The sequence below is a fragment of the Xenopus laevis genome, chromosome 2L (genome assembly GCF_017654675.1).
Source record: "Xenopus laevis strain J_2021 chromosome 2L, Xenopus_laevis_v10.1, whole genome shotgun sequence".
NCBI classification, from domain to species: domain Eukaryota; kingdom Metazoa; phylum Chordata; class Amphibia; order Anura; family Pipidae; genus Xenopus; species Xenopus laevis.
Genome location: NC_054373.1, coordinates 29,764,791 through 29,908,969, shown reverse-complemented (window position 1 = coordinate 29,908,969; position 144,179 = coordinate 29,764,791). Strand labels below are relative to the sequence as shown.

At 39.4% G+C, this 144,179-nt stretch overlaps 2 protein-coding genes across 4 annotated transcripts; both read left to right on the top strand.

Moving 5' to 3' along the window:
• Nucleotides 1-22,241: 22,241 nt before the first annotated feature.
• ubb.L (ubiquitin B L homeolog) lies at nucleotides 22,242-25,238 on the top strand (the record flags this gene model as incomplete). The annotated part of the gene is given in 2 exon segments (NM_001086120.1): nucleotides 22,242-22,315; nucleotides 24,094-25,238. A coding segment is annotated over 1 exon segment (1,139 nt), but the record flags the coding sequence as incomplete, so codon positions are not given.
• A 57,600-nt stretch (nucleotides 25,239-82,838) lies between these two features.
• Nucleotides 82,839-139,680, top strand: trpv2.L (transient receptor potential cation channel, subfamily V, member 2 L homeolog). 3 transcript variants are annotated; one of them, XM_041581648.1, is made up of 17 exons: nucleotides 82,839-82,853; nucleotides 84,382-84,615; nucleotides 97,653-97,953; nucleotides 102,326-102,468; nucleotides 111,047-111,199; nucleotides 116,357-116,497; nucleotides 119,790-120,088; nucleotides 121,298-121,474; nucleotides 122,680-122,838; nucleotides 123,219-123,314; nucleotides 127,234-127,304; nucleotides 127,395-127,560; nucleotides 130,006-130,072; nucleotides 133,248-133,543; nucleotides 136,624-136,751; nucleotides 137,598-137,704; nucleotides 138,918-139,680. In XM_041581648.1, the coding sequence occupies exons 3-17, from the start codon at nucleotides 97,733-97,735 to the stop codon at nucleotides 139,010-139,012; spliced, it is 2,319 nt and encodes a 772-aa protein (XP_041437582.1). In that variant the 5' UTR covers nucleotides 82,839-82,853; nucleotides 84,382-84,615; nucleotides 97,653-97,732; the 3' UTR covers nucleotides 139,013-139,680. The 3 variants fall into 3 exon arrangements, with proteins under 3 accessions (XP_041437582.1, XP_041437583.1, XP_018101538.1); XM_041581649.1 differs by lacking the exon at nucleotides 82,839-82,853 and adding an exon at nucleotides 83,019-83,106; XM_018246049.2 differs by lacking the exon at nucleotides 82,839-82,853 and adding an exon at nucleotides 83,804-83,900.
• The last annotated feature ends 4,499 nt before the right edge of the window (nucleotides 139,681-144,179 follow it).

Genomic DNA, 144,179 nt, shown 5'->3' with positions numbered 1-144,179 from the left:
TTACTTGAACCTACCCACAATGGGTTAACTTACAGGACCTGTGAAACCAGAAGTGACTTCATCATGGACCATGGGGCAATAGTGCACTCTGTGCCACCAGGAGACAGCTTTTCCCTGGCAGACTACCCATGGATCACCCACATGGTCAGGAAATCTGGCAATTTCTGTCCAAAACTTTTTGCAGATATTCCACAGGTATCTGTGGGCAGACCCAGACTGGCAATATGTGGGTTCTGCCAGAGGGGATGCCATAAGATGCCATAGAAAGTCACTATTTAGAGCTCATTGGGCCTCTCTATTATTGGAATGCCAGGGCCTACTTTGACTCCCAGTCCAGACCTGTCTGTGGGTACCAAAACTGATGCAGGTCTCTAATAAAAGAGGAAGTTCTCCTTAGATTTATCTGTCAGTTTCTTATTTCTCTCTTTTGTTTTTTAATTAGCTGTTTTGTATTGATACGCTGCTAGAAAAGCAATCTCACTAGAAAAAAGACTCATTCTCTCAAATTGATTCTGGGGCTAAGTGTCAAAACAAGTGCCAAAGTGCGAACTGCCTTGTTTTTGCACTTTGAATCTTACACTTTTGGCTCACTGGGTTCCAAAAATGGAGGATATCATTTTTTTTGCATGAGAGGAATGGTGCTGTTTGGAAGTGTTCCAACAGACAGGTATGGGACCAATGATCCAGAAATCCATTATCCAGAAAGTGCCAATATATGGCAATGACTATAGGATTTTACTTAAAATGAAAAATATGTTGACTGGTTTGTTTTTCCTCTTTAATAAATTTAAAAGTACCTTGTACTTGATGTTAAGTGAGCTAGTTAAAGCTAGTTAAAGCATAATTAAAGCATAAAAAACCTGAGGATGATGGGGTGCTGGTCCGGAACCCACTGTGACACCAGTCACTAATCTTGTCTCCCACTGTGGTGACCCTTTTTTCTTTTAAAATGTATCCAAGCCGGTAGCTTTACATTGAGCCATTGTGGTAATATCTTGCCAGCACTCATGATGGTGCACACGATGAACCTGTATGCTACTGGTTCCATTTCACATACATAGCAGAGTGGTATACAGTAACTTTTGGCCAAAGGATTATAAAGCCTGTCACCACATCAAGGTAGGCTCTTTAAGCAGGTTCCTACATTAACCTAAATTGCACTAAAGGTTAGAATTTATCTGCATTTCTGATTTACAAATAAGAGCTATTTGGTTTAATCTCTTGGTCAAAAAATAACCATTGGTGGCCATTGTCCCCTACACAAGTAAAAAAAATTGGTGGCCAGTCCCTCTCAAGTTTAAAATAATTCTGTTGGTGGCCAGGGCAGCTTTGGCTTCCTTTGAGCTCCTGGAACTGCAGCACGGCCGGACCCCCTTTAAAGATATAATCCACCTGGCCCTGTACGATTGTCACCCCTGATGGGGTCCCTGCTCATATTATATAATCTGAAGTAAGATATTTATAAGAGCAAGTCAATAAGAAGCTGTATTTGGGATGATATGGAGCACTGCTCATGGTGCAATATGTCATGGATTGATTAAGCATGTTGTACCACTAGTGGTGCTGTGGCTCTGTGGAAAGAGTCCAGTGGTTCAAGTAATGTTCTGGTTGAAACTTAAAGGGATCCTGTCATCGGAAAACATGTTTTTTTTCAAAACACATCAGTTAATAGTGCTACTCCACCAGAATTCTGCACTGAAACCCATTTCTCAAAAGAGCAAACAGATTTTTTTATATTCAATTTTGAAATCTGACATGGGGCTAGACTTTTTGTGAATTTCCCAGCTGCCCTGGTCATGTGACTTGTGCCTGCACTTTAGGAGAGAAATGCTTTCTGGCAGGCTGCTGTTTTTCCTTCTCAATGTAACTGAATGTGTCTCAGTGGGACATGGGTTTTTACTATTAAGTATTGTTCTTAAATCTACCAGGCATCTTGTGTGAGGGAGCTGCTATCTGGTTACATTCCCATTGTTCTTTTGTTTGGCTGCTGGGGGGAAAATGGAGGGGGTGATATCACTCTAGCTTGCAGTACAGCAGTAAAGAGTGATTGAAGTTTATCAGAGCACAAGTCACATGACTTGGGGCAGCTGGGAAATTGACAAAATTTCTAGCCCCATGTCAGATTTCAAAATTGAATATAAAAAAATCTGTTTGCTCTTTTGAGAAATGGATTTCAGCGCAGAATTCTACTGGAGCATCACTATTAACTGATTCATTTTGAAAATATTTTTTTCCCATGACAGTATCCCTTTAAAAAGTATTTACACCTACTTTTAGGAAACATAGGAAAAGTGCCTGCTATACCAACTCTGACCACTTTTGCTTGTGGCACTGTTGAGCTTTCTTCTGCCCAGTTGAATATTCCTCTGCTCCACTGTTAGATGACATTTTGGCAAGCCTAAAGGCCCAGTGGATAGTTGATAAGGGTGTAACTTGAAAGATCTAGTTGCTGCCAATTAGTCTGGTGCAGTTTTAGCAACATTCTATACAGATGGAAGATTGCAGTTAACTGGTCTATGCCAGTGATAACTATAGAGGAGAAAGTCCCTACAGCGTACAGTGGCCTGGAATGTAGTGAGTTTGCTGTGGGGCCAAGTAATATCCATTTACATCACTGGTCCTTGCTAAACTGATTATGCTTTATTGCCTTTTCCCCTGACCCTGAATTCTGATTAATTGCCTTGTTTGTCACTTCTCATATTTACTGAATATGTACTGCTGTCCACTAACCAGTCCTTGTAACTGTCCTTGATGAATCTCTAGAGGGCATATTTATTCAGGAAAGAATGAAGAGAATATATTCGCTCCAAAATACTCCAAAATAAGACATCAGTGAATTGCCTTTTGCCTGGCTTAGAATCTGGGGACATATTTATTACTTTTAGACCTTTTTTGAGTACCAAAGTTAACCCAGGTTTTTTTTTCTATTTGTTTATAAAATCCAGATTCCCTCTTTTTGGTGTTATTTTATATGTCGGCTTTCTTAAATGGAGAACTAAATCTTAACAAAGTAAAGTAGACTTTAAATGCTTCACTAACATTTCTGGCTTTCTGGACAAAGCCAAGGCCACCACAGCCTTTTAGCAGTGAGGACCAGTACCTCCGATGATGCCCCAGTAGTTCCCCTATTTTCTTCTCTGCTAATTCACAGCACATGCTCAGAGCTGCTGTCATTTTAAGGACTAAGTCACAATATACCGTATATACAGAATAAAAATGTCACAATACATGGCTAATTAAAAATTGATTTAGATTCCCATTACAAGGCAGCTTAGAAAGCCTTACGTTCTGTATCCAAATGTAATAATCACAGCTGTAGCATCAGCTTTTATGGCTGCTTGATGATTTACAACAACCCTTGAGCTAAGCTCCTCAACAGCTGTTCAGAGCACACTGAGCATGTGCAGTGTCACTGACATTCTTTTAAGGCTTAGATCATCGCTGCTATAGGGCTGCTGAACCTCTTGGCTGGTGCAGTAAGTTTAGTATATAAAATACAACATTTCTAGCCATATTCATTTTCAGCTTTAATTCTCATTTAAGTCCATGCAAATTTACACTGTATCTGGCAGGAAAAGCCAGTTTGCATAATTATATTTTATATTATTCAGATAAACACTCTCTTTTCAGGTAAGGCAGCAGGATCTTTATTTCACCTTTCATTAGACAAGCATGAGTTTGCAATATCAGTGGAGAAATGTGTACTCTGTATATTATATGTATATTATATGTATATGGTATTGTTTCATGCTCCCAAATGCACTGCCAGTCTGCTGAGTATGCAAGTGCTTTAATTTTGAACGAGTAGAATAAAATCCTTTGCCAAGCATCCATGCCTAGTCACGTGTTAGTGCCCCAAGAAAGCAGAGGGGGGGGCAGATGGTATAGCACCGAGTTTGCTTTTACTGAGCAGCTGAGGGTTTCTGGTGGGTGCTTAATGCAAAAACGCACCTGTCACAAAATCTTTTGCTTTTTTTTTTCTTTCTTTTTTACTGAATGTAATAGAAAATAATTTTTGCATCTGCTGTCCGATGGCAGATCAATAAACTGAACGAGAATTGCAGCATTCATCAATACACGTCATGTGTATTTCTCTAAAGTCAAAATAGGCCCTGGCATTTCAAGTACACAGAAGCCCAAACAGCCCCCGCCCCAAAGCTAAATAAATAGTGACTATTTATGGCATCTTACAGCAGCCCCTCTGGCATTTGACAGAACCCACAGATTGCCAGTCTGGGCCTACTTTATTCTTTAAGATCAGGAGCCAATAATTAGGGTTTTCGCCTGTTTGGTTTTAAAAGTCTAAAACCTGGACATGTCCAAGCCTGGACTGGCTATCTGTGGATTCTGGCAAATGCCAGAGGGACTGCTCTATGATGCTACAGACAAGTGATCCCCAACCAGTGGCTCTTGGATGTTGCTCCCAGTGACCTCAGAGCAGGTGGCCAGGCTTGGACGCAAGTTTTGGTTGTATAAAAACCAGATGTACTGCCAAACAGAGCCTCCTGTAGTCTCCAGTCCACATAGGGGCTACCAATAGCCAATCACTGCACTTATTTGTCACCCCTAAGGAACTATTTTCATGCTTGTGTTGATCAATATACAATAAGTGCAGCACTCCAGGACCATCTGGGCAGTAACGTAACTAGAAGGGGGGGGCGGGCCCTGGTACGTGACGCGCAGCCAGGCCCCCCTCCGTACGCAATTTTCTGACTGCATTTTAGTGGCGCACAGGCTGCCGGGGGGGCCTGGCCCGCTCGCACCGCCAGCTACCCCAGTAGTTCCGACACTGCATCTGGGTCTGAAACGTCGCTATGCTACTTGTGAAATAAAGGCGATTATAACGTGGAATTGGAGTGCTGCAATTGTTGTATACTTGAAGTGGAGGTATGTGGAGGTGAACATACTTTGCTGTGTGAACCTTGTCAAGATAAGACTTTAAATGTACAAGTGTGCTGGACAACTGCTGTGCTTATGCTTGTGTTGCACACCAACTCTTTTTACAATCGAATGTTGCTCTTGGGTAAAAAAAGTTGGGGATCCCTGCCATAGACAGTCACAATTTATTGGGCTGGTGGAAAAAGTCTACTTCTGTGCACAGGCAATGCAGAAAAAGCAACTATAATCTGGACATTAATAGGACACACATTGCAAATAACAAACAAGGAAAAGAAAGAGAACTTAGGCTGAACCCGTCTCCTGATATTCCCAGATGGACGATCCTAAATCAAATATTCTATATTAAAGCAGCCAAACTTTCAAAACCCTTTAAAAATTCAGTTTAAAGGTTCCCCAGGGCAAAAAAAAAATAACTGCAGCATATGTCATTTTTTCCCCATGTCCCAACATTTTTTCTATCACTCTTCAGGTTAGTTTTGTTGTTGTACTGTAAGATTTCTTATTAAAACCAATAAAGTCCAAGAAACAAAAGGACAGCTGATGTTTATGATCTAGCCTGAAAGTGCTGACCTATGCAGTCCCAAGGTGGGAGGCAGTGGGAGCGGTTCCTGCTGAAGTCAGCTGTAGTTGTGGGAAAGAAATGGATCCAAATACATTTATCAGGAGATACATTGAAACTGTATTCTAAATGATAAACTGCAGTATTCTTCAATACATATGCAGCTTGGAATTTTAGCAGCTATGTGGTTGCTGCGGTGTAATTTTACCCTAGCAACAAGGCAGTGGTCAGAGCAGCCATAATAAATCACAGGGCCCCGTACAACAACATTTTTTGGGCCCCCTGGTCCCGCCCACTCCAGCCCCACTAAAAAGGCCACACACACAGTGCTAAAAATGGTAAACCCCACGACACACGTTATAAAAAGTAATTGGTGGTCAGGGCCCCCCTACAAGTTAAAAAAAACATTTGGTGACCAGGGTCCGCCTATAATTAAAAAAACAAAACATTGGGGCCACGGCCCCCATAAAGGTTTTTTAAAAAAGACATTGGTGACCAGGGACCTATATAGTATTAAAATAATACATTGGTGGCCAGGGGTTTAATAAAATAAAACACATTGGTGTTCAGTGGAACTTACCTTAGGCTCCTTTCGTGGCTTTGGATCTTTTCTGGGCTTTGGGGCTTCAGCTTTGGCTCTTTTCGTGGCTTTGGGTCTATTCGCAGCCTCGGGATTCAGTTTCTGGCTTCAGGTCTTTTCGGGGCTTCAGCTTCGCTCCTTTGGTGGATTCGGGTGTTTTCATGACTTCAGATCTTTTTTCAGCTTCAGGTATTTGCAAGGCTTCGGCTTGGGTCTTTGTGACTTCAGCCCTTCGAGACTTTGGCTCTTCAGATCTTCGGAACTTCGGTGGTTTGGTGCTGTCAAGTGGACCCGCTAATTCAAAAACTGCAGCACAGCCAGGCCCGGTACAGATGTACCCCCTGCTCCTCCGGTAGTTCCGCCACTGAAAATGAATAGGAGAGGCATGTAGAGAGAATAAACAATAAAACATTAAAAATACTATTGTAGCCTCACAGAACAATGTTTTTTTTTGATTGCTGGGGCCAATGAACCCTAACAATCAACCAGCATTTTTAATTGCAAGCAAAATAAGGCAGAATCCACTGTAAGAAAAATAATCCACTGGAAGAAAAAAACTGTAATAAAAATTACAGAAATCTTACCCACTGCTTAAACCAGGATATTATAAGTGTGTTTACAGTGGGACACTGAAGGGAGTGTTCATCCCAAAAACACGGTAATTATGCCGATGAAGAAGGGAGCAAAACCAAACGAAACACAAATTAAAACATATACCACAAAAATCTTAAATTAACTTAATCTAAATGTATTCAATAGTGGGGATGTTAAAAACTTGTCTGGTCTCACAATCCAGAATAGAGCAATTGTGTAAACTGAGAAGAAGCACAGATGACAGTTTTAAAACACCATCATTTAACTAACTAACAAATGCAGTGTTTTTCATGTTGTCACTAAGCTTTATGAATCACTGTACCTAAGAGTATGGTATCCTTTTCTTCTTCATTTGTAATGTGCACCAGAGAAGGTTTTCCTATTTCAAACCTCGTTTGAGTACTGCCTCCCAATTTTGGCTATCACTGCTGATCATGTTAAAGGGACGGTTCACCTTTGTGTTAACGTTTAGTATGTTATAGAATGGCTAATTCTAAGCAAATTTTCAATTGGCCTTCATTTTTCCTTTTTTGTAGTTTTTAAATTATTTGCCTTGTTCTTCTGACTTTTTCCAGCTTTCAAGTGGGGGTCACTGACCCCATCTAAAAAACAAATGCTCTGTAAGGCTACACATTTATTGTTATTGCTACTTTTTATTACTCATCTTTCTATTCAGGTCCTTACTATTCTTATTCAAGTCTATTATTTAAATCAATGCATGGTTTCTATGGTTATTTAGACCCTAGCAACCGCATTGCTGAAATTGCAAACTGGAAAGCTGCTGCGCAGAATAGGATAAAATCAGAATGGGAGCAGCCCATTAGAGATGACAAGAGCCTTGATTGAGAGGCTACAGATAGGGCTTAGCACTCCTCATCCTAGAAAAGGCAATGTGACCTAATGAAGACAATTATATTTCCATACCTCCCAACGTTAGAAAAATAGAAAGAGAGACAAAAAGATCTGGTGTGTAGCGAGCAGCAACATTTTTTGACCATGCCCATTTTATGGCCACACCCCCTAAATAGCATATACATTTTACAACATTTGGCAGGTTATGGAAAGTTTGAACACATTTCTGAGAGTTTTAGGTTGGAGTGTACCAAACCCACTGTTTTAGGATTTGGATGAATTCTTGAATCCTTCATGAAAAATTCTTCATGCAGGAGTTGGGAGTCTGATTTTGAATGACAGTTACATCCAATATAACTTTTAGGGGGGTCTTTTTGTCTAGAAGATGTATTAGAGCTCACTCTATTAAAATCACCAGAAACCAGTAGTTATTTGAGTGAGCTCTAATTAATCTGTTAGGAAAGGGAGCCCCCTATAAGATATATTGGATCTAACTGTCAAAGAAAATCTGACACCCAACTCCTGCATGAAGACGGAATGAAGAGAAAGAGATGCTAAGAGGGGTAGTGGAGAGTAACTTAATTATTTCAGAAACAATACAGACTTTTTAATTGATTTTAGTAAGAATGTTTCTTATTTCAATATGATGAAGCTCTTATTAAATTTTCATTTTTACTTAAAGAGTACCTTTCACTCAAAAAATTGTTTCTTCCGCCAGAGGTACAGGCTAATACAGTCACATAGTTGGGGGAAACAATAGTTTTTTTTTTCAAAAAAAGCAACCTGTGAGTGTTACACCTCCTGCACTGAGAGGGAGCTTCCATTGTCGCCGTTATATGATCACTCCTCCCCAGTCACTTCATCATTCCTCTGGAACAAAAAAACGAGGTACCGGCACACAAAGGCAAATGCAACCAGGGGAAAACCCTTAAGTGTTTATTGTGTCACAAACCAAATCCCAACATTTGGGGGATTGCCCCTTCGTCAGGTGTGGTGGTCAAAGCCATTAAGTACCGTAAAGGCCCTCCCACCAAAGAAAAAAAACCAAGAGAAGAAAACGTCCAATTACACAGGCAGTCAATATAAACCAATTAATCCATATGATCATCCAGAAAAAGACCATCTTTAATAAATAAAGAGAGGTGCAAAATTCTGAAATAATGACAAATATAGCCATTTTAATAAGGAACATGTATATTCTCCCTACTAATAAGATAGTCATCATTCCTCCCCTTTATGCAACAATCCTGCTCCTTTACATTATCGCACCACCCGCTGGAGTAACCACCAGTCCCACCACAGCCCATTTGGTAAGAACTTTTAAAAAAGTGGCAACACTACTAAGGACTGAATTAGACTCCCAGCATTCCAACATTTCCTGAAACTATAGGCCCTAATGAGGCTCTGCCATTCATTTCTACGTGCTGCATTGCGTAGCTTACAGAAGTAAGATCTCATGAATAATCTAGAAAGGCTAGAGAGGACGTCTCACTGTGTCTTGTTTCATAAGCTGACCTTGGATCCCTGCTCAGACATTACATTGTGTTATTCAGCAATCATTTTTTCTACAGTGAATCACTGTTTCCTGGAGACACAAAGCAGCAGCAGAGAAACAATAACATGAAAATCAGCCCTGTAGAGCTGATCCCACCGACATACACATAAACTATTATACATACTAACTCATATACACAAGAGGAGAATTAAATAAGAATAGGTTTACCTAAAGAACAATAACAGTGACGCACCTGCATTCATTATAAAAGGTATGTTTCTGTGTTGTTGACAAAACAACAGATATGAAACTGCTTAATCTACAGCCGTGTTACTCAAGCATTTTTTTAGGGGACTCAGAAGCTAAGGTTGGGCCATTAGCTTAGTGACAGAGAAATTAGTTTAGGACCAGTTATGCACCCAGTTTAATGGCTATTTTCCATTGCAGGGAAAAAATGTCACTCTGTTTAGGGGATTATGAAAACACCCATCAAAGTAGCATGGGAATCCATGTTGACTTATAGGTTAAAAATGGGCGACCTAGAAAAAACCACAGAAAGCAAAGTTAGCATGGAGGAGTCCCAAATGTTTCGGTATGTTATCAATAGTAGAGCAAAGTTATTGTTGGCCAGTGAATCAGCCCAGAGCTGTATTTGAGGGAGTTTAAATAGGGGAAACTGCCCTGGGCTCTGCATATAGTATGTAGGATTAGTGTGGTAGGTGTAGTAGGACGTGATTGTGACAAAACAGAAAAAAAACCAGGCCAAAAGCTAAGGGCACCCAAGGCAAGCTCTCGGCCATCATCCACCTGACCCAGGCACCAACCCCATCCTCAAAGCTTGCCTTGTTGCTGGTCCACTGTCACTTGTGGATGCACAGGGCCTGAGTTAGAGAAGGCAGCAGAGGTATGTGCCTAGGTTCCCAGTGTGCCCTAGGCAAAAGCCTACCCATAGTTCTGGCCATGGTGGCAAAACAAAAACAACACAGTAGCAATTATCTCAGTGATGCCCAACCTGCAACCCTTTTCTTTATTATTGAAATACAACTTAAAGAGAACTCAACCCAATAATTAAATAAAGCCCCTACCTAGTATGCAAGATAGTCCTGTTTCCACTCACATAGTTCAATAGGTCTGAAAATGTCCCTAAAAATTTTCCCACCTAACAGTGCAGAGTAAGCACAGCGGAGCTCGTGGGTGCCATCTTCCGTGTAATAGAGCGCCGTTCTGGCACATGTGCAGTTGGAGCAGTCATCAGGAGCGTACCGACTGCGCATGCTCCAAAAGTGCTGGGAAATTGCCAAAGAGGCCCCAAATAGCCGAATAGGACCCGAAAAATACGAAGATCCAGAAGACTTCGCTCACAAGCTCCACTGTGCTTACTCTGCACTGTTAGGTGGGAAAATCTTTAGGGACATTGAACTATGTGAGTGGAAGCAGGGAGGGGGGACTATCTTGCTTAATAGGTAGGGGATTTTTATAATTCGGGGTTAAATTCTCCTTTAAAGAAACACACTGACATTTATGGGTCTCCTAATACTATATTGTTGTGTTGGCGAATTTGTGGCACTCCAATTTTTGATGAATTTCCAAAGCTGTCAGGGATGCTGGGAGCACTTCAACAAATACCTACTTTGTCTGTAGTGGAATTGTTTCTGCCTCCCTAGGGCCACATAAAATACACACAGGTAGCCTTATCCATACAGTTGTGCTTCCATTAAGCAGTGGTAGATATTGTTTGTGTAGATGGAAGTAGGGATTAATATGTGTAAACAGAATATGGACCATTCATTTAGTTGTTAAATAAAGAAACAACCATGAGAAAACAAACAAAAGCAAAAGTAATGGCAACATTTTTAGAGTATTTGGGTAGGTTATATACAATTAATAAAGTAAAGGCCAAAGGATATGTGTATTTGTCCATTTGATTAAACACAGCCTTGCCATTTGAATTTGGTCGTATTCTAGGTTCACTAGTTAGATCTGTAGCAGCCTATTGCAGGGTGTTATGCCCCTTAGGGCAAAGACACAGGGAGAGGTTTGTTAAATGACATGACTCACAGCAATTCAGCCTATTCACTGCCCTACAGTTTTGTTTATAAGGTGTTGTCCAATGTACAAAGGTGCAATACAGCTGGCTGACTAACACTCTGTTTTAGGTTCAGTTTGACCTAAGGTGCGCAGAGGCGCTAAAGCCCCAGTCTCAGACTACTTATAAATATTTATGGATAAAGAATGATTTCGCATGAAAGAAACTGAATAATAATTAAGAGGAGAAATAAAGCTTAAAAAAGAAGTAGCGTAGAAATGCTACCCATTATGTTTTGGGATTCTGTACCAGTGGCCCACAACCACTACAGCCCTTTAGCAGTAAAGATCTGTGTCTCCAAAGATGCCCCAGTAGCTCACCATCTTCTTTTCTGCTGATTCACATGTTTTGTGCAGCTATCAGACAATTAAGCTTAGGAACCAACTGAGAATATATTATAATTATAGAATATAAATATCACAATGTAAGAAAAACGTGCAATTAATTTAGATTCTCATTATATGAGAGCTCAGAATCCAGTGCAATTAACACGAGAATTTAATAATCAGCCCTTTAGTGTCAGATTACATGGCAGGCAAACTTGGAGGCGGGACTGATGATGTCAGGGCAGGGATTGATGATATGGCGATCAGCGATTGGCTGATTGTCATGCCATTATCTTCAATGTGCTGTCCAGATCCGGGAAAGGCAGTTTTCACCAGGACAGCCTTTCCAAAAACAGGGCTGTCTGGGTGGAAACTGGACAGGTGGCAACCCTAATGCATAAGGATCATCTGTAACAATTGCCTGGATCCAAAGCCTGGGTATTACTGTTATAGAGATGGTGAATCTTTAGGCTGGTGCATTAAGCTAAAAATACTGCATTTCTAACAATATTTGTTGTTAGGGTTAAGTTCTCCTTTAAGGTAAGCAAATGCTGAAATCCTGTGTCAAATTTGTGGATTGAGAAATTATTTTTAGGAAAGAAACCTTGGACTTTAATAAGCTCTATAGGGCAGCTATTCATGCTTCCTGAAACATTCTGTACAAAAAAGTGCATAACACGAGCAGTTCTAAAAAAATATTTCTTTATTTAACAGTGGAAACTGAGGAAGCTGAGACCAATAGAGAATTCTGCCCCCAAACACTTTAGATCACCATAAAACACAGAAAACATAGCGATCAACCCTAATTTTGAGGACAATGCACCCATAATATTTTCAAGGCCCTAATGCAGGGGTCCCCAACCTTTTTCACTCGTGAGCAACATTCAGATGTAAAAAGAGTTGGGGAGCAACACAAGCATGAAAAATCTTCCTGGGTGGTGCCAAATAAGAGATGTGATTGGTTATTAGTAGCCCCTATGTGGACTGGCAGCTTATTGGAGGCTCTGTTTGGCAGTGCATCTGGTTTTTATGCAACCAAATCTTGTCTCCAAGCCTGGAATTCAAAAATAAGCACCTGCTTTGAGGCCACTAGGAGCAACATCCAAGAGGTTGGGGAGCAACATGTTGCTCACGAGCTACTGGTTGGGGATCACTGCCCTAATGCAACAGCCCTAACCAGGAATGGGTAATAGCATGACATTCCTCATTTATATTTTTCTGAAAATGGGGACCCCACATTTCCTGCATATTCTGGGGCCTTTTGTGTGTTACTCTGCCCTGCATTAAGGACTGAGGATAACCTGATTCACTGCTTTGTTAGGCACCACTCAGTGAAACCAGTCACAAAGTTTTGTCCCAGGGATGGTACTCCTTTCTTAACCCAGTGTTGTGCCACCATTTACTTTTTTCTAAGCATCCCCTTCAGAATTAGCACTTGGTTTCGCTGTGGGTGGAAGTACCTAACGTATTGTGAATCAGGCTTTCCTGGTCCATTAACTGAATATTAACCATTTCTTGTACTTATCCAGGACTGCCATCAGAAATCGTAGGGCCCCGTTCGACTAAATTTCCTGGGCCCCCCTGGGCTGCGCCCACCGCAAGCAAGCCCCACCTACAGGTCCATCCTCCCCACCACACAGTAAAAAAACAAAAAAAATATTGGTGGCTAGGGTTCCCACATGTTAATAAAAAATAAAAAGATATTGGTGGTCAGGGCCCCAAATAAAAAAACATTTGCGGCCAGGGCCCCCCATTAAAAAATATTGGTGGCTAGGACCCCACATGAGAAAAAAAATTGGTGGCCATGCCCACCCCCCACATTATAAGAAAATTGGTGGCCAGGGCCCCTTAAACGTCCATGCCTTCCCGAAGTCAGCAGCTCTCAGAAAGATGGGAGGCCCGGATAATCAAGTAAGTGTGGTGTGGCCGGGGCCCCCCTTACCCTCGGGGCCCCGTACAACTCTCCCCCCTGTCCCCCCTGATGGCTGCCCTGTACTTATCAATGCAGCTAGGGAGAATTAAAGTGGGCTGAGCGAAAAACTTACTTCTGCTCTAGGTATTCCATATATTGTAGCTCCACCGTATTAAGACTCCTGGCATGTACTGTTTGTATTTATTCCCAGTTACATTTATTATTACTGTACCCCCATTTAAGCACAATGAGTACATTTGCGGTACAGTGCTATTGAAAGAAGTATACATTTAAATACAATTTACCAGGAGGGAACTGCTGCACCTTTTCTTGGTATGACATTGATTTAAGCAGCATAAAAATGATGTGTATGCAACAAATTGTACTATTAATAAATGGTACATTGCTTTCGATTCTTATGGGGTTACAAAGGCAAATGCTTTTGCCCAAGTGTACATGTCATATGCTTTTTATTACTCACCTCATGAATCAGGCATATGACACAAGGTAGCTGTGTTCTCTGTCTTACTGGAATTATCTGTATGTCCCGGCCCATCATGGGATCTGGAGGCCAGCCAGTTCTCTATTACAAGAAATGTTTCCCTGTTCCTTCAGGCAAGTAAAAGCAGCTATTGCACAAACGTCATGTGAAATTGAGGTTGAGAAAAAGAAAGTTATTTCTGATATAAGAAATATGTTAGACTGTGCAGTTTACATTTACGTTTCCAAACTAGAATTTAGAAAACCAGATGTTATCTTTATGGTAGGGATGCACCTAATTCAGGATTCGGTTTGGGATTCGGCCAGGATTCGGCCTTTTTCAGAAGAGATCTTGGGAAGGATTAGGTTTAGATACTGGAACAGACTACCTGGAACTGTGTGTGAGCTGAATTATTTGCAGTAGTTCATAATCCTTTAAAATTATATGTAAGCAGAGCATGAAATTACAATGTTTTATAACAATATATAAATAATAAAAAACATTAAATAAAGCCAATAGGATTGTTTTGCTACAATAAGGAGTAATTGCATATTAGTTATGATCAAGTACAAGGTACTGTTTTATTATTACAGAGATAAAGGAAATCATTTTAATAAATTTGAATAATTTGATTAAAATGGAGTCTTTGGGAGATGCCCTTTCCTTAATTCAGAGCTTTTTGGTTAATGGGTTTCCAGATAATGGATCCTATACCTGTATTACAAATGGTATTTAATCCCTTATTCCTCATACATAATTCTATATCCTCTTTCTTATTTCTAATTATGTAGGTCATTGCTGTTAATCTCTAATCATTGAACCTTACCCTCCCGCTTATCGTGAATTCCATTTACAGCTTTCCATGACTGCTATGTAGGAAAATGTAACCTGCTATTGCCACGTCTACAAGTCACCTGATTACTTCGCCCACTCAACTGACATTCCAGATCAAGAGCACAAAGTTGATCCAGATGAATCTGGGTTAATCTTTGTTGGAGCCTGGATTGCATAAAATTGTATTCAGCTCTCTTGCTGACATATATGTCCTCTCAAACTATTTTAGTATATAAGCCAGCTGTCCCAAATAATCAACCTCCAAATCTAGATCAAACTGTGGTGAAACATGATTCTCGCTCAGTACTTGGCACAGATAGTATAAAAGTTTACTTAGAAACAGGGCACTCTTTATAAGTCGTAGAGAATGAAGCAATAAGGCCTGCAGGGTAATATTATCAAGTAGGACCAGGAGTAACTAAAGAAGAAGAAGACCCCACGGTTGCTGGAGGGCCCAGGCCAGGGGGTCTGCTGGTCCTACAGCTCAAGAGAAATCCCCCTCAATTGCTGATATCTGGGACACAAATGTAACTTGCATTGGGTGGGAGCGGGCTCGTGGGCAGAGGCGCAAATTCATTAAAGGGCAAATTTCCACCAGCGAAGGCTCCACCACACTCCGCACCACTTTGGCAGGCGTAAAATTCGTTACCACTATACTAATTCACTAAATATGCAAAGTTGCGTCTCTGTAGCCGAACGCTGGCGTAGTTTCACTAGCGTTGATTTATTAGCGCAAGCATTTCATAGCAAACTTTCGCTAGCGTTCATTTCTGCCTAGCGAAACTTCGTTAGGCCAATTTGAATAGGGCGGGTACATATAGGTCGTATAGGCGTCTTTTTTTAAAGAGGTTGGTGCAAATACTTGAAGTGGCCTTTTATCATTACAAATGTCCAAAGAAGCCAAAAGAGATCCTCTATGCCATAGACATGAGCCCAACCTAAAACATATGTGGCATGTGTGTGTGTAACTATGTAACTATGAAAGAGGTAAAGTTCTGTAAAATTCACACTTTAGTCAATTTACGGATTAACGATCGTTCGGCTGAGCAAAAATCCGTCTGGCGATAGGGAGCAAAACTACACTAGCGATGGTCTCTTTCGCTAGCGAATAGTCCTTTACACCTGTTAGTAAATTGGAGATGTGCATGGGGATGGGATTTCTGGCGAAATAGTAAATCCCTAGAGTGCGCTGGAGTTGTTAACATTTTTTTGCAGGGGGGCCTGGAGGACTGTAGTTACGCCACGGAGTAGGACTGTCCAATCTATGGTCCTTCAGTTTTCTTGAATATCATTTCTAATCCCCATGAACAGCCAAATTCACTAGGCTATAATCTCTTCCCAGACATAGAATGAAGTGCTTCCGCCAGTATAAAACACCTGTTGATGTCAGGTGCCTCCAACGTGTAGGGCCCCAAACTATAAGAAATTGTTAACTTGAAAAACAAAAACAACAATGGCACTTTTGTGCTGCGAAACAGAAACAGGTGATGTTTTATTCACTCACAAAGCAGTGGCAATGTTTAAAGCCCATACAGGGCCCTTTGTCAAGCCCGGTTTGACAAAGGGCCCTGTACAGGCCCAAAACATTGCCATTGTTTTCCAAAAGAAGTCACAGACGATATTATCTGCCTCATCTACATGCGCTGCATTTAAAATAAAAAGGTCGCTTAGCGTAACATTAGAGAGTTTTACTAGATTTCCTACTTACAACTGCTGTTCTGGCTGAAATCTGCTAGTGCGTCTGTTTAAGTAAATAATAGGCTGCATAGCCACATTCAGGCACAGTTTGCATAACAGAAGGGGAGCTGTAACATCTTTGCATAAGCTGTTTTTGAATTGCTAGGTTGCTGTGTTTACTGCAGGTAGCATTTGCTGGTCAGCTATTTGAAAACAGACATCTCAATGTTGCTTTGGGTTATTAGATGTGGGCAAACATGAGACTTTTTATTATACATTCCCCCATAGATCTGTACACAAACATCAGCTGCTGCCCCTTATACATTGGTAGTACAGGATGACACAGCAGATTGCCGTTCCACGTATGCACTGTTCCAACAAACAACTTCCCTCCTCCCCCACCAGTTTCACATAACACTCCTTTAAATTAAAGTCATGCAAGCCTCTATGAGTCCATGTGAGCCTGTGTTGTGCACCATTGCAGCATTAAAGTATTTTCTACACTCCATGGCTCAGATAAAAAAGACTTTTATCCATAAATTATGCGTTGGTTATGAGTAGGGATGCCACCATTTCTGGAAAAAAATACCGGCCTTCCTATATATTTATCTTTTTTCCCTATTAATAACATTGGGAACAGCCATAATTTTTACTGGCCAGGTGGCAACCCTAGTTATGAGTTGGTATTCCACCGGGACAATATTTTACTGGCATGGCCAATTCAAATAGAGCTAGTCGTTGATGTTGTTTACCATTATCCTTCATTCATATAGCACCACCACATTCCATAGCTCTTCGACAGAATTTATACAGAAAAGGCGACAGGGCGACGACAATCCATTGTGCGGTGCTCGATTTCTTCTCCCATCTTCTACTGGCAGCGTGTGGAAGGCGATGTCGGCATTGCTGGAGTAAAAAGTTCTCAGATACAACAGCCCTCCTTCTTGGTGCTCTGTGCCGCTGTCCGGTAACTGTCCTCCGAGAAGCACTCCACACACCGCCGGACGCGCTGTTATCCAAAGTGTTCTGTCCCATGCAGATCTCCCCCGCTCCGTGCACTGGGAAATTCTCACAGCGCCGCCGCTCTGGCCACTGGAAGCCAAACTTGTTCACGAACGCCTCGCAGCCCTGCCTGGCTCTCTCGCACAGCGACTGGCATGGGGGATGGCCTGTCACTGTTCCTTTAAGTAGTTTGGGTTTGTGAAAGGAAGCTATAGTACCCAGAGTAAACCCAAGCAAGCAAAGGGAGAACATACAAACTCCTTGCACATAGTACATATGGTGCCTAAGTATGACATTGAGGCAGTCATACATATGCCAATCTCGTGCACTCTGCAATAGAGAGCATATGAATGACCAAGGGACCCCTTGCCCCAGCTGCAACCCTCCTCAGGCACCCTGCGCCTACCTTCTCCTTCTAATGGGCACGAGGGGGGGACCAGGGAGGAAGTTTAGAAGCAGCAGTAGACTTTGCGCAGGGAACAGGTCTGGGCCAACAGGCCCACCAGGTATTTTCTCAGTGTCTGGCCAGCCCAGTCCGACCCTGCTGGCAAGCCACCATACATGCACAGATAATTTTGTATGATATTACCTGTGGATTTATATCCATCTTTACTCTTCGGCACCATGTATACTCACTTCCAATTGACTCTCAGCGCACTTAGCAGATAACACGACCAGTGACTACATAGATTTCCTCAATATTGGAGGCAGGCCTGCCTAAGGTGTCCATAGATGTAACAATGACTATATTTCCTGTGACCATTGATCGGATATTCGGGTGCCATCAAAGTTCTCTGACCTGCATGATCACAAGCCGACCAATATCAAAGTCTTCTGCCAAGTCTTTGGCCAACTTAAGGCAGCCAGAGAGGACCAGAAGTAAAAACTTTGCAAAAGAGGAAAAAAATAATATTAATTGCAGCTTATTTTTAGGGAGTGTTATAGAATCCTTTAACTTAGTGGGATAACCCCATTAAGCTGCACAGCATTAGGTAAAAAAAAAACCTGTTTTGAGAAACCTGTTTTTTTTTTATATTGGTATGAGAAAGCAAACAATGTCATCTGGAATTATCTGCTTGTTTCTAGGTGTGACCAGAAGGGTAAAAAAATACTTCTTCCTCATGTGTGTCATGTAGGTGGAACAGTTTTATATCTTTGCAGAAGTAAAGGTTTAAATTACCAACAAATATTTGACATAAATATGGAAACATTTACTTTTTGAGAAAGAGCAAATAATACAGAAAATGTCTAGACAAATTTCTCTGAGTCTCTCTACCTATAACACAATGTTTCTGTCCTATTTGTAGCACATTTGTCAACATCTGCCCTTCTATACTAGTTATCATGTTTCTCAGTTCCCCTGTGCTGTCTGTAGCATAGTGCATTAATAGCAGCTGTCATATCTGCACCACAATGTTTGTCAACTTTAGTCCAGTTAATTGCACAATGGTGTGGGGTTGCTATTTTCAAAACATGTTATTTATGTACCAATGCACCACAAATCATGATTTATGTACAGGAGGGAAATATAGTTACAATATCAGTATCAATGTTCAAAATGAACAATGTCATTTCCCCCCCTCCAAAAAAATTTTGTCACACGAAAATTCAGAAATCAAAAAGTCTTCCTCTCCAGTAAACTGAAATTCCTATTAAAGGAGAAGGAAAGTCTTCTTCCACTTGTGGGTGCCAAATGTTATGCACCCCCAAGTGATTGTACATACTTACCTGAAACCCGGGCCAGTGCTCCTATCAGCAGAAAACTGCACCGGCCCTGGATTCTTCCAGCGAGCACCACGGATCGATCTTCTTCCGTCGTCCTCTTTCTTCGCATGGTTACGCATGCAGGGTAGAGCGAAAAGCCAAACGTTAACTAAAAATTTGGCTATTTTGTTGAACTATGCATGCATTTGTCCCAGGAAATTTGAAGAAAGAAGAAGCCGGAAGAAGACTTTCCCTCTCCTTTAATGGAATTTCTATTTTGGCTGACTGATATCACATATGATTGCCTCTATTTAGATGTCTCGCTGAACCCTCTTGCTCTCCATTGCACTCCTAATCACATTCAGTGTTTAGTTTCTTATCCTGCCAAAGCATGACATTTACTTGTTTCAGCAGCTGCCAGAACTCACCATGTGTTGTGCCATGTCTCCTTAAAGTGGGAGTGTATTTTAGAGCAGCTGCATAGTGGTAAAAAAACATAAACAGGGACAAAAGTTTTTCAGGTTTACTGTTTTCCTAAGATCATAATATCCTGTATGACAGTAAGCGGGTCATTCTGTCTTAAAGAAGAATTCAAAACACTTATTAAAGAAAACCCTACCCCCTACCCTACATAGACCCTCCTCCTCCCCCCCAGCCTAGCTGCTACCCCGGTTAAATGCCCCTAACTTTTTACTTACCCCTCGTGCAGATTCAGGGCATCGGAATCACGGCAGCCATCTTCTTCACTTCGGGATGTAAGTGCCGTATCGGCAAATACGCAGTTGGAGGAGACTGCCGGTCCCGAACAACTGCGCATATGACAACAGTCATGGAAATTGCCGAAGCGCCAGAAGAAGTCCCGAAGATGACCGAAGAAGAAGATGGTTGCCGTGAACTCCAATGCTCAGAATCTGCACTGAGGGGTAAGTAAAAAGTTAGGGGCATTTACCCGGGGTAGCAGCTAGTTGGGGGGGGAGGGAGGGGGGTCTATGTAGGGTAAGGGGGTAGGGTTTTATTTAATAAGGGGTTGAATTCTCCTTTAAGGTGGCAATAAACGGGCAGATTTAATCAACTGGTTTGGGCCCTTTAGACTGATTTTAGCCAAAAATTGGGCAGATGTCGAGCAGGCTGGTTTGACTGTTGACTGTTCGACTGTTGAGAGAGGGGATATGAAGTCTGCGATAGCTAAACATATACAAGTGGAACATTGTGATGCAACTAAGCTTTGTTTCCAGATTATAAGTAAAGGAAAAGGAAACAGAGGGAGCACTCACTGTTCCATGTACCTTTGCACTGTGCTGCTACGTGTAGGATGCTCCTTGTAGCGTAAAGTCCAAATGAAATTTCTTGTAACACTGAGCACTCGCGGGGCTAAAATCAGTCTTTTATCAATCATTCATTTTAAAATTATAGAGCGCACAAAAAATACACGCTTATTTTTTTTTTGTGCTCTATGATTTTGAAATGAATGATTAATAAAAGAGTGATTTTAGCCTAGCGAGTGCTCCGTGTTACAAGAAATTTCAGTATTATAGATAAACCCCAATTTTAGATTAGAAAGGGAGACATGAATAGGAGATTATTAGCGAAGGAAGTTTTTTGTATATACCACCTCATGTTTAAATATTTGACACATTGTATACACTAACATGTAACATGTTTTAGTTACGTGTCTTTTTCTAAGCCCTGTGTGTCGGTGATGTTAAAGGGTTAATGATTTTTATCAGAGGGCACCTTTTTAGCATGGTTTAGAATGGAAAGTGGCCGTAGAGCTATGAAACGCATTAAGTGCAATGGTTCCTTATACTTACAAGCGATTTTTGTATTGATTTTTATGAAAGAATAAAGTATTGTGACTTTTTAACACAAGACTGTACGTGATGCTCCGTGCTACATACATTAAAGCTTGGCAAGTGAGCGGATCTTAACGTGTATGTCTACCTATACACAGTGGGGCTCATGTACTAACACTGAACAAATTTGAACCTGGGCAATAACCCATCAGCAATTAGCTTCCATCCATCTACTACAAGTAGGGTCGCCAACTGGCCGGTATTTTACTGGCCTGGCCGGTAAGAACAGGGTCAGACTGGGGAGCCCGGGGCCCACCGGGACCACTGGTCAGGGCCCCCCTCCGGCCTCCCTGCCCGGCCCCTACTGAGGCGCCGTTCGGCGCGCACACACGCATCAAGGCGCATGCGAGAACGGCGCCACCTATCGCGCATGCGCGAACGGTGCCAAGTTTTTTTTTGGGTGATTCGAAATATGGGGAGATGGGGTCTGGCCCGGCAGTCGGACAGTGGGTAAGAATGATGCTTGATGCTGATGTTATTAATAGGAAAAAAATGGCAAGAATATAGTTAGGGCAAGGCCAGACGTGCCGTTTTTGCTGCGTTTTTAGATCAGATGATGTTCTGCACCTGACAGCAATCGTACGAAAGTTATGTCCGACAAAAGCTAGTGACAGTCTCCCACTGAATATTGTCAGATCGGCAATACACGCAGAGATATTATCGGCAGCCAATAGAAATCTTTTAACCTGTCCGATCGACCAGACGACCGATATTTGCCGGACAAAAAATTTCGGGACTCTACACACATGCTCCGAAAATCGTACGAAGTCAGATCTTTGCGTCTAATGGCCAACTTAATACAGATCCCCTCAAGATACCCCTGTAATTGTGGGGGGCCTGGTTAAAGCCGTCTCTTGACTCCTTAGGGCTCAGCTTGGGCACTACATGCCCGCACATGTCCTCTAAATATAACACTATGAACTGTTATGCATTTATTTGCGCTACATCATGACAAAGCAAACAGCAACGAAGTCTGGGCGGGAACCTCACTGTGCAACATTCAGAATCTGCCGGGCGGCCCTAGTAACAGCCATTGCGTCAATTCCCGCCAATCAGAAACGGCTCAGACCCCCACCTTTGCCTAGAACATTCCGGAGGTAGCGACAACAACTCCGTTCTGTATCACTCCGCGCCGCTGTGCAGAAACAAGATATTACGAAATACTGAACATTTAACTGTTCTTCTTTTAACATCTTTATAGTAGTTGTTGCCGCCGTATGAATAAAAAATATAACAGTGGGAAGCGAGAGTTTATCTTCTAAATCACCTGACCGGACGCCCGGAACTATGTTTTCTTTCGGGCGCGCATGAGTACATGAGTGATGTCATCCTTTAAGACTATAAATAGAGGGCTCTTGGGCTGACTCCGGCTATAACCGATACGAAAGCGTCTCGTTTGCTGTTGGTAAAGGAGCGATTGAACGCACTTATTAAGAACACGCATCGTAAGCACTTCATAAGGTAAGCTTTCTTTTATACCGTCTGCTCTATTGACTCCTATGCTTTTATCTTTATGCGGTTATGGCGACTCCTGTATTCTTGTCTTAAAGTGCCCATTCTGGGGTATTTCTGTAACAATATAGTGATAAAATGAATACTTCAGGCTGCCTTTCCATCTTTTGACACCAACATAATCTAGTAGTGGGATTCTGAAGCATTTAATGGTAGTTGGATGCAAAGCATTGTGGGTATTGTAGTTTTTCAACAGGTGGTGAGAGACCCTGCCCTCCCATAGAGACTTGACATGTATAAAAATTCAGCTGCTATTTGGGGCTTTGTCTTTCTTTATTACTACAACTCTCCCCTCCTGTAACCAGGATACTGGGAATTATGTGCAAGGAAGCTCATTGGCTGAATAAATTTACTTTTCTTTTTCTTTTTAAATTCTAAACTTTTGACTTTTATTGAACTGTTTTACCTAGACTGCTTCCCATTTTCCTTGTATGGGGGGTAATGGTTGAGTTTGAGGATCCTGATGAGATGAGCCGAATGCTATTTTTGATTTGCCTGTCTCAAAGCCTAAATATAGAATTAACAGCCTGCTGTTTGGCTTGTGCCCCATGGACATAAAAGCACATACTAGATGCCAGCACTGGCGTAGCAAGCCTTTTTCCAATTGTTTTTTTAAGGTTTCCCAAATGTTTATTTATTTATTTTATTAACAGATGTATTCTTTAGAAGCTAAGGATGCACAAATCCAGGATTCGGTTTGGGATTCGGCCTTGTTCAGCAGGATACGGATTCGGCTGAATCTTTCTGCCCCGGCCGAATCTTATCTTAATTTGCATATGCAAATTAGAGGTGGGGAGGGAAATTGTGTAACTGTCACAAAACAAAGTAAAAAATGTTTCCCCCTTCCCATCCTTAATTTGCACATGCAAATTCGGGTTTGGTATTCAAAAATAATGGATTCGGTGCATCACAATTAGAAGTACGCACATCATGAATTTAAACCTGTACAATAGCAATAGTGTATAGTGGTAGCTTGTTGGGTTTATTACTCGTTTTCCTGAACCCTTGTCTCTGTGTGGGAGATAAGTCGCCTTCAATAGAGATTTGTCGCTGGGCAACTAATCTGCCTGTCTGCCACTACCATAAATAACACTATAAAGCAATTTAGCAGATTTTAGGCTGATCAGAAGGCCCTGATTTACTATAGTAGGTTACATTTTGTTTTACTAAACGCTAACCTTGTGAAACTACTTGGGTATCAGAGTTTTTCCTTGCATCCCCTAGATTCTACAGTGTGGTTTTAAAGGAGGATTACAGTATTAAAATATAATGCTACGCATACTTTGGACTTCTGTACCATCAGATACCCCCACTTGCTTTTTCTGCTCTGGAACACTGTTAGATCCATATTACATGGCAGCATAGACACCAATACACTAACAGCTTAGTTTAACCTCTAAAAACAAGCAGATCATTTTTAGCCTGAATTTGAGTCTCTTAACTTTCTGCCTCTAGAATTTAAAAATCAATTTTTTTTTAGGGGTTTCAGTTTTGAGCACTCATACACATGTATCCTTTTTGGGCCACAAAGTGATCAACTTATAGAACCAGTTCTGCTTTGTCTTCAAAGTTTAACTGTTCATCCAGCAGTGCAAAGCTATTTTTGCCAAGATTTTTAAGTTTTATTTCTAAGTTCTGTGCAGACTCATAATATTTGAATTCCTCTCTTGAATTAAGGTTTAGCCAATGCATTGTCATAATTAAACTCTTTATTTATTTATTTTTAGGTCAGAATGCAGATCTTTGTAAAAACCCTGACTGGCAAGACCATTACCCTTGAGGTAGAGCCAAGTGACACTATTGAGAATGTCAAAGCAAAGATCCAAGACAAAGAAGGCATTCCTCCAGACCAGCAGAGGTTGATTTTTGCTGGCAAGCAGCTGGAAGATGGGCGAACCCTTTCTGACTACAATATCCAGAAAGAATCCACCCTTCATCTTGTACTTCGTCTCAGGGGTGGCATGCAGATCTTTGTAAAAACCCTGACTGGCAAGACCATTACCCTTGAGGTAGAGCCAAGTGACACTATTGAGAATGTCAAAGCAAAGATCCAAGACAAAGAAGGCATTCCTCCAGACCAGCAGAGGTTGATCTTTGCCGGCAAGCAGCTGGAAGATGGGCGAACCCTTTCTGACTACAATATCCAGAAAGAATCCACCCTTCATCTTGTACTTCGTCTCAGGGGTGGCATGCAGATCTTTGTAAAAACCCTGACTGGCAAGACCATTACCCTTGAGGTAGAGCCAAGTGACACTATTGAGAATGTCAAAGCAAAGATCCAAGACAAAGAAGGCATTCCTCCAGACCAGCAGAGGTTGATCTTTGCTGGCAAGCAGCTGGAAGATGGGCGAACCCTTTCTGACTACAATATCCAGAAAGAATCCACCCTTCATCTTGTACTTCGTCTCAGGGGTGGCATGCAGATCTTTGTAAAAACCCTGACTGGCAAGACCATTACCCTTGAGGTAGAGCCAAGTGACACTATTGAGAATGTCAAAGCAAAGATCCAAGACAAAGAAGGCATTCCTCCAGACCAGCAGAGGTTGATCTTTGCCGGCAAGCAGCTGGAAGATGGGCGAACACTTTCTGACTACAATATCCAGAAAGAATCCACCCTTCATCTTGTACTTCGTCTCAGGGGTGGCATGCAGATCTTTGTAAAAACCCTGACTGGCAAGACCATTACCCTTGAGGTAGAGCCAAGTGATACCATAGAGAATGTCAAAGCAAAGATCCAAGACAAAGAAGGCATTCCTCCAGACCAGCAGAGGTTGATCTTTGCCGGCAAGCAGCTGGAAGATGGGCGAACCCTTTCTGACTACAATATCCAGAAAGAGTCTACCCTGCATCTTGTACTTCGTCTGAGGGGTGGCATGCAGATCTTTGTAAAAACCTTGACCGGCAAGACAATTACCCTGGAGGTAGAGCCAAGTGACACTATTGAGAATGTCAAAGCAAAGATCCAAGACAAAGAAGGCATTCCTCCAGACCAGCAGAGGTTGATCTTTGCTGGCAAGCAGCTGGAAGATGGGCGAACCCTTTCTGACTACAATATCCAGAAAGAATCCACCCTACATCTTGTACTTCGGCTCAGGGGTGGCATGCAGATCTTTGTAAAAACCCTGACTGGCAAGACCATTACCCTTGAGGTAGAGCCAAGTGACACTATTGAGAATGTCAAAGCAAAGATCCAAGACAAAGAAGGCATTCCTCCAGACCAGCAGAGGTTGATCTTTGCTGGCAAGCAGCTGGAAGATGGGCGAACCCTTTCTGACTACAATATCCAGAAAGAATCCACCCTACATCTTGTACTTCGGCTCAGGGGTGGCATGCAGATCTTTGTAAAAACCCTGACTGGCAAGACCATTACCCTTGAGGTAGAGCCAAGTGACACTATTGAGAATGTCAAAGCAAAGATCCAAGACAAAGAAGGCATTCCTCCAGACCAGCAGAGGTTGATCTTTGCTGGCAAGCAGCTGGAAGATGGGCGAACCCTTTCTGACTACAATATCCAGAAAGAATCCACCCTACATCTTGTACTTCGGCTCAGGGGTGGCATGCAGATCTTTGTAAAAACCCTGACTGGCAAGACCATTACCCTTGAGGTAGAGCCAAGTGACACTATTGAGAATGTCAAAGCAAAGATCCAAGACAAAGAAGGCATTCCTCCAGACCAGCAGAGGTTGATCTTTGCTGGCAAGCAGCTGGAAGATGGGCGAACCCTTTCTGACTACAATATCCAGAAAGAATCCACCCTGCATCTTGTGCTTCGTCTGAGGGGTGGTTAAAGTGCAATGAGACTTTGCTGCATGTATTTTTTTGTTCATTTTTCTTAACAGTAATTGTGTGGTCTCAATAAAGTTTTCATTTCTCACTTTTGTTGTCTTGTTTCGTTATACACAACTACCCTGAATACCCTTAATGCTTTGGTGTAGAGTAAGATTGGGGTTTGCAGTTTTAAAACTGAAAAAATATTTTACCCACAGGACATACCTCCTTTAAAACTATTTAGTAAGCATAAAAATGGTCAAAAACTTAGTGGTACTGACACGTTCCTAAAAAACGAAATCTTCACAAGGTCTCTAAAGGTGAACATTAAAGCCATGAACAGTCTCCCAGGTAAGCAGACTCTTGGCCGTGCCCTCTGACTGGCATCTATCTGCCTGGGTTTCAGCCCGACATTAGTTGGGCAGATTTGAAAAGTAGGTTGTAGCACACTTAAAGGAATTGTAACAAATTTACAATCTATTCTACTGTGCACTAAGATGAGCTCTATTCTGCACAAAGTTTACTATTTCAGCAACAAGTTTGCAAACTTCCAACTTCAGCCATAGTGCAGGTTTCCCCAGTAGCTGTATGGAACAGCAATACTAAGTTTCTTTAAATTAAAAATACCTTTATTGCATCATTTTCCAGGCATTGCAGCTACATTTTGGGCACCTCCTTGGCGCTTGGTTAAGGGCCAATGAGGTGCCTGAAACATAGCTGTAATGCCTGGAAAATAATGCAATAAAAGCTTTTTTAATGTAAAGCAACTGAGTGCTGTTCTAAAGTTTACTAGTTGCAATGCTTTATTAAAAATACCATGATATAACTTCCAGTCTACTGAAATAAGGAGATGGGACGACTTTCACTCCGCAAGATACATCATGTGGCACTCAACATCGCCTCCTAAAGCCAATTGTTACAGCTGTAGGATTTTTCAGCTACCTTGTTTCCTGCGGTAGAGTGATTTATCTCAATAGTACACAGGTCAGCACAGTCTTTGCTGCTCTTACAAAAATAAATTACAGAAGGAGAAACACTGCCCACACAAACCCTCTCCCAGTACCTTAATTAAATGAAGATGTATTGCAAGGCAGTTGATGAAAATCCTCTGTACACCAGTAACAATGAACTTCTGGTTTGGGCAGAAATTGGGCTAGGAGGATATGTCAAGTGCTGCATGTTTGATCTTGCAGTGTGAATGTTGCCCCATTGCCTTATTTTAGTAGACCGGAAGCTCCGTTATACAGAGGTATTTTTATTAAAGCATAGAAAATGGTAAACTTTGGGCAGGCTACAGCTTTTATTAGTGTAGGGTAGAATGGAATTTTTACTTAAAATTTTTTAGTGTCATAATTCCTTTAATAGAAGTCATGTTCTCCAGGCAGGACACACTTTCCAAATAAATGCAAGCAGGGAGATGACAGCTCTAAAATGTAATCAAGGTAAATCTTTAAAGGGGTTGCTAATCTTTAGTATGATACCAAGTGATATTCTGAGACAATTTGCAATGGGTTCTTTTTTGGGGGGTTGAGTTATTAAGCTTTGTATTCAGCAGTTCACCAGTTTTGTTTCAAGAGTCTGTGCATGGATTTGAATGAGAGCCTGAAATATGAGTAGGAGAGGCCCTGAATAGAAAGGAGTAATAAGTAACAATAACAATAAATTTGCAGCCTTACAGAGTGTTTGGTGGGTTCAGTGAACCCCCATTTGAAAGCTGGAAAGTCAGAAAAGGCAAGAAATGGAAAAAACTAAAGAAAAATTACTTGGAATTGTTCATTAGATAACATGCCAAAAATTAACGTAAAGGTGAACCACCCCTTTAATATCCAGCCTAATCAAAACCATTATAGTCATGTGAATTTTAAAAATCTAAGCAGATCAAAAGGAATAGGGTTGTCCACAAATTTTTTTTATTCAAATTGTAATATACACATTAGGGTTCTGAATCCGTTTCGTTGCTTGGAATCTTTTGTGGAGGATTCCAAATTTGGGGTGAATTCAAACTGGACCAGAGCAATGGAATCCATCAGACAGGTTTCTAGACAGGAGCTATGAGGGGGAGCTGCAGTGGTATCCGTGGACTCGACTTCCACCTGAGGCTTCTAGAACTACTTGAGCAACTTCGCAAACAAGTTGTAGTCTGGTAATAACATATTGACTTCAAAGTACTATATCTCCCTTTAAATCTCCCTCTTCTCTTCTTAAGAGTTCAATTCATTTCTGTGAAAGGCATGGCTAACCGGTCAGCAACTGGAATCACAGGGGGTTCCTAATAACATCACCAAGTAGTTTCACCTTAAGGGGATCCTGTCATCGGAAAACATGTTTTTTTTTCAAAACACATCAGGTAATAGTGCTACTCCAGCAGAATTCTGCACTGAAATCTATTTCTCAAAAGAGCAAACAGATTTTTTTTTTATATTCAATTTTGAAATCTGGCATGGGGCTAGACATTTTGTCAATTTCCCAGCTGCATCTGGACATGTGACTTGTGCCTGCACTTTAGGAGAGAAATGCTTTCTGGCAGGCTGCTGTTTTTCCTTCTCAATATAACTGAATGTGTCTCAGTGGGACATGGGTTTTTACTATTGAGTGTTGTTCATAGATCTACCAGGCAGCTGTTATCTTGTGTTAGAGAGCTGTTATCTGGTTACCATCCCATTGTTCTTTTGTTTGGCTGCTGGGGGGGAAAAGGAAGGGGGTGATATCACTCCAACTTGCAGTACAGAGTGATTGAAGTTTATCAGAGCACAAGTCACATGACTTGGGGCAGCTGGGAAATTGACAATATGTCTAGCCCCATGTCAGATTTCAAAATTGAATATAAAAAAATCTGTTTGCTCTTTTGAGAAACTGATTTCAGTGCAGAATTCTGCTGGAGCAGCACTATTAACTGATACATTTTGAAAAAAATGGTTTTTCCCATGACAGTATCCCTTTAAGTTCTCCTTTAAAGGAGAACTAAAAACTGAAGTAGCTAGAAATGTTCTACATTATGTTTTGGGCTTCTGTACCAGCCCAAGGCAACCACAGCCCTTTAGCAGTAAAGATTTGTGCCTCCAACTATGCCCCAGTAGCTCCCCATCTTCTTTTCTGTTGATTCACTGCACATGCTCTGTGCTGCTGTCACTTACTGAGCTTAGGGACCCACTCACAATATACAGTAGACAGAGACTATAAATGTCACAATATAAGGCTGATTAGTAATTAATACAGATAATTACCACATGGCAGCGCTGAAACCAGTGCAATTAGCATCAGAATTTAATAATCAGCCCTGTAGCATCACCTTATATTACAGGCCAACCTCATTTTCTCTTGGATAATTAGTGACGAGCCCTAAGCTTAGCTTCTCAACAGCTGCTCAGAGCCCACTGAGCATGTGAGTGTTACAGACATTTTCCAAGATGGCGACCCCCTGTGACAAGTTTGATGTCCTGGATCATCGCTGCTATTGACAAGCTGAAATTTAAGGCTGGTACAATACGTTCAGTATATAAAATATGGCATGTTTTTAGCCATATTTTTATGGTTTAGTTCTCCTAATGGCACATGAGCCATATTCTCCATTTTTCAGAGGTGGAAAAGCCCATGATTGTGCCTGGTCAGCCGCAGATTTCATTGAAATGAATCCCCTTGTAACTAGCAGCGGCAGGCAGATTGGGGCAGAAATTGTTCAATTGGTAGCTATATATTATAGGCAATAATGGCACCTCCAAGGAGACCTGTTGCCATGCCATTTCATGTCAGTGGAGAGGGATTTGCAGCAGGTGGTGTTTTGATTCAGGTAGTATGAATCAGAATGTTCAAAAATTCGCAAATAGATGCAAGATTGCAAAAAATTGCAAATAAATGGAAAAGTCAGTCCTTTAGTTCAATCTGCTCCTGCCGATCCTACTTCAGTTCTCCCAACTGTAGAATACTTCACAATATATAGAAAAATGGATCAGCGCTTCTGGCATCAGAGACAAACAAACATCAGGAAAAAAAGGAAAAAACAGAAAATATATAGTGTAGTAGTTTTTGTAATTAGACATCACGTGTTGTTATTTCCCCATAACAACACGTGGTGTCTAATTACAAAAACTACCACACTATATATTTTCTGTTTTTTCCTGATGTTTGTTTGTCTCCGATACCAGAGGCGCTGATCCATTTTTTTATATATTATGAATCAGAATGTCCTGAGTACCATGAGAGAGTAAGGGGGCCTTGCCTCGGAACTCTTCACATCTTCCCGATATTCTTTCAGATGTCTTTTCATGATTGCATTTAAAGGGCATGTAAAGGCAAAAAATACAATCCCATTTTTACTTTCTTCAATGAAAAAGAAACCTCCAATATACTTTAATTAAAAAATGTGTACCGTTTTTATAAGAAACCTGACTGTATGCAGTGAAATTCTCCCTTCATTTACTGCTGAGCAGGGAAACAATCATACTTATAAACACCAGCAGGTGGAGCCCCCGCCTTACTTCCCAGCCATGCAGAACTCAAGCAGCTTTGTTTATGACAATCCCTAAGCAGCCCAGACCACACTGAGCATGTGCACAGTCTTAGTCTTGCAAAGATGTTTAACAAAGTTACAAGTATATTGGAGAGAGGTTTCTTTTTCATTAAAGGATGTAAACATGGGATTTTATTTTTTTGCCTTTGTATGCCCTTTAATGTAACTGAATCAGTCTCAGTGGGACTTGGCTTTTACTATTGAGTGTTGTTCCAGGGAGCTGTTATCTTGTGTTAGGGAGCTGCTATCTGGTTACCTTTCCATTTGTTCTTTTGTTAGGCTGCTGGCGGGGAGGGAGGGGGGTGATATCACTCCCAACTTTCAGTACAGCAGTAAAGAGTGACTGAAGTTTATCAGAGCACAAGTCACATAACTGGGGGCAGCTGGGAAACTGACAATATGTCTAGCCCTATGTCAGATTTCAAAATTGAATATAAAAAATTCTGTTTGCTCTTTTTAAAAATGGATTTCAGTGCAGAATTCTGCTGGAGCAGCACTATTAACTGATGCGTTTTGAATATAAAGTTTTCCCTTGACAGTATCCCTTTAAAATAGTTCATTCAGTGCTTACGTTTAAACACAGCAAAACACAATTGTAAACCCTATGCACTCCACTACTAACTTTTAACAAGTACAGATAAAAATAAGTTAAGAATAAAGTGCTGACTTTATGAAAAAATCTCAGATACAAACACACACAGCTTGGGGCTCAGAAATTCCCCTGCAGATACTAAATGGCCGGTGGTTGCCAAACTGAGAACTATTCTTTCATATAAAGGCTTGTGATCCACAAATTATAATGAAAGGGAAGCCATTATTCTGATGTTCTGCTGCTTAGGAAAAACATTGGAAACATCAGGCCAGCCCTGTTTCTTTTTCCTCACAACTTCCTCGACTACTTTGTGGTCAGAATGGTCGGAAACTGATACCCTTAACTGACTCCCTTAATATCTCGGAATTAGAAAATAAATAATGAATGTACATTAAAAAGTGCTTAGACTAGCAGCCTCATCAATTTTATTTTATATTCACTTAGTTTAATGGTTTACTTATCCTTTAAAGAAATATTAAAGGGTAACTGAATCCTCCTGATAATTCAAAGAGGACGTTTACCTTAGAAATGAGTTTGCGCGTGTTGGACAAATTCTAAGCATCTTTTCATTTGGTCTTCATGTTTTATTTTACTTCACTTCAAAGTGCTCTTGTCCTTTAAAGGGGTGGTTCGCCTTCAAACAACGAGTTGTTTTCAGATAGAGCACCAGAAATAATGACTTTTTCCAATGACTTTCTATTTTCTATGTGTTTTTCTAATATTGAAGCGTAAATTTTATTTTTCACCTTCTGAAGCAGCTCTGGGAGGGGTCGCCGACACTGTAAACTATTCTAAATGGATACATTTAGTTGATACATTTCTTATCTTTGTACCTGCTGAGCAGAATCCCTGGGTTTTAGTGATGTGCGGGTCGAGAATTTCTCGACTCGCACCCAACCCTTAGCCGCCCACTCCCTACCCACATCTGACCTGGGCCCGCTGCTCCCCTTTATTTATAGACCCGCGGCCGCCCCGCAGTGACGTCACAAAAGGGGTGGGGCAGGCGGATGTCTATAAATTCCGGTGCCGGCAGTACTAGGTCGGTAGGCGGGGAGAGCAGGAGAAGAGCTCGACCCGCACCTGCCCGCGACCCGCGCATTTTTTCCAAGGGTCGGCCCGAACCCGCCCGACTCGCAGGCCTCGGGTCAGCGCGCACATCACTACTGGGTTTCATTACAGGCAGCTGTATCAATTCATTACAGGCAGTAAGAATTGATACAGTAGTTGCTAATACTCCAGAGATGCTGCTGAGAAATTTATCAACTAAATGTTACAAAATAATAACAGTTTAGAGTCTGCACCTGAATTACTGATCTGTCAGACTCAAACACCAGAGACACGAACATTCAACTTTATACTTACATTTTGGAAAAACAGTAAAAAATAAACAATGGAAAGTAATTGAAAAAAGTCTTTATTTCTGGGGAACAATCTGAAAACAACTGAATTGAAAACAGTGTTTGGAAGGTGAACAACCCCTTTAACAGTCACTGTCATTCTATATCCCCTCCAAAGTTGTGACTCGTATGCATATTGCATTATAATTTAGTGAGAATACCAGGCTAGAATTGCATATCTGATATAATCCAATATAGTCAAGCAGGAGGGAGTTTGGACATCTTTATTTAGCAGGGAAAGCCAGTAAGTCCTTCTGGATTCCAGCAGAATAGGCAGTAGGACAGATAGGTTACATATGCCGTATGTAACATTTAAAGGAGAAGGAATAGCATTTTACATTTGGGGGTGCCAAAAGTTGGGCAACCCCAAGTGACTACTTTTACTAACCTTTTTTACTTATCTTTTTCATGCCCTCTCATATTCATCTTCCAGTCTGTCATTCAAGCCACTGCCTGGTTGCTAGGGTAAATTAGACTTTGACTTTTTTTGGGATAAAAAAACCTGGATTTTTTCAAGATTTATTATGCCCCAAAGCTGTAAAAAGCTACAGAAAAATACTGTAGCTAAACCTGTCGAGGTCAGGTAGAAGTCAATGGCTGAGCTTCCTTGAACCATTTAAAGATGTTTTTAGCCTTCATGATTTTCATGGTTTTTTTTGGTGGTTTGCGCTCAAAAACTTGATCAATTAGAGTATTCGAGGCCCCCCCCGATTGCATTGATTCAAGTTTTTTACATTCAGACTTTCTCAAAAATAAGCAAACATTCGAGTTGTGAGTTTATTCGGGGTAGAAAAAACCTCACAAACTCGACCTTTGATAAATAACCTCCTAAAAATTAATTTAAACGAGAGCTATCCCTTGAGCAGCCGATAGACAACCCTTCAGAGTTCCCCGAACTTTATTTTAATATATTGCATGTGGCTGGTTATGGCTGGTCCCATACAGTAAGTAAATCATATTTTAAGATGCTACAGCATTTTCCCACTTGTGAGTAATACATGTATATGGCCACTGGAGGTCACTATTGCTGCATGCCCCAGTGGTTTGTAGCAAGGGAGTCTGTTGACACATCATCATTAAAGTACAATTATCTTACTTGAATCCATTATTTGCTTAAGTAGATCAAGTGCTACGGTATTTGCAGTTTTTTCCATTTACTTCTTTAACAGCTGTTGCTTTCAAAGGCATAAGGAATAAAGTATTAACATAATGAACTCTGCATTTGTTAACATATGTTTTCTAGGCCTAAGCTTAAAACAAAATAAAGTGTCAATTGCTACTGAATGTGTTGGTAGTGAGAAAAGTTGGCCAATGTCAGGTGATCCTGGCCTTACTGCTGTTAGAGGTGAGGGCAGTGGTTGGACTTTCTTGAGGTCCAATCACCATAATATTGGTCAAGGTCCCTTATAACAAGGATCAAGGTACATGAAAATAGCATCTGCTATAGTTCCACTAATATAAAGGTCAGCAAATAAATGTAAACTCTTAATCCCACCCAAATTAGGCTTCAAGATGAGCTTCCAGGAATATCAAACAAGCCTTCGTCCCACATCTCACTCTTAGGGTAAGGGCACATGCTAAGATTCGGGGAGATTTCGTCGCCCAGCAACAAATCACCTTCCCGCCTCTAGAATCTAAATTGCCGGTGGGTTGGCACTCGGAGCATTTCGAAATCGCCCGAAGTTTCCATGTGAGGCAACTTCAGGCGACTTTGGAAACCAAAGCTCTCTGAGTGCCATCCCGCCAGCTGGAATTTAAATTGCTGGCGGTATGGCACACTTCAGGGAGATTAGTCACTCCAAGAAGAAGCGATTTGTCCCTGGCGACTAAATCTCTCTGAATCTTCGCGTGTGCCCTTACCCTTAATGGCTTTAACCTACCTGCAAATTGCCAGCACCACAGTTGGGGAACCTCTGTCATAGGACATTTATACATACACACAGTAAGGGTGTTGGTATAAACAATAATGTTGTATCACCCTTGTTTCCTAGAAACTCTCAGAATTCCAAGGGTTTCACTCATAATTGGACATAGCTCAAAGCCTCAGTATAATTTGGCTAGTTTTTTGCTCTTTGGGTCCAAATACCTTACCACAATTTTATATATACAACTAAGGAAGTTATATGACACTGTCTATCTGATCAAAATAGGAGTCAGTATCTAGGGCTACCTTAAAGGGCATGTAAAGTCTAAAATAGAATAAGGCTAGAAATGCTGTATTTTGTATAATAAATATAAACATGAACTTACTGCACCACAAGCCTAATCAAACAAATAATTTATGCTTTCAAAGTTGGCTACAGGGGGTCACCATCTTGTAAACTTGTTAAACATCTTTGGAAGACTAAGACTGTGCACATGCTCAGTGTGGTCTGGGCTGCTTAGGGATCGTCATAAACAAAGCTGCTTGAGTTCTGCATGGCTGGGAAGTAAGGCGGGGGCTCCCCCTGCTGTACATAAGTATGATTGTTTCCCTGCTCAGCAGTTAGGGACCATCTGACAATTCCTATCCACAGCAATAAATGAAGGGAGAATTTCACTGCATAAAGTCAGGTTTCTTATAAAAACGGTACATACTTTTTAATTAAAGTATATTGGAGATAGGTTTCTTTTTCATTAAAGAAAGTAAAAATGGGATTTTATTTTTTTGCCTTTGCCCTTTAAGCTCTCCTACCAGAAACCCTTCCCAAGAAACCTAAGTCAGGTAGATTCCTATCCCACTACTCCATGTGGACATTTTTAACATTCATCATAATTTACCATATGCCTACCTATGACATGAACTATTTTTACTTGTAGGCCAACATAAATACATCTATAGATGGAATAGACAGACCAGGTTCTTGCCAGATGGACTACATTGGCTAAGTTTTATCCATGAAACAATAAAATCATATTGCTGTATACAACTCAGATATAACTTCTAACTTGAGTTAAGGTGGCCAATCATGTACAGATCACCTCGTTTGGAGAGGTCACCAAACGAGAAGATTTTGCCCTGATTTGCCCACCTCGAGCGACCGATATTGGGATGTAGGGCCCACTATTAGATCACAATGTTGGGAATGGCGGTGGTTGGTGCAAGGGCAGCATCAACGAACCAATGCGGTCCTTGATCCAACGGGATTATTAAACCTGCACGATCAACAACTGGACATTTTTCGGCCCCATATTGATTGGAGAAGCCTGCCCGGAGGGCCCCATACACTGGTCTATCGGCAGTTTTTATTGGCCCGTGTATGGCCACCTTAAGCCAACTGAACCCAGGCAACAGCAAATATTCCCAAACAGAATCTGAAGGAAACCCTTTCCTGTAATGTAGGTATAGTTTATACCTCAAATGTGACGTTTGTAGTTTTAATACAAAGATCAGTTTATTTTCAACCGCAGACCCATTGTTTACATGTACAAAAGGAAGAGGTGATGAAGCATCATGTACACTCCCATGACAAGTTCCCAATGTCAAACAGGATCATCTTTTATTAGTTGCCAACATATACAGTGTCTGTAAATGTTGCTGGGGTGGAGTAATGGTAAACAAACAAGAGATGTTATAAAGAAGATGAGCATGTAATGGCAACAAACAGATTATTTTTAAAGGAGTCATAATAAAACTGGGCCTTCACAAACCTCTTTGACCTTTCTTGACTACATTACATATTTAATTTATGTTTTTATAACTGCATCCTATAATAGTCTTTTAAGTATTTTTGCTGCATGTTAAAGAATATCAACAAAATACAAACAGTACCTGGTCTGGATTTGTGGGCAGGTCACAAAGGCCTTGGTCGAAGGCAGCAAATTTCTAGGGGCAGCAGCATGACCATATTAATAGAAAAAATTAGGAATCTGAATATTTATTACTATATAAATATATATATATATATATTATCACAATGTAAAATAACAATGTCAACAATTACCTAGCTGTGTTTTAAAGACAAATCCAATACGGGGAAGCTAAATAACTAATTCTTCAAGTTTTTATAAAAATTGAACGTAAAATAAAATCTTAATTAAACATGATCAATTTTTTTCCTGATTTTTTCAACTGCTAGCATTTTTTACAGAAGATCACAACAACAAAAAAGCAAAAAAAAAAGCTAAAATCTAATTATTCCATTCCTTTTTAAAAATCAAATTTTTTAAACAAAAACTCGAGTTATCAAACTAAATATTGAAAATACACATTCCATTGACTACAACAGATGCTCACCAGATTTTATTTCACACATTTAATTTGCATTTTTGAGATTTTTTTCAGTTGATACATTTTTAAAAAGATGCTAAAAGTCGAATTTGAAAACATTTTGAATTTGTATTTTTCAAGTTTGAAAAATTATAGGGTTATAGTTTACCCACTGCTGTTGAGCTTCAGGCTGATTATGAGCTGATGTGTAATTTGTTTAGCAATGACCCTCACCCAGGAGTCACTTCAAAAGAGGTTGAGCTTTTTTTCCCTTTTACTGAAGCTGATAAGAAGTGCAGATAATTTTACATGATTAGTGTTTAACCTTACCCATCTTTGCTGTATTAGTCTCCTGATTTGCCCTTGTAATTCACTTATTTGTGCCTCAGCCAGTTTCTGCTTCTCGTAGCTCTGTTGCCGCTACTACAGGAATACGGTATAGGAAAAAAGCAAAAAAATTATATAAAAGCATATTTCTCTTGAATAATATATATAGAAGCAAAATGCCAAAGTTTCAATTTGCATCGTTTTCCATTGTCAATCCAATGAGAAAGCACCTTCAACACTTTTTACATTTTGCTGATGCAACCTTCCTCTAAAAAAAATGGCAACACAATTATGAATGATGCTTAAAGTTGAAGCTCAATATTTTATATATCTTTTGATCTTGTTATTATGTCGAAGTGATCAGCCACACTGGGGATTGCCATGGATCACGTATCCCTTTATTACGCTGGGATTTGAGAGTAGCCATTGGCCTGATACTGTCCCCTGAAACATCCACTGGGATATCTTTGGAAAGGTGATTGAGAGATTTATTTAGTACCAATAACAACCTTATGCATTATAGGTTTGTAAGGACAACACAAATACGTAAGTTTTCCTTTGTTATTGGTACTAAATGAATCAACAATTATTTTATTTTCTTGCCTTTGGTGGACTGCTTATTGAGTGTCTGCTCAGACATACATGGCCTCCTTGTGTCTTTGGTGAGTTGTGGACATATTTCTAAGTTTTCAGATAATGTTCCTTGAAGCTACAATGGATAAAATGCATATCAATGAGAACTTTATTTCTAACACAAAGTCAATAGCTTATTGTTCCATGTACAATGCCTTAGGGAAGTCCTATCTGCATTGATGCAGTCCTTTCCCGACAAGTCTCCATAGGCCCTGGGTGCCAAGCAATCGGATCATCCTGATTTGGACCACTGTGTGGGTGGCCAAATCTGGTAAAGATCCACACATTTGGGAACCTCACCAACAAGCAGATATTACCATGTTTTTCCATATTTCACCTTAAAGTAGGAGGTGCCAAACCTGCATACACTCATTTTCAAGATAAGCTTTCTGTTCATCAAACCTTTTCTTGGTATCTTTGAGTAATCTGTTCAGCCTCTCTTTCTCCTGCCTGCATATAAGAGAAAGTTCTTCATATGAAATTATTTAGCATCTATCAGTACATACACAAATCCTGACTTGGCTAGACAAAATTAAATGCAATATCCGACATTAGTGAATTAAAGTGATTATCTAAAGTATCTAAATTCAATAACGCACCTTTGTGAGAATCGAGAGATTACACTCTATTGCTTTTCTGCCACACAGTGTAATGTTATTGATGATAATTGGTATCAGATGCGAGTAACAATGTAATGTTTCTCTTCTATTTATTCAATCAGACATCACTTAATCTTATAAACCCTCTAAATTAAATTTCGCTATGTAACCTCAAGACACAAATGTCTGTTTGTTCCCTGTATCAAAACAAGTGTTCCTGAATTTACGTTCCTTTATGAATGGCTGTCTCTATTTATCTGGGCACGCTGCTGTGTTGTTATTCATTTTAGAGACCTAAATGATTGCCATTTGAAATAAATGTGTTCTCTGATGTGTGCACGATATTGCTGGCTCCAAACTGACTGTGAATTTACAGTTATTGTCTTTTTCATTTAAAGGTGCACATGCCCTTTTGAAAAATGTTTTTCATTTGTATTTGGCTAGGGGACATTTTAAGAGGAAAATGTATAATTATATTCCTGTTTCATGGATACAACTTAGCCAATATAGTTCATCTGGCAAGAACTTGGTCTACTCCATCTATAGATGTATTTATGTTGGCCTACAAGTAAAAATAGTTCATGTCATAGGTAGGCATATGGTAAAGTATAATGAATGTTAAAAATATCCACATGGAGTAGTTTATGTTCTCATAAACAACCATTATTTGTGAGTTGGTCCCTCTAAAAGTCATCCTGTGTTTTGTAGTCCTCTTGCAAGTGGGAAGAATTGTCTTAAAGGGCTCCTAATGAGCTGTATAATAATAATGGACTAGATTTTATAGGCTGGCAGCTGACTTGTATCACTTACATCAAGTTTATTTAACAAAAAAACATATAGTTTTGGCTTTAAGCTGCTCTATAAAGGAAAATGTATTTATTAGCAAAATAACCAATATGTTATGTTTACATGTGTTCCCTTTACCAATCAAAAGATTACAGAGTGTGTGAATTGAAACACTAATCTCAACTTGTCAGTTTGTGGATGCACACAGATCAAATGGACCCTGTTTGACTTTATTCTGCCTTGGTACATTATTCTTATGAAAAAGTATCCCCTGTTGCAGGGCTGCCATACAGGGGTAGAGATTGCTTGGTCTCCGAAATACAATATCATTTACTATGTCACAAAAAGCCCAAGCAGTGCAGGGTGAGCAATAGCATTGGGAAAAGTTGGGGGACTTAAAATGGTTGTTCAAATTTTAGTTAACTTTTAGTATGATGTAGAGAGTGATATTCTGAGACAATTTTCAATTGGTTTTAATTTTTTTTTGGTTTTTGAGTTCTTTAGCTTTTTATTCAGCAGCTCTGCAGTTTGCCATTTCTGCAATATGATTGCTAGGGTCCAAATTACCCTAGCAACCATGCATTGGATATGAATAGGAGAGGGATATGAATAGGAGAGGGCCGTAATAGAAAGAGAATGAGAAGTTGCAATAACAATACATTTGTAGCCTTATAGAGCATTTTACATGGGGTAAGTGACCCCCATTTTAAAGCTGGAAAGAGTCAGAAGAAGAAGGCAAATAATTCAAAAGGTGAGAGGTTTTTGCAGGTGGCTTGCATAGCAAGTTGGGGAAGGAATGAGAGGATATGGCCTTGGGCGCCAACACTACTTGTTCCACAGCTGGCCTTAAAAATAGCACTTGTACTGGGCCCCAGTGTAGAAAGTGGGATTGTCACGGTGGCCTGGCCCATATATTTACTAATCAATTCCCAGTTAAGTAAATCAATCATGTCATGCTATGTTTTGAACAATCATGCTCTGTTGAAGGTACACTCATGTATTGCATTTTCAAGTTTCTTTCTATGTCAGTATATAGAATCTCACCCTTTAGACAATATAAAGTATAGCATGTATAATCTATACATAGAGATTTGATTTAGCTTTGTGCAAAAAAAACACAGTGGATTCTTTAATAACACCTACCAAATATGCCCTAGTGCAATTAACCATAACAACCAAAGAGCCATTAGCTTTGATTAGTCTACTGCAGGCACAATAATGAAAGTGTTTCTTTGCAGGACTGTTGTTTTGGAAATGTGACTCCACAATGGGGTGTCTTGAAATATATAAAATAAAACAATGCTTTTATCATACCTTATATAGAACTGGTTCAAGGCTACTTTGACCTCAAAAACATGCCTGATGCATAGGGTTTTCCAGTTAGGCCCCACTGTATAACAGTTCCTATCAATTCTCTAATTACCCACAAAGAGAACATAGAACCATATAGAATATTTTAAATATAATGGTTCTTAGAGTGAGCCCTGCATATCAGGTTCTCTAGTAGGCCCTAGGAAGCCCAGTACACCATTGTATGCACGTGTTATAACTCAGCATGTAGCATGTCTTTTTCTGGTTATATTCTGTAGTTCCCTTGTTTCTCTCTCTTATTTACTCACCTTGTTTTGGGTCGTGCACTGGAAGTGGACTGTTCTGGCTGAAGAGTTCAGAGTAGAAATACTTATTGATTACTATCTGAAACTCTTCAACAGACAAACTAGGACCTTGTGTGTTAAGCTGGCCATAGATGTAAAGATTTTTAAAAGATCTTTTCATTATCGTGAGACCACGATTATCTCGAAACGATCTTTTAAATGTACAATTTGTCCATCAACTTAAAAGACCATTTCAAGCGATATTGCCAGGAAAACTGAGGGTAGCTGCCTGCTTGGCCCTGCAAACTTAGATAGATTGCGCTGGGATGTTGGAATAAAAATCCTAAAATGCACAATCGTTTGATTTCCACTAACTTAACGATAAGTTGGCGGTTTGGTCGGATTGCACTGAAATCGATCATTCACCAGCGAAAGATTTTTGCGTCTATGGGGACTTTTAATCACTGTTTCCAATTCATTGTGTTGGACAGAAGAAGAAACATGAATTCAATGTCAGATTTAAGACCAGGAAGATTTCAGAGTAGACATACTTAATTATTACTATCTGTCAAACTAGGAATTTGTGTCTTAATTGCTGTTTCCAATTCATTAAGCTGGACAGAAAAAGAAACCAGACACCCACTTTCCAGCTGCAGTAAATTCAATTAAAGGGATATTTAAGCCTGTTTCCCCCACACCCTAGTGATGGATCACCCTGGTGTTATTTTGGATTCTTGTTGTCTGCCTCCCACCCTTCACTTTTGCCTGAATTTGGACCTTGTTTCTGCCTGTTCTATATTTTCAACGTTTTTCTTAAATCTTGTTTAAACCTGCAGTTCTGGTAAGCAATGCGTTTTACATATGACTATGAAGATTTTCATTCATCCAGGTCATGGTATATCTAGTATAGGTAAATCTAAAAACAACTGGACTTGCTGAGTAATCAATGAAGAAGTTTCACTACTCATCCGAGCAGCTTCTTCAGTTCAACTGACTGGTGTGGGAAATTCTCGGCATATAAACTCTTCCACTAATCCAATCACAATGGCACATTTTAACTCTTCAAAGAGGTGACATCTGCAAATTCATTGAAGTTGATTCTGTATAGTTACTGTGATAGGATTATCCAATGTGTCATGCAACTCCTAGAAACAGGTGTTTCCTATGAGAGTTGAATGAGTGGATGTGTGAAGTGTTCTGAAACCGTCGGGTACAGATGTTAGAACAGCATTGTATGTAGCAGACAGGTGGCGTTGAAGGCCCCCGCCTCTTTCACGCCTCGTTCAAACCAGCGGTCTTCTTTATCCAATATTTGGACCTTGCTATCTTCAAAGGAGTGTCCATTGTCTTTTAGGTGTAGAAAGCATGGCCTAAAATGTTCCAATTTTTCATTTGGAATGGGAGGTATGGTCAAGATACAAGATAGGGGTCCCCAACTCTTTTTACTCATGAGCCACATTTAGATGTAAAATGAGTTGGGGAGCAAAACAAGCATAAAATATATTCCTGGATGGTGCAAAGTAATTGCTGTTGGCTATTTGGTGGCCCATATGTCTGTTTGCCTTGTTTTTATGCAACCAAAACTTGCCTCCAACCAGGAATTCAAAATTAAGCACCTGCTTTGAGGCCACTGGGAGCAGCATCCAAGGGGTTGGTGAGTAACATGTTGCTGAAGAGCCACTGGTTGGGGACCACTGTACAAGATTTACGTTTTATTTAGATAAAAGGTAAGTGATGTCTCCATCCACACCAGAACTGACAGAAAGCACACAGCAATGAAAATCAGGACTGCTGTGCACTTGAATATGTACAGCAGGCATGTCCAAAGTGCGGTCCGGGGGCCAACTGCGACTCCATCATGAAATTAATAATAATGAGGCCCCCAGCACAGTGCGATCGGGAATCCCATAGCAGTAATATTTGGACACATTAGTGAAAGGATCTGGCACTTGGTCTATACTGCTGCCTGTGTGCTGAAGGTGTTAGTAATAGACACGTACTGGCACGTAGAGACGCGTTGTTTTCGCATACTTCTTTAGGGCTGAAGGTGTCAATAGACGTACTGACGTGCCAGTAGAGTAAACTAAAGAAGTATGGCGTCACTACGTTCCAGTACGTGTCTATTACTAACACCTTCAGCACACAGGCAGCAGTATAGACCAAGTGCCAGATCATTTCACTAATGTGCCCAAATATTACTGCTACGGCTACTCGATTCCTGTTATTTAATGTTAATAGTTCAAAGAATGTCAGGCTGAATGGTCGGCCCCCACACATTTTCACCTCACCAAATCTGGCCCTCGTTGCAAAAAGTTTGGGCACCCCTGATGTACAGGCTATAAATAATTGTCTGAGGTTCACTAATGTATAGTAATTAAAGAACATGCTAGAAATAGATAAAAAGGAAATATACCTACAAAGAGGGCCGGAATGACTGGTTGTAACATCTTGGTTAATCACAAAAGCAGAGCTGCTTTTGGAGAGTTGGCTGCAGTAAATTATACAATGCTACATCATTGTGCTTGATTTCCAATTCAACACAGACAAAATGTACTGGATGAAAGAAATTCTGGCTATGCAACAGCCTTGGTATAATTTTTTCCATAATACTAAATGCCGCATGTACATACACAAGGGTTAATACACCTACTATATAAGGATACTGGCCATTAACAAGAACTTATGTGACCATAAACAGTAAAGATGGAGTATTTATTTTGATGGATGTACTGTATAAAACAAACTATAAAATAGATGTTTTATGATCTGTTTTCTGTAAGTTTTTTTGTTTTATTATTGCCTTCTGTTTTCACTCATTGCTTAGTTTCCAATGTTATTGGTTCATGCGTGTGCTTTTGTTTCTACATATAAAAGATGTGCATACACAACAATACTTAATAGGGAATAGCACTTTGTGGGCGTGTGGCAATATCAGACTTTTTCTCATAGGAAATAATTGTAAGCAACATATACTTATTTGCATTTTAAATTTGTAAAGGCTTCATTGTTTGAGTCTGATACAGGAGAAACACTCCTATAATTCATATCATAATACGACGATCTTGACGAGCACCTGTACTGGGATATTTCCTTGCTTGGACCCACGCTGCGTTTATGTTTACTTATATGTATAATACATGATGGTGTAAATGGTACTGCTGCATTATATTTTAAATTTTTTTAGTCTTTAATTATTGTGTATTTAATTTCTAAAGAAATAAAGTATGCCTTTTATTATACTCCTCTGTTGTATGACATTGTTTTATGCAAGTAGTATTTAGGGTTTCAAGTTTGACTAATGTTTTTTCCTGGATTCCCCCACCCATCATAAACAAGTAGCCTTTGTAATTACTTAGTTAATATATTTTATGGGTGATGTATTTACAGGTTGTAGCCTATGGTTGGTTTATGGTGAGAAACGCAAAATGAAAATTATACTGGATGTAAACTGATTAATCTCCTGCTTATTACATTATCATATTATTGATAAAACATGTTTATGGAAGCAACTACAGCTGGCAATACACTTTTTTGGGTCTTGTGTGTCCAGCAGTTGCCATTAAAGTCAAAACACCTTAAAAAAATGGTGTATATGTATACAAGGTTACCCATTCCCATTCTTCATCAGACATGAAGTCAACTCTCAAATGACTTATATACTTGTCAACAATTGCTGTTATGAAGAAGTAACGGTGGTGGAAGTTAACAGCTCCAGGGTTCTGAGTCTGACCATGGCACAATCTATTATATATGTACTCCCTTTGTTTGCATGGGCTTCTTTCTCATGTTCTGGTTTCTGCCCAGAACAGGGGCCCCCAACCTTTTTTACCTGTGAGCCACATTCAATTGTGAAAAGATTTGGGGAGAAACACAAGCAGGGGCGTTTCTGCCATGAGGCAATGTGAGCACCTTGCCTCAGGCAGCAGCTCCCCAGAAGTTACCAGGGGCGGCAAAAAGCATACAGGCAAATTTACTAACTCCTCATAAAATTGGCCCTAGTGCATCGTATTAATGGGATAGAGACGTTAGAGTGTAAGCTCCACTGGAGCAAGGACTGATTGTTGAAAAGTCTGTAAATGTTGCATAAACATGTCACGGCTATATGCAAAATAAGCTGTCAAAGCACGATATTATATGAATGACTTTTCTTTAAAACCGGGAGATTAGTCGCAAAACAACAAATCTTTGCTACTACGGGCGACTAACCTCCCCTAAATGCCTTCCCGCCAGCAATAATGCGAATCACTGGTGGGATAGCATACTTATCAGTTTGTTTTCCAAGTTTCCTTGTGAGGCAACTTCGGGCGACTTTGGAAAACTGAAGCTTGGCAACTAATCTCCCCGTGTGTCACCACTCTTAGTTTACCAGAGCTGTCAGCATATTAAAATCAGGCACCGGGGAATCTATTTTGCATGCCAGCGATCCACATATATATTTTTCCTGGTTTTGGCTCCAATAAAGTTAATTATATCTTAGTTGGGATCAAGTTACTGTTTTATTATTACAGAGAAAAAAGAAATCATTTTTAAAAATGTAAAATATTTGATTAATATGGAGTCTATGGGAGATGGCCTTTGCATAATTCAGAGCTTTCTGGATAACAGATCCCAAACAGATATTTTGAATCCTACTGTATCTGTTATCTGGATGCTCAGTTCCCCAGTATGTCCAGTTTATTTAGTACCTCAGCACTGAGAAATAATAATCCCCGATTCCGCCCCCTTCTTCCAAAAACGCAAATTTTGGAGCGGGTCAAAGGGGGCTGCATTGCTAATGCAGAGAGCACTATTGCGCTGGCTGCACTAGCAGAGCCAAATTGCCGGTTTAAAAACTGGAGATTCTGCTCTTAAATTTATAGGAGGCGGCTTTATGTGCCTCTGGTAATGGCTGCTCATTGCCGCCTAAGGCAAGCGGCCCTGAGGATCACACAAATGGGCCCCCCTAAACTCTCAAATTAAGTTTCCCTTATAATTATGACCCTACCTGAAACCCAAACTGAAGTATGACTGAATATTTATGTGAGAGAGAATCCTGATTAATATATCCATTAAGGTTCCTAGCGCAGCAAAATAGTTATGGTATCTGCTCATCAGTAGTAAACCGGGATTATATTTTTTTATGTACGACTAGGCCTGTAAATGATTATATGAAATCTTGTTGGATTTTTAGGTTTAGAACACATAATCATATAATATATTTGTTTTCAGGAAATATCTTTACATACCACTCGATCTTGAATATGCCTAGTAACTAAGGCAGACTCTGATTCTTTGGGATGTCGCTGTCTTGTACTTCATGAGTCACAGTTGTCTTCCAGGCAGTAGCTGATATGGGTGGAAACCTTATTGTAAATGTCTCCTGCAACATCAATCAAGCCATTAAAGTTCAAATAATCTGCCTGACGCAGCAACAGTGAAATCAGTTTGTCAGTGTCCAAACTTGCTTCACAAATGTTTTCATCAATTCAATATTATTTATTTTTTACAGTTATTGACATATTTAGCAAGCTATTTATGAATTTCCCAACCTAGCCTCATTTTAAGGAGGCACAACTTACAGTATATCTTAACAACTACAGGTATGGGACCTGTTATCCAGTATGCTTGGGACCTGGGGTTTTCTATCTAAAGAGTCTTTCCATAAATTTGATCTCCATAATTTAAGTCTACTCAAAAATCATTTCAACAATAGGATTGTTTGCCACCAATAAGGATTAATTATATCTTAGCTAGGATCAAGTACAAAGAACTGTTTTATTATTACAGAGAAAAAGGGAAATAATTTATTAAAAACATTTAATAGTTTGATCAAAATGGCATCTATGGGAGATGACCTTCCTATAATTTGGAGCTTTCTGGATAACAGGTTTCTGGTTAACGGTTCCCATTCCTATATGTAAAAACAAACCAGAGCTACACTTGGGGTTACATTCCCCTGTTTTTGCTGTATGGCAGGAATTCTAGATACACAGAACCAGAGCCACTGTCTCAACATGCACAACCTGCTGATTAGATCTGTTTATCTGCCAGTGTATCCCATGGCCGTATTGACTTATTAATGCGATCATCTCCTGATGGACCTGTATATATATATATATATATGTGCCCATTATAATCCGATTGATGGCCCCATGATCAGATCAGCCAAATAGGGAAACAATATTAAAGTGTATAGGAATCATACCTGCTTCATCTATAAACTACACACAGTCCAGCTCTGCTCTGCACGCTATCCCTTGAACTATAAACAGATCACATATTGAGGGCCAGGGTACTGTATATTTACTGTAAGTCAAAAATTCATTTAAAAATCAAGAATTGCCTTGTATCCAGTGAAAGTTGATAATGTCGAGTAGACTCTGTGGATGGCAAGAGGTTAATGCTTCCCATGGCTTACTGTAAATACTCCAGTGTTTATAGGGCAGTGTATCAAATAATGCGTTGGCAAGGGAACTAAAAGTAATGTGCAAATTCCCTTATTTTCATAGCAAATAAGCAGTATTGTCCCATGATGAATCATTGATGAGACGTTAGCTAGAGGCCTTTCAGATGTCACTTCCCTAACTAGATGACATTGTCAGGTGTCTAACACAGCCAGAGGATAAATGGTGCCCTGTGCAAAAGTGGGAACGTATAAAGTTTATAGTTCTCTTTCAGTGTACACGTTCATGCTGATATTTAGCAATATCCAGTTTGTATTAATGAAGAGAGCACAGTAGAACCCCCACAGGCTTGGACTGTGTGGCTTCTGGAGTGGCTTCTGTAAGATCCCATAGACAGTCACCAGGCCTGGACTGGAAGTCAAAATAGGCCCTGCCATTCCAAGTACACAGAGGCCCAAACAACACATTTAGCAGCCCAAGCATCCCCCTACCAGCCCACTATATGGTAACTTTCTATGGGACCTTATAGCAGCCCCTCTGGCATTTGCCAGAACCCACAGATTGCCAGTCCGGGCCTGACAGTCACTATTTATTGGGCTGGTGGGGGGCTGTTTGGGCCTCTGTATACTTGAAATACTAGGGCCGATTTTGAATCCTAGTCCTGCCTTAACCCCCAAGGGGACAGGAAAAAATTTGGTAAAATCCATAAAAATGTGGCTATGGTTAAGGTTGCCACCCAGCCGGTATTTTACTGGCCTAGCCGGTAAAACACCTGCCACGACTCTTTTTTTTAAAGGGTATTACAAATTTACCAGCAACTACATTGGCAGTAAATTTGTAATACCCTTTAAAAAAAAAACCTTGGCCCGCACCCAATTCGCTTAGAACGTACCTTTTTTTCCAGCCTTCTGGCCATCGTGCAACGTGGCTCCGCCCTTTCGTGGCACTATACGTAGCTCCACCCCTTTTACATCTCAAAATGCCCTTTTTGTTCCCGCCCCCCCACCGGCTGGTAAAAACTGAGAAAAGGTGGCAACCCACCCTGGCCTTAGTTAACTGTAGCTTGTGTTCTTTGTCATTGAGTATACTGAATAGCCTCTTCTCTATTGTTCTACCATGTAACCCTATATCACTTTCATTAGAAACAGGCACCATATATTTCTATAAATAACCTATATAAATAACATGTTAGGTGTGTATTGCATATTTGTTCTGTACTATCCTTATGTCTGATGCTTAATAATCCAACATTTCATTTGGGTGGCACATTGGTATTAACTTATCTTTTTAGTTCTGTTGGAAATCAATAAAACATGGAATGGAAAAATGGAAAATCAGGGAAATGCATTATACATTATATATTGGCCGGGAACCGCATAAAAGGTGTAAAATGAAGGAAATTTATAACTGAGGTTTTACTAATCATTTAAAAATATAATAGACTTCTGAGTTCAAATTTTATAAAAATACAATCAGTTAGTTTCAGTAAATTAACATCTGGCAAACTTGCTCACTGGGGTACATTAGGAAAAAAGTATACAGGTGAAATCAGGAAGCGTGGATGTAGGCTGAACTTGGATAGAACATTTAGTTCCAGCACTGGTCTATGTCTATCATTAATACCCAGTCATTCACTTGCATGGATGGACCTTGGTGGCGCAAGGTTTTCAGAATGTGAAAACATCTTTGCCTGCCCCAGAAGTTTATTGTCACTGCTTTGTACGTGTATATGCACCTCCCCAACACTAGTATATGCTAAATCACACTTTCATAGCATATGCATATTGAACCTTTGATAAGGACATGACACAAGCAACTTGTATATTGATGTTGCTTTCATCCATCTGTTGCTGGAAGGCGTCATGGAGTTTAGAAGATAATTCCTTCCATATCTTCTGAGAGACAAACATTTTTAATCTCTCAGTTGTATTTTACCCCATTAATATGGCTGACTGATATGCCCAATATTGTAAAATCTGGCAACATACATGCAAGCATTAATTACAATGAACCACAAAACCAGCAAGCTAAACCAAGGTGAAATATTGGGGTAACCTAAATTGAGCAGTGACCCCTGTCCCTTTACAATCTGATGAGCTAACATAGGTGCTAATAGGGGTCAGGTGCAAAGTACTATTTTGGATGCAATTTGCCGTGTTTTTTTTTTACATAGAAAATATTTTTTTCCATCCGAATTCCCACATCTCGGTGTCCAGTTTTTTTGTGACCCATATATATATATATATATATATATATATATATATATATATATATATATATATATATATATATATATTTGTACAAAATGGAGTGGAGTGCAGACCAGTCCGTGACTTAGTCCAAATAGGACAAATTATATATCAAACAAAAAAGTCCAGACCACTTGCTTAATGAAACAAAAAAGACTTTTACCAAGCAAGAAATTGCAACGTTTCGAAGCTCCCGCTTCTTTATCAAGCATAAATGATTACAATGACATCACATCCTATATAGGGTCACAGGCATAAGTTCCGCCCACACACATATGTAGAATAATTAAGCATAACCCCATGGTATCACATAATATCACCCAGAATGAGCATAATTAAGCATTGTTGACATAATTCTAATAAACACCAGGTTATGCATCAAGTAACTAGTAACAAATAAGTAACAATAACATATATTAGTTTTCACTCAGATTATCAAAACAATGTAACAAATAGGATATGTATTATCAATCAGTCCCAAAGTTACCCCATCTCATTCAATGATTGTAATATACTTATATAAAGGCATACAGATCATATTCTCTATTGAGTCCCTTTGGATGTAGCGTTTGTAGTGTATGGATCCAAAATTTCTCCCTTTTCTGGAGTTGCTGGAGTCTGTTGCCCCCCCGGCGTGGGGGGGCAACAGACTCCAGCACAAGAAACCTCAAGGTTGCTACCGAATGCCGTGCTGCATGAAAGTGCGCCGGAACCGGTAATTTCAACACCTCCTTTCTAATAGTAGATTTGTGCTGGCTTATCCTGTCACGTATAGGTTGAATGGTTTCCCCTATGTAGGCCAGCCCGCAGGGACATTTCAGCATGTAAACTACGTACTCAGTGTCACATGTGTAATGGTCTTGTATTTCGAACTTCCGCCCTGTGTAGGGATGGGTAAAGGCATTTGTACGTATGACGCTAGAACACTGATTGCATCTACCACAAGGGTACATGCCATTTCTCAGGGGTGCTAAAGTCCTCTGCGGGTTGGTCCGAGTGGTACCTAAATCTGCCTTAACAAGTCTGTCCCTCAAACTCCTTGGGCGCTTATACGACAAGAGGGGGGGTGCTTTAAATTCCAAAATATCAGGATAGGCTTTTTGCAGTAATGGCCAGTGTTTGTAGATAATTTGATGTATCTTACGTGTACTTGGGTGATAAGTATGCACAAACGGTATACGTCTTTTTTGTGACACCTCTGGAACCTTTTCCTGTATAATGGAATCTCGATGGAGCTCTCTAACCCTTGCTACTTCCTGGTTAAGCATTGCATTCGGGTACCCCCTCTGTGTAAATTTAGTTGTCATCTCAGTCAGGCGTTCAGTAAGATTTTCCTCCTCTGAAACTATTCGTTTAACGCGTAATAGTTGTGACCTGGGGAGAGAGGAAATATTAGCCCTCGGATGTGAGCTGTCAAACCGTAATAAATTGTTCTTGTCAGTCGACTTGACATACAAATCAGTATGTAACTGTCTGCCTTTACGGTACACTGTAGTGTCGAGAAATGTAACCCTTTCCTCACTGTGCGTATATGTGAATTTTATGGTTGGGATACATGCATCCAAATATGATTTAAACTCCAATAGGGATCCAGCGTCACCCCTCCATACTACCAACAAATCGTCGATGTAGCGCCACCATTTCAGGCAATGTCTCTCGAATGTTTCATGTGTGTAAACATATGTATCTTCAAAATGGTTCATGAAGATGTTGGCGTAGGTAGGGGCGACGTTGGATCCCATCGCGGTCCCCTGTAGCTGGAGATAAAACTTATCCTGGAACAAGAAATAATTCTTATGTAAGACAACAGATAGAAGCTCCATAAAAAAGTTAATTTGTATAGCATCATACTCTGATTTCTCCAACACTGAATGGACCGCCGCCATGCCCAACTCGTGGGGGATGGAGGTGTACAGGCTGCTTACATCTAAGGCTGCCAATATTATTCTCTCTTCTCCTAGATCTAAGTTCTGTATTGATCATAATCATAAGACAAAGAGTCCCGTTCAGTCACTGACAAATTGTTACAATTTGTCAGTGACTGAACGGGACTCTTTGTCTTCACTTATGGGGGATGATACAGTAATATACAAACCTGCTGATAAGGGGGGAGCCCTAGTAATTTTAGACAAGGAATATTATGTACAGGAAATCCTGGGTCAATTAAGTGATGGTAATACCTATGTATGTCTAGAAAGGGATCCGACTGCAGAGATAACAGGTTTGATATCAGAGATGCTGTTACGTTACCAGGATCTAGGCATTATCAATGAAGGCCTTAGGGATTTTCTTACACAGGAATTCCCCTGTATTCCGGTGTTCTACACTTTACCTAAAGTGCATAAAAATTTGCAATCTCCCCCAGGGCGGCCCATAGTAGCAGGGGTTAACTCCATATTATCCCCTTTATCGATATTCTTGGATAAAGTACTGGCACCCTTTGTGTCCTTGGGACAGTCATATGTAAAGGACACTTCCCATTTCTTGAGATCAATACAGAACTTAGATCTAGGAGAAGAGAGAATAATATTGGCAGCCTTAGATGTAAGCAGCCTGTACACCTCCATCCCCCACGAGTTGGGCATGGCGGCGGTCCATTCAGTGTTGGAGAAATCAGAGTATGATGCTATACAAATTAACTTTTTTATGGAGCTTCTATCTGTTGTCTTACATAAGAATTATTTCTTGTTCCAGGATAAGTTTTATCTCCAGCTACAGGGGACCGCGATGGGATCCAACGTCGCCCCTACCTACGCCAACATCTTCATGAACCATTTTGAAGATACATATGTTTACACACATGAAACATTCGAGAGACATTGCCTGAAATGGTGGCGCTACATCGACGATTTGTTGGTAGTATGGAGGGGTGACGCTGGATCCCTATTGGAGTTTAAATCATATTTGGATGCATGTATCCCAACCATAAAATTCACATATACGCACAGTGAGGAAAGGGTTACATTTCTCGACACTACAGTGTACCGTAAAGGCAGACAGTTACATACTGATTTGTATGTCAAGTCGACTGACAAGAACAATTTATTACGGTTTGACAGCTCACATCCGAGGGCTAATATTTCCTCTCTCCCCAGGTCACAACTATTACGCGTTAAACGAATAGTTTCAGAGGAGGAAAATCTTACTGAACGCCTGACTGAGATGACAACTAAATTTACACAGAGGGGGTACCCGAATGCAATGCTTAACCAGGAAGTAGCAAGGGTTAGAGAGCTCCATCGAGATTCCATTATACAGGAAAAGGTTCCAGAGGTGTCACAAAAAAGACGTATACCGTTTGTGCATACTTATCACCCAAGTACACGTAAGATACATCAAATTATCTACAAACACTGGCCATTACTGCAAAAAGCCTATCCTGATATTTTGGAATTTAAAGCACCCCCCCTCTTGTCGTATAAGCGCCCAAGGAGTTTGAGGGACAGACTTGTTAAGGCAGATTTAGGTACCACTCGGACCAACCCGCAGAGGACTTTAGCACCCCTGAGAAATGGCATGTACCCTTGTGGTAGATGCAATCAGTGTTCTAGCGTCATACGTACAAATGCCTTTACCCATCCCTACACAGGGCGGAAGTTCGAAATACAAGACCATTACACATGTGACACTGAGTACGTAGTTTACATGCTGAAATGTCCCTGCGGGCTGGCCTACATAGGGGAAACCATTCAACCTATACGTGACAGGATAAGCCAGCACAAATCTACTATTAGAAAGGAGGTGTTGAAATTACCGGTTCCGGCGCACTTTCATGCAGCACGGCATTCGGTAGCAACCTTGAGGTTTCTTGTGCTGGAGTCTGTTGCCCCCCCACGCCGGGGGGGCAACAGACTCCAGCAACTCCAGAAAAGGGAGAAATTTTGGATCCATACACTACAAACGCTACATCCAAAGGGACTCAATAGAGAATATGATCTGTATGCCTTTATATAAGTATATTACAATCATTGAATGAGATGGGGTAACTTTGGGACTGATTGATAATACATATCCTATTTGTTACATTGTTTTTGATAATCTGAGTGAAAACTAATATATGTTATTGTTACTTATTTGTTACTAGTTACTTGATGCATAACCTGGTGTTTATTAGAATTATGTCAACAATGCTTAATTATGCTCATTCTGGGTGATATTATGTGATACCATGGGGTTATGCTTAATTATTCTACATATGTGTGTGGGCGGAACTTATGCCTGTGACCCTATATAGGATGTGATGTCATTGTAATCATTTATGCTTGATAAAGAAGCGGGAGCTTCGAAACGTTGCAATTTCTTGCTTGGTAAAAGTCTTTTTTGTTTCATTAAGCAAGTGGTCTGGACTTTTTTGTTTGATATATATATATATATATATATATATCAAATATTCTCCTGAAATATTGTAATTCCTAAACTGCCCAATAACACATTTATCAATTATTGACATATTTGCACCAGTTCCGTAACCTATAGGAGGCAAGCAAGAATTAGCTTACAGCAGGAAAATATTTGATTGGTTTCTGTTGGTGTTATCAAATCAGTGCTAGAGATTGGAAGTTGAAGATTCCAGGCACTTGAGCTGCTTATACTCCAGTGCAGTGATCCCCAAACAGTAGCTCGTTAGCAACATGTTGCTCTCCAACCCCTTGGATGTTGCTCCCAGTGGCCTAGAGCAGGAGCTTATTTATAAATTACTGGCTTGGAGACAAGTTTTGGTTGTATAAAAACCAGGTGTACTGCCAAACAGAACCTCAATGTAGGTTGATAATCCTCAGAGGGACTACCAAATGGCCGATCACAGCACTTATTTGACACCCCAAGAAAAATGTTCATGCTTGTGTTGCTCTCCAACTCCTTTTACTTCTGAATGTTGCTCATGGGTTCAAAAGGCTGGGGATCCCTGCTCCAGAGAGTGGTATTTAATTGGAATTGATAACACATTACAGTTACTCAGTAAGCACTGTATATTCCCAGCTGCTGCATTAGCAATTAAAGTGCCCTTTAATCCTTTTAAGACACACCTACATCCTTACCACATCCTGGTTCTTATCAAGGTGGAGGCATATGTTTAGCACCATTTGGTCCAGTCGCTATTTGTTTTACAGGGTAAACAAATGAAACAGTTGGTTTGCCTGGAGCATTAGTCTTCTTTCATTGGGTATACACAAAATATTCCCACCGTATTATACAATACATCAACAATGTGAGGAGAGGTTACACTGAGTTGATATGATTACTGTAGTTACTTTGGCAGTGACTGGCTTACCAGAAGGTATTGTACATGTTAATTAATCCAAATATTAATAACATTGGGATCAACCATCATTTTTACTAGCCATGCTGGTTAAATACCGGCCAGGTGGCAACCCTACCTAAGTAACAACTCTTTCACTTGCATCTGCTTTCTCCTGGGTCTGCAGGCACTGCATCCGCCTGAGTGCAGACACAGGGCATTTTCGGCATGAAAATGTATACTCTCATGTTTCTGGGTCAAAATTCACTCCAAGAGTCTGCACCCAGGCTGATGCTGTGTCTCTGCCAGAGCCGGGCCAAGCCGGGCAGGCGCCCTAGGCAGCCTGCTCGGTTTCTGCGCTGTCTGGGTGCATGCATGCACGCGAGCAAGGCGATTGTGCGCCTGTGTGAAAAGACGCTTGTTCACATGCACGAAAAAGACGCTCGTGCGCATGAGCGAATAGGCACTTGTGCACATGCATGGAGCGACGCGCTATCGCAAATAGATGAGAACAAGTGCGCCCTAGGCATGTGCCTACTCTGCCTACCCCTAGTTCCAGCCCTCGTCTCTGGGTGCAAACACAAGAGAGAACAGGTGCCAGGAGATCACTGAAAATCAGCCTTGAAACTGCTTCAGTGGGCTGACTAGAATGCCAACTAAAGCAATTATCATTTGGTTGCACTTGGGATGGCAGCAGTAAATGTGTTACAAATAGGCCGATAACTTCTCCAGACCAAATCAGCACCTTATTGGTTGACTGAAATCTGGTCAAAAAATTGTAAGATATTTATTGGGCAGGTTGAAAAATCCTGTCCGGCGAGGACTGCATCAGTATGTGGATGTGCTCCTTGTCCGATGGGTCTATATAGACTCACTGTATGATGTGACTGTTGAATATGGGGAACTTTAGAAACACATCGGTGCACTGATCGTGTGTGACGGACGACGAGTTGACCGACAGAGCCGGCCACGGCGCCGGCTAAGTGTGTGCTGGAGTGCGCATGCGCGAAACTATGCTCAGGTGCGCAAGCGCGAATCTACATGCGTGCATGCACAGAACGCAATTACCAAAAGAATATCAGCGCCAGTCGGGGAGAGACGGGACTGGACAATAGGGTAGGCGACAGAGCAGGTACGTGCCTGGCGCCCCCCCAGCTTTGCGCCCTAGGCACGTGCCTACTCTGCCTACCCCTAGTTCCGGCCCTGTTGACCGATATCAGCAAAATACTTGGATATCAGTTGGCTTGTTGAAAACTAGGGATGCACCAAATACAGGATTCGGTTCGGGATTCGGACAGGAGTCTGCCTTTTTCTGCAGGATTTGGCCGAATCCTTGTGCCTGGCCTAACCAAATCTGAATCCTAATTTGCGTATGTAAATTAGATGAGGGGAGGTAAATCATGTAACTTTTTGTCACAAAACAACTTTTGTCACTTTTTCCTTACCCTAATTTACATATGCAAATTAGAATTCGGTTCAGTATTCGGCCGAATCTTTCTTGAAGGATTTGGGGATTTGGCCGAATCCAAAATAGTGAATTCGGTGCATCTCTATTGAAAACAAAGGGCCAAACATCAGGCAGGGAATACTGCTGAATAATCAGATAGAGGGAGAATTCTATTGTAACACTTGTAATGAACATGTAGGGTTGCAAGAAAGATCACAATTGTTGCATGTATGGCCACCTTTAATGACCTCAGTCCAATGATCAAATCAGCATGGAGGTGGCCAGAGAAAAGGTAACAATTCACAGATTGAGACAGCCCTTATTCGAGATCAATATTTGAACAATCCCCAATCAGATATCAGGAAAGTGATCATTTTGGCCCCATACATTAGCCAATACCCTTCTGATCTGATCATACCTGGTACTTTCATGCATGAGCTCTGCTGATGCAGACAAAAAGAAAAAGCCGAAAAGCCTCTAAACTAATTACCTGACTGCAGAGCAACTTGTTCCAGAAAACACTGAGCGAGGAATCAGCAAAACACCCACTAAATGATGGGAGAAAAAAAGAAGTAGAATGAAAGCTCCTCATCCCTCAGTGTTCCGCTGCCTTCTGATTCATTTCTCCATACACACGGCACAGCTGCTGCACACTCAGCAAAACAAGAAGAATTGATTAATGTTAAAATGCCCAAATCATTGGGACCTGCAGTTTGTTTTATTGATGTGATACTTATTTGAAAGATGATGTTGTTTTGTAAGTGCGGGATGCATGATTAGATTGAAGGATATGTTTACATTGGCAAAAACAGCTCATCTAAATTCAGTTTCTAAACTCAGTAATCACTTTAATAATGATATATATGTGGAGTCGTAGCACTTAAAGCTGACTCAAATATTCCATATATAATTTCAGCATTACAGCAATTCTGGCTCTGTGTGTGACAAGAGGTGCAGCTCCCTCCTATTTATCCAGAGATCTTCCCAATAAACTTCCCAATAAACTCACTATCCAAAATAGTGTTTTGCTGCATTGTGGGTGAGCAGTGGTTAACATTGCTGCCTTACAGCAATGGGGGTCCTAGGTTCAATTCCAGCCAGGACACTCTCTGCAAGAATATTGTGTATGTTCTTCCTGTGCTAGTGTGGGGGTACTCTGGTTTCCTCCTGCAAACAAGTTAATTGCCTCCTAATAGAATTTGCGTAAGTGTGTGTGATAGCCACATTAGATTGTAAGCTCCACTGTTGCAGGAACTGATGTAAAGTGCTTTGTGGGCAGGAGAAGGAAACTCACACATAATGGATCAAAAAATAGACAACATTTGTTTTAGCCAAAGGGCCCAATACACAGTTGGATGCAAAATTGTTGTTAACATGCAATAGAAACATATGTAAATATACAGGGCAGGGGCATAACTACAGAGGAAGCAGGGGGGCCCAGGAGGTACAGGGGCCCCATGAGGCTCTCATTGATGAGCAATTTCAACATATATTGGTAAAACAGGACAAACACTGGATATGTTGGGGGCCCTAAAATTAATTTGCTGTGGGGCCCAGCAACATCTAGTTACGCCACTGATACAGGGTGCATATTTTGATAGGTAAATCAACAGGTACTAAAGTTGCAGTGTGAATGTACAGAATATAGAACATGTTGTACTTAAGTATGCATGTATTCGGTATTTTGGATTCGGCCAAACCCACGAATCCTCCGTGAAAGATTCGGCCAAATCCAAAATAGTTGATTTGGTGCATCCCTAGAGATAAGTATCGAAATAGCCAGCTTTTACATTAAAGGGCATGTAAAGGCAAAAAAATAAAAACCCATTTTTACTTTCTTTAATGAAAAAGAAACCTATCTCCAATATACTTTAATTAAAAAATGTGTACCGTTTTTATAAGAAACCTGACTGTATGCAGTGAAATTCTCCCTTCATTTACTGCTGTGGATAGGAATTGTCAGACGGTCCCCAACTGCTGAGCAGGGAAACAATCATACTTATGAACAGCAGGGGGAGCCCCTGCCTTACTTCTCAGCCATGCAGAACTCAAGCAGCTTTGTTTATGATGATCCCTAAGCAGCCCAGACCACACTGAGCATGTGCACAGTCTTAGTCTTGCAAAGATGTGTAACAAAGTTACAAGATGGTGACTCCCTGTAGCCAACTTTGTAAGCATAAATTATTTGTTTGATTAGGCTTGTGGTGCAGTAAGTTCAGGTTTATATTTAGTGTACAAAATACAGCATTTCTAGTCTTATTCTATTTTAGATTTTAAATGCTCTTTAAAGTTTTGCATGTGCAGCCACAAGAAGAAAGAAGAAGCCGGAAGAGGGTCGCTCCATGGTGCTCACTGGAATAACCCTGAGCTGGTGTAGTTTGCTGCTGATAGGAGCACCGGCCCAGGGTGTCAGGTAAATAAACACAATCACTTGGGGGTGCCTACCATTTGGTACCCCCAAGTGGAAAATTACTTTCCTTCTCATTTAACAGTACTTACCAAAAGTCAAGGATGTAGTCATTTATTATGTTAGAGATATTATGCGAGTTTAACTAGAGCTATAAATAAAGATTAAGTCAGAATCTTGAGAAATAGTCATGGGTCCCCCCCCAGACATGAACACATAGAGCTTTGAAAAGAGAAATTTAGAAGAGAAATTGTTGAGCTCTAACAAAGATGACAGTGTTTTCATTGAAGCAGCAAATTTTGGCTCCAGTGGGTTACTGTTCAAGGCCACAACTGATAAACACCATCTGCAGGGTCAAATTAATCATTGCCTGTGCAGAGATTTGTGAGAATCTCTTACCATTGCCCTGGGAAATGCACCAAAATTGTGTCTGCATGCAAGAATTAGCACTCTGACTGCAGAATGACGCAAAATAACTTCAAAAATTGGGATACATTTAATTAATATCAACATTAAACCAAATAGCCCTGATTTCGTGCATATTTATAAAATACACATGAATGGTTTAATGTTGGGGAAAGAAGCAACTTCCATGAATTTTATGGGGAAAACGTGATTATCTACTTTCCAAAATTCTGAAGTTAGACTTCCCATTGACTTATGTGGCATCTCGGTAGATTATCGATGGTGTGATTTTACTTTCTTTTTTTTTCTCCCAATCTTGCAAAGTTGCCGAATCACAATCGCCATTTATGACTCCATGAATTTCAAGAAATCAGATGCTAATATTGTTTTTGAACAAAAATAAGTGCTTAAAAGTCAACAGGTTATACTAATCTTCCTCTCAGAAACTAATGTTCATCATTATCATCATTATCATAATCATCACTTAAACTGTACATATCATCGACTGTATACTGTATAATATTTCATGTGCCTTTAAAGCCATAGATGACTGCACGTGACACTTTGTGATGCAATGTTTTAATTTCCTCAAATCTGAATATTTATATTGGGTTCAGTTTCGGATTGTGATTTGGCTAAATCCATATCTGTAAAACATATCCTAACTGGTGATTTTAGTAAAGTAATTTATTGGAAGTATTATTTTTACAACTTAAAAAAAGTTCCATAAAACATCCATCAAAATCCTTAATATTGTCTACCATTGATTAGCATGCCCCTCTGGATTGGAAAATGAGGTTGTTATGGTTTATGGGTGGGATTACATTTAGAAGTGTGATCAAAGTTTTAAGAGGAGGGCGGATTTTTTTAAGGAGGTGGAAGGATTTTTCATTATGAAGGCCAAAAAAAAAAATACTGGTTGAGGAAGTTAAATGTATGCGACTACAGACAGGGTCATTTTGGCAGGGGTGGCATGAAGAGGATGACTTATAAGAGATAACGAATGTTCATACCTTTAGTTAATCACTTGGTAGGCTTTCTGCCAAAACCCCAACAGACAGTTTATCAGATTTAATTCTCTACCTCACTTCCAGAATTTATGGTATCACATTATCCAGTCTTCTGCCTCACCAACCAGTTGAAACTCCAAGCCAACATGGCCCTAACCACTCTACATTGATACTACTAGTGTTCTGAGCTTCTTCTGAACTACACAAACATAAACTGGTAAATTAGGGCACATGACGGGCCTGGACAAAGGGCGGCAAATCAATCCAAATAGCTGTCAACATCCCCAGCACCCTTATTTGTGGTCTTTTTAACACTGTAAGTGATATTGTTCATAATTAGATACTGATAAATCTGTAGTTTTAGGGTCTGCAATTAGAAATTGATAACTCACCACATTAGGGAAGAGGCCCAGGTGCACCGCCCGAGCCCTTATCACGGGGAGCGGACAAACCGAAAAAACTTTTTGGAGCAGGCACTCAATGAAGACAATCTTCCACCAGGCAGATGAATTTCAAAGTGAAGTTTATTGTATCCACATGCTGTGGACACAATAAACTTCACTTTGAAATGTATCTGCCTGGTGGAAGATTGCCTTCATTGAGTGCCTGCTCCAAAAAGTTTTTTTCATAATTAGCTACTGACAAAGACAATTTGATTTTTGTGATCATAATGCAAGTATGGGGACTACTACATGCTTATAAAAATGCAATTTATTCTAGCCCATATCTAACACTGTTTGTTTAATTTAATTCACCTTATATGCCCTAGTTTGTATTGCCTATGAGAAGCATGAATTGATAAAAACCTCATTGGAGCCTTCGTTGCCCTTCAAGAAGTCCACAATTAGATCCAAAAAGATCAGTGAAAACATTACAAAGCAACCTCTGTGGGGCAACAAATTTTTTAAAATCAACACAGTGTAAATGCAAACGTGGTTCTCTTGTTGCCATACTTATTAAGCTGCTTCTTTCTGTGAAAATCAGCCAGACTGTGTAGCCCTCTCTTACCTGGTGGTGCTGGCTTCTTTCTAAACCTGGTATAAGACTCATGGGTTGCTCTTTATGATAAACATGTGCATTACAGAGTTCAAGCACAAGTTCCCTCTGCCTATTAGACATTTTTATGGTGTATATGTTGCTAAGGGCAGGCAGACAGAAACAGCAGAGTAACTAAGTGGCACTTGACCCCCTGCCATCTGCCAGTTTTCAGGTATGCTATCTATATGTTCCACTCACCTCCAGCCAGTCCTATATGCAGCACTGTCATGTGTAAGAACAGATGCATATAAAGTCAAGTGCAATTATTTGCCTTTCATTTGAGAAGATTTGAGGTAGTGTAAAAAAAAACCTAGCCTATGTACCATGCATATTGGTCCCTATTTGTAAAAATTGTATATGACAACAATGCATATACTTGCACAGATACACGTATTTGAAATAGTTCTCACAGAAAACATAGTCATACCACATTTGGTTTTACACTTTTAAATAATAAAGTACAAGTTGTGGCTTGCTACTAATATCATGTAAACAATCAATCCCCCTCACTCCATTTACATGTTGTCTTGAGCGTCTATCGGATTTGGTATTCCACCTTCCTGGAATTTGGAGAATGCTGGGCCTGCCAGGGTATTTAACATTTCACTGTCTGTTATAGAATATGCTCTATTTTAGGATGCAGCAAATACTGGATAAGAAATGAACATGAAGGGATATTAGAATTCTTTTAGACAGTGTATTTTAACTTTAAACCATGTTTGATTTCAATACCAGCATTTCATTTATTCAGTGCCAGCTTAGAGTGGTACGAAAAAGGGTATAAATGCTTTAGGGGTTTTGGAGCAGAACCGTCACATGGGGAGTACAGGTAGTATTTGTAAATGATTTTAGTGTATATAGTATATAGTGTATATAGTTCCAGATAAGTAGTTTGTATGAAAACTGGATGACAATAGGAACATTGCAAGGTTGTTATGAGTAATAATGAGTAAATCATATTAAATACAGACAGCTAGAATGTTTTAAAGAAAGGAAAACGAATGAAAGAGATTCAGTGGCTAAAATATTCATTATTAATTCATTATTAACACTAATTAACTAAATTTAACCCATTTAAATTAAATATTCAATATATATCCATATCTCCCTAAAAAGGTAAATCACAACCTTACAACTGGCCTGATTAGGTCATTCATGCTTAAGGTTGGACATCCCAATGCAACTATACTAAATATATCTGGAGCGGGGGAACTAGCACCGGTCTACATATCCAGATTCACAACCTCAGGGTTGGACTAGGGCAGTGATCCCCAACCAGTAGCTCGTGAGTGACATGTTGCTCTCCAACACCTTGGATGTTGCTCCCAGTGGCCTCAAAGCAGATGCTTTTTTTTGATTTCCAGGCAAGTTTTGGTTTTAAAAAAAAACAGGTACAATGCCAAACAGAGCCTCAATGTAGGTTGAAAATCCACATAGGGGCTACCAAATGGCCAATCACAGCACTTATTTGTCACCCAAGAACATTTTTCATGCTAGTGTTGCTTCCCAATTCCATACTTCTGAATGTTACTCACAGGTTCAAAATGTTGGGGATCCCTGGACTAGGGGGTCTGGGGCCCACCGGGACTGCCATCTCAGGGGGTTCGCACTCCCTTAGGGCCCCTGCCACAGTCTTTAGCTTGTCCAGAGGCCGCAACCCTCCGCTCACATTGACCTTTCACTTCTGTCCTTTTCTGCCACAATCAAGGGGAGGTTGGGGGGGGGGTCAGAGAGCACCCATTGTTTTTGATGGGACTGCTGGGGAGCAGGTCTTGGTCAATGGGCCCACAAAGGGCTAGGGTCCACCAGGACAACCTGAAAAACTATAGCTTCCATATCCCTCTACAGCTTTCAGACATGGGGAAACCATTTATGCACTTGAACAGTTCCTACCTGATAAAGTTGGTTTCTTCAATTGCCATTGTTTTGTGTTGTTTCTCATTTATATGAATGTGAAATGGCTGTGGGCATGCATGGAGTTTTCAACCCAATGGCTTATGTTGAACAGAAGCCAGTGATTCCAAGATGGCAGACACCTGGAATGCCCTGGAAAAACACATATAATTCAAAGTACATTTTGATACCCTTCAATGATATTACAGTACATTTACTAAAGAAAGCTGGACTCATGTTGCTTTTAGAAATAATATTTAGTTGGAAAAATTTGGCACACTCGACAAACTTCAACCATTTTAACAAAATAGAAGCTTTATAAATAAGTCCCTTGTTCTAATTAATGGGTTGTTTGTCTACCACAAGGTTTCTTATCATATGAGCAAAACCTTTCAAGTTTAACATAAGTATTATAGTGTTCTACTACAGTATCAGTAGTGGTCCAAATTTCATACACTTGGGGGGCCGATTCACCAAGGGTCGAATATCGAGGGTTAATTAACCCTCGATATTCGACTGGGAATTAAAATCCTTCGACTTCGAATATCGAAGTTGAAGGATTTAGCGCAGATAGTACAATCGAACGATCAAAGGATTATTCCTTTGATCGAACGATTAAATCCTTTGAATCGTTCGATTCGAAGGATTTTAATCCAATGATCGAAGGAATATCCTTTGATCAAAAAAACTTAGGAAAGAATATGGGGACCTTCCCCATAGGCTAACATTGAGTTCAGTAGGTTTTAGATGGCGAACTAGAGGGGTCGAAGTTTTTTTAAAGAGACAGTACTTCGATTATCGAATGGTCGAATAGTCGAACGATTTTTAGTTCGAATCCTTCGATTCGAAGTCAAAGTCGTAGTCGAAGGTCGAAGTAGCCCATTCGATGGTCGAAGTAGCCCAAAAAACACTTCGAAATTCTAAGTTTTTTTACTTCGAATCCTTCACTCGAAGTTAGTGAATCGGCCCCAAAGTATTTATTTAGTTTAGAAGTAGTGAGATTCATTTTCCCAAACTACACAACTTTACACGATATTACAGCATCCTTTTAAAGAACCCTTTCTGGTTTTACTGTAGCAATAAAGTCTCTACTGCCCAGATCAGAATAATTTACCGTATAATGCTACGTGCAATCTGTAGATTCTGACATATAGCAGGGCTGCTATAAGATGCCATAGATTGTCATCATTTATTGGACCCATGGAGGCTTGTTTGGGCCTCTGGGTTATTGAAATGCCAGGGCCTGTATTTGATCTCAGATACTACTCTCTTTGTGCCTCAGGCACACAGGGTATTTATTCCCTCTTGCGTTCATCTGCCAATTTACCTTCAAACATCTACTGGGATGTTGGGTTTTGGGAACCACAAGGATACCATTGTGAAACATAACATTATCCATTTAATTTTTCCTTTAAGCAGAAGATCACATGGTGGTTTATTTGTTGCAGCAGAAATTTGGGGTGTCCAAAGTAGTGGTGGGCATTAGTGATGTGCGGGCCGACCCGACATCCGCAGGACCAGTGGGTTTAGCCACGGGTCGGGCGTGTTCAGGCTGACCTCGCACCCCCATTTGCAGGTGGAGGGCCGATCCTTGTTGAGGTCTTCTTTCTGCTCTCCCCGCCTGCTACCTTGCACTGCCGGCTTTCGTCTTCCTTTTTTATAGACGAGTGCCTGCTCGCCCCGCCCTTTTGTGATGTCATTGGCGGGCGGGCGTGGGTCTATAAAAGGAACCAGGAAGTCAGCCGTGGGCTGAGGGAGGGCGGGTTAGGGTCGGGTGTAGGGTTGCCACCTGGCCGGTATTTTACTGGCCTGGCCGGTATTTTACTGGCCTGGCCGGTAAAAATGATGCATGATTGCAATGTTAAGTATAGGGAAAAACCATAAAAGCATAGGAAGGCCTGTATTTTTTTTTGGATTTTACCCAACCTGCACATCACTAGTGGGCATTATAAGGTATCAGCATTTGTGGTTTACTTGGAGCAATATTTATTCAAGTCAGTGGGAAGTGATCTGTAGGCATCACCGGATTTATATCCAGTGCTAACGTAAATGCTCCTTTTCTTGCCTGACCGCTCTGCAATCTGATCTGACAATTAGATCAGAGAGGGGTACCTACCCTATCCCCAAGTTCTGTTGCAACTTATATCAGTTATCCTTGTTCAAACTATAGGAGATGAAAGAACATCAGATTGGTTACAGAACTGCCTGTATGATTGTACCAAGCACTGTAATGCTAGAAATTACTTTTGTATAAAACTGTGCCTGCATTGAAGTAAAACATTAGAGTTAAACACTTGGCAATTTGCACCACTTTTTTTGCATTTTAAATGTTTCTATCCTTTGATGAATGACTCTCTTGATTCGTTTGTATATTTCATTTATAGAGCCACCAGAGAAATAACTAAATATTGCTTTAAAATGGGAGAGGTGGAGTGTGTGACCAGTACCATAGGATTTATGTTACAGTGTGATATTGCTTCCTTTTACGTATTGTAATACCAGCACCTTAGGATATTAGTCAGCCGGACTCCTTTGTTTGTGTTAGTAAAGAAGCAGGCGTGGCTGCTCAGGTAATTGGTGGGCCTGCATCCAGCCAAACATAATCCTGTTTTTGGAAAATGTCACTGATACTGGGAAACCCAAACATAGATGTGAGAAACTTCTCCTATGAACAGTTTCCCACGCTGAAATTTACACATCATTTATTTTCATTCCAAACAGAGCTTCTGTAAACAGAGGCCATTGGAGACTTCCGTATGCTGCACCCCCAGAGTCCTCACACTGCAAATACACTCTGGAAACACAGAGAAATAATGCACTTCGTTATAAACTCAGCTTTTGATTTTGGACGTGAATAATGCAGTCTGTGACAATCAGTGTTCCTCAACTACTTCAGTGCAAATCAATTTGCAATTTCATTGATCTATAATTGTGCTACAAAGTGACCAAACGTCTAGCCAAATGGGGCAGAAAGAAGGTATGGCCACAAACCAACTGGGTTCATATGGGGGTGGCTGACATCTCTGGGAAAAGTTTGTGTTGTTTCTTAGGGAGAAACAATAGACTACTTGCCTCACATTACAAATAATAACCAGCATTTTCTACATATCTATAAGTAGCTGCTACTAATCTCCCTGTGTATTATGTGGCTAAGGAAAACAGCCCCATCTCTTGAATCCTTTCTCTGGATATATATATATATATATATGTTTTATCTCTCTAAATCAGTGATCCCCAACCAGTAGCTCGTGAGCAACATGTTGCTCTCCAACCCCTTGGATGTTGCTCCCAGTGGCCTCAAAGCAGCTGCTTATTTTTGAATTCCAGGCTTGGGGGCAAGTTTTGGTTGTATAAAAACCAGGTGCACTGCCAAACAGAGTCTCAATGTAGGGTGACAATCCACACAGGGGCTACCAAATGGCCAATCACAACACTTATTTAGCACCCCAAGAATATTTTCCATGCTTGTGTTGCTCCCCAACTCCTTTTTCTTCTGAATATTGCTCACAGGTTCAAAAGGTTGAGGATCCCTGCTCTAAATATATCTGAATGCTGCAGCTTCTATGCTGTAAAAAAATCAATATCTAAAGCATCATATACTGTATGTAACTTTACTAACTGTCTAAATCCTAAGTGGTGTAATATTTACAGAATTCACTATCATGTCATTATTTCAGAATTTTGTACAGTAAAGTGTATACAATGATGAAGCTGTTTTTGGTGTGAATTAAAAAAAACATATGCAGTATCACATGCTCCCCCACTCCCACATGTATCCCACAATTCCTCATTCCCACCCCCATGTGTTTACATATATTGCTGTTGCATGGTGGGCAGGGATGTGGGAATTATGAGTGTATTTAGCCCATGGTTGTGTGTGGTGGGGGCACAGTTACACCTTTGGGTGCAGTCCTAACCTTCAGCAGAAATAATATCAAATACATGTTTTAAACGTGAGAAATTTCAGTGATTTTGTATTTTTTATTTTTTGGCATTTACCATTTACTATTGCAGCTAGGATATGTTACAGTGTAGCCCCATGTTGCCTAAGTCTGCCCAACACAAATTAACTTTTGATTCAAGTTTCATACAATAGTAGCCATACCGTCGTAATTTTCTCTAAAACTTGAATCATAAATATTGAATATTAATCTGTCTCAAGGTGTTGATTGCAACATGTAGCCACCATTACACCAGACAAGCACAAGTGCACTATACAAGGGCTGTAAGAACTGTATCCTCTGTGCTCTAACTCTAAAAAAAAATAAAACCTTATTTATACTTCCTTTCTGATCTTCCCTAATACATGACTTAAAATTGGGGTTAAAGGGATTGTGCAGCTTTGAGTTAACTTTTAGTCTGATGTAGAGCGGGATATTCTGAGACAATTTTCAATTGGGTTTTCATTTTTATTAATTGTGGTTCTCGAGTTATTTAGCTTTTTATTCAGTAGCTCTCCAGTTTGCTAGTTCAGCAATAGGGTTGCTAGGGTCCAAATTAGCCTAACAACCACACATTGATTCGAATAAGAGACTGGAATATGAATAGGAGAGGCCTGAATAGAAAGATGAGTAATCAAAAGTAGCAATGACAACAAGTTTGTAGCTTTACAGCTACAGTATATTCTGATCAGGCCAATGTTGCCCTGTTTAATAGGGTGTTAGTGCTCAGCGATGCTCATCAGTAGTATAATCACCTGAATCCTTACTCCTTAATGCAAATTCCATGTTACCACTTGGGCCCCCAATTACGTTACTATTAAATGGGGGACACAATGCAAATATAGTGTTTATCTCATGAATATTAAAGTAAATCACCCTATGTTTTCAATGTCACATGCCTAATGTTATCATCAAGACAAAAATATGACCTACAAATATGGGACTTATGAGAGCCCTGCACATTATTTACTTTAATTACAAATTAGTGGTGTACTAACTCCTCTTCCTATTGTGTAGGGGATAGGAATCAGGGGTCAGTTTTGTACGTGGACCGTATTTACACCCCCTTTACACAAGGTGTGAGAGGGAGATTATGCCCTGCATAAAGTAGGGGTCACTAGGGACATAATCCTTTATTTATATGGGTTTATTTAGACAAAGTAAATAGAATGGCCCCCTCTGCTGAAAAATGTAGGATAAGACTGATATCTACCAAACCCCCCTTCTATGACAAGGTACTTTAATTGATTCTCATGTTTTGCTTCAAATCACAGGTCCATAAATATTAGCATCAAAGCAATGTTTGTCTGAAAATTTGTCACAATTCAGTCTGTACTATAGTTCAGAGTATAGCACAACCATATGGCCAGTTTTATTACATGAAAAACCTCCCATTGTTTGTTTAAAAATAGATCCATCTAAATTAGTTTGGTCTTTACTAGCCAAGAAAAGAGCAACGGCACATTGTTCCCATTTCCCAGCTGATTTATGGGGCTTTTAATTTGTTACCATATATGGGCATCCATAAAATGGAGCAATATTAGAAAAATATTTTGTTAATGCATAAAGGACACTGGTTAAAAAGTGCAAAATACAGTTGCATCTCTCTTCCCCAACGCCATAAACCAGACTCTTGAGAACAGCCCTACTCTGGTTCCCTGGTTCTGATGCCAAACAGGGGCATAAATACTGGTGGTCGATGTGTTCCTGGCTTACAGTGCCCATGCTTCTAGTTGCCAATCTCCTCTAGAGGCCAGGGAATGCAAGTGAAGCCTTTTGAGGTCAATTTGGGAGAAACAAACTTTTTGTGAGTTTATGAAGTTGTGGGGGCATCCATCTGTTCATAAACCAACTTCACTTCTCATTAAAGGTAAGGCATACATAATTATATTAAAAGGATACTGGCACACAAACCTTTTCACTTTTTAAAAAATCTGTTTCTGTATTTTTGTTTGTCTTTTCTTTGTTCTACCAGTCTCTGTAGTCTCCTCTATATTACTTATAACCCTGAAAATGTAAAGTATTATATAAGATTTTAAGAATTCAGACATATGAAAAAGGAGAATGTGACTGGGTGCCATTGCTTTTGTATTCTTTAAAAATAACTTACATATAAATGGCATCAACATGTAAGCACTATGCATAAGCATTAAGAGAAGAGGTTTCTGCCCTCTTTGGACTTCAATCAATCAATCAATCAATCAATCTGGAATATGGAAAGTAAGTGCCATTAATGGCAATGCTAGAGAATAGAGCAGCTACTCGAGTGCTTAAATATTACTGCAATGCCTTTATTTATACAAATAGCAAAAAGGTGTTTAACATTTGGTGGGTCAGGGGCTGTTTCAGCAAAAATCAGCAGAGAATGGCTTGAGTTGAGGAAAGGCAGTTGTGCACAGAGCAGAGAGGCTGCAATTTTTTTGGTACAAAATATGCTGTTGAACAGGGAAAAGAGAATCATATAATGAAGGGTTATTCTAAAAAAGAGAAGAGAAATTGATGGTTAGGGTAGCAGAAAAAAGGGGGAGAAATAAACAAAACATGGTGATGTAATATAGAAGAATAAATCATAAAAACCATACACAAAAGTTTTAGTCATAGAAAAAAAGAGGATCATCTAGATTAGTGTGGGGCTGGTCCCCACTAGTACTGAAAAACAGAATAAACAGCTATGTCTATGGCTTTGCACCAACAGGTGATATCTGCAGGGCTTATCATTTTGGGAATCATCATCAAAAGCACATAGTTTTGGAATTTGCTTGCAGCATTAAAGGTGGATTCATTATACTTATTTTGAGTTATTTTGACAGATACACCTGCGAAGTGAACTCATACACCTGTGCTGCATTACTAATAGTGATCCAAAGCACAGGTGTAGAATAATAGAGGTTTTCAATAATATCATCCATTGTACTAACCACATAACTGTGTAAGGATGTACTGTAATCTCTGCCAGGCCAGGATTTGTGGGGAGCCAACGTTTGCTGGGCGGCATGCAGTCCATTTGTGCATCTGAAATGGGAACTGGGCAGAAGATTTTTACAGATCTTAGAATGTCCTACTTGCCCATTCCCAAATGCCAGCAATTGGGGGAACAGCCCCGTAATAGCAACAGAGAGTAGGTAAAGGAGATCCAAGCTGGTGCAAGCAGGGCAATGACACAATTTGGGCTCGTTGTGCTCCCCACCCTCATAAAAAACGGTCCCTTCTCCCCAGGCCCCTCTCCAGGCCTGCTTGCTCTGCACCTCACGGCTTTCAAGTGTCACTATTTTAAAGGTGGGAGAGGAGCTGGGGATGTAGCAGATCTGCGTTCAGGTCCCCCTGTTGCCTGACCCCCCCATCCCCGCAGGGTTTACTGTATAAGTAGTTACGACACTGGAGCAGGGTGTGTCTGCAATGGGTATGGGGGTGCGAGCATGGGGGGTGTTTAAGGGGTGGGGGTGCTGGTGCAAGTGGTCTGACCAGCACAGACTCTCTCTCTACATTGGGAGACTCATGACCTGCACCTGATTTGCCTGCATAAATTCATGTACAGAGTTGCTTGATTTATTTTATGGATGATGAATGTCATAATATGTTGTAGGCCTCAGGGGTAATAGGCTTTTAAGCTAAACTAGACCAAAAAAGCTTTATTAACTCTTGTGGCTTTGCTTATCAAAACTCTGTCTTACACTGTAGTAATCCAGAACTGCATTTCTACCTGCGTTCCCCTGCACTGGAAAACCTGAAAGATCAAATGCAGGAGAAAACAGGCAGAAATGCTTATCTGAAAGAGCCCTTAAAAAAGACATACTGTGTGAAAACCAATAATGTGCCAGTGCATTCGCCTGAAGAAGTCGCCTGAAGTTGCCTCATGAAGAAACTTCGGGCGACTTTGGAAAACGAAGCGACGCGTGTGCATTGCCGCAGGCGATTTTCATTTTAGCCAGCAGGGGGAAGGCAGTTCGGGGAGATTGTCGCCCCGAAGAAGAGGCGATTTGTCCCTGGGGCAACTAATCTCCCTGAATCTGCTTGTGTGGACTGACCATTAGAGTTTCTAATGCTAACAGACTTCTGCTGCACAAACATGACAGCCCCCTCATAGAGGAAGTAAGAAAGGTAATGTAAAAGTATCAGGCAAATACTTTTATGGCAAAATTATAAATAGCATTCAAAGACAATGTTATGATAGATAATAAAAAAGATTATTTTCTGATGTCAATGTCTCTTTAAGAACAAACCTTGTACGTAACCCGGGGATGGCTTGCATCTATATCTTTATCTATATATACATATATATTTATTCCAGAGAGTGGTGCACTTAAAAATGGTAGGCAAATACCCAGGTGCTATGTAATAATTTGAGTAACATCATTATAGTATATAGATTCACACTGGGACTAAATTTATTTGTCAACGTTTCAGTCTCTTTATGAGACCTTTCTCTAGATACGCAAAATGAATTTGGCCCCTCCACCATCATTTAAATACCTAAGAGGCATTGTTACAGAGACATGGGCCAATAGAGGTATATTGCCTGTGTTGCAACATACTGATCCTTATGCAATAAGTACATGCATCTAGTTAAATAAAAAAATACAACAAAAACACATGCTAAATACAGAAACATAAACATTGTAATACAAAATCATTGTGCTAAGTTTTAAATAATAGATTATATAATGCAAAATTTTACCAAAATAGGTTACAATTATGTAGTTTTGATTTATCAAAAAATAAATAAATACAAAAAATACAAACTTGTCCAAATTTTTATCAATAGGACAAAGTGTGTGATAGACAAGAAGGGAACCCATGTGGTGTTTTAACAGAAATACTGCATAGTGTACACATAAATCAAATGTGGCACCACAACCACACCATAGAGAGCAAGTCAGAGAGCTGCAAGAGGTCTAGATATAACTTAGAAATCCTGTTACACACAGCATGGGATTTTATTTATCACCCTTTGATAAATATGCCTTTAAAATGCTATAGAAATGAATGGAGATTGGTAGAATTTCACTCTAGTGGCCTGTGGTGAGCTCCAACTTCACTCTTTTATAAGTATACCCCATAGTAATTGGTAACGTGGGCCTCTCCGCCTAGGGTTGCCACCTTTTCTGTAAAAAAAATACCGGCCATCCTATATTTTTAGGGTTTTTCCTTATTAATAACATTGTCCCAAAGCAACATTTTTACCGGCCAGGCCGGCACCTGCCCGCAACCCATCTTCCACCTCTGCATGCTCACTCAGGCGCAATAAAACGATTGGGAGGGGGATTGGAACGCTAGAGAGGAAACAGACCTCCCTCTATAGTTACGCCAGTGGAGAGAAGATATGCTTAAGAGGAGTATTGGCTGCAGTCGATTCCAAAACTCTCTGGTGGCTCAACGGGAAGGTGCTCCAGCTAGACAACTCACAGACCAGGATTTCAAACTTGCCATTTCTTGACAGGGACATATGGGAGATCAACACATCAATTACTTTAATACCCCTTAATCCAAATATCCCAAGGGCCTCCAAACCCCCTCTGCGGCACTATGTGACAGGTTTTGTTTGTGCATTAAAAACCTCCCATTGTTTTTTAAAAATATGTGTGCTTAAAAAATTTATATTTTGGGTTAAATATATATGTTTTCAACTTACCTACAAATTCAACTTTAGTGATACTGACTAAAAATTCTCTTTTTAAAATATTTAAACATTAAGGGGCAAATTCATCAAGGGTCGAATTTCGAGGGGTTAAATCCCTCGAAATTCGACTGGGGAATTGATTTGAATAGAATCGAATAGGCAATTCGGGCGAATTTACGCGCTGGCGAATAGTCGAATTGGCGAATATTCGCTCGAAGGATTTTCATTCGATCGAATGCCTTTTTATTCGATCAAAAACTTGGAAAACAAGCCTATGGGACTTCCCCATAGGCTTTTAAAGCAATTCGGTAGGTTTTAGGTGGCGAAGTAGGCAGTCAAAGTATTTTTAAAAGAGACAGTACTTCGACTATCGAATGGGCGAATAGTCGCAGCGTTTTTGCGCTCGATCCAGTACTTCGACTATCGAATGGCGAATAGTCGCAGCGTTTTTGCGCTCTATCTATTCGAATCATTGTACTCAGGCGAATTTACGCCAATTCGATAGTCGAGGAGCACAAGAATTCGAAGTTTTTTTACTTTGAATCCTTCACTCGAAGTTAGTGAATCGGCCCCATAAAGTTACCTATAGGTCATGTTGATCGTTTTTTACTGATAGCTCTGCTTTTGTAAGTAATTTTTATTTGAAGTTCCTAAACCTGACTGTTTTGCCAACCTGACTGTCTCTTCTTAACCTGTCAGTTAGAGTTTCTGTATATTATATGTTTCTGTATCTCTGGATACATGTGAATTATTTTACCTGTTGTATAAAAATCTGACCTAGAGCCAAACATGGAGCGGGCATTGCTAATGTCTGTTGTACCGGCCTAATTTTTGTGAGCAGGTTTGCACTATGGTGGCACATATATATTATGTTTTATAATCAGCATACCTTTTTCTTTTACCCACTTACCCCATATGTAATAAAAGGCACAACATTTGCACTAACCCAACAGAAAATCCCCAATAGATTGTGATCGATTATGTATATAATGAGTCGTTAAAACAGTTTTCAGATTATTATGAAACTGTTAATACTGATGGGTGAATAAATTCGCCAGACACGTATTTGTGGGGAATTTCCACGATTTGCCACTACCGAATAAATTTGCTGACGTAAAATCGCGTACAACGATTGTCGTGCATCAAAATGATTCGGACGTCCATTGACTTTAATGCATTTGGACAAAATAGTCGCGCATATAAAAATTGTCGCTTACATCAAAATTGACGCACGTCAAAATGATTTTGACGCCCATTGACTTCAATATGTTTCGCAAATTTTTTGCCGTTTCGCAAATTTTGTAGTAAAGTTTTTTGCCACAGATTCGCCCATCACTTAACTGTTAACAAACAAAATTAAATTCAAATTACAACAAATCTGTCCTGACTCTAATTATTACAGGTATTTTTCCTAAACTGCATATATTCTGGTATACAGTACAAGGATCTTTGCTTCATGTGGCACTGATTAATGGGCCAGTGTTGATGTGGGAGGGAAACATTAGCTCTCCTTTATTATGGGAAGACATATAACAGATGTAAAACTAACAGAGAACAAGAAATGACAAGAATTTATAGCTTCTACTTCATTGACAGAAAATCTATAAATGAAACGATAGTCTACTGAGCTCCTCGGATGTGTAGTTGTTGGGTTGTTAGATGTGTTTGTGATTGGAACGGCCGTGTTTGGCTGTTATGAGGTTTGTGGATCAATGTGAGTTGATGTTCTTAAGTACAAGTCATTTCAGGTGCTGAGGTCAGCAGGCCCATACCCAGAAGATAGTTACTCAATGGCAAATAATGTGCTGAGTGGGGCACTTCATTGAAGTAGAAATGGATTCCTGGGCATCTCAGATATACAGAGGTACTTTTGATTAAGGAGAGTGCTGCTTCACTCACGCACTCCTGACAGTAATGTTAACATTTGTGTCTTTACAGCAATAATCAGAGAGAAATAAAATAAGCCGGCGTGGTTCCTTTTATGTAAATTAGGGAATCCTTATGCATCTTAAATCTCAGCATTCTACATACAAATTTACCTCTTATTGAAGCCATACTTGACAGATGTATAACCCCAGTCCCCCAATGAAAAATATACACTAACTGCAAATCACATTTTCAGTGATTTTAAAGGGGTTGTTAACCTTTGAATTAACTTTTAGTATGATGTAGCAATATTCTCTTTATTCTGTCTTTTAAAATGTATCCTTAGTGCTCTAGCACTTGTGTCTGTAACTATGGAAAATGAGCTATTTAATGTAAAAAATGAAACCTTAATTTTACTTTCCCCTGATTTTCCATTATACATTTCCCTGATTTTCCCTAATACGTTTCCCTGATTTTCCATTTTCCTTTAAACCATTTTTTTCCTGGTACCCTGAAAAAGGTAAAATTTTGGTTAAAGGGATTGTGCACTTTTGAGTTAGTATGATGTAGAGAGTGATATTCTGAGACAATTTGAAATTTGTTTTCATTTTATATTATTTTGTGGTTTTCAAGTCATTTACCTTTTTATTCAGCAGCTCTCCAGTTTGCAATTTCAGCAATGTGGTTGCTAGGGTCCAAACTCCCCTATCAACCATTAATTGATTTGAATAAGTGACTGGAATATGAATAGGAGAGGGTCTAAATAGAAAGATGAATAATAAAAAATAACAATAACAATACATTTGCAGCCTTACTGAACATTTGATTTTGTTTTAGATGGGTCAGTGACTCCCATTGGAAACCTGGAAAAGAGAAGGCAAATAATTAAAAAATTAAAACAAAACAGTTGAAAAGTCTCTTAGAATTGGCCATACTGAAAGGTGAACCACCCCTTTGAAGTTATGTATAAATGTTTTGCTATTATATGCAGTATCTGTCTGGCTGCTTCAATTCTCTGAACTGCTGGCTCTGACTCCTAAAAAATTTAGCAAAAGCAGCTGATTAAAAGACCAGTAGTAGAATTTACTTCTACGTTGTTTCAAGAGTCACTGCCAGACAAGAGACAGTGACAGATAAATATTGCTTTTAATAGCAATGGCATTTACAAATATAGTTAAAACCATTAGAAATGTTTATTTACTGTCAGAGCCGGACCTTGGTATACTGGCAGCCACCCAACGGACTGCATGCTTCTAAACTCAGTAAGCAGCATCATCTGTAGGGAGCAAAGCCCCATTTTCCTGTCCCATTAACCTCTTGGCCCATGTGTAAGAATAATATTTCTTGTTATTAGTTGCTGTCCAGCCACATGCCTTACCTGTCAAGCACAGGGAGCACAGATTGACAGCTTTGAATGAATTCAGATAAAAGGTTATAAAAAGAACCCTATTCTGTGTCCCACGCTAATTAGACGTTAGAATTATTACTACATTGTGAATAAAGATCAAACCAATCTTTGAACTTCCTGTTGGGTTTAAAGGGCAATTTCCACTTCTACTCTGATTATTTATAGCAGTCCTACTATCATGTTATCTAATGATTATCTCTATGGACTTGTATCCCTTACAGAGCTGCCCTGGCTAGAGTTATCCTTGTGCTTTGGAATCTGTAATGCATTTTCTTCTATTCCTGCCTTTTATGGCAAACATTCACAAAACTTGGGGGCTCATTTACCCACAAAAATTGGTTATAGTAGGTAGCACTCTATTTAAAATTTAAAAAAAAAAATATTTGCACATCATGGGCAATAGCAATGTTTTGAGCCATGATTGGCTCTTTATCAAGCAGCACTCTATTAAAAATGTTTTAAAAACTTTATTTGCACATCAAAGGCAACAGCAATGTTTCGAGCCTTATTACGGTAGTTCCGTCATTAGGCTCAATAAAGAGCCAAATATGACTTGAAGAGTTTATGTTGATTTCTATTGCTAAACCTTTGTTGTGTAATATGTACCAATATATTTTGGACTTTGTTTAGAAGAGATTCTATTCCAAGGATATTTGCCCCTCTATCCCTTTTTCCAGACCAACATCACTGTCTATTTATGCATACAAAGTGATCAGGAGCATTACACACAGCAGACCCAGTTGCTGTTTCTAGCACTAGGTATATCGCCTTGGAGTTAACTTTTAGTGGCAGATTTATCAAAGGTCTAATTTCGAAGTGAAATATACTTCAACATTCGACCATCGAATGGCTATACTTCGACTTCGAATATCGAACGATTTGAACAATTTCAGCGATCAATCAAACGATTTTACTTTTTTTTTTGACTACAAAAAAACGTAGAAAAATGCATTGGAAGGTCCCCATAGGCTAACATAGCACTTCGGCAGGTTTAATTTGACGAACTATTGAAGTCGAAGTTTTTTTTAAAGAGACAGTACTTTGATTATCGAATATTCGAATATTGGAACTATTTTACTTTGAATCGAATTCAAAGTAAATTCGAAGTAAAAGAATCCAAAATGCAAAGTAATCTTTTGGATACTTCGACCATCAAATAGGATAGTTGAATTTGACTATCCTATTCGATGGTCGAAGTATCAAAAAATTACTTCGAATTTCGAATTCTTTTACTTCGAAAATTCCCTCTAATTCACTTCAACCCTTAATAAATCTGCCCCTTAGTATGGTTCAGTAAGTGATATTCTGATACAATTTGCAATTGGTTTTCATTTTTTATTATTTGTGGTTTTTGAGTTATTTATTTATTTGTAGTATGCAACAGCCCATATTTTGTGAGAAGTGGCCCTGCAAAGATTTTACTTTGGGGCCCTCCAGCTACTTTATGTACTAAATGCGAGCTAATTAGGATGGTGCATTTTAGCATCTGCGAGGAACCAATCAAAACAGTGTTATGTTTGCACCTTCCAAAACACAAGGGTAAAATATCTACAAAATACTATCACTTCCTTTCTTTTGTTCAAACTCAGCCCCCACATGATTACACTCCACTTTGGGATATAAAATGAATGCTACTAACACAGCTAACTAACACCACAGTACAGTTCAGCCCATTACATTATGAATAATCCATTCAAGTGACACACAAATCTGTTATGCATGGTGGCAAAGTGTTTTCTTCTTATACAATATTTATTGGTGCTGAGAGCTCGGCAAGTGATGCTTGTGGCGAGGAAACATTATTTTCCTGTGTAATTATGCAAATGCTTTTTAATGTCTAATGGACCAAAATGCTTCTCTTTTCCTAACAAATGTTTCGCATATTCTTCCTTGCTAATGAAGCATGAAAGTCTGATTTAAAAAAAAATTGTACAGGTATGGGATCCGTTATCTGGAAACCCGTTATCCAGAAAGAACGTCTCCCATAGACTCCGTTTTATCCAAATAACTCAAATTTACTTTTTAATAATTAAACAGTACCTTATACTTGATCCCAAATGAGATATAATTAATCCTTATTGGAAGCAAAACCAGCCTATTGGGGTTATTTAATGTTTACATTTTTTCTAGTAGACTTAAGGTATGAAGATCCACATTACCAAAAGATCCATTATTACCTGTAGTACTTTTATCCATGGGCAGGTATGTACTACCATTATACAGTAAAGATACTTTAGTATCCCATTATCTACGTCATGTCCTCCATCCTAGTATCCCCCATACGTCATTGCTTTATGGCATTAAAAGGGAGGTTCACCTTTATGTTAACTTTTAATTTGTCATTGAACGGCCAATTCAAAGCAACTTTTCAATTGGCCTTCATTTTTTCGCCTTCTGACTCTTTGCAGCTTTCAAATTGGGGTCATTGACTCCATCTAAATTGCTGAAATTGCAAACATGAGAGCTGCTGAATAAAAAGCCAAATAACTAAAAAAAACAAATAATAAAAAATGCAAACCAATTGCAAATTGTCTCAGAATATCAGTCTCTATTTTAATGCACCAGAGTTATTATTCATTACAGTTGTATGTGTTTTTTATGCTTGTGAAATTGCACATTACCTTTGCACATTACTCAACTTTCTATTTAGGCCTCTAAATAATAAAAAAGTTCATTTAAAGGTGAACTGCCCCTTAAAGGAATAATTAAGGCCAATAGGGCGGCCATCTCCTATATAGTTGCCCACTGTTTGATCATTGCAGGGGACTGTCACATAACAATCCTGCAGACAGCACAGTGCATGTAAGATGCTACATCATAGTCAGTGCTACTGCCGCCGGCTGGGAGAGAGAGAGACAACATTGTTATATGACTGATATTACAAATGTCTGGTAAGTGCACCCTAGAGGTTAGCACTGTTGGCTGCATTGATCACTGACCATAAGCAATTATCTGCATGTCAGAAGCAACCACTGATTCTCCTAGCGAAACACAAACTTGCACTCTATGAATGATCTGCTGCTGCACCCAATACAATTTAAATTGTGTCTTTTTCTCTGATCCGACGGGAGCTGGATGCAAGAGCTTTCCTGATGTCTGAGCGATATCTATGTTACTGGTAATCGCACTTCTCAGTAGTATCAGTATAGTAGGTCTCCAGGGGCAATTTCCTCGAATCATTTGCAAATCAAAAAGTCTATACATCATTGTCGGTTTCACAGAAATAAAGAACGGGTTATATATAAGTCGTTATAATTTATATCATTATTAATGCAATTCCCATTTAAATTTAATTATTTTACACTTACTGCCAGTAGAGCCAAGCTGGTTCCCCTCGGGCTGTGCCCCCATTAAATCTTCTCTTCAGCAAATGTCTCTGCTGGCACTGGTTTGTGTGTATTGCTCCCTAGGGAACAATGTTAACTTAAAGGGAAAATAAAATATTATTCTAAGCAACTTTGCAATATACATTCATTACATTCATTAATATGTTTTTTAAATTATTTGTATATGTATTGCTATTGAAATCAGTGCCTGTCCCTGTCTATTTTCTGCCTTGATGGCTCAGACTGTTGATACAATGTAAGACAAGGCAGCTGATTAACAGACTTGTCTTTGCTGGGGAACTAAAACTTTTGCAATATTGTTTAAAAAGTAACAACCAGCGTTAAGCCAATGCTGCTTTCAATAGCAATTGTTATTACAAATAACTTTAAAAGCACTGAGAATTTTATTTAATGTATATTGGACAGTTGCTTAGAATTATGTTTCTTTTATTTGCCAACTTTTTATTTTGGGGTTGACTTGCCCTTTAACTTAACAAACACCAGAAGATGAAAGGGTACTAAAATTGCAATTACACCCCTGCACCCCCGATAGTTACGCCACTGCCTTAAAATAAACTTTTAAACTTTTTCATTTATTTATATTTTTGCTATGCAGCTACCAGCTTGGAGTTTTCAGAACTGTGATGTTGCTAGGGCTTAATTACCCTAGCAACCAGGCAGCTGTTTGAGGATTGAAATGGAAGATGAATAGGGGAGCCTATCGAGTTTAATTCATGTTTAAATTATTTTTTAGTAGATTTAAGGTATGGAGATCCAAATGACATAAATGTTCCTTATCTGGAAACCCCTAGGTCCCGAGTATTCCGGATAATCCGTCCCATACCTAGATGGTGTCATGGTTGTCCACCAAGCATTCTCCAGAACTGCAACTCTCAACATCCACTGTCAGACAAAGAAAACAGGAAGGTGAAGCGCAGCAGGTTGCATTTTAAAGCAGTGTAGTGGTGTCTCAGGATGAAGTAGGAATAAACTCTTGTATTATAAGTATAATAAATGAGACTTTGGCTGTGACTATGTAGGCTGGTGCTGTCACGTCTAGTTCCGGTGATCTGACACCCTGTTTCTATTTGCAGAGCTGCTCATTTACACTTCACTGCATCAATTCTCAGCTTCCTGCCTCGCCGGCGGTGGCTGTTGCTACCCGGCTCCTAACAACAAGAGAGAAACACTTTGGTAGAAACACAAGCATGAAGCTTGCCATATACTACTGTCCCTAAAGTCAGAGTTGGAGGGTTTCTAATGCTTATTGTTATAAATGCTTTTGGTGTTTTCTCATAAATGCTAAGGGTGTAAGTTTATTTACACCAGGCTTGTGCACATTCACCCTCACATTTTAACCCCTCCTTCAGGCCTGGACTGGGACTCAAAATAGGCCCTGGCATTTCAAGCACAGAGAGACCCAAATAGCCCCCCACCAGCCCACTAAATAGTGACTGCCTATGGCATCTTTCAGCAGCCCGTCTGGCATTTGCCAGAATCCACAGATTGCCAGTCCGGGCCTGCCCTCCTTTCACTGCTCTGGGCAGCCCTAGAGGACCAAAACCATAGTTTGGTTTAGTGATGTGTGGGCCGGCCCAAAGGGTTTACCTGTCGGTCGGGTGGGTTTGGGTCGACTTCTGCTCAAAGTTTGCGACCCTCTAGTGCCCCACTACCAACGGATGCACTCCTTTTTATATACTCAAGTTTTGGAGGGACCCGCCCCTTCTATGACATCACAGCGGGGTGGGTTGTGCGTGGGTATATAAATAGGAGCACACGGCAGGTTAGGGTCGGGTGCGAGTTGCTGTCATTTTTGTCACATGACTCACTGAAACTTGTGTCTTATAATAAACAAACTACCTCCTGTTGCAAAATATGAGGATATTAGAAGTCACCTCGAAGTTCCATGACCTGTATAAAAGCATTTGGCCTTGTGCTTTTATATGGTCATGGAACTCCTCAGTAACCTTTAACATCCATATATATTACAATAGGGGGTACTTTATTCACTATATACTGTATATGCTTTTATACAACTCATGGAACTCCTAAGTGACTTCTAATATCCTCATATTTTGCAACAGGGGGTACTTTATTTGAGCAGTCCAGTCATTAGCATCCAGTTAATGGGCCTAATCTCTATAACAGGCAAGTTGGCAATTTGGTATCTGCACCTTGTTGTTGGCAGTTACACCACTTTTCAGCATAAGAGATTTAAGAAATAAACTGAAATAAGTGGGAAGGACATGCTGTCTAAAATTAGATGAGATTTTTGGCAACAGACACCCTTGTAACAGGCAACATTTTAACATCCTTAAAAGGAAAGTACACAGTTATTGTGCAGCAGCAAAGTCCTTTATTTGCCCATAAATGTGGTTGATATGGACTAGGCTAGGTTAATAGGCTCTCTAGAATGTAGCACCCTATAACCAGTGATAACACAACAATGGGCCTCAACTTTGCATGGGCAAAAATACATTTGATTGCTGATTTTTGTTCAGTGTGGATGACAAAAAAGGCCTCTCTTCCAGTGACCAGTGCTAGACCAGTTCCAAACATGTTGTAGCAATATTGAAGATACATATCAAACATATCTGTCTTTTGATCTATCGGCATCAGCTTGTTTGTACATATCTGTTGGCCACCACTGTGTCCTCAAATAAGGACAAATTTGACTTTTTTCAAGTCTCAGCAAGCCTCTCCCTCCTCTTTATTGTGGGGAAAAAGCTCAGGGTTTCAAACCCTCTGGCTCTCCTCTAGCCAGGACATAAGTCTAGACCAAAGCCAATTGCATAGCAGGCCGTGTACGCTAGAGTTTAGGGCCCAGATGCAGTGGAGCCTATTAAACTATGACTACCAATGATAGCACAACCAGTGGCAGAACTTAATGGTGTTAAACATGAGACACTACAAAATGTGACCTTGTCTGTTTATATCATGGACTGTGCACTGAGTGCCGCCAACGATTTGTATTGTGTCTGGACCATACATTGAAAGTGCACATAATCATCAGGGATGTATGCTGGGCTTACAGAATTCTACCTTCAACATTACTATCTTGGCACTATTGAAAGCACTATTAAGGTGCTGCTCTACCTTATTTAACTGTAGGATCTGTAGGTTCTGGAAGTAATGTCTGAGGTTGTATTGTAGTAATTACTGTTGAGTGATTTTTCTAAAATTAAAGCAAATCTGTTATTGACTACTAGCGCTTCCTGGACTGGAGAAAACTGCCTTACCTCCTCATAATTCCTACATTTTATTTAGAGATATGGGTTTTGTCTTTGCCCTCGAAGTTCCTTTGCTTATAGTGACTATATAATCTGGTTAAAATAAAGCTTTAAATCAAGCAAGGGTTAAGAGTCAATACCTATTCTCGCCATATTGGTAATATATCTAATGTAGAACAGTACGGCGGTGGGTAAAGCTATTGCAGCTTTTTATTTGCTATCTCTTTAAGTCTAATTTATTTGTCTGTTGATCAGGAGGAAAACTTAGATGATCGCTATACATATGGAGAAAGCAGATAAGAAGGGAAAGCCACTGCAACCTCGCATGAAGGTAAATACTGCTGAAATAGATACATTTACAGTTCTTTAATCTACAAGGATATTTCATTTGCTGCTGTCAGAGCTGGGATGTGAATGAACAATAATATTATTCAGGAAAACCAGAGAGGGCTGTTTACAAATTAAAGCATGACAATATTAAGTAATGCTGTGATAGGCTGCTTGGTGATCCCAAACACACCCCTAATTGATGCTTTGTTTAGAAGAACTGCGCATGCAATCAGAACACACGCATAGCCATTTGCAGTTGGCAGAGTGCTGGAACCTTTTCTTGGACTTATGCTTGGATCTGTGTATAGGTAACATGGGCCTGGACCTAGGGTGGCAGGGTGACTGTATTATTATGCTTCTATTTCAACTGGAAGCTGTAAAACATTAATTTTTCCTTAGTTTATAGACATTGAAGACAGGGGTTTGGTCCATGGGTGAAGGAGAGCAGCACAAAATATTGGCCTAGGGTAGCATAAATGGTAAATCAGAACCTGTTTCGGAAGCCTGCTACAGGGAATGAAATGTGCACCGCATATGGATTTCTGCCCCGCAGCCGTAAAGGTATACCCCATCCATTTATATAGCAACAATGTGGTATGCTTTATATTATCAAATTATTAAAGTCTGTTACTGGATCTATTGCATTGTAGTCAGTTGTTTTACTCCTGAGCCTGATAGACTATACCCAAATGATTGGTCTTTATATTGTTGGTAAGAGCCTGATTGACCTCAATGCATTGCTGCTTCGAATTTTAAACCCGGTACTGTTACTACATTGTTTTAAGAGATTTAAAAAAATCCTGCTTCTATCTTTATGCCTGGGCATATATACCTTGAGTTTTATTCTGCTATTTTCTGAATTGACTGGGCATAAAACAGCTCACAATAGTACCCTAGGTACTTAGATTTTTGAAAATCCCTACTATGACTTTACTATACCATTTATGGTACTGCAAAGTGCTGATTTAGAACTCTACATTGTATCTTGTACTGTGCAGCCGCTATAGTTTGACTGCAGCCATTGGAAATGTTTAATATGGCCACCAGAAGTTGGGTAAAAATGAAATTAGATTTGAGTTTCTTAAATATGTCTTCAGTATAGGTTAAGTTTCTATTCTGGGCTTTAATGCGGAAGTACTTTATCAAGAAACCCATACGTTTGCAAGAGTGATCAGTTCAGTGGTGACTGTTGGGTAGTTCCTCATTCTGTAAGGTCTGTGGTTTAGACGTGGTGCACTCCCATCTCTCTGTTATGAATAGTTTAGCAAGCACAAGAACTTCATATCTTTTTACACAAAAGGCTATCTAATTGTGGCAGATGCTTCCTTTGCACAGGCTGTGCACACCAATGAGAGGTATAGATGCACAGGAGATAGACTTTCAGAAATGACTGGGCTGTTGAGATGAGTGTGTGTGTGTGTGTGTGTGCATGTGTGTGTCTGTGTGTGTTTGTGTGTGTGTAAGCAAAAGACCAGCATTACAATGAGTTTCACTGGAGATCTAAAAAGCAGCCCAGAGAAAAGGCTAGTACAACAGTACAATGGAGCAACAGAGAGAGGGAAGAAAGGCAGTGCTTGTGAGAGCCAGAAGAAGGGGGTTTCAAGTGAAAAAAAGAAGAAGGGAGGTATAAGCAGAGGAGGGGAAAGAGGGAGTACACAGAAGGCACTAGTTGTTGTGTTAGGTGCCTCTGGAGTGACAAAGAAGCATAGGAGGACAGATTTACTGAGGACAGAAAGACAAGCAGAGACCTAAAACATCCCTGGACATAGAGGAAAAAAGGAGAAATGCTGTTAATGTGCCCCACCAAACTCATCTATCCTTCACTCTTCTCCTCAGCACAAAGGGTTAAGCAGACCTACTCTTGCAACGTGACTTTTAAAGGCAGACTGCCCATCCAATGGCATGCAAAGACTTGTAGATGTGGATTTTTAGGCTGTGGAATTCAGAGAGGTGCCTCACCATTACTGCAGTGCTCTGGATCTCCATCTGACCTCATCACACAGTCACTTTCTTTGGGGTGTGTGGATTTGTTTTGCCTTTTTCTTCCTCTCAGGACTGGGACTTGATCCGGTAAGTGAAGTCTTTTAAATTTTTCCTCCTCTTCTTTCATTTCAGCCTGATGAACTTAGTTTCTAAGAACAATGAAAAGTTTTGCAGCACTATGAGCATTAATAGGGATCTGTAAAGAAAAGGGTCTAGGAGAATTTTTTGGCTGTAGTCGGTTTAAGCAGAAACATTTTAAGCTACAAATTGTTGAGAATCTATGTAGGTTCTGCCGAGCTTCCGGAACCTTTCTGGAGATGACTGGGGCATTAATATGATTACTTATATAGCTTCATTGCCTTCTACAGTCCTTTGCAGAGTACAGTTTGTGGACTTTTCCCTAATTTTACAAAAAATCACACTCAGTACTATTTTTGGATCTTTTAACTCTTGTAACTAGTACTGTCCCTGTGTTCTTGGCTTTCCACAATACTGTATATTTATTGGAAGGGAATGTGATGCCCTCATTGCAACCCTTGAACTTAGGGAGTTCTTAAAACTTGATGAAACACACATCATTATACATTTCAAGTGAATATTTTATTCCCCGTTACATTAGCCCTCCCTGTTACCCACCCTAAATTGTACTTATCCAGATGGAGCCCTGTAACCCTTCCCATGATTGTTCTCCATCTACTCAGCTCGTTCTTCGCACCTCTGTGTTAGAAAGGAGCAGGAGTTGGAGGCACCATCATTGCTGCTGAATTGTACAGCTATACAATAGGGTGTGGCTCCTGCTCTGAGCCTGAAATACTATTTATTTGTGCAGGGGAAAAGCTTTATAGCTGAGTTTACAATAAAATCACATTGTGTTTTGCCTAAAACAGGGAACTAGTAATGCAGAAGATACATTAAAGGGGATGTAAACCAAAAAATAATAAAATAAAATGAAAGAAAGTGTAATTTTAAGCACGTTATAAATGAATTACAAATTCTCAATAATTCTAAAGTTGTTGGTAAATATAACAGCTGTTGAAAGCAGTATCTTGTCTGTCCCTTTCTATTCTCTGCCCTGGTGGTTCTGACAACAGAAGCCAGCTGATTTACAGCCTTGTGACGAAGTATACAAAGCTACATAATTTCAAAAGACAGAACCAGCAGTGCAGAAGATAGTGCTTTCAAAAGGAATTAGATTTCCAGGAAACTTTAAAGCTACTGAAGATGTTTTATGAATGTATATAGAAAGTAGCACATTATATTTGTGGGCTTAGAAAGATACATCTGTACATCAAACTTTTGCTGGGAATATGAAAAAAGATGTCGCAAGGGTCAAGGGAAATGCTTGGAAATATTTCTGTTCTTAGTCAGCAGAGAAATGCAGGCTTTGTAGCTGAGGATTCCTATTAGCTTTGTCTATGGAAAATCAGGGGTTGTGCTCCAAATCCTGGAAAGAGTGTGGGAGATTCTGCTTCCCCTGTTTCCATTTTTGGTTATTAGGCAGGAGAAATTTCCAAGAGAAGCAAATCATTTTCCTAATAGCACAAGCCTCACCAGGGCAATACTCATTTGCCCAGACTTGTTTTTCTTGTATTTGCTGTGTATTTAATAATGCTCTTGTGCTTTTAATAATAATAATAATAATAATAATAATAATAACTTATAAATAATTTGTATTTAATATTGATGAACATAGAGAAATACTCATCAACACGCTGAGAGGTCAGTCTCTACTGTCAGTTCTCATGTGAGATTTAAAAAATGTGCCAATTGGGTAGTATGTGTAGGGGCCCGGAGGGTGGTTGCAGCTCAGGAAGGGCGCCAGAAGGGGTGGCTACATACACAAAATGGTAAATTTTATCAGAAGCCAATAACTTTTGGTATGTTTTGGGGGTGAGAGAGTATACACTCTTCTTGCAGATATTGCCCTGACTGGAATCAAGCCTACACCCAAGTACTGCAAACTGAAAAATCAAGTTGTTCTTCACTAACCCCCTCATCAACCTGCCTGTCTACATGTAGGTTATAGGGTTAATTTACAAAGATAGGTGCTAAAGTGTACATTTGAATTAGTCCATGGTAAACAAGCAGCAATTAGTTTTGGTCAGCAAAACTGGAAAGGTGCCAGAGGACATTATAAAAACATGTGTTCTAGTTCTGCAATTTTTTATTTTAAAAAATACTGTTCACTTCCTGGTAATTAGAGCCCAGTCCTCTGACATTGTGTCATGTAAACTGAGTCATGACTCCACTTCCTAGGGTTGGGGATGATGAAGGCGGCATTTCTTTGGTGTGGGACAATAGTGAAGGGGGTAAGTAAAGTCAAGCAAAACAGGCATTGGTATAGTAGGCATGGAATAGTGTTAGAAGAGTGCAAAATTAAAAATAACCTGATCAAGCAAAGGGTGAGGTGATTAAGGTGGGTAAAGTAAGAGGGGAGATGGTGGAACACAGTGAGAAATGTTGGTTGAGGACAAAATATGGATAGTTTGGGTGTGGACATAAAAAATGACAGAGTGGATAAGGTAGAGGTGCAAAGAGGGAGTAGAAGTAGACAAGGAGAGGGTGTGTATGGTAGATGTTGGACAATGAAGAGGGTTGGTAGGGTGGGGAGGACGTATACAAGGGGAAGATGGAGAAGGCAAGGTTGAAGTATAACAAGGAGAGGTAGAGTGAGGTGGAGTGGGCATGGAGGCAAGGAGAGGGTGGGTAAAGTGCAGTGGAAATCAGCAAGGTGCCTGAGTAAAATGGGGTGTAAATAGCACAAGGAGAGGTAGTGTACAGCGGGGTGGAAGTAGGCATGGGGAGGGTGGGAGAAGTGGGTTGTAGTACAAAGAGAGGTTGTTTTTGGTAAGGTGGGGTAAAAATAGAGCAAGGAGAGGGTGTTTATGTGGGAAATAAGTTGAGAAATTAGTGTGAGAAAGAGGAGGAGGGGAAATAAGAGTCCTATTATTTGTTGGAACCAGTCATCCTGTACAGAGCATTAGACTGCTAACTACTCACACCACTTCACCTACCACCTATTCACCATTGAACCCACCCTCTCCTCATTCTGTTTCCACCAACTTACTCATTTTATCTCTTCGTACCTATTTGCCCAGCACCACACCCCCCCTGCTCATTCACCTCTCTTCACTATCACTTCATCACTACATTCACCTCCCTTATCCCATTCACACTCTATTTCTCCTCTACCTCCTCACTCATCCCCTCTTTGATCTATGGAGAAGGAAGGGTGGGTAAAATGTGAAATTTACAGGGAGTGGGGTGGCAGAGGCAACAATTTAAGGGAAACCATTCTCAGCAGCCTTAATAAACAGAGCACATATTGATATAAAGAATAATAATCTATAATAGGATTATTAAAAAGGAATTTATTATCTTCACTGTAAAGATGGACGAGGCTGGAGATCATTGCATTATTAACCTGTGTTTGAGTACTTAGCATGTCAATATGGTTTGCAGGAGAGCTGCATGTCAGTCCCTTAGAAACATTTAGGAAACTGTGGTGGTAAGCATGAAAACTGTGTGCAAAGCCTCTCTCAGGGTGTGCAGATAAGGCATGTTGGGTGGGGCACTCACATATACTCTCTATATGAGGAAAAACACATTGTCATCATGGTTTCAAATCTATTTTCCTTCTTTATTTACATCTGTTTTCTCACTTTACTTACTTATACTTTACTCATAAAGTATCTTGTAGGAACAGGACAGGGCACAGGTGTATGTACATAACTATTTAGATTTTAAATAAGGAGTTTCTGCTCAGGCACCCAAGGGTCACCCCATGTTTGTTTATACCGAGAGTGACTGCTGTGATGCCAGTGGTGCAGGACTGGGTGGGGAACTAGATTTACTTCATTGGTGCCTGGCTTCATTTTTAATGGGTTATTAATTAGGGCCTATGTATAGTGTTGCATGAGGTTGGAGCAGGGAAGCTGGGAGAGCATAACAAGTCAATAGATCTATGGGTGACCTCTAATGGGCATTTCTTTCTAACACTACATTGAAGTCCTTGTTTTGCTGTTGGCATTCGCTAGAAGTGACTTGTCAAAAGGGATTCACTGCCCACAGTCCTCACCATCGCTCCACAGGCTTCTTTGCATGATAACATAATATTATTATAAATGATACCTCCCCGAGGGCCCCATATAGAGACATATTTATTAGAAGGTGACAATAGATCTTAGCACAGTTTGCCAGAGGGCCACCCTGAATGCACCTAATTGAAGTGAGACACACCCATGATTAACCTGAAGCTGAGCCTCCTCTTCTGCCTCTTTTGGTTTCTGGAGTTCTATACATTCCTTCCTTAAGGGCATATTTACAAAAGGATCAAAATAGGCTTACCACACTTTGCCAGAGGGGAACTCTTCTGCTCTCTATTCACTTTTATACAAATGAAGAGGCATATTTTCCAATAGGGTTAAAAAGAACTACATTTCCCAAAATCTCTTCAAATCATCCAGAAATACCCTAAATTGGGATCCAGCAACACTTCAGTTAAAGAGCAAAAGAGTTATATTTTATCATAGTTCTTTCTGTTTCAAGGACACCGACATAACCAAGATGTTTGGAATATTTAGTGTAACAGAGTGAGTGATTATCTTATGGCTGGCTATCTGGTATACTAGCTTTATAAGATTTCTGATCTCTCTCTGACAAACTAGAATTCTGTAAGAGTTACACTAATCTAGATTATATTAAATAAGGATTTACCTGTTTTCATCTTCCCAATTGTAAAACCATTTTTAAAATGTACGGCACATATTCCTAAAACCATGGGAATGCAGCCACTCAAGGTGAGGGGTAGCCTGGAGGCTTATTAGGGTTAAAGTCAGGTTGGGTTGCTGGGCTGAATACTGCAGAGACTGAAAAGAGGGAGCCTGAATCCTAAACAGTTGGGTAGGATGTGACAGTAGAATTTGATATGACAGTAGAATTTGATAGCTGGAACGGTCCAAATCCTAAGACGGACGAATGGCTAGTGTCAGAGGGTTGATAGTTGTCACCCCCGCCCTCTATGACGCCATAACGCTATATGGCCTAAGGCAGGATGGACTTTAAGGGCTAAATGGTCTACTGTGGACAATGGTCACTCATATAGTTTATACTAGGCCATACAAATAAATGATCCCCACTCTGTTACTTAGATTCCAGAGTGTTAGCATAGTGTCAGCATGTCTCTTATGCCCTTTTGCAGAAGTGTTGCTCAATAGCTGTCTGTACCACAATGGCTATGTTTAGCCAACAGATGTTTACGAGGCTGTGGACAGTTGGAACCAGAAACTCTTATGTTGCAAAACTGCACATCTTACAGGAATGTACAAATATATGCCAGTAAGTCTCCTCGCCGGACCATGTATGGTATTTCCTTGAACCCCTTGTCACAATTACTGTAAATGCCTTCTGAAAGCTATATAACGCCTGGACCAAGAGGTGGGTCTTTGGTAAGTCCTTGGCTGACATTCTGTGTGTTACTCCAACAGCTTACCCAGACAAAACTGTTATGTTGTATTATGTAAGAATAAATTGCCTGACTATTACTAAAGGTTTTCCTTTACTGAGTTTTGTCTTACACGAGGTCAAAAATGGTATTACTAAAAATACCATCATATGGTGACCCGCCGACTGTGATTCATTTTTTCCAGTCAATTTTTTTCAGGCAATGGAGGGCTCCAGGCTGTGGCCATTGGAGTGTACCCGAGGAAGCTTTGTTCTCGGATGTCGATAGTTTACCCGTGGATATCTCTTTTCCAGGAAGGTTTCCCCGTAAAGCTTTACTTTAACGGATGATGGATACACGCGCGTAAGTACCCCCCGGGGTGGGGTATATATGTTTTCTAACTTCTTCTTTTTGCCTATTGTTGTGTTAATTGTTGTGTTAATCAGCTGAAATTATCTGCCATTCATGATAGGAATCCGCAGTTTCCTTCCTGTTTTTGTATTTTGTACGTCTGTTATTCCTTATCATGAAGTGTAGTCTAAAACATCTTGAAATAGAAATTACACGTGTACTGTATGTTGTTTGATGAATGCAAAAGGATCCATGAATGTTGAATGTTTGCCTAGCTGAGTGTGTGAATAACTTTAGTGTAACTGTCATATGCCTAGCCGAGTGTGTGAATAACTTTAGTGTAACTGTCATATGTGTAATGGTGTACGAGAGAATTTGTGGCTCTATCTCAGAGTCTGCTTGCTGCGTGAAGTGTGAATCACTTTCCTGTCTGTTTGAATTGTCAGATGAAAAACGAGAGCCCTACAAACATTTAGGTGTTGTCCAACTGCAACTTCAAACCTATTTTCTCCCTTTCCACTCAATTGTAAGCTTGTTCTAAATTACTGAGAAAAGTATAACATAATTTTTTCCTGCAGGTGACTCCAGTTTATATGTTTGTTTTCCCTGTTTGTTTTATAAACCAATGTTAATAGCTCGCTGCTAAGCTTTTTTGCATCCTACAGGTCTGTTAGAGCATATTTTGAATGTAATACTTGTGTGTATGTTAGAAAGAAAAGGACTTGACTTGACTTGACTTGACGGTTATATGACTTTGATGTGTCTGTAATGAATATGTTTGCCTTACTGTTTTTAGTTCTCTTTAATGTTTAAATGTTTTAGTAGGTACCTCTGGTAATGTAATATTTGTTCTATGGGTCTATCACTAAAATATTGTCATTTTGTCTTAGACTATCATGTCACTATTCTTATCTTATCCTAACATTGTCTTCTTTGTTACTATTCTCATAGTAACATTAGTTCTCTTGTGTATTTCTGTTTGTGAATGGGTTACTCGTGAATAAGGTTAATTCACTCCACTTGTCTTTCTTGTGTTAACAGAAATATTAGTGTTGTCTCTTTAAATGTTCTCTGTTATAGTTTTTGTCTCAAACTAAACTTACTTCTCTTTTTTATCTTTATGTGTCAGATTGATAACTCTTTTTCTAAGTGTATTATGTTTGACTTGTGATCTGAAAAAAAACATGTTCCATCAGTTTGGAATATCTAACAATCCTCCTAGATATGCTAGTTGAGTGCCCAAAACATTTTAAGTTTCAAAGCCTTTGTTAAGTGTCACAGCTGAGGGGACAAGACTGCGTTTTCCTGGCCAGAGGGCGATAGTTTTCTTCCCTCACAACTTGAAATTCTACTGTGACAGATAAAGGATACGTGAAAGAGTAAATATTTTACTATGCAAATTGCATGCTATTAGATCTAGCAGGCTTTTGCCCACCAATAGAAAGTGATATTTCTCACATATACTTCAGCTGAGACATTACACCTATGCTCTGCTCCTTGCTCAGCAAACTTAGATCCAGTCCTTTATATGGATACCAGGAGCAATTAAATGCCAAATTTGAATGTGCCTATTGGCAATTTTAGAGTGATACAGGGTTACACAATCTCAGAACTTTTTGGTTCCACAGACGGTGCAGCCCCCAGTAATAAAGATTCTTATTGAGCTAATGGTTCAGAATGTTTTAAGCTTATTAACAGTAGTACTTCCCCTGAATATTCTGAAGACAAACGTCCTGACGACCAAATAAATCACCGTCAGTTGTTTCACACTGAAGTACTTAATGGTGCATTAGACTTACAGCACCCTTTAGAGGAAATCTAGTTCATAGTCCAATTAATAACAAGAAGGATTCTGTTTGCTGGTACTGTCATAAAAACTACATTTCCCAGAATCCTCCGTTGCACAATATTTCAGATACTCACTGTTTTGTAACTTCCTCTTTTGTCAGCTCGCTGGCTCAGGAAATTTTAACCACAGCAAATATTTTTAACTTTACCATTTCATACTCATCTGTATTTTTTTTTCTGTATCTCCTGCATCTGGATCTTTTTCACCAACATGAAGGTAAACTTGATGCAGTTTGGATCCATACCCGATTCACTCATTGGTACAGGTTAAATTATTTTCATTATTCTCTAGACAGATGTGAATCCATTATTTCATATTATTGTACTGCATCTGCAGTACAACAAGAGGGGAGTATTATATTGTGGGTTCTGTTGTTGTTACTATTTTTTCTAATTAAATAAGTTTCAGTTAATAAAAATGCAGCTTATGTGCTTGTGCCGCTGCTAAAAGAAAAACTTCTCCCGTAATCTTTGCACTTGTGTATCTTGCATCACAAGTCTGCAAGTGTAAGAAAATGCAGAAGTGACTTAAATTTATTGTTGATTTTGTCTGATAACCAGTAATTTCACTACCAAATTTGTAGAAATAAATGATGCTACTAAAATGGGTCTATGTCATTTTCATTTAGGCTAAAAATATAAAAATATAAATATAGATACAAGAGAGAACTTGTTAAATGTTTTTCCTGGTTATGATTAATCAATATTATTTTGTTATAAGAAGGAAACAGTACAGGTTGTATTTGATAATTTACACAATTAAATTTTCGATTCTGTTACAAAATTGCAAATATCACTGATATTAAGTGGAGTTGTGTCTTTGTACCATCCCACTTCCAACAACACAATTACTGGCAGCATTTGGTTGGATTTATTCCCAGCTGTCCTGTCAATTCTCTGCAACAATCCTATCAGGTGTTGTGGACTTTCCCCATTTGAATTAAACACAAGAAAACAAATGTCCTTCACTCATATCATAAATGTACAACCACTTCTCATTACTGACAGTTCATTCAGTTTCATTAGAGTTCTTTAGCTAGTACATTAGACAAGTCAGTATTACCAGAACACCAGATATTGTCACATTGTCTCTTTGTTTCCAGGTTGGTGATCTGAGCAAAATTCCATCAGTAGCTGTTGAGATTATTCCAATCCATTCCAAATAGAACAACTATCATTGATCCCACCACTCATTGAAAGAAACTCTGCATGCATACAAAGAGCCATTTCCAAGTTTGCCATTCATATCTGTGATGCCTTTACATTTTTGCCTATACTAATATCGGATCAATGGACTGATTATGAACTCTTAAAAAAAACTGTACAGAGACTGCTGCATTGACTGAATACAAGTGACTGTTGAATATTTCTTCATATGCCTATCCAAAGCCATGATGTCTCTCTGATTGGACTTTCCCCTATAATGAACTGATGGACTGATATTGAAACGGGTTAATTTTAAGTTTTCGATTCATACAGTATTGAATGTGATATAGTTAAATTGTGTGCAATTTATAAGAACAATGGGAATGTGATAATGTAACATTTTCTCTATATGTTTAGTTTTAGATTAGTTATGAAAACAACAAAGGTAAAATTGTATCTGGTTCAAAAGTTTTTAGAAGGGAAGTTTCCTGCAATTACTTATTATTGTATTATTGCCCCAGGTCCTCAGCTCTATATGTAGCCGGTTGTGTGTAAACAGCACTGACGAAGAAAAAAACAACTGATAAACCCCATAATAATAGAACTCTGTCATGTGCTAATATTAGTATTGAGTAGAATCTAGATTCCAAGAATAGTCCCGCCCATAATGTTAAATCTATAAAAAAATATAAATCTTATCACCGTCATAAACTAAGCTCTATAGTTAGTATAGATATGGGTATATAGAATTTGTGTGAAAGTAGGGAGGGGTGTGTGTATGGATGCTGGGTTTTCATTTGGAAGGGTTGAACTTGATGGACTTTGTCTTTTTTCAACCCAATTTAACTATGTAACTATAAACATAGAGGTTGTGCAAATAAATAGAGTAGCTGACCAAAATAGTATGATTTTAGATTAGCATGTGTTTTGATAGGAAAAAGAAGGTTGTACTGATATTGTTTCTGAAATGTTTGTTGAATGTCATATAGTCAAAGTTTTAGAACTGCAACAATTAGTGTAATCTTTTTATAGAACAGTTCAGTTATTCCAAATGATTAGGTAAAATTTTATAGCTGGTTAAACAACTCCATTGAAAGTTTCATTAAGTCTATCCATGTCATTCTAGCATTAATACTTGGTCTATATTTCTCTGTTAGAATTTGTGCTATAAGCACCTCCCCCCAACTTCTGCTCTCATTTGATTTACATCTATAAGATAAAGCTTTTCTCAGCCATGTGTGGGGAGGTTTGAAAGAAAGAAAGAAAGAATAATTTTTTACTTTTCAATAGAAATGAAATCAGTATCATATTAGTCTCTTATAACATGTTACATGTATATTGTATATTCTTTGTCATTTTATAGGGTTTTCTGTTCCCAACTGCACTTAACCAAGTTATTTCATGAAACAGGATGTATCTGTAGCTCCCTAGCTTCCTGTTTTTTCTTTTCACTGATTTCAGCTTTCAGCTGCACTTCTGTACTGGTGCTGCCATGACGTTGAACTGTAACTCACAACAACGTACACCACTGTCCCATTTATAATAGACCTCCCTTGTTCCTGGGGGTCCTCTCAGCACTCTTACTGTGCCTGTAATTACTAATGTGAAACATATGTAATGTTTCAAGAGAGGAATGACAGTAGAATTTGATATGACAGTAGAATTTGATAGCTGGAACGGTCCAAATCCTAAGACGGACGAATGGCTAGTGTCAGAGGGTTGATAGTTGTCACCCCCGCCCTCTATGACGCCATAACGCTATATGGCCTAAGGCAGGATGGACTTTAAGGGCTAAATGGTCTACTGTGGACAATGGTCACTCATATAGTTTATACTAGGCCATACAAATAAATGATCCCCACTCTGTTACTTAGATTCCAGAGTGTTAGCATAGTGTCAGCATGTCTCTTATGCCCTTTTGCAGAAGTGTTGCTCAATAGCTGTCTGTACCACAATGGCTATGTTTAGCCAACAGATGTTTACGAGGCTGTGGACAGTTGGAACCAGAAACTCTTATGTTGCAAAACTGCACATCTTACAGGAATGTACAAATATATGCCAGTAAGTCTCCTCGCCGGACCATGTATGGTATTTCCTTGAACCCCTTGTCACAATTACTGTAAATGCCTTCTGAAAGCTATATAACGCCTGGACCAAGAGGTGGGTCTTTGGTAAGTCCTTGGCTGACATTCTGTGTGTTACTCCAACAGCTTACCCAGACAAAACTGTTATGTTGTATTATGTAAGAATAAATTGCCTGACTATTACTAAAGGTTTTCCTTTACTGAGTTTTGTCTTACACGAGGTCAAAAATGGTATTACTAAAAATACCATCAGATGCACACATATGAGGAACATTTTAGGAAACTGAATGGATAATAGCTAGGTAGCTGTCATGGGCTGGACTTCAGGTGTCATTGCTGGTTGTCTTGGTAGCAGTTTTCTGCCAATATCAGTTGTTCTCTGTTGAGGTATCAGCATATTCTAAGATGATCGCACATGTGCTAGTTGCTTCATACAAGTTTCAACATATTGTATATTAACTTTTAAAGGAGAACTAAACCCTAAAAATGAATATGGCTAAGAATAGTAGAGTTCCGAGGTAAGGTCGCCCCCTACATTCACATTGGTACGCAGGAGATTCTGATCCTATCTAAATAAAATCACCTGCTGCAAATGCCTCTCCACTGACATGAAATGGAATGCCAAAAGGTCTCCTTGGAGGTGCTATTATTGCCTAAAAATATACAGCTACCAATTGAACAAGTTCTGCCCCAATCTGCCTGCCGCTGCTAGTCACAAGGGGATTCCATTCAGTGAAATCAGAGGCTGAGCAGGTGCAATCAGGGGCTTTTTCAACATCCAAAAAATGGAGAATATGCCCCATGTGCCATTAGGAGAACTAAACCCTAAAAATATGGCTAAAAAAATCCATATTTTATATAGGGAACTTATTGCACCAGCCTAAAGTTTCAGCTTGTCAATAGCAGCAATGATCCAGGACATCAAACTTGTCACAGGGGGTCACCATCTTGGAAAGTGTCTGCGACACTCACATGCTCAGTGGGCTCTGAGCAGCTGTTGAGAAGCTAAGCTTAGGGGTCGTTGCAAATTATCAAGCAGAGAATGAGGTTGGCCTGTAATATAAGCTGATGCTGTAGGGCTGATTATTAAATTCTGATGCTAATTGCACTGGTTTCTGTGCTGCCATGTAGTAATTATCTGTATTAATCACTAATCAGCTTTATATTGTGACATTTCTATTCTATGTGTACTGTATATTGTGAGTGGGTCCCTAAGCTCAGTAAGTGACAGCAGCACAGAGCATGCACAGTAAATCAGCAGAAAAGAAGATGAGGAGCTACTGGGGCATCTTTGGAGACACAGATCTTTACTGCTAAAGGGCTGTGGTTGCCTTGGGCTGGTACAGAAAAAACATAATGTACAACATTTCTAGCTACTTCTTTAGTTAAGCTTTAATTCTTTTAATGAGTGATTTGACCATTTAAACTCTGGAATACCATTGTGTTTGGCAATGGGGGGGGGGGGTGGGGTAGCTAGAAAACAAATCCATTGACTGCTTCTTAATCAAAGGCTTACTTGTGTGGCTCATGCTTTGCAAGGCTAATTTGTTGCTGGCATGTTGCTGCCTGTATCATTGCATTCTGATGCATCTGTCTCTCATTTCTGGTTAGTTCTGCCTGAATAAATGGGTGCTACTTGTCTATTTGCATGAAAACCAGATAATATGCATGCAGGCTATCTAGTTGGATAACAGAGAAGATGGCCTGCCCTATTCACTATTTTAGGTGCACCAGGTGGTGTAATTGATTCATCTTGGACAGTGCTGTCAAAATCCATTGGTCTTTGGTCTTTAGTCAATTTCTCTTAATTGAGGATAAAGGAGATTTTGACTTTAAAAAGGGCAACCCTGGTCCAAAGCAAGAGGTTATTTTAATGACCATCTGCATAGTCAGTTAACCCTAGGGCAGATCTGAAAGACAGACTGGTATTATTAGTCTCAAATCTTAAACTAAAGCTCAGAAACCAAAAAATATACAGTAGCTAATGAATGCAAATTATTTTAATTCTGTGTTTGGGTTATGAGCCACTGTAAAGCAAGTAAGCAACACATACAGAATGTTGATTTTGTCTGACTGTTTATAATGTTCTTTTATAAAACACTATAATTTACAGAAGCATACAGTCGATTGTTGTTGTATTCCATGTACACCTGGCTTTCCGGTTCTGGAAGCAAACAGAGAATTATTTGTGTGTGTGACATGCTGCCATCTCTCCTGCTCTTATACAAATATATGCTTTGCCTGCGCTCTAGGTATCAGCAGATGCTGTTTGTTTAACTACCTGGATACTCGTCACTCATACTGAACCGCAGAAACTCTACCTGCAGCCATCATGTCAGGTCCAGATTCAGATGCTCCCCCAAACGGCAGACTGAATTTAGAATACCATGATGAGGATACCCAGGCGGCGTTTGACAAGGCAGAAAAGAACAGCGATGGAAAGAAAGAGAAGAAGCCTCCAATGGACTCGGCAATTCAGAAAGAAAGTGACGACTACTCACCTGTCATTGGGATCAACGTGAACTTCTTGCCAAAAGTGAAAGGCAATGGAAAGTAAGTGAATGCTGCTATTTCTTATGCACCTTTCCTATTGTCAATATCCTAACCCATGTGCTTAATATAGAATATATTTTCTCCTTTCTCCATATGGGGTTTTCTCAATATTAAAGGAGTTGTTCACCTTTGAGTTAACTTTTAGTACTGGACTGGGAGGTAACGAGAGGGAGTGCAGGAGCGAGTCTGGGCTGGCGGGGCCCAAAAGATCCGGGACCCACCGGGTTTTTTCCCGGTGACCCACTGGCCCAGTCTGACTTTAGATGTAGAGAGTGATATTTGAGACAATTTGCAATTGGTTATCATTTTTTATTATCTGTGTTTTTTGAGTTATTTAGCTTTTTATTCAGCAACTCTCCGGTTTGCAGTTTCAGCAATCTGGTTGCTAGGGTCCAAATTACCATAGCAACCATGCATTGCTTTAATTAAGAGACTGGAATATGAATAGGAGAGGCCTGAATAGAAAGATGAGTACTAAAAAGCAGCAATAACAATATGTGTAGCCTTACCGAGCATTTGTTTTTAGATGGGATCTAAATGACCCCCATTTGAAAGCTGGAAAGAGTCAAAAGAAGATGGCAAATAATTTAAAAACTGTTGAAAAAATAAATAATGAAGACCAATTGAAAAGTTGTTTAGATTTGGCCACTCTATGACATACTAGAAATTAGCTTAAAGGTGAACCACCCCTTTCAATAGGCTAATCTTTATTTTTTACATATATTTTTCTGTTATAAAGCAGACTGCTTCTTACATGTTTATTCCTGTACGCGGCAGGTGAACTGTACCATCATTTTTGAAGGAAACCACAACATCATAGGCAGCTGCTTTCTTTGCTCACATTTGTCCCCACCCTAGTGTATCTTCTAGGACTTTAGCTGAAATCGAGCGTGCCTTTTCTTCATCATTTCCTCTTGTAGCCCTTTCTGTTTTTTCCCTATAAGAACTCTTTCTTTTGTACTTTTTTTTCCTGAAACAAGTATACCAACAAAAGAAAGAGAAAAAAGGAATATGATCCCATCAGTAATACAAGTCTTTCGTCTTTCTTAGGCCTCCACCTAAAGTTTTATATTGCAGTTTATTTACTTTTAGGTCTAAACTGCAACCCTCCAGTTGTGAACTTCAGCTTTCATCCTTTGCTTCTGGAAAGTTCTGGAGGGTCACAAGCTAGACACCCATGTTATATAAGAGCTTTCAAAGTGGACATGTCACCTTCACCGTATAACAAAAGTCATTTGCAAATTAAACATGGAACCCATATTGTTTTATTCATTGAAGCATTCATACCTGTTATAAAGGCGTTTAAATATCTCAGCTTTTAATCAAATATTATCTGCCCTGCCTCTATACCTTAGGCATAGAGGTGGGGCAGTCAATTACTTTCACTTTCCATTCAGCACTTCCTACATGTCACTGCCCTTCCCACTAGTGATGGCTGAATTTCTCCCGTTTCCCGCGTAAATGCTAATTTTGAAGCCAGCAACAATTTGACACACATTAAAGTCAATGGACGCCTTTAATTGTTGCCAGCACCCAAATTGTCGCCGGCGTCAAAATTCGCCGCAAATTCATTCCTGGCGAATAAATTCGCCTATCACTAATCTCCACTTTCCCCCTTCTCTCTCAATTATGTAGGGTAATGTGTATGGGCATTAGGTTCCTCCATTCGGACGCATACACAAGATTTTTGGGTGATACAGAACTTGTCTTAATAACAGTGTCTACAAAATGGCTCCTGCCTGTGTGCTGTGATTGTGTAATTCCAAGAATGAATCAAACAAAATTTAAATAATAAATGTAGTGTAAGTAAGTTTTATTTTGCTTAACTAACATGATAAAAAATTATTTGGAATTATTTCCTAGGGTGACAGGTCCCATTTAAATGCATGGCAGTCTTCACTTTAGCTGCAGCCATAGGTGATATTGTAGTACAACGCAGGACCGCCATCAGAAATCGCAGGGCCCCATACAACAAAATTTCCTGGGCCCTCTGGGCTGCGCCCACCGCAAGCCCCACCTACAGGTCTGCCCTCCCCACCCCACAGGTCCGCCCCCCCACACAGTAAAAAAACAAAAAAACTATTGGTGGCTAGGGTTCCCACATGTTAATTAAAAATAAAAAGATATTGGTGGTCAGGGCCCCCCATAAAAAAAGCATTTGTATCCAGGGCCCCCCCATCAAAATATATTGGTGGCTAGGACCCCACATGAGAAAAAAAAATTGGTGGCCAAAATGGGTGGCCAGGGCCCTTTAAACGTCCATGACTTCCCAAAGTCAGCAGCTCTCAGAAAGATGGGGGGCCCGGCTAAAGAAGTAAGTGTGGCGTGGCCAAGCCCCCCTTACCCTCGGGGCCCCCTACAACTCTCCCCCCTGTCCCCCCCTGATGGCGGCCCTGATACAAGTATGGGACCTGTTATCCAGAAAGCTTGGGAAATGAGGTTTTCCGGATAACGGATCTTTCTGTAATTTGGATCTTCATGCCTTAAGTCTACTAAAAATCATGTAAACATTAAATAAACCCAACAGGCTGGTTTTGCTTCCAATAAGGATTAATTATATCTTAGTTAGGATGAAGTGCACTGTACTGTTTTATTATTACAGAGAAAAAGGAAATAATTTTTTTAAAATTTGGTTTATTTGGTTAAAATGGGTTCTATGGGAGGCGGCCTTTCTGTAATTTGTAACTTTCTGGATAATGGGTTTCTGGATAACGGATCCCATACCTGTAATGCATTTCCAAGCAATTGGAAGTTAATAACTGGCTGTAGAGCAGGTCTCGGGTGCCGGTTACTGAACACGCTTCTGTTTTTTTCATTCGTTTTATAAATGAGTTCCCGGCCCATAGAATTTCAGCATCTGATGCAACAAAATTCACATAGAAAAGACAGTATAATCAGGCTTCCCTGTCATGATCGGTCATATAACCCAATGACAGAACCAGGACAAATGATTTGTGCTTGAAAACCTCGTGTAATAGCAGAGACAATATATTATCTGTTAAGTGTCACATGTTCTTCCTGTTTTGACATATACAGTGGCGGAATATTCCCAGGCAGCGATTACTAGAGATAGAACCCAGGCATTCTGTGCTTTACACAGCTGTAGCAATGAGCAGTGAGAGTCTAGGGATGTATTTGTTGGCTTTCCCATGGTTATAAAGCAAAGGAGAATCTTCCCACGGACCTTAGGCCAGTCAACTGATTGTCACAGACTTCTAGTTGTATCACAAAGTCCCAGAACTTATTTTAATAATATTATTATTTATTAATACTATATATTAATGATATTATTCCTTATATTATTTATATTCTAATTTATTGACCGAATCCCGGTGTATAAGTTACCCATTGCTGTCTTTCTACTTTTGGTCCACCGTAAAAACGAATACAGTTACAAATGCCTGCACATGCATGACTACTGACTCAATTATTAGAATTCTGTTTTATTTTGTGCAGCAGCGGCAATGACGTGGAACAAACATATATAGATAGGAGATTATTCCACGACACCCACAGTGCAGTTTAAAATACACTTTCTGATGACATTGGTGCATATTGAATCCTTACCCACCATAGTGTCCATCGGTGCTACTATTATTGACTGAATTTCTTTGATTATTGGCAGCATACAAGATTGTAGGGCTTTTATTCATGGCCCCAACTCTTAACAAGGCCCTGAGCATTAATTCACACTCCATAGTTATATTATCCTGTTCTCTTTAGCAATCATGTGTGACTTGCATGTACTGGGGCAAATTTACTAAAGGGCGAAGTGAATAAAATGGCGTAAATTCGCTAGCGAAGGAGATAAACTGTAGCGTTACTTCGCACTCTTACGAGCGAATTGACGTAACTATGCAAATTCACTAAGATGCAGATTTTAATGAACGTTACCTCTTTTGCACCAGACTTGCCTTCGCCACCTCAGACCAGTCGAATCGCAATAGAGTAGATAGGAGTTCCTAAAAAGAAAATGCTGGCGACTTTTCAGTTTTTCAGGGTAACAGATTGCAAAAGATCGTCGCTCAGCACCCTGGACGCAACTTCGCATTTTAGTGAATTAGCGCTGTCTTGGTGAATTTTCGCCTGGAGAAGTGTGGCGATGTTAGCAAAGCCGTCGCTGGCACAATTTCAGAGGTTAGTGAATTTGCCCCATAGACTCAATTTTAAGCAAATTATTCTCTGTAAAATAAAACAGTACATTATACCTGTTCCTTATTGGAGGCAAAACTGTCCTATTGGGTTTATTTAATATTTAAATAATTTTAAGTAGATAAAGTATGGTTTCCAAATTACGGAAAGACTGAGCATTCTGCATAACAATTTCCATACCCATATACTGTATATATAATGGTTGATTTTTGTTTTGCAGGCAACCAGTCCTTGACCCCTCTCAGATTTATGACAGAGACAGAATCTTTAATGCTGTAGCTAACGCTGATACCCAGGATCTGACTGGACTTCAGGACTATCTACACAAAACAATGAAGCGATTGACAAATACTGAATTTAAAGGTAGGGGTGACATTTGGCTTTTACAGCAATCACACACACACCCAATCCAAAAAATGTATATATATGTATGTATGTATCTAGCTATCCATCTATCCACACAATGGTCCACCTAAAATAAACAGTATTATATCTCCCAGCATTTTAATTCCTGCAGGGTTCCACTGATCTTGCCGTCCCGCGTGTAGATCAAAGACAATTGGTAAACATAAAGTCTACAGCAAGCATACATGTCTACAAGCATTGTTTGTGTTTAGTAAATATGACCAGATCAGTTGCACCTCCGTTGTATTTGTACATTAGTTGACCTTGGTGTGCTGCCACCACTCCCTTTTTTTGTGCAATATCTACAGCACTAGAGTCTTTGAAAGCTGTGCCCATGTAAATGGCTGGCAGTGTGCCTCCAAATTGTAAATAAGCACTAACTTCTTAAAGGGATACTGTCATGGGGAAAAATTTGTTTTCCAAGATGAATCAGTTAATAGAACTGCTCCAGCAGAATTCTGCACTGAAATCCATTTCTCAAAAGAGCAAACAGGTTTTTTTATATTCAATTTTGAAATCTGACATGGGACTAGACATATTGTCAATTTCCCAGCTTCCCAAAGTCATGTGACTTGTGCTCTGATAAACTTCAATCACTCTTTACTGCTGTACTGCAAGTTAGAGTGATATCACCCCCTCCCTTTTCCCCCCCAGGAGCCAAACAAAAGAACAATGGGAAGGTAACCAGATAACAGCTCCCTAACACAAGATAACAGCTGCCTGGTAGATCTAAGAACAACACTCAATAGTAAAAATCCATGTCTCATTGAGACACATTCAGTTACATTGAGAAGGAAAAACAGCAGCCTGCCAGAAAGCATTTCTCTCCTAAAGTGCAGGCACAAGTCACTTGACCAGGGGCAGCTGGGAAATTGACAAAATGTCTAGCCCCATGTCAGATTTCAAATTTGAATATTAAAAAATCTGTTTGCTCTTTTGAGAAATGGATTTCAGTGCAGGATTTTGCTGGAGTAGCACTATTAACTGATGCGTTTTGAAAAAAAACATGTTTTCCGATGACAGGATCTCTTTAATGATGGGCAGTGGTTGAAGTGGAAAGGTGAAGGGTGGTCTATATGCTGTGCGTAATGAAGCCCTACCCACTGTGCCATAAGGTACATCCCTCTGACACGGCCATTATAGCACCTTCTTTAAATGTGAAATATACTGCAGTTCATTTTTGGGCAGAGAAAAGAGCCAAATGGAACTACTGATGTTCATGAAACACAGTCTGATATGTTGATAATATACAGTACATTTCTAAATCATTCCTCCAGTTGATAGGAAAGCAAATCCCAGCAATCACTTCTAGGTGAGGTCATAATTTTTGAGCTGAGTGAGTGGCTGGTAAGGCCCCCGAGACAAAGGCAGATATGAAGGTTTCCAGTTAATGCGGAAAATGAGATGAGCCAGTTGTTTCCTTTATGCCATCAGATTTCCTATCTCTTCTCAGATTGTTGATAGACACATACTGAATATACCGAAAGAACGATGAGCATAGACATCCAGAATGATTCATTGTTAGTAATGAAACTGTATTTGCATAGCCATAAAAAGGCAAACCTTGACAATGTCTTATTTGGGTCAGTTTTATTAATTCAACAGACTATTATTATACTTTATATGAGCAACATGATTACCCTGTGCTTTCCTTATGATTTATAGTGTCCATGTCTGAATTACATCACTACATTAGTGATCTCAAGTTCTATTATTGAGTGGCCTATTAAAGCAGGAAACTCATTTCCAACAACTTGTTCCATTCGTTTTTGTAAGCTTTGTGTCTAATCCTTTCTTGCAACTTTTAGCTTCCTCATATTCTCTACCATTTTATTGGTTACATCTTTAGGTAGGTCACTATTGCCAAAAAGATCATCAGTCAACATTACATCTTCTGATAGATGAACCACAGGTTGAACAGAACAATTGACCTGAAACATTCCAGTACAACATGATACAATATATCCTATAATTCTTTCATATGTATCCATCTGATTAACAGCAAGTTTGTTTGCAAGTTGAATGTCTGACCCAACTATGTTCTGTTTTGGGACAGACTGAGATCATGTAGGACTTTTCAACTCATTTATTTGTTATATCATTTATTGACTTACCTAAAATGAAAACACAACCTGACACTGAACTTTGTCTCATTTTAAGGCACTGAATAGCCCCCTTGGTTAACTTAACTGTGACAGTGGCGGATTAATGAGATGTAAGGCCCCTAGGCTACACTTTCCAAAGGCCACCCTTCTAGGCTACTCTCACTCCCAAAGGTTTAGAAATATACAACAACTAATAAGGGTTGTGGCCCCACTGATGGCCCCATGATCTAGCTGCACTGCAGGGCATGGGTCAGGTCTTGTCTGGCTAATCTTCTCCCAGCAGGTACCGTGCACCCTTCCTTACTGCACCCAGGCCTAGCAGCGCAGATAAAAATAATTTTTTTAAAGAAAAGAAAAATCATTTTAAAAGCTTGATGGGCCCCTAATCACTCTGGGCCCCTAGACTATAGCACAGGGTAGCCTATTCATTAATCTGCCCCTGAACATGGGTCACTTCTTTAATTTGTGATTGGCAGTTTTCCTCACATAAAGGCACCACTCAATCCACCAATTGTAGCCACATTTAAAGGGGACCTGTCACCCAGACATAAAAAGCTGTGTTATAAAAGTCCTTTTCAAATTAAACATGAAATCCAAATTTTTATTAAAGCATACAAAGCTGTTATAAGCTAATTTAAAAATCTCAGCTGTTAATCAAATATTTCCTGCTCCTCCTCTGTGCCTTAGGCATAGAGTCAAGGCAGGTAGTTACTTTCACTTTCCATTTAGCACTTCATAGATATCACTGTACTCCCCATATTCCCCCTCTCTCTTTACCATATTATTGTGTAGCCAGGACATGGGGATGGACATCAGGTCCCCCATTCTGGTGCACAAACAAGATTCTGAGATGATGCAAGGCTTGTCTTAATAACAGTGTCCACAAAATGGCTGCTGCCTGCTTGTTATAATTATGAATTCCCAGACTGAAGGAAACAGGATTCAAATAATTTATACAGTGTAATTAAAGTTTATTTTGCTTGACTAATGTGATAAAATAGGATTTGGAATAATTTTTTGTAGTGGCAGGTCCCCTTTTAATGCCTGGAGAAATACACAGAAAAACGTGATCACAAGCACACATATGTCTGACAGAAATAGGATCCTCCAACCTCCCCCGCTAAAGCTAGTATTAATGTTTACAGGAAGAGGTTCATGATCAGGGAATTGAAATCCTTTAACTAAGATTTAGCAAAGTAGAATATTCCATTTAAGTCAAGAACATATGACTGAATGAGGAATAACGTTTTCCAGTGACTTCCTTTTTATTTCTAAAAGACTTTAAAAAAAAAAAAAGGTAAAATACTTAATAAAACAGTAATCTTGTTTAGAACCATTAAAATATCTGTTCCAGTAGTGAAATATACAGTTTTTCCCTTAATTGGTGGTTGCAGCTTAGTTTTTCCTCTGATTGATTTCCATCACTTAACGGATTATTCTCCAAGCTGCTATCTGCTGCACTTTGTCTAAGGGTTCAGCTTGTCACATGGGGCTTTATCAGCTGAACGTCTCTTAATGTTTGTCTATGAAAGTTGTTAGTATACATTAGTGCAATGGAAAAATTGCAGCGCAAAATCATAACAAAGCATTTTAATGAGCCAGCCTTTTTAACATTTGCACTTACAGTCTCAAATAGGATGAAGTGCTTCAGTTAAATGAAACACATAAAAATACACGTTTGAGTTGTAACCCACGAACATTTTTATGCATTTCTGAAACTAGCAGAGCAGATACACATTCACTATGTTATCCTGTAGTGTGCAAAGGAAAATATACCATGCCTACTACCAAAACAAAAATGCCGGACAGCTTCCATGGAAATACAATAGATACCACCATAATAAACAGTGATGTGCAAGGTATACACCAAAAAATGTGCACCATTCATAAAAAGCAGGTAAAATAGCTGCCAAATACCAAACTTGGTGCAATAATAAAGCTACTCAAATGTACATACTGCTCTCACTTGACAATGTATTCCAACATATTTATCTACTGCAGTAGTATATCTATGAGTCTGGCAGTCCCTTGTCTTCAGCTGGGACCTTTCTCTTGCAGGGCAAGTTGATAATTATAGAATTCCAAAATGATTAATTGTTAATGACAAAACTGTACTTGCATAGTCATAAAAAGCCAAATCGAGACAATTTCTGATTCAGGTCAGTTTTATTAATTAAACAGACTACTATTATATTTTATATGAGGGATGTAATTACGATGTGCTTTCTGTTCTTATTCTTCTGATTTCTAGTGATGGGCGGATCTCTCCCATTTCGATTCTCAGAAAAATTAGCGAATTTCCTGCAAAATTCGTGAAACGGCAAAAAATCTGCAAAAAATCATGAAATCAGAAAGTTCCTGAAAAAAACTTGAAAATCGAACGTTTTCATGAAAAAACCAAGCAATTCGAACGTTTTCACTATAAAATTGAGCAAATCGAACCTTTTCATGAAAAAATCGAGCAATTCGAACATTTTCACGAAAAAATAGTGAAAATCGTGAATTTATTCACAGGCGCAAAACGTGGGAATTCGCTGGGAATTCGTGCCAGGCGAATTTATTCGCCCATCACTACTGATTTCTAATATTTATGTCCACAGTAGTGATCTCCATTACATCACTATTATTATGTAGCCTAATAAAACTTGCAGCATAAAGGAGAACTAAAGCTTTACTAAAGAAGTAGCTAGAAATGTTGAACATTATGTTTTGTGCTTCTGTACCAGCCCAAGGCAACCATAGCCCTTTGGCAGTACAGATCTGTGTCTCCAAAGATGCCCCAGTAGCTCCCCATCTTATTTTCTGCTGATTCACTGCTCATGCTCTGTGCTGCTGTCACTTACTGAGCATAGGGACCCGCTCACAATATACAGTACACATAGAATAGAAATGTCACAATATAAGGCTGATTAGTAATTAATACAGATAATTACTGGCAGCACAGAAACCAGTGCAACTAGCATCAGAATTTAATAATCAGCCCTGTAGCATCATCTTATATTACAGGCCAACCTCATTTTCTGCTTGATAATTAGCGACTACCCCTAAGCTTAGCTTCTCAACAGCTGCTCAGAGCCCACTGAGCATGTGAGTGTCACAGACACTTTCCAAGATGGTGACCCCCTGTGACAAGTTTGAAGTCCTGGATCATTGTTGCTATTGAGAAACTGAAACTTTAGGCTGGTGCAATAAGTTCATTATATAAAATATGGCATTTTTCATTTTTATGGTTTAGTTCACCTTTCAGCAACTGCATCCATTTACAGCATATATCCTTTATGTCCAAACCTCTCTTGTTAATTCAGTTTCCTTATCTTCTTATTGGTTTTATCTTTAGGTATGATACCATTGCCAAAAAGGTGAGGTCTCAGTTAACATCTTCTAATAGGTGAACCACTTTGTGAACAAGGGTACCAATTATTACCCTGTTTAAAGACCTTGGTCCTCAGGGACAATTGTCCCCAGGAAGTTCAGTGACAGTTCTAGATGCAATTATGTGCCATAACTGTCAATGAATGATGAGACCTGATAACAGGAATAACATTACACTTCCTAATCAAGGCACACAGTTTCAGGTGCAATTATGTGCCATTATGTTAATTTTTTGTGAAAAATAAGAACTGATAATAGAAACAGCATGTGGCTTTCCAATCAAGGCTTTATAAGAAATATCTGTTTATTGTCATGTGTGTGTTTTTTTTTTAATGAATTTGTCCATCAATTAAGCTTATAAACATTTCTATATATATAATGTATTCTCACTCTTTTAATTTTTGCTGTCATGAATTGTTTGGATGGTTGATAATGTGATAATGTAGGCGGTTAGTCTGTTGCCTTGTAATTTTTATAGTATATTTGACTTGTGCTGGTGGCTTATCAATTATACATGACCTTGACAGGCCTGAGCATCGTGATATTATAAATCTTGAAAAATTCAAGTTTCCTTTGTTTTTCTCCAAAAAACTTAACTAGAAAAAAAAATAAGTTTAGTAAATAACTCCCTGAGTGTTTGGCTCTGTTTGTACAGGTTGTTCCTTCTGATACTATGTCAGAATATCTAGAACAACAATGGTATGGTATATATATGTAATGTAATGTAAAGGGCATCTGATCACAAGGTTGACTAATAAGATGGTCTTTGAACTGTAAAACATTGGCCGAAGTCCTGGTGATATGGTGATGCTGTTGGCAAGTGCATTTACAAATACTTTGCCTGGAATTTTAGGGTAAAGAGCCTGTTCAGAAACAAATGCCCATATTCAAATCTTGTAAGAAATCATTACTTGGGACCTGGACCCTTTTGTGTTCAGATGTCATTGTTGAGTAGAAGCTAATGTTTAGGGAAGATTTGGGAACTATGAAGGAACAAGGCAATTTTACATGGGCTCCTCCTGCTGCTTGAATTTAGCATTTTTAGCAGCTACAGGCTGTCCATGTTACATTATAAAAGGATAATTCTGTGGCATGGGCAAAGATTCATCAGTCTCCTTCCATTATAAGCATGCTATGGTCTTTGTCTTTGCTGCCCTAAATTCATGACTTGCCACAGCTCTGTCTGTGCAGTGAACACCCAATTAAACAGCAAATTGCGTGCAGTTCTTGGCATCCCGTACTTCCTTTAATCTGAATAAATAGGGCAGAGATGAGACAAAGAACATGATGTTCACTTGTAAAATATTTCCAACCTTCTCCAGCCTCTTAGCTGTGGGTTACAATTCACACAAATTTCCATGGTAAAATGCTAAAGGGCTCATTTGCTGACAAAAGCGCTTAAATTGTACAAGTGTATTTGCCAGTAGCAACCACTCAATGAGCAATATGTTTGGAATCCTCTACTCAGTTAGAAAAGGAAAAAATAATCTAAGCAGGGCCGTCTGCTCCTATTTTTATTCTGAAACCCTTGTTTGTTAAATGATTGTATTGTATTGACCTGTGTTTGTTGTAAACGATAGTAAAGTGGTACAGTGTAGCTTGCTGGCACTATAAAAATGATGCTGGAGATGATGACGATGACAACAAAAGTAAAGATTGGTTGTTACGGGTAACTACACTGGTTCAATTCAGCACCTATGTTTGTAAATCAGCACCCAAGCAATTATCTCTGTAATATGCAAATAAGTGACAAGTTTATTCATGTAAAGTGATGTGATATTTGATGGCATATATAGTAAAATTCCCCAGTCAAAGGACTGATTCTGGGTTACTATTTTGGCCTCTTCACATAACTCCTAGTAAATGGGCCATATCCCCAGCCATAAAATCCATACCGTGTTCTATCTTGTCTTGGTTTTATTCTACCTCTTCCCTAGCTGTTATCTGAGATCACATTTTAGGATAATTTAACTGTAGAATTAATGAAAGTACAAATAGCAAGATTTCACACACAATGGCACCAATTCAATTTCTATTTACAAAGGTACCAGACACTTCTCTATACTTACAACTTGTGATAAAATGCTGGCTGCACTTGCTTTGCTGCCTAAAGGTGGCCATACACTATAAGATCCGCTCGTTTGTCAAGGTCAACAAACAAGCGAATCTTGACCCGATATTCCCACTAACGGCTGGGTGATATAGGATGAATCCGAATGTTTGGCCCTGGGGCCGAACGATCGGATTACGATACTACGAATGGGCTCCGACGGGTCGCAGGACCGAATCAACTAGTCGATGCGGTCCTGGATCATACAAAAAATCTAACTTGACCAATCGATATCTGCCCGATTTTTGGCCTGATATCGATTGGTTGGACCAGTCGGGAGCCCCCACACATGGGCAGATAAGCTTCCAAATCAGTCCAATATCAGTCGATATTGGCAACTTTAATCTGCCCGTGTATGGCTACTTTAAGGTACGTCTAGGGCCCCCTCTGCATGTTGCACCTACACGGGCTACTGAATTGCACCCAGTAAATCACACACACATTGTTCTTTTACTAATGTTGAATTTGTACCACACTGATGCCAGAAAACCTGGAATACAAAGGGAAAACAATTGTCCAATAATGGCTTGTCTTGAAGTGTATAATAAGATGGGGTAATTTCTTAGTAGGCTGTAAATAAATCCGTTCAGAAAAATTGGAGTGCTTTGTTCCCTTTGGGAAATCTTCTCTTCTATTGGTGATAAAACTTCAGAAAGTACCTTCTCATCAGGATGATGGAAATCTCTGCAGGTGCAATCACTCGAAGTTACTTCCAAGGCAACTTTATATGAACATAAATATGAGTATATTTGTCGTACATGGGAGAGATTTCCTGCGGGAAACAAAGCCCCCATGTGCCCCCTTTCGAACCTTTCTGGTGGAACATACATATTCCCAGATCACTGAAGCAAATACTTGTAGCTTGACATTACCCTTTCTCCAAAATTTCCAGGTCTGCTTATCAGCAAATGTCTTTAAATGTGAAAAATTGTATCTGTTTTATTTCCAGATCCAGACACAGGGAAGACATGTCTGCTGAAGGCCATGTGGAATCTAAAGGACGGAATGAATGACACAATTCCGATACTGCTGGAAGCTGCAGAAAAAGGAGGTTATCAAAAAGAGTTTGTGGATGCAGCATATACAAATGACTATTACCGCGGTGAGTGTATCATTAAGTATATGTTAGATCATTGACACAAGTATGAATTTTACCTATAAAACTTAAATGATTTAATTACTTAAAATTTTAAAGGAGAAGTAGTTTTTCATACAATCTTTAATAGTAGTCATTGTCCTGACAGTGAAATTTCTACTTAGTGGAAATGCATATCTAAAAATGACTCCACCCATTGAAAAATTCTTTAAGGACCCACCAAAGATGATCTGTTTTGCACATATATATTCAAATGATACAGTATCTATTGTATTGTATATATGTCCTTGCTATGGATTAGTAGACAAAAGTTTACAATTTTTATCGCATTACCCCCTACAATATGTTAAAATATTGACTAGTAAAATAAAAAGTATACATATTTTTATGCCTTACTCAAGAGTGTGTGTGTATGTATCTCCCCCCCCCTCTCTCTCTCTCTCTCTCTCTCTCTCTATATATATAACCTTGAACTCAAGAAAACCGTCACTCCCATGTAAAAATTCTCAATTATTTATTCCGTTGTACCATTATCCAACGTTTCAGTCCTTGTTAGGACCTTTCTCAAGGATCATACAAAAATATTTTGACCAATCTTAAATAGTCTAACACATTCAAATTCTCCAATCAGTGCTTGTTATCCAAACCTGTTAATTAAGTGATTAAACACTTGTGACTATCTTCACATATGTGACATAAAAATATTTTTTACCCAGATAATGCTATCATCCTGAACACTCATCGCATATACATCATAAATACTATAAATACCATAAATTAGTGTATAAAAACAATACAATAGTTTTTTACACATGTTTTTATACAATAATTTAAGGTATTTATATTTATTTTTGGTATGGTATTTATGGTATGATAAAAACATGTGTAAAAAACAATAACATTGTTTTTTACACATGTTTTTATACACTCATTTTTGATAATTTTTTTCTTTTGTTTAAAACTTTATAAAGACTAAAGGTGAATATTTATTAAAGAAAGCTACACAACGACAGATAGTTATAGCTTATTAATTCAATTTCCAACATTAGTTCAAGGTTATGGCTTGAACCCAAGTCTCTTACAGTATTTATAACATGGTTATGATATAAAATAGCACCAGTGTTCCAAGAGTGAGTTAAGTGCTATTTGAGATACCAACAGTAAAGCCGAATATTTTCCATCTCACTGCTAAAGTAATTTTCTTGTGTCCATTCTATTTGTTTGTGTAATTTGCATTGATCTGGGGGTTTTAAGTGCAGAGAAGCATTTCCTTGTATTTGTGGTATCTTCACTTTGGCACACAAGGTCCACTCATTTCTGCCCAGCATTAGATCCAGCTCTACAGTATACAATGGATTTTATAGCCTACAACTACTTATACAGCATTGAGCTCTCTAGATATCACTTGGGAGATGTCTGGCATTATACATTATATCAGTGGTTTCCTAAATGTGGGGCTGGCCCCTTTGTGGGGGAAGGCTTGCGAAGAAGCCTGAAGGTCAATTAGGGTGAGCTTTGAAGAAAATGTCTATTTACTATATTGGATATACCTGAAATCCCAGCTTGATGGTAAATTTGTAAGAACACTTTTACACTTTTTCTTCACTCAACTATATCCAGTACATGAAATGCTTTGCCTTGCTCATAAACAAATTATATTTTAAACTGTTTTATGCTACTCAGTTTTCTTATAATGAATTGCTTTCCATTATGCATAAACCAACTACAGGTGTGGGATCCGTTCTCCGGAAACCCATTATCCAGAAAGCTGCCATCTCCGATAGACTCAATTTCATCCAAATAACCCAAATTTTTATAAATTATTTCCTTTATCTCTTTAGTAAAAACAGTACCTTGCACTTGAACCAAACTAAGGGGCAAATTTACTAAAAGGCGAAGTGACTAAAGCTGGCGAAAATTCACTAGCGAAGGTGATAGACTATATCGCTACTTCGCACTCTAACGTCAGACAAATTTTCACTCTGGCGAATGGACGTAACTACGCAAATTCACTAAGATGCGGATTTTACTGAACGTCACCTCTTGTGCCAGACTTGCCTTCACCACCTCAGACCAGGCGAATTGCAATAGAGTAGATAGGAGTTCCTCTAAAAAAAGTTGACAAAAGTCCCAAAAAACTATGGCGACTTTTCAGTTTTTCAGGGTTATAGGCTGCAAAAGATAGTACATTTTTTTAGGGTACCCAGCTTCCCCCCTACATTTCCTTACATATGGCACATAAACTATACACTGGGCTCATGTGCAGGGTATTATAACAACTCTATTTTCTTGTATTAAGGTTCCCTGGGCTTGTGTAGTGTAATGTATTTGCTGCAGCATATATGTCCATTGAAATTTAACTTCCCGCCGTATGCAAATAAGCCAACGCTAGCGCAACTTCGCTCTGCTTGCTGAATTAATGATAACGAAACTTCGCCATCGTTCGGCACCATGGATGCAACTTTGTCCTGACGAATTTTCGCCTGGCAAAGTGTTGCGATGTGAGCAAAGCCATCGCTGGCAAATTTTCGTCAGTTAGTAAATTTGGCCCTAAGATACAATTAATCCTTTTGGGAAGCAAAACCAGCCTATTGGGTTTATTTAATGTTTTCATGATTTTCTAGTAGACTTTAGATATGAAGAGCCAAATTACGGTAACCCCAGGTCTCAAGCATTCTGGATAACAGGTCCCATTCCTGTACTTATTAAAATGTTGCTTTATCTTACACGGAACTGACACTGACAACTTGTACAAACTATTTCCATGAACAAAAATATTCACACAAACATTTGTAAACATTTTTGCTTTACCCATAAAACAGGCATTAATACTGACAAAGTTTACTGCCCACTTATGGGGCAAATTCACTAAGCACCGAAGTCAATTCGCTAACATTGGGCATTTTCGTTACTTCGCAAATTCACTAACGAACGCTGGCGTAAATTCGCTAGTTTTACTTCGCACCCTTACGCCTGGCGAATTTTCACTACGGACGTAACTACGCAAATTCACTAACGCGCACAGTGTACTGAACGCTACCTTTTACGCTAGACTTCCTTCGCCACCTCAGACCAGGCGAAGCGCAATAGAGTAGATAGGGAAGTCCCAAAAAACGCTGGCGTTTTTTCTATATTATGGGTGATAGGCTAAAAAAGATCGAAAAAATTTTTGGGGCTTCCCTCTTTCCCCCCTACATTTCCTGACTCATGGAAACTTAACTATACAGTGGGCACATGTGTAGGGCAAAAAAAAAATGTTATTTGATGTTTTGAAGGTTTCCCAGGCATTTGTAGTGATTGTACGTATTCCTCCATTGAAATTTGAATTTGGCGCCGTATGCAAATTAACCATCGCTAGCGTAACTTCGCTTAGCGAATCAACGCTAGCGCAACTTCGCAACCTTATGCTACCCCTGTGCGCAACTTCGGATTTTAGTGAATTTGCGGAGCGCTGGCGAAACTACGCCTGGCGAAGTGCGGCGAAGTGCGGCGAAGTGCGGCGAAGTGCGGCGAAGTTACGCCTGGCGCAACTACGAATCTTAGTGAATTTGCCCCATAGTTTTTGTTCTAATTCAGGTCCACGTTCTAGAAGACCATTTAGTTGCATAGTATAGAGTACATACCATTTTGGTATTCTCTGGATGGGAAGTCTGGCTACCCACCTGGCATCGTTTGTCCATATTGTATGACAATAAATTGATAATTGTGTTTCACCACAACAACATTGTCTGGTCTAAGTTGCACTCATGGATGTGACTAGGGATGGGCGAATTTGACCTGTTTCGTTTTGCCAAAGACGACGAAAATTTCTTTTGACGCGTGTCTTTTTTTTTTCGCATGACGCCATACAAATCTACGGGCGTCATTTCTGCAGCGAAACAAGGCAAAAAAATTCACCCATCCCTAGATGTGACATCTCAAATTTGAGTCACTCCCAAGTCACCCTGCAAAAGAGTTTTATATTTGTAAGGACATAAATGCCTGGATGGCTAATGCATACATTTTATCTGGAGTGTCTCTGCTTGGCTGTTAAAATACAGGCCCCGGTAGCAACAAAAGAGCAAGTCAGTAGAAGTAATTAAGAGAAACATTAGACAAGACTGCTGATTCACAGAAAAGCTAGGTACCAAGAGGCTGATACTGTTACATTCAATAGTCTTCCTTCTCATAAAATAAAAGCATTTAGACAAATGTCTTGGAGGTGGATCATCGATATGTCTCCTTAAATTGTGTCATGGGAGAAATAAGCAGAATCTCCAAGACGGTAATGTTATTAATGGACGATCTATAAGTGGAATTGCGCATAATGTATTATATGCATCAATCAGGGTGAAGCCACAGTTCTTGGTACAGAAATCTGTCCAATCTTCATGATGCATCAGATTTTAATGGGAAACAATCTATTAAAACACCTGGGATTAGAAAGGGGGAGGAGCTGGGAAATAGTAAATATGGCCCCCAAAACTACATATATTAAAAACATGGAACATTGTTATCCAATGGGGTCTCTGTGATTCTTGGATCTTGGCGAAAGGCTCCTTCTTCCCTAATAAATAATAACATTTGGGACTTGGGTATTGTTTAATTTAGCATTTAGCAAGGTATCTCATATGATAGAACTTTATCTGGGCATCCACATGCCTCTCTTCTCTTCCTAGGCACACATCAATATCGGAATATCGAAAAGTGTATCTCAGAGCCAGAGGAATGTCAATGTAACCTTATATATAATGGAAATTTAGTGGAAAGTATTACAGAGGAAGTTGTGTTGATGTTGTAACAGAAGGGAGTATTTCTGTCCACACTGATGTTTTATAAATAGGAAACCCTGGAAAAATCTGGCCAGTTTTAATGCTTTGACATTCATACAGGGCATATTTACAGCCTCACTGATTTAGCCAGGTGGCGTGGCAATATTACTACTATGGCATGCGGAACCCTGGATTGTATACACGGAGAGAAATGTTTAATATGCGTCTAACTCAATAATTCTGCATTCATTGTTATCACTCAAATGTTATTATGAAAATATACATTTGAATCAACATCTAAGGGCAGTGGCATAACTAGATGTTACTGGGCCCCACAGCAAATGAATGCATGTATTAAAAGATTAAAAGTTTCTAATTGGTAAATTGAACCTTTCCTCTTTCCGTCCCACAGGCCAGACTGCTCTGCACATTGCTATAGAGAAGAGAAACATGCATTTGGTGCAGCTTCTGCTAAAGAGAGGCGCTGACTTACGTTCAATGGCTGAAGGAGACTTTTTCCAGAAGAAGAAGAAGGGAGTTAGTTTTTATTTTGGTAGGTTAACTCCAAAGAACATCATAACATTTAAAATCTTGTTCAACAGAGCATTTACAATTCACATTGATTTGATGAGTTTTGGAGTACTGTGTAATACATTCTCTGTTGGGTTAGAAGTTGACAAGAGAGACCCCGCAGCAGTGTAGAAAGACTGGACATTAGGGATGCACAGATTCGGCGAGGATTTTGCCTTTTTCAGCAGGATTCGGATTCGGCTGAATCCTCATGCCTGGCCGAACCACATCCGAAATCCTAATTTTCATATGCATATGCAAATTAGGGGCGTTAAGGGACTTTTTCTTTGTTTTGTGACTTTTTGTCATAAAACAAGGACGTAAAAATAGTTTATTTCAATTTTCACCTTCCCTTTGCATCTGCAAATTAGGATTCGGTTCAGTATTCCTTCAACAAAGGATTCGGGAATTCAGCCCAATACCAAATAGTGGATTCTCTACTGGAGATCACAGAGTGTCGCACATTATTAACTCGGAATGACCAGCCTGTAAAGGTCAAGCAATTGACTACAACCCCCAGCATTCCAATGACAGCAGGAAGCTTTATATGTTTACAAAAATACAAAACAACGGAGGGCATTTCAATAATAGAAAAATACATGGAACTGTTACATGAGGTGCAAGCAACCCAAAGGTACCTCCTACATTGAGTAAACAAAAACACTATATTCCCTATGTTGGGTTTGCACACTCAAAAAGATAAAAATGCAAGGTGGTATCACAAATAGGTTTCTTTATATATAGAATAACAGCACACTTTACATCAGTCAAAATGGTATCTTGTCAAAACAATATATACACAACAGTATTATCAGATATACATAAATACCACTCAGTTATACAGGTATGATTGTGCCAAAAAAGAGGAGCAGATACACTTGGCAGCAATGAGAATAACCCAACATTTCGGCACAGTAGCCTTTGTCAAGGAGGCCTTATATGTTTAGACAGAGGTTACAGTGCTGAAGACTTCTCAAATGCTAATGTCACTGCTTTCAAGATGCAGTTTATCCTCCATAGATTTCTTATGTCTATGGCACATGGGGTGTGTTCCCTAGTAAAACAATAAATCCAGCAGCACTCCGATATGTGATTCAATTGTTTATTCGTGCCATTAGCAAAGCGACGTTTCAGGCTATTCCAGCCCTTTATCAAGCTGTGTTCCCTGTTACCATTTTTAAACCAATAGAGAAGTCACCAAAACCACCTCCTTTTTACTTTTATGGGAATTGAATAACATCACTGCAACTAGCCCTTTCCTGCACAAAGTGCACACTTCAGCCAGAAAAGCAGATGTGGTTTTGGTGGATTCCAACACTTCTCTGCCAAACAAAAATTACCAGCAGAGAATAGCTTATAGCTGGGCTTACACAAAGTAACCACTTTTTTGGAGTAGATCTTTGCCTGATTTGACCATCCCAAATTAGCTTGATCCTATCTTTTAGCCCCCTGTAGATGTCGGGAAAGGACCTGAGTTGGTAGATATCTGGCTGATCTCTGTCCTGTTATCAGTTGATCAAGCCTTTAAATACAGGCCAATACGCTACAGCAGGATAATGTAGATAAGAGACTTCCAGTATCTGAACAAGAATATGGATTTTTGCGTCAAAAATAAGGTTGTATATTATCTAACTTGAAAATATTACATCATGGGGCTCTGTGTACTCCTGAAGAAAGTGTTCCCATGTTCACCATCGGCTTTGTTGGTCTCTTGAGTTTGCATAAGAGTATGAAAAAGAGAACAGCAAGCAGTATTCACACAAGCAGTATTCAACAGCAATGAGTTGTGCAAGTAAAAATAATGATTCAGTCCTCTATGTTTTCTACCCTCAATGCAAGTGTTTTTCAAGAATCCTAGCTTAATTGTAGTGCAAATGAGTTGCAGATAATAGAGGCACAAAGTACATTTATTACTATAGTTGTGCATTTTGCACCCACAACATGAGAGGCCCATGTAGGCAGGACATGAATATGAGTAATGGTAATTGTTAAATGGTAGGTGTACTGATTTCAGATATCTTGCTGTCATGTGACATGCATGGTTGCGACGTTCCCAAACGATGTGCCTTAAACAGAAAAAAAATAAATAAAAAATCACATATTAGTAGCACTTGTCTAAGATAAACACTTGCACATAAGCAAGATAAGCACATGTCAGCAGAGATGTCAGTTCTTCCAATACCACAGCACAATCTAGTGGCCAAAAATAGAAAAAACACCCTACAACCTGAATTTATGAAACATGTACCAACATGTCAGCCTCCAGTCATAGGTATACAATAAAAAAAATTCAAGTTCATCGTCGCTGGCCCCCTCTCAGCAATGTGTCTCTTAATGTGCCGGCTTTGTGTAAGAGTCAGATTTTATTGGAAGACGGCTCAAATACATTATCTAGGCAAAGGGCCTATGCACCAATTATGTGTTACGGCTAACCATCTGGCATAAATCCAACACAAACTCTGTTACCCAGACTGAGAATATTTGAATATTTATATTTAATATTTCCATGAGTTAAAGCTTAAACAGTATTACATTTCAGTTTTTCATGAAAGTTTCCCTTTAAAGGGCATGTAAAGGCAAAAAAATAAACACCCATTTTTACTTTCTTTAATTAAAAAGAAATATATCTCCAATATACTTTGCCGTTTTTATAAGAAACCTGACTGTATGCAGTGAAATTCTCCCTTCATTTACTGCTGTGGATAGGAATTGTCAGATGGTCCCTAATTGCTGAGCAGGGAAACAATCATACTTATGTACAGCAGGGGGAGCCCCCGCCTTACTTCCCAGCCATGCAGAACTCAAGCAGCTTTGTTTATGACGATCCCTAAGCAGCCCAGACCACACTGAGCATGTGCACAGTCTTAGTCTTGCAAAGAGGTTTAACAAAGTTACAAGATGGTGACCCCCTGTAGCCAACTTTGAAAGCATAACTTATTTGTTTGATTAGGCTTGTGGTGCAGTAAGTTCATGTTTATATTTAGTATACAAAATACAGCATTTCTAGCCTTATTCTATTTTAGACTTTATATGCCCTTTAAGCAATCAGCTAACTTCTTTCTATGACATAGTGATTTTATTATTATGCAGCCCTGAAGGATAATCAGCCCAACACATGGAAGACACTTTGCAGTGCTGGTTTAGTTTTTATTGCGGTTATTTAATTATTATGAACTGATTATTATACAGAAATAGAAACATAAAGTGATGGTGTGATAATGCAGAGTATGGTTGTTTATGGTTTTATTCCTTGCTCATAAAATATTCTTTTACAGGGGAGCTCCCTCTCTCTCTGGCCGCCTGCACAAACCAGCTCAACATGGTGAATTACCTTCTGGACAACCCATACAGAAGGGCTGACCTTGCTGCCAGGGATAGCCATGGGAACACCGTCCTGCATGCTTTGGTCTTTGTGGCTGATGATACAGAGGAAAACACTGAAATTGTTACAAGAATGTATGATGAGATCTTGAAGAAATCTGTGAAAATTGATCCTAAACTTAAAATTGAGGAAATTACCAATTGGGAGGGTCTAACTCCTCTGAAACTGGCAGCAAAAACAGGTAAAATTGAGGTAAGTAAATATGTACCTATGTATACAGAGACCAAGAGGAAGGGAATAGATAAACAAATTCAACAAACATTCACAAGGGGGCTTTTGGAAAGAAAAAAGAAAAAAAAGAGAAAGCAAGGACAATAATTAATAATCTCAATAAGCCTTTAAGCCCAAAAATCAATTCAGTATAAAGGAGTCCATATACTAGGGTGCAACATGAAAATGTATCAGAATTCTCAGAAAATAAAATGACCAGTTATTAAAAGGGGCATGTTTCTATTTTCTAGCCTAATTTGGGATTGTTTTTAACTTCCACTCCACATTACCATATGCAACACAACCCAATGCTCTTCAATACTCTCATGTTTACAAAAGCCTCAAGTACAAAAATACAACAGAAATGTAAGGAACATTTGATTTACATTTTTTTTAAATACTTTCACATGTTTTGCAGTTAGACTTTTTTTGAGACAAGATGGAACAAATCAGAGGATTATTTCTATACAAAGGATTGTTGCTTCGTAAAATAAAGAATTTTGTGAACATTCAGAGATCTGTCTCACTCAAAATCTTTAAGAAAAGTCTCAGAAACACTGACTTTTCTTGGAAACAGTTTCAGATGTTTTTGTTTTGGACAAACCTCAGACCAATAGTAGCCTATTTAAATAGTGGTTGTCATAGATGTGGAAGGTACCCAAAACATAGAAGACCTATATGGTCCAGGGATACATTAAAAAGGCAAGATCTGGTCTTGAGAGACAGGTGTGTTTACTGGTTGTAGTATTTCTACTAAAAAGAAGTGCCAGTTGACTACATGTACTACTCTTCTACCAAAGGCAATGACCAGCGCCTTGTGTAGGTAGCTGTCAAGAGTGACTCTTAGTAGGGTCAGGGCACACGCTCAGATTCAGGGAGATTAGTCACCCAGCGTCAAATCTCCTCTTCTTCAGGGCGACTAATCTCCCCGAACTGCCTTCCACCGGCTAGAATGTAAATCGCCGGTGGGATGGCACTCGTTTTCCGAAATCGCCCGGAGTTGCCTCACGAGGAAACTTCAGCTAATTCGGAAAACAAAGTGATCTTCTGAGTGCCATCCCATTTGTCCCGACTAATTTCCCCGAATCTGAGCGTGTGCCCATACCCTTAAACTCCTAATATTACCCAATTAATTATGTTTTTGATTAGCAGCTACTTATCCTTGATGTTTTGCTCTCATGTGCACTGTAGTTGTTCAAACACATCCTTCGGCGGGAGGTCACTGAGCCAGAGTACAAGCACTTGTCTCGGAAGTTCACGGAATGGACTTATGGCCCCGTGCACACGTCACTTTATGACCTTTCATCTGTGGACACACATGAAGCGGATTCAGTCTTGGAAACCATTGTTTTCAAAAGCAATGCCAATGTAAGTCTAATAAAGCGTAGCAGACCTCTGTGTACTGCAAAAACTGTACAGGTATGGGATCCATTATCAGGAAACCCGTTTTCCAAAAAGTTCTGAATTACAGGAAGGCGTCTCCCATAGATTCCATTTTATCCAAATAATCTATTTTCTTAAAAAATATTTCCTTTTTATCTGTAATAATCAAACAGTTCATTGTAGTTGATCCTAACTAAGATATAATTCATCCTTATTGGCTACAAACAATCCTATTTTCCTATTTAATCCTAACAATCCTATTCATTTATTTAATGTTTAAATGATTTTCTAGTAGATTCATTATCCGGAAAACCACAGGTCCCGAGCATTCTGGATAATAGGTTCCATATCTGTACTAACAGTTGCATTAACCTAATCCCTCAAGAAACAGAGCTCTTATAGCTCAGTGAAAGTGGAGTCCAGGGGCCATACATGAACATCAGGGCTAAGGTACATAGGGTGATACCCATTGCAGATTACATTTCATTGTCATGTGTGTGAAGCCTTTCAAACCATTCACAATCAATGAATGTTTTTGGGTGATAACTATCAATACGGAGCCTTTAGGCAGATTTTTATGGACTCAAAGCCTGCCCAAGACATTAAAGGAACAGTAACAACAAAAACTCTGTATTAAAGTAATTAAAATATAACGTACTGTTGCCCTGCACTGGTAAAACTGGTGTGTTTGCTTCAGAAACACTACTATAGTTTATATAAACAAGCTGCTGTGTGGCCATGGGGGCAGCCATTCAAGATGGAAAAAGGAGAAAAGGCTTGAATTACATAGCAGGTAACAGATAAAACACCATTGTATTGGACTGGTCTTATCTGTTATGTTCTGTGTAACCTGAGCGTTTTCTCCTTTGAATGGCTGCCCCCATCACTACACAGCAGTTTATTTATATAAACTATAGTAGAGTTTCTGAAGCAAATACACTAGTTTTACCAATGCAGAGCAACAGTATAGTATATGTTAATTACTTTAAACCCCTTTAATTTTTTGGTGTTACTGTTCCTTTTTTTTAATATCATTTTTATAATTTAATCTAGTCTCACAATATAAGGTATGTACCATTATTAGCTTAATAGGTGGGGATAGTCCTGTCTTATGTTAGATGACAGGCATGTAAGTAATTGCAGACTCTTGTTAATGTATTATCAATACTTTCCCTGCGTCTTTCCTGCAGAATCGGCATAAGATGGTGGTATTGGAGCCCATCAACACTTTGCTGGAGGAAAAATGGGAAAAATTTGCAGGAAAAATATTTTATATCAAGTTTCTCTTATACATTCTTTACATGATAATATTCACAGTGACTGCGTACCATAGGCCGCTCCAAGGACAGGTAAGTGATGACTGGATAGAGGGCATGTTAAAAGGGGAAATATTCCTCATTTTCTGTAACTGTTTAGTAATGCATACATAGTATATTGTACAAAGGGAGCTTCATTTTTCTGCATAGATTTATTAATTCCTATAAGGGAAAGTTGTAATACTGTTATTATGAGCCATATTGGTTGAAAACCAATGAATTTACACTGCACACGAGTTTTACTCTTTGATCATTATGCCCCTTATTGTCTTCATTTACAGGCTGCAGCAAATTATTACCCCATATCAATCAGTAATAATGACCTTTCGTGCTTGAGCCTAGTTGCTGAGATGCTAGAGTTTATTTGCTACAGTAACAACTCATTGTTACAACTATTTTTCCTTCCTTCACAGCCTCCTTTTCCCTTGGAAGGAACAGCTAAAAGTAACCTGCGTGTCACTGGAGAAATAATCATGATGTTTGGAGCAATTTATATCCTAATATGCCAGGTACTGAACTAAACATAAACCAGTTTCTTGCAATAATTATATCACACCATAAGTATTGAAAGCATAATAAACGTATAATAATCCTGTAAACATTAAATAAACCCAATAGGCTGGTTTTGCCTCCAACAAGGATTAATTATATCTTAGTTAAGATCAAGTACAAGCTACTGTTTTATTATTACAGAGAAAAAGAGAATCATTTTTGACAATTTTAATTATTTATATAAAAAAGCGTCTATGGGAGACGGCCTTTCGGTAATTCAGAGCTTTCTGGATAACGGGTTTCCGTATAATGGACCCCATACCTGTACCTTGTACATGATCCAAGCTAAAATATAATTAATCCTTATTGGGAGTAAAAACAGCCTATTTAGTTTATTTAATGCTGAAATTATTTTCTAGTAGACTGAGGGGCAGATTTATCAAGGGTCGAAGTGAAAATTTGAATTTTTAAATTAGAATTTGGAGGTAATTTTAGTGTACTTCAACTAGGGAATAGCCCAAATTTGAATTGAATTTGAAAAAAATTAGAATATCGAAATTTATCACGTACTGTCTCTTTAAAGATTTGATTCCGACTACTCACCATCTAAAACCTGCCGAATTGCTGTTGTAGCCTCTGAGGGACCTCCTAGAACTTATTGAAAGTCATTTGGTGGACTTTGAAAAATCGAAGGTTTTTTTTGGAAAATACTTTGATTCTAATTTGATCGAATACGATCCAAATTCGAATTTAACGATCAAATATTCACCCAATTTAAAAAAAATTGATTTTTTGTTTTTTAAAATAAATTTCAGTTGGTCTTTTTTTATTCACATTTTGAGGTGATGGTAGTTTAAATCTGCCCCTTAAAGAACGAAGATCCAAATTACAAAAAGATCCATTATCCAGAAAACCCCAGGTCCAGAGCATTCTGTATATCATGTCCCATACCTGTATACTATAACAACCATGAACATCCTGTAAATTATTTTCTTATACATAGTGGCTAGTGATGTCACCAGTTATAATCGATGCCTAGCGATATCATTTGCCTTACATGACTAACTAAATCTTGTGTACTGGTATTATATCCGATACCTGGAAACCCATTATCCAGAATGGGAAGGCCATCTCCCATAGACTCCATTTTAATGAAATTAAAATTGATTTCCATTTTTTCTGTAATCAAGATACAATACCTTGTACTAAGATATAATTAATCCTTATAAGAGGCGCAACAATCCAATTGGGTTTATTTAATGATTAAATTAAATTTAATACGTTTAAATTATGGAAATATTCCTTATCCAGAAAGCCACAGGTCCAGAGCATTCTGGATAATAGGTCCCATACCTGTAGTATAAAAAACATAAAGTACCTCCTGCTGTAAAATATGGAAAAAAAAAACTACAAGCTCTGTGCCTTTATATGATCATTCAACTCCTTGGTGACTTCTTTTATCCATATGAATTCCTATTAGATATCATGGTATTGTAATCCCATGAGTAATGGCATTTCCAACATATGCTTAATTGGTTGCAATAGTTAATTGGAATTCCCAGAACAGTATTCAGTGAGAGCACATTGTAAAGTGAACAGTATCCAAGGCACATAGTACAATGAGAGCAGTAATGCACAAGTATCCTCTCCATGTAATATAGTGTGATTAGAAATATAGTCTTCATATATTATAAAGTGTGAAATGTGTAATGGTATCATTATCATATAGATATGATGGGGGCAGGGATTTAATACAGATAGGGGCAGATTTACTAAGGGTCGAATATCGAGGGTTAATTAACCCTCGATATTCGACTAGGAACTAAAATCGTTCGACTTCGAATATCGAAGTCGAACGATTTAGCGCTAATCCTACGATCGAACGATCGAAGGATTATTCGTTCGATCGAACGATTAAATCCTTCGAATCGAACGATTCGAAGGATTTTAATCCAACGATCGAAGGAATATCCTTCGATCAAAAAAACACAGGCAAGCCTATGGGGACCTTCCCCATAGGCTAACATTGAGTTCGGTAGCTTTTAGCTGCCGAACTAGGGGGTCGAAGTTTTTTTTAAAGAGACAGTACTTCGACTATCGAATGGTCGAACGATTTTTAGTTCGAATCGTTCGATTCGTAGTCGAAGTCGTAGGCGAAGGTCGAACTAGCCCATTCGATGGTCGAAGTAGCCCAAAAAACACTTTGAAATTCGAAGTTTTTTTAATTCGAATCCTTCACTCGAGCTTTGTAAATGTGCCCCATAATGTTAGTGGACACAGGCATCACAAGCACATTATATTATATATTTTTGGAGGCAGTGTTAATTGGCAACCAAGTATACATGCTGGGGTGACCAGGGTCCCCATGCCCTCCCTATTTCCAGTGCCTATTCATGAGACACAGATAGCAATTAGAGAGGGGCTCATTTTAAAGTGTTCACTATCTCCTATTAAACAAACACTATTCCAAGGGGAGAGTGGGTACATTAGATTAAAAAGAAAATGCAATCATTAACATTTGTAACAGAAAAAAATAAATAAAAATATATATACACAGATATATGTATGGGATATGTTTTTCAGAGTGCTCTGGACCTGGAATCTTTTTGGATTAGTGATCTTTCTGTAATCTGGATCTTCATACAGTGCATTAAGGGCAGAGACACACGTGGAGATTCAGTCACCTGGCGACAAATTGCCTCTTCTTCAGGCGACTAATCTCCCAAACTGCCTTCCTGCGGGAATGGCACTTTGAGAGCTTTGTTATCTGAAGTCGCTCGAAGTTTCCTTGTGATGAAACTTCAGGGGGAATACGAATAACGAAGCGCTCCAAGTGCCAACCCGCCAGTGATCTAGCTGGTGGGAAGGCATTGCAAGGAGATTAGTCGCCCGAAGAAGAGGCGATTTGTTGCTGGATGACTAATCTCCCCCAGAATCTCCACGTGTGTCTCTGCCCTAAGGGGGTTATATACTAAACCACAAAGTTATCTGGTCTGGCTTTTTGGGGCAAAACCTCACTTTTTTGTGAAAAAAATCTTGAATTTTTCAAGATTTATTATACCCCCATGCTGTAAAAAGTCTGAAAAATCGATTTAAACGATCAAATCCTTCTAATCGTTCGATTTGAAGGATTTTAATCCATCGATTGAACGATTTTTCTTCGACTTAAAAATTGTTAGAAAGCCTATGGGGACCTTCCCCATAGGCTAACATGGCACCTCGGTAGGTTTTAGCTGGCGAAGTAGGGGGTCGAAGTTTTTTTTAAAGAGACAGTACTTCGAGTATCGAATGGTGGAATAGTCGAACGATTTTTAGTTCGAATCGTTCGATTTAAAGTAGAAGTCGTAGTCGAAGGTCAAAGTAGCCAATTTGATGGACGAAGTAGCCAAAAAAATATTCGAAATTCAAAGTTTTTTTTCTTCTATTCCTTCACTCGAGCTAAGTAAATGGGCCCCGTAGTGTGTTAATAAAAAGCACCAGGAATTTTGCAACATTAATCTGCGTTTGACCTCTTCTTACAAGTATCCTTTACTGAGTTATAAGGCTTCATTGGACGGAAACGGTAAGAATCGGTCCAAAAACTGAGAGTGAATCCTTATCCTACGTATACTGTAAAAGTCAATGGTAGAGGTCCCCCTATCCCAAACGTATAGTATAGTGGTCTGCTCTGGGTTTAGCCAAATGATTTTGGGGTTTCCAGGCAGAAACTCATTAGATTAGAATTAAACAGAATAAAATGGAGTCAATGGGAGATGGCCTTTCTGTAACTCAAAGCTTTCTGGATAACGGTTTCCGGATAATGGATCCCCTGCCTACTTGTGAGAAAGGTCTTATATTGCCTCTTAAATGGAAAAGAAATTGTGCCAAATGAATCTTTAAGAATCAGGCTTGTAAAATTGCATTTTGAGGCATCTCTTTTTCTTTCCCTCTGGGCAGATTATTTACTTCTGGAAGCGGCGACCTTCCCTACAGATTTTAATGATGGACGGTTACTTTGAGATACTCTTGTAAGTTTTTGTCTATTTATTAGCAATATGTTTTTTTTTTGTGTGTGTAATTCCTACAATGACCAGCGAAACTTTTCTTTCTCTCCCCAGTTTTTTGCAGGCGCTTATATTACTGTTCAGTGGTGCCACTTACCTGGGAGGAAGTGAAGTGTACGTACCCCTAATGGTGTTCTCGTTGGTGATTGGCTGGGTGAATATGCTGTACTATACCCGCGGCTTTCAGCAGACAGGAATCTACAGCGTCATGATCCAGAAGGTCAGATACACCACAGATCTTACTCCTTTAAGGGGTTGATCACCTTTAAGTTAACATTTAGTATGATGTAGAGAGTGATATCCTCAGACAATTTGCAGCTGGTTTCCATTTTTTATTATTTGCGGTTTTTGAGTTATTTCGTTTTTTATTCAGCAGCTCTCCAGTTTGCAGTTTCAGCAATCTGGTTGCTAGGGTCCAAATTTCCCTAGGAACCATGCACTGATTTGAATAGAAGACTGTGATCTGAATAGGAGAGGCCTGAATAGAAAAATAAGTAATATAAAGTAACACATGTGTTGCCTTACAGAGCATTTGTTTTTTTAGATGGGGTCAGTGATCCTCATCTGAAAGCTGGAACAGTCAGACGAAGAAGGCAAATACTTGAAAAAAAACTATAAGAAATAAATAATGAAGACCAGTTGAAACTGAAAAGTTGCTTAGAATTAGCCATTCTATAACATACTAAAAGTTACCTTAAAGGTGAACCACCCCTTTAACTATATACAAAGTTTATTTAAAGGTCCAAAAATGAATCCAACACAGGTGGTAAGTACAGGGCACTTCTCAATAACACACAAGCAGGGGAACTTTGTAAAAGACCCCTCAGACATTATAAGGCAAAGTTTGGTAATATTAGAACCTTAAAGGGGTAGTTCGCCTTCAACTTAACTTTTAGGGGCACATTTACTAAGGGTCAACTTTCGAAGTTAAAAAACTTCGAAATTCGACCATCGAATTTGATACTTCGATAGTCCAAGTATCTTTTCGATTGAAAACCGCCATTTTCGAGCAAAGTAAAAATCGTTCGATTGAACCATTCCAAGGATTTTACAAAGAAAACTTTGACTTCTAAAAACTTAGCCAAAATCTCAGAGAAGTTCTAGTTGGTCCCCCCATAGGCTAAACAGCAATTCGGCAGGTTTAAGGTGGCAAAGTCGAAGTTTTTTAAAGAGACAGTACTTCGATTTTCGAATGGTCGTATTTGTGAAGTTTTTTCAATTCGAATTGAATTTTGGCCTATTCGATGGTCGAAGCACCCAAACATTACTTCGAAGTTCTAAGTTTTTGAATTCAATTTTCTTCGACCCTTAGTAAATGAGCCCCTTAGTATGTTATATAGTATGACCAATTCTAAGCAACATTTCAATTGGTCTATTTTTTAAAAAAGATTTTGTAATTATTTGCCTTTTTTTTCCTGACTTGTTCCAGCTTTCAAATGGGGATCACTGACCCCATCTAAAAACAAATGCTTTGTAAGGCTGCACATTTATTGTTATTGCTACTTTTTAATACTCACCTTTCTATTCAGCCCTCTCCTATTCATATTTCAGTCTCTCATTCAAATCAATGCATGGTTGCTAGGATAATCTGGACACTAGCAACAGAAATTGCTGAAATTGTAAAGTGGAGAGCTGCTGAATAAAAATCTAAAAAGCTCAAAACCCACATATAATAAAAAATGAAAACCAATTGCAAATTGTCTCAGAATATCACTCTCTATGTTATACTAAAAGTTAACTCAAAGGTGAACAACCCCTTTAAGTGAAACATCCAGAAGAGGAAACTTGCATTGCTCAGGGTGTTACCAAGCTTTAACTCCCTGCACCTCTCCTTAAACTGAGCTGGTGTAGGGATGAAGGAAGTTGCAGTTTTGCAACATCTTGAGCACTGTGGCCTACTCCTGAACAATTGTGCTTATTACAGAGTGGGTTTCGTTTATTATATATGAGGGGATTTCCATGTACATGACGGGTGCAGCGTCGATTCTGCACCTCTCCCTTCTGCCTCCCCCCCTACCCCCAAATAATACATACACACCACTGGTTTGGAAAGAGATGGCCACAGCTGTTTATTTAACACAGTATTAAAATAATTAACATGTGTAACATTTTAACCTTTTAACAACCATTTGTATAACAAACCTTTAACCTTTATCATATTATTCCCCCACCCGGGGGAGAGGGGAATGGGGTGGGGTGGCTGTACCCCAACTGCCAAGATAGGTTCCTCCCAAGCCCTAAACCGGGCTGCCTACCGTACCATGAGGACCCAGGCCTACCAGGTTACTTCCACTAACTATGAAATACCCCCTTTTAACTTCCCCTGGGGGTCCTTGCAAAGGTACCCTCCGCAACTGCGACTAAAACAACATTTTACAGGGAAGGAGGGTGGGATGCTGCGTCCTTCTTCCTCCACGTCCTGGCGCCGAATGGTAAGTATTACGGCTGCTCCTGCCTCTGATCACTCTCCCGGGACCCGTCAGCCAATCAGTGCCCTGGAATAGAAAAGGGGGCGGGGATAGTTGCTCTCCTAGGCCCTGTCAAGACCCTTTTGCCCCTATTCGGGCCATGGGGTCCCAGAACAGAAATCATTTAAATATACCTGTTTCTCTTTTTCCTTTTGGAACTGTATTATGTTACTTACACATTGCTTTCTTGTGTTTAGACCATCCTGAGAGACATGCTCCGCTTCCTCTTTGTGTACCTGGTCTTCCTCTTTGGCTTTGCAGCAGGTAATGTACTTATTCTGGCACCATCTTTCTCACACCACAAGGCTCAGTTCTATTACCCAAAGGGGACTTTTGACTTAAAGGGACTGTTTCACTTTTAGGCTTTTAGTATATAACAGAATTTTCTTATTTCTTTAAAAGAATTTCCAGCCAGCCTTTTTTTGTTGTTGATATTTCTATACTTTCTCTTTTGCCTCTTTCCATTTTGAAATTAAAATGCTGTCCAGCTGTTGTGGGGGGTCACTGGAAAAGGAAACAACTTCCCCTTCTAACTCGAAACAGGTGCCCGTCTCTGATGGAGTAAACCGAGAAAAAACGTTACCTTCCTCCAGATCTGGACTGAGAATTAAAATAGGCCCTGACATTTCAGGTACTCAGAGGCCCAATCAGCCCCCACCAGCCCACTAAATACTGACATTCTATGGGACTTTATAGCAGCCCCTCTGGCATTTGCCAGAACCCATAGATTGCCAGTTCGGGCCTCCTCCGCACTCTTTTGGTTCATGACCTCTCATATTCTTCTTCCAGCCTGTCTTTAAAGGAGAACTAAAGCTTTACTAAAGAAGTAGGTAGAAATGTTGTACATTATGTTTTCGGTTTCTGTACCAACCCAAGGCAACCACATCCCTTTAGCAGTAAAGATCTGTGTTGCCAAAGATGCCCCAGTAGCTCCCCATCTTCTTTTCTGCTGATTCACTGCACATGCTCTGTGCTGCTGTCACTTACTGAGCTTAGGGACCCACTCACAATATACAGTACACATGGAATAGAAATGTCACAATATAAGGCTGATTAGTAATTAATACAGATAATTACTACATGGCAGCACAGAAACCAGTGCAATTAGCATCAGAATACAATAATCAGCCCTGTAGCATCAGCTTATATTACAGACAAACCTAATTGTTTAGTTTGATAATTTGCAACAACCCCTAAGCTTAGCTTCTCAACAGCTGCTCAGAGCCCCCTGAGCATGTGAGTGTCACAGACACTTTCCAAGATGGTGACCCCCTGTGACAAGTTTGAAGTCCTGGATCATTGCTGCTATTGACAAGCTGAAACTTTAGGCTGGTGCAATAAGTTCAGTATATAAAATATGGCATTTTTAGGGTTTAGTTCTCCTTTGCTAGTTGCTAGAGTATAATGGTTGCTAAAAATCCCAAACAGGGGAACTGCTAAATAATTAAAAAACACACAAAAAAATAATAAGAACTGCAGAATATCTTCTATCATAGTAAGAGTTAATTTAAAGGTTATAACAAACAAGGGAAAGTTTGGTTTATCAGCACTCACTGTCATGGAGACACTGTAAATGTCATCTCCAACACATTATAACAACAGAGAAGTGGCTAATGGAATCAGCATATCAACATATATATACGATTAGAGAAGTGGGTCCTACATTCCAAGAACATTACTGTGCATGGCAGCAGAAACTGGCAGCGTAAGCACATTATATAGAGAGAGCGGGGCTGGAACTGCAGGCGGGAGTTTATACAGGAGCAGTGGCTACGTCAGCTCCATGATGTGGCTCTCACCCTTCCCAGCTACACTATAGTCAGGTGATCCCACTGGTGGCTAATAAAAGGGCAACCAAGTTTGGGAGTTTTAACTTCGAAAGGTAAAACTTAGGTAAAAAACAGGTAAAACTTAGTCCCTGTCTAAAATGTCTAGTGAAGCAATAGAATTCTTAATGAATCAGATAAAAGCGTAGGACTGGCCAGATATGGGATGACTTTGACGTAGTTGGCGAGCTTAAATATATTGCAATATATGGACAAACAATCCCTGTTTTGTTTAAAGGGAAGGGTCTTTTTTTAGTAGCTCAAGGCACAAAATGTCTCAATGTCTTGAATATATTGATAATGGGTTGAGTGCAGAGGACAGTACAGTGCAGTATTTGTATGTCTTTAATTTAAAGGCAAACTACAACTGAACTATTGGGGAAGTTCCCCAAAAAGCAGAAATTGCAAGCAACCTTTAGAAGGCTTATAACAATTGGATTCCTGGGGATTAAGTAAGGTGTGTTTGTGTCTGGTCAGTTCGCAATAGCCTATCCTATTTCCCATTATGTAGGCTGTTATAAAACTTTATTTCTGATAGCAGATTCTGAGGGGCCTATTTATTAAATATTTGGAGAAAAAAATATTGGCAGCAAAAAACTGCAGACGTTCTACAGAATTCAGTGGGAGGTATATGTTCAACACCATTAGGGCAATGACACGTAGAGTTTTGTCTACGGCATTTTGTTGCGGCGAAAAACTGGCAGAAAATTCCTTGCCATTGGGTGTGTGGAAGATTGCTGCAGGCAAAGCCCTCAGAAGTGCCAGCCCAGGCTGGCTGGGCATTTTAGGGTGTGCACGATCTCTATTTTTGACTACACAGGAGACATGGGCCTGCACTATGGGTAGGTGACAGGAGAAGATACGTGTCTGGCACCTCTCCAGCTTTGCATGTACCCAGGGTCGGACTGGGGGGCCCGGGGCCCACCGGTGCTCCTGTCCCAGGGTCCCCTCCATATCCAGGGAGCGGGTCTGGGCTGGAGGGTCTCACCGGGTTTTTTCCTGTGTCCTGCCGGCCCAGTCTGACCTTGCAAGTACCTCTTCTGCCTAACCCTAGTTCCAGCCCTGACCTCAGATTGTGTAGTCCCACTAAGAGTACAAAATAATTTTGCACAATTACGTAACTTGGGAATTTTACCTGCGGTGATTCTCATCATGTAGAATGAAGAGTAGATGGGCTGCCTATACAACTCCCTTCCATGGCCCATGCCATTCTTCCTGCGTGACTTTATGACATTAAGAATGTGTATATATATATATATATATATATATATATATATATATATATATATATATATATATATATATATATATATATATATATAATTGTTTGCTGTTTTACTCCTGACGAAGATCCCTGTGGTGGATCGACACGTTGAGTCCAAAAAAGATTTTTAGTTTTTGCATCAAGTCCTTGTGAGTTCCGTTTCCTACTTTATGTTTATATATTTATATCTATCCTTTATGCTGGCACCCAGGTAAAAACCTAGTCAACGGTGTGCACCTTGGGATTTGGGAATATATATATATATATATATATATATATATATATATATATATATATATATATATATATATATATAAGGTAACAGCTCATTCATTGGTTTTGTCTTCAGCTCTGGTGACCCTGACAGGGGAAGCCCCCCAGGAAGCAGCAAATGGAACGGAGCCGAGCGAGGCAGGCTCATCCTATGGAGGGCTTTATATCACATCTCTGGAACTCTTTAAATTTACCATTGGTATGGGAGACCTGGAATTCAACGAAAACTTGAAATTCAAGCATTTCTTTATGTTCCTGCTGATCCTTTATGTGATCTTGACCTACATCCTCCTGCTGAACATGCTCATTGCACTGATGAGCGAAACAGTCAGTAAGATTTCCAGTGAGAGCAAAAGTATCTGGAAACTTCAGGTGGGTCGAATTTCAACTCATGGGCTCCAAGCTTTTAGTACTCTGTCACATGGAGAGGATTTATTTATCAAAACCTCTGCTGATTTAGACATTTTTTTAAACTCTTCATTCTAGTAGTAAAGCAAGTTTGACTAATGGCATCCGCTTCCACTTCACCTATGAATGCAGAACGCTGCATCTGGCACCTTGCTGCCCCAGTCTTTCTACAATACACTTCTGTTTTTTCTACATTTGTGTTTGAAAAGTAGATTTATTTGATGCAGCGCTGTGCTACAAAAACATGGCAAATAGCCTTCAAAAAGCCACAGTACAGGTATAGGATCTTTTATTCAGAGTGCTTGGGACCTGGGTTTTTCTGGATAAGGAATCTTTCGGTAATTTGGGTCCCCAGATATCAAGGCTGCTTAAAATTTAAAATTTAAACATTCAATAAACACAATAGGATTGTTTTGCCTCTAATAAGGATGAATTATATCTTAGAGGCCTATTTGTTAAAGGTCGGATTTTGGTGGTTTTAGATGTATTTGAAACTACGACTAAACTCACTTTAAAAAAACACAAAAATAAAATGTTTTAAAAAATCCAAATAAAAAAATTATAAACAGAAAATAATGCTGAATGATTAGAATAAAAATGCAAATACCTCTAAAACCTCTATAAACTCAAGTTTTTCGGACAAATCCTAGCAAGAAAATCCTCTAAAAGTTCAAATTGATTTAAAATGGTCCAATAGGATCAGTGCAGCTCCCATTGACTTCTATAGAACCTTGACAACTTTACCTGGCAAAGTTTTGTATTAGAGGTTTTTACACTTTTTTAAAAAAAAAAAAAAAAAAAAAGGAAAACCATACATTTTTAGAGATTCCTGGCAAAAAAAATCGAAATTCAATTGTTAGTAAATGGGCCCCTATGTTTCATCAAGTACAAGGTACTGTTTCTTGATTACAGAATATAAGAAAATCAATTTTAAAAATCTGAATTATATTTAAGTCTATGGGAGATGGCCTTCCCATAATTCTGAGCTTTCTGGATAACGCATTTCCGTATAACAGATCCCATATCTGTAGATATGATTGTGCAGGGTTAACGAAGATGCCTAAGAATGATTTAGTAAAATTTCCCTTAACATTTGCAGGTGGCTTTATTTACAGGAAACCACAAAACATTCTAAGTTGGGGGCTGCAAACCAAAGTGACACAAAGGAAGCTGAGCTGACATAAAGAGATAGAGTAGTGGTAAACTGCAAATTGCTCAAGATTAGAACATGTCTTGTGTGACTTTAGGTAATTTAGGCACACAATCCAGTTGGAAAGTTAGGCACACAATCCTGTTGGAAATTTAAGCATACAATCCTGTAGGGAATGTAGGCACACAATCCATTTGGAAAGTTAGGCACACAATCCTGTTCGAAATTAAGGCATACAATCCAGTAGGGAATTTAGGCACATAATCCTGTAGGGAATTCAGGCACATATGTCTTGTGTGACTTTAGGTAATTTAGGCACACAATCCAGTTGGAAAGTTAGGCACACAATCCAGTTAGGAATTTAGGCACATAATCCTGTTGGGAATTTAGGCACACAATCCTGTAGGGAATTAAGGCACATATGTCTTGTGTGACTTTAGGTAATTTAGTCACACAATCCAGTTGGAAAGTTAGGTGCAGAATCCTGTTGGGAAATTAGTTTTACAATCCTGTAGGGAATTTACGCATACAATCCAATTGGGAATTTAGGCACATAATCCAGTTGGGAAGTTAGGCATACAATCCTATTAGGAATTTAGACACACAATCCTGCTGGGAATTTAGGCACACAATCCTGTTGGGAATTTAGGCACACAATCCAGTTGAGAATTTAGGCACACAACCCTGTTGGGAATTAAGGCACACAATCCTGTTAGTAATTTAGACACATAATCCAGTTGGGAAGTTAGGCACACAATCCAGTTGAGAATTTAGGCACACAATCCTGTTGGGAATTAAGGCACACAATCCTGTTAGTAATTTAGACACATAATCCAGTTGGGAAGTTAGGCACACAATCCAGTTGGAAAGTTAGGCACACAATCCTGTTGGGAATTTAGGCACACAATCCTGTAGGGAATTTAGGCATACAATCCTGTAGGGAATTTAGGCATACAATCCAGTTGGGAATTTAGGCACATAATCCAGTTGGGAAGTTAGGCACACAATCCTAGTAGGAATTTAGACACACAATCCTGCTGGGAATTTAGGCACACAATCCTGCTGGGAATTTAGGCACACAATCCTGTTAGTAATTTAGACACATAATCCAGTTGGGAAGTTAGGCACACAATCCAGTTGGAAAGTTAGGCACACAATTCTGTTGGGAATTTAGGCACACAATCCAGTTGGGAATTTAGGCACATAATCCAGTTGGGAAGTTAGGCACACAATCCTATTAGGAATTTAGACACACAATCCTGTTGGTAATTTAGGCACACAATCCTGTTGGTAATTTAGGCACACAATCCTGTTGGTAATTTAGGCACACAATCCTGTTGGTAATTTAGGCACACAATCCTGTTGGTAATTTAGGCACATAATCCTGTTGGTATTTGAAGCACACAATCCTGTTGGGAATTTAGACACACAATACTGTTGGGAATTTAGACACACAATCCTGTTAGTAATTTAGGCACATAATCCTGTTGGTAATTGAAGCACACAATCCTGTTGGGAATTTAGACACACAATCCCATTGAGCTGGGGCAGCGCCACACTGGCTGCGTGTGTGTCTCCATTTTGCATGTGTAAATATATTAATCACCAAGTGAGGTAGGCATAGGTATAGCTATGTGATTTGTTAGTGGAAACTCATTATCCAAAAAGCTCTTCAAATCAGTGCATAGTTGCTAGGGTAACCCTAGCAACTAGATTTCTGAAATTGCATACTGGAGAGCTGCTGAATAAAAAGCTAAATAACTCAAAAACCACAACAATTAAAACCAGTTGCAAATTGCCTCAGAATAAGTAATAATTAATTTAAAGGTAAACAACCCCTTTAAATTTAAAAGTTTAATGTAATGGTTGTTTTTTTGTTTTGTTACTTGTATAGAGAGCAGCCACAATTCTGGATATTGAGAGGTTTATTCCTCGGTTCCTTAGAAAGAAGCTGAAAACTGGACAATGGTTGACTGTGGGAAAAACTACCGATGGAAATCCTGATAAGAGATGGTGCTTCAGGTAAGAGAAGGCTAAATTGGGAAGAGTCTCTTCTACAGTTCTGAACATGGATATAGTTATATCCATCTAAAAAGAATGCTCTATAAAACCAAAATGAATTGTTATTGCTACTTTTTATTACTCATATTTCTATGCAGGCCTCTCCTATTCATATTCCAGTCTGTTTTCCATACCAGTGCATGGTTGCTAGGGTAATTTGGACCCTGGCAACCAGATTGCTGAAATTGCAAACTGGAGAGCTGCTGAATAAAAAACTAAATAATGACCACAAATAATGAAAAAAAAAATGAAAACCAATTACAAATTGTAAAGGATATCACTCTCTACATCACACTTAGGGGCATATTTATCAAGGCTTGAATTTCGAGTTTATGGGTGTTTCTAAAAACTCCCATCAACTCCCATCAACTCCCATAAAAAAAATGACCAATCGAAATTTATAAAAAAAAAATTTGAATTTATTATATTTGGGTGAATATGATCGACCTGCAAACTGAAATTGAATTTGAATCGGATCAATTCAAGTTTTTTCACCAGAAAAAAATTTGGACTATTCCCTAGTCGAATTACACTAAAATAAACTCAAATTCGAATTTAAAAATTCGAATTTTCAATTCGACCCTTGATAAATCTGCCCCTTAAAGTTAACTCAAAGGTGAACAACTCCTTTAAATAGCCAGTTTGGCCATGTAGTGTAGGAAACATTGTTTCATGGCAGTAATACTTTTGTTGAATGAATGAAAAATGATCTCATTACCTGCCATATTATTTCTTACATTCTTGATGCATTAGGAAATGAACAACTACAACCAGGCAGATATTAATTAGGTTTTTCCTGTGCTTTAGAGTAGAGGAAATGGCCTGGGGATCGTGGGAGAAGAACCTCGCCCACATAAATGAGGAGCCGGGTGACACAGAGAAGGGGAAGCTCAGCTCATCTAAGAAAACTCCAGGTATGGGGTATTTTCAGTGTGGATATTTGTAACTCTGGGATGACTATAATAGTTAAAAAAGCTGAATCCTTTCTTTTGTGTGTGAAAAAAACATGTTGCAGGACTTTTTTTGGATAAATAAAATAGGAAACCTCTGCCTCTGCACATACGCTGTTCAAAAGTAATTTCATTTCAGACGTCAGTGTTTCATCTTGAGCATAATGGCATTTAAATATAGATATCTATAGAATTTGGATTTGCTGCATAAAATGCAGGAAGCCTGATAACAGTTTGCGTCCCCATGTTAACTACCTCTCATCTGTCCTGTTTTTCATGGGACAGTCCCGATTTTGACTGCTCAGTCCCGAATTGTTACTGAAATGTCCCGAGTTTCTCTTGCACTGACTCCAGAAAAAGATACAAAGTGAATGAAAATTAATTTGCCTTTTGGCAGAGAGCCCAGAATACACAGCACCTGCTCTTAGATACATTTGTAACAATTTAAGATAAGCAAAGAAACAATTGTAACTATTTAAGATAAGCAGGTTTATTGGGAGAACTGTGACTCACAGCTTAAAGGGCAATGTCACCTTCATTAGCAAAAACTCATAATACAAATAAATCATAAAACCCCCAGAAATGTGTTCAAACCTGCCAAATTTTGTAAAACGGACATGGCATGTAGGGGGAGTGGCTACAAAATGGGCGTGGTCAAATGTTTAAATATTACCTGCAGTAGAACTTGTCCCGCATTCTGATTTTCAGATGTTGGGAGGTATGATGTTAATTTATCCACAATTAATTAAGCACCACAGTCCCACTGGCCCCAGCACTATACATTCTGTATGTTTTATTAGACATCCATAGGGAGGCCAGCTCAACAGTTTGCAGCCTCTGCTTTACATCACTTTGCTATCCCAAGTGACCATCACTCCTTTTACACCCTTGTTTCCCATCCTGGCATTTTTCTTCCCCTTTCCCACATTGATAGGACACCAACACTGAGATATTAAACACTTCTGCAGCAAGATATTTGGATTGCTAGCTAAGAGGACACACTTTAGGAGGGTATGGCGTTGTGTACCAGATGCAGTATTTAATTTTATCTGCATTTTGTATATATACACTATATTTGTATTTTTGTCTGTCTGATAGTTTTGGTAAGTCTGCCCTTTGTTTTTATGTACAGCTTAGTCTTAACATGCAGTAGTTAATCCTTATACACTATTTTTAGGATGGAGCCAGTTGGTTGCCAAAGCTCGAGAAAAATCAAAGGAAGAAGAAGAAATGCCCCTTAATACGGTGGCCACCAGCACTCCGGAGGTGTAGAAGCCAGCAATGACAATGGCCTGATCCAAGTAATATGGTGTCAAGGATTCTCTCTTTTTACTGCCTACCCAGAGACTACAGTGTATAATGAAACACTGAGTTCCAGTGGTTTAAGGAACAAGGACATTCCTGTTTATTTTTCTCTTTACCAAAATAAAGATATGTCTTTATTCCATGACATTTAACTGGAAGCTTTAGTACTGATAAGGGAAAGAAATGTATTAAAAAAATCTGGAATGGTATATTGTCAAGCTTTGTTTCAGCTCTTCCAAGAGGAGACGCTCAGTTATTAAAGCCCCAAATATAAGTGCAAAAGTGCAATGAAAAATCTGCCATAAGGTGCAGAGCACAACACTGCCCCGTGTAAGGCAACTCTGTACTTAGCATTTACTATAGATGGTCTGAAGGATTTGTAAATGCCAGTATCTATGATGGCTACCTGTTTAGTGCTGAGGCCGGCTACATCTTTAAAGCTGCTGTAAACTTTGTTGCAAATATTCTTTTAAGGGTATTCACAGATTTGCTTGTCCTGATCCTTAAGGGGCTATAATCCTCAGTCTGGATGACTTTACTAAGGGGGTTAATTATTAAAGTCCAAATGCCAAAAACTCAAAAAAAATCTGATTTTTTTTGTGATTTATTATACCCAAAGATGGAAAAAGTCTGAATCTGAAAATCAGGCATCTTAGACCTGCCGAGGTTGTATATAAGTCAATGGGAGACGTCCCGAAGATATCCTGATCTGCACTGGGTTTTGTGCAAACATTTGAAGATTTTGTGGTTTTCTTGGCAAAAATTTGTACGATTTGAACTGGAATTTTTTGGGAAAATGTATTAATAAATAATATGAAATAACCGATGGGGATTTGGTCAGAGTGTTTAAGTTTAATTGCCCAGTATAACATTTGCCAAAAGTGCCCATACATGGGAAGATATTGGTTTGCGGCTCAGCTACTCATACCCAAGTCTGCAGCCCACTAGTCTATGAGCCCAAACTGAGTCCTCTTTGATCAATTCCTGATCAGGAGTGGGTCACATACTGATCCAGCTGGGCAGAAAATCCCTCTGAAGCTGTGGATATGACCCATAAACAACAGGTCTTCACAGGCTCCTTTGTACCCGAGAAGGAAAAGACTATCAGCTTGTATGGCTCACCATTTGTGTGGCAAAGATCCATTCATATTCTGACCTGGCTGAGAAAGATCGAGCCATAAGATATACATAAGAAGGTGTTGGGTACAATAAATGCCATATGGGATACTATTCTACACTTGTTAATTTAGAACGGCGTGACAATGTTTCAGCAGCTAGCAATCCATCTCTCACTCTGTGGTACTAAGTAATCACACCCGTTTCATGGATATCCCCTTGTTGCTCTTTGCATGGACTGGTAACTCAACCGGGCGATTTGACCTTATGTCATAATGAGGCACTTTAGCTGCAAAATAAAATTATATTTCAGAGCTGTATATAGATTAGAAACATCCAATCTGCTGCCAATGTTCAATGTCATCTTCCTTTAGCCCTTACTGCGAAACTGGGAGTTGTAGTTCTATAACAGATAGGAGATAGGCTGCAACTTGCACAGCACTGATATAGATGGTATCTGTGCCAAAAAACAATATTACTTGCCTTGCATAAAATATTTTATATTGCTGTACTTTATTGTCATATATTTTTACTTTATAAATGTCTTTTATAAAAGGAACAGAGCTTTACTGTAGGTTTTATTGATGACACTTATCATGGCCCTTGGTGTTTCATTTGCAACATTCAGAAATGGAAAGAGATTTTGTTAAAAAACCCTAAAGTTTTACAAGTGTCTTCTGTTATATCAATGGCCACCTTCCTTTTAGAGTTTCTTTCTTTGTTTTTGCTTTATAATTGTGTCGTCATTTATACACCAATATATAATATTGGCATATGGCTGAGAATTTTTTCTTAGTGATAAGCGTTATTACAAAAATTATATAATTTGTAATAATAGACTTTGTTTATATTTGGTGGTCATTATTCAGTTATCTCAATATAGTTTCATTTATAAGTAGACCATAAGAATCATTTCTGCATGAGCTATGCCTCATATAAAAGAACATGTGTTTCCTATTTTGTTTTTACATTTTACAGAAATAAAACAAATGTAAATACTATTTCAGTGACTGACTATTGTCCATACCAGTATTGCAATGTCTGACTAACAACCTGCGCAGAATAACTCAAGTGCTTCACAGGGCACTCTATGGTCTTTGCTGTCAGAAAATTGAGAACTAATCCCTAAAAAAAATTATGACTAGAAATGCCACATTTTATATATCGAAGTTACTGCACCAGACTAAAGTTTTAGAATTTCTTTAACAGTCAGGGGTGCTCGCACTCACCTCAGGCGGCATCGCCCCCCCTGGTTGCCAGGGACGGCAAAAATGCCGCTCCTGGTAACTAAGAGACGAATTTCCAGTTTTCAACCAGGAAATTTGCGCTCTTCTAGTGCAGAGAACGCTGTTGCGCTCTCTGCACTAGCGACGTGGACCCCCCTGACCCCCGTCCGGCGCTGAAGGTGAGTGCCATGGGGAGGTGGGGAGCGGCAAAAACTAAGGCTGCCTCGGGCGGCAAATTGGGCAGGATTGCCCCTGTTAACAGTAATGATTCAGGCCTTCAAATTTGTGCACTGGGGTCACCATCTTGGTTTTTGTTAGGGGTGTCAGTGACTCTGCACATGCTCAGTGAGCTCTGGGCAGCTGTTGAGAAGCTAAGCTTAAGGGTGCTCCCAAATCATCAAGTATAATATGACGTTCATATGTAATAAGAAGCTGATGCTACAGGGCTGATTATTACATTCTGATGGCAAATTATTAACCAGTTTGTTGTATTGTGAATTTTATATACTATTTAAATATACAGTATATTACAAGGGTACTCCTCAATTGACCCTTCAACTTCAGCTATCCCATTGAACCCCATTGTTACATAGCGTATTGAAACACCAGGAGCCAGAAATGGTGAAAATGGCCACAGCATTTATTCACATTTTATCAAATAAATAGGACCTTGCCAGCCTCACCCCAAGGCAATATTCAAAGCCAAAATTCCATAAGAGATCACCACTATGCTCTACTGCTCCTCACGAGATCAGCACTATGTCATTATATCCACCACTGAGTATTAGGCTTTCTCTACCTACAGAGAGGATGGCCCCAACTCTGCTACCATCTGAAACTGCATCTACCACCATGAGAGAAGTTCAGCAGCCCTGCTGTTGGTCCGGAATCTGCAGTGTGTTGATGATAGGAAATCCAAGCAGGCTGCCCCCCTAGCACAAGCAGTAGCAGTGTCTGTATCAATCAGCCCACTGTGCAGTCACAGGAGAGAACCTCCTTTCTCCCTTTTCTAAATTTACCTGTGCAGTACTCTGGCAAGGTCCTACCGCTGCTGTGACAAATACATTATCATATATCCACTGTTTTGATCCAGAGGAAGGCAAACAACCCAGCCTGAAGCCATTGTCAATTATGCCTCAAAAGGGGAAAAAATTCCTTCCTGACCCCAATAGCGAACAGAAACATTTCCTGAATCAAGCATTTGACATTCATTTAACCTGAATAATAACATGCAAACACTCTCATGTTTATACTGTATAACTGTACCAAAACCACAATAGAACAGTACATGCAGGAATACATCCACATTTGCTTATTAATAGATAATATGAGAACATAAACAGAAACTCCTGGCATTTCATTAGATATGCAAAAAAGGAGAGGGTGGGTGGGATGTTTGCACCTGCTCAGAAGATAAGGAAGTGAACTGCTTCTTCCCCTGACATCACATCCATGTCTTTCTCCAACCCCAGCTTGGCTTTTCCCTGCCTTAACTCATTCCTTCTCACCCAATCACAGCTACATTTGATTCTGCCAATCTTAAAATATAAACCAGTGTAATTTGGCTGCTGGTCATTCGGATCCCTTGTCATGCAGCCCCTATGTTTATAGCTCCAGGGCTTTCCTAGACCGTCACTAAACTCAGGTAACTGAGAGCAGAGCCGGGCCACGCCGGCCAGACGCCCTAAGCAAGAAGGCCGGATGTGGCACTGTCTTAGTGTGCGCATGAGAGAATTGATGCTTGCGTGCACTAATTGGCGTGCACATGTGCGAATTTGCGCTTGCGTGCGCGAATTTGCACTTGCGTGCGCATCGAATTGGAGTTTGCGCGCATGCGCAGAAGAGCAAGATAGAGCGAAACAGCACAGAAAATCGGGCAGAGAGGGGACCGGATTTGGGGTAGGTGACAGTGGAGGTCGGTGCCTGGTGCCCCCCCAGCTTTGCGCCCTAGGCATGTGCCGAATCTGCCTACCCCTAGTTCCTGCCCTGACTGAGAGCAGACCAGAGCATAAGCAGAAAAAAATAAGGAGCTATTGGGGGTCTCTCACGATTTACAGATTTTCACTGCATGTGATTGCTTTGGGCTGGTACAGACGCCTTTAACATAATATATATGGTGCAGCATTTCTCCTCGACTTCTTTGTTAAAGGAGAAAATTTAAAGGGATCCTGTCATCAGAAAACATGTTTTTTTCAAAACGCATCAGTTAATAGTGCTACTCCAGCAGACTTCTGCACTGAAATCCATTTCTCAAAAGAACAAACAGATTTTTATATATTCAATTTTGAAATCTGACATGGGGCTAGACATTTTGTAAATTTCACAGCTGCCCCTGGTCATGTGACTTGTGCCTGCACTTTAGGAGAGAAATGCTTTCTGGCAGGCTGCTGTTTTTCCTTCTCAATGTAACTGAATGTGTCTCAGTGGGACAGCTGTTATCTTGTGTTAGGGAGCTGTTATCTGGTTACCTTCCCATTGTTCTTTTGTTTGGCTGCTGGGGGGAAAAGGGAGGGGGGTGATATCACTCCAACTTGCAGTACAGCAGTAAAGAGTGATTGAAGTTTATCAGAGCACAAGTCACATGACTTGGGGCAGCTGGGAAATTGACAATATGTCTAGCCCCATGTCAGATTTCAAAATTGAATATAAAAAAATCTGTTTGCTCTTTCGAGAAATGGATTTCAGTGCAGAATTCTGCTGGAGCAGCACTATTAACTGATTCATTTTGAAATTTTTTTTTTCCCCCATGACAGTATCCCTTTAATACAGGCTTCATCATCCTGAAATAAGGA

Coding starts and splice junctions, on each gene's coding strand:
- trpv2.L (XM_041581648.1), top strand. CDS start 97,733: ATGTCAGGTCCAGATTCAGATGCTCCCCCAAACGGCAGACTGAATTTA. Junction 116,498..119,789: donor GGGAGTTAGTTTTTATTTTG/GTAGGTTAACTC, acceptor ATTCTTTTACAG/GGGAGCTCCCTCTCTCTCTG. Junction 121,475..122,679: donor TTTTCAAAAGCAATGCCAAT/GTAAGTCTAATA, acceptor TCTTTCCTGCAG/AATCGGCATAAGATGGTGGT.